General features: G+C 40.2%; 1 protein-coding gene across 1 annotated transcript; it reads left to right on the top strand.

Annotated features, from left to right (window-relative positions):
* Positions 1-25,852: 25,852 nt before the first annotated feature.
* On the top strand, positions 25,853-107,702 carry LOC124606549 (protein Peter pan). Its single transcript, XM_047138537.1, has 8 exons — positions 25,853-26,128; positions 33,541-33,705; positions 56,517-56,840; positions 69,178-69,362; positions 74,061-74,205; positions 79,700-79,809; positions 88,782-89,011; positions 107,522-107,702. The coding sequence occupies exons 1-8, from the start codon at positions 26,108-26,110 to the stop codon at positions 107,641-107,643; spliced, it is 1,302 nt and encodes a 433-aa protein (XP_046994493.1). The 5' UTR covers positions 25,853-26,107; the 3' UTR covers positions 107,644-107,702.
* The last annotated feature ends 243 nt before the right edge of the window (positions 107,703-107,945 follow it).

Below are 107,945 nucleotides of genomic sequence, written 5' to 3'. Positions count from 1 at the left end.
TCGTGGTCGTGCGGTAGCATTTGTAGCATGATAAAAAAAATTATTAGGTTAAATATATTTCAATTCTTTCAATTTAAATCTGTGTTTCATACTAGAATGTCGTGTTCCCAGTTTGGCACAGCTTTGCCACAGGAGACACGAAAGCGGTCAAAGACATCCGTCTTCTGGTCGGCTCCTGTTCGTTGTTAGAAAGAGGCTAGTTTTTTGATTACGCAAAGACTTCCATTATTTGGAAAAGAACAACTCGGATTTCTTTACGTAATCTGTATGAATTTTATAATTACCTAAGGGACCTTTAACAATGAACAGTAAAAAAATTGCATTTGCAAATGAAATCATTAATAAATGGGGCAGCTATGAGTCGTATAGAAGACAAGGGGCGGCCTTCTGTACACGACCAGGATGCCACAGTATTCTCTGCTGTAGTAAAGGCTGTTTGACATTTATAAAAGTAATATGGTATGGAGGTTAAAAAAGTATATAGGAAAAGAACAGAATAAGAAATCTGGTAAACACTAAATATATTCAAACAATTCTCACTAGCAAATTAGGGCTTATTTATAAACAATATAACTTACATAAGTACTTTTCTAACTGTATGGTGTGATCAGATTTCAGCCTGCCCTGTGCTGTCTCCTTGGTTTACGTTTTTGTCACAAATTACAGTCATTACTTTTCTCCTTCGTTAAAGACAATTCTAGCACTGTCCAACATCTTCATAACAATAACTTGCCGATTTACAGTTTCGAACATAAACTACTTGAATTTTATTAATTAATAATGTTGTCTGCACGCTGGCAAGACTGCTCACTTTTCTACCTTAAAGTCGACCTTCTTTTACGTTTTCACATTACAAGCAGAAGTACATTAAAATCTGAAGATCTACAAAAGTTTGTTACTGTCATCTTTTATTTAGATGGAAGCGGAACGTCAGTTCAGCTTCTGTTAAAATGTCTCTTTGACTGCGCAATCGATGTATTAGCGTCCGCGCTAGATGCGCATCTTTACGGTTATGTAAATTATATAAAACAAATGTCTTTCAAAGAATATGTCTCATCTTGTAAGTTGATCATTTAATATACAGATAGGTGAATGCCTTTCCAAGGGTACTCAAAGCTTTCATACGACGGAAATACCAATAATATTACATCGCTTCCCGCGTGAGGAGTAATGAGTCTGAAAGATCGTTACGACTCACGTGCAGTCGTAATATTATTGGATTCACGTACTTAGTGAATGAAGTATTTAAGGATCTCTCCTTGTAGGGAGCAAAACAAACATAACATAAGGCACATAGAATTATATAAGTTTCACACTAAGTCGTCAAAGCTACTCACAGTTGCTTGATCATTAACAAACTTGGTTGTGGCATGATGCCACCATAAGTGTTCAGGGATTTAACATAGGTTCATTTTTTGCGTGTTCTCAAGAATTACTCTCATTCAGTCAATTGAAACATTGAAATACTAACATAGATACAAGTACAAACTAAATACACATACAGATACATATATACATAAATATTGACAAGAAGAAAAAAATTCTATTAAATTATTGGTGCATTTCCGCCAATTGTGCACAGAACATAAAACTTTTATCAGTCTTTCTTGTAGCGACATCACTCTTCACTTTGTAGTTGGGAGTATTTCCCATGAACTCGGATGATTTTCACAGGGGAATTCTTTCATCACCTTTCACTTTTCACTGCACTAAAACTGGGGATCACATTTTCACATTCTGGTGGAAAACACTGGGAATTTCACTATGTGAAGGGGGGAGTGAATGCTTATTGTTGAGTACGGGCCGGCGAGCAGTCATTGAATGTTGCCATAGTTCTTCACAGTCAAGTGGTAACGATCCATCGGGTCATGTCGGGAATCAGGAAAGTTGTTGACTGGTTCAATGACGAATGAGTCAGTTTGGTGGCTGTCTTAATCTCATTCCAATTCATGTTTCAGCACATGAAAATACAGAAAAAAAATCTGTATTAGGACTTGCTCATTAACTAGCATCTTTATCTAAGGGAATATAGGGTAAGAATTTAAGACAATAAAAATTACTACATAGACTATGTACATATACATTATATATAACTCATATTTTGTGTCTAGGTTTTATATTCTTTCATTAGCAAATATTAGCAAAACACGTTTCGTCTTGTACAGGTCTTTCTTAAGCAATGTATTTAGCAATATTGCCGCAGCAATTTTCATAGTTAAGGAAAAGTCATCATTAGTGTTCTTTTAATGTAAATATAGTAAAATCGTGCGTAGTTTATCAAAGTTTTATTATTTTTATGTCCATTTTCATCTCAAATCTGGAGCACGCTCGCGCCCGTTATGGAGAGGAATGCTTATTGTTGAGTACGGGCCGGCGAGCAGTCATTGAATGTTGCCATAGTTCTTCACAGTCGAGTGGTAACGAACTGGCGGCTTAACAGCGTTGGCACTCCGCGTCCTGCACGAGGCAGATAGTTCAGTGGCTACCAACCGTTTTATAACTTGTGCATTTTGTTGAATCATGGGTACTGGAGCAGCTCGTCAAGTTAACATGGTCAACCTGGACGGTAAATTGACTGCACCAGCGGCGAAGAACAGTCATCGATGAAAATGATTACTGTCATCTATTGCAGTGAGTACAATAGCTTGTCTATCCTTTAACTGATAGTCACTGTATCGTCGTTACAATGTGAGAATACTTGTAATGCTACTTCACACGCGGAACATCACACGTGTCCGTAAGTTTATTACAGTTTTGATTCACACAAGAGATAACTAGTTTTTCGTGTCCATACATGTGTCAAATTACGATTTTACACACGTGTCCATCATTTTGTCACTGAGTCACACGCATCAATCCATATGTGTCCATTTAGGTGTCTTTATACTACAGAATAGTACAGGTAATGCTAAAATTACTTATCATGAAAGGATCATTTACAAAATATACATAGTTTTTTTTATTACTGTCCAAGACGTAACGAGAAAACGTGTTTGCTATTATGAATGGTGCTTCTGAAGCACATTAGTTTTTAGTATCATCCACGTGGCATAACTTGACTTCAGTATTAAAATGTCGCACAAATCCGCTTCCAAAGCATCTTCAAATACATCTCAAAATCACGGCATGCGAACATAGCAGAAGAATATAAGCAGATTCTCTCAGTCCTCAACTAGGTATCTTAATATCGAAGGTTTCTGTATAATACTCGTGACATAGGAATAGTCTCTCTAAGTATCTCCAATACAGGACCTAATTATCATTATAAATGCATATTTCTTAACTGGTTGACTCATAGTAATAAATAAATTAAAGGTGCTCTCCAGTTGCGAGTACTATTATTCATTTCTTTGTACACTAACTATATGTTGCTGCTTATACTCAGTGTAATCTACAGATTACAATGTATCAGTTTTGCATTGTACATGGATCTAGCGACTTAAAATATCAATCCTTTGAAAACTTAACTTAGGTTAATACTTCACATATACAGACATTCTGGTCTGAATGAGGGATTTAAAGAAAACCTTTACTACTTGGTAAAAAAAAGAAGATTTGCCGTAACTTAAAACTAAAGCAGCAGGTGGCACTTTGGCTAATCCCTTACTCAATTCAACGACTGCAGTCTTCTATTGCTCAAGAAACTTAAAACTACCTTTAAACTAAAGCAAATCTTATTTTCCAAATACGTAGAGTACCTTCTTCAGTCACTTAATATCCTTCCAGCTCCATCATTACTTTGTGTCCACCTCACTCAAATGATTACGTCACCTGCAGAATACATGTTCATGCTGTTGACTCCCATACTTTCTAAACAGATCACACTCTTGTTTCAAGTTGCAGCTTAACATAATAAATGATATTATTTTAATGTTTTTCATGGTACTTCTTTAGGTCTTCATGGCGGTAAAGTCCTTTTATTCGTCCACTAACTGGATCTGCCAACACGTAACAACCAATATGCGGCTTCCTGACTATAACAAACGGTCCTTCGTATAGGTGTTGCCACTTACGATTTTTTCGTAAGATGAGAGATGGTTTGAAGTGTGTCCTCAGAATAACACGCTCGTTCAAGCGATACGACAGAACTTTATTGATATGCCTGTCAAATGCCTTTTTTCTTAAATTGGCATGAGTTGTGAGAGAGATCAGGGCTTGTCTTAACTTACTATCTAGGTTCACTTCTGGACCTTCTATCTTGGGGATAGGATCAGTCCATTCATTGCTTTCCCGTTGCCTGGAGATTAGTTCTGAAGGTGTGAAACCGGTCGAAGTGTGCGGAAGATTATTTACAATCTCTTCAAATGGAGTAACGAAATCGACCCACCGTGTTTGCTGGTTCGGTACATAGGTGCGAATAAAACGATTAAATTCTTTGAAGACTCGTTCTGTCGGGTTACTTTGCGGTCTAAATCTTGAGATTAGAATCTGTCTAATACCATTATTCGCAAGAAACTGTCTCCACTCTTTTCCAACGAAGTTTGAAGCATTATCAGACAACATGGTTTCCGGCTTACCAAAACGAGGAAAATAATCCTTTTCTCTTCGTCTTATTAAAGATTTTGCACTGGAAGACTTCATCGCGTATAAACGCACGTGCTTAGTGAAGAGGTGTAGCAAAACAGCAAGGTACTTGGCACCTCCTCTTCCTCTAGGAAGTGGACCTGCATAGTCGAGACTGACTATTTGGTTAGGACGCTCAGTGTAGATAGGATTCAAAGGTATGACATTCGAAAGATTGAAAGGCTTTGCCTTCTGACAGATTAAACAAGTACTTAGCAGTTTATGAATTCTCTTATGCACATTGGGTACGTAGCAATAGGCAGAAATCTTTCTTTTACACTTCTCAGGGCCATAATGTCCCCAGGTAGGTGAGTGTACCATATGAGATATTCAACGTACTCCTCAGGAATACAAACACACCATTGCTCCGTCAACATAGATGTACGAAGAAATAGAACACCATTGTGTGATTTATAAAATTTCGACAAACGATGATTGGGGTTGTCTTGTAGAAGCTGTTTGACTCTCTTCCATTTACGGTCACTTTCTTGCAGAGTACCCATCTGTCGGCAAAGACGTAGAAAATAACTACAATTCAAGGGATCTTTCATAAGGAGTATCTTGTGATTGGAAATCTGTTCTACAAGTTCCGTAGGCTCCGGCATACCTTCCGGCATGCGTGACACTGCATCTGCAACGATGTTGTTCTTGCCTTTCACGTAAACAATTTCGAAATTGTACTCCTGTAGAAATAGGCACCAGCGAGTAAGCCTCGGATGATAGAGCTTACACGAAAGGAAAAAGCTAAGAGCTTGATGGTCGGAATACATTTTGATCTGATGGCCATAAATGTAATAATTAAAACGGCGGAACGCCCATACAACTGCCAATCCTTCTAACTCTGTAACAGAGTACGACCTCTCGCACTCCGTCAGCACACGACTGGCGAAACTAACTAACCTAATCTCTTCTTTATCTCCAGTTTTCTTCATCTGGAACAAACAAACGCCCAAGCCTTGAAATGAGGCGTCACAAGAAATGCAGAATTCGGAGTTCATATCCAGATGACTGAGGATATTGCTATTCAGAAGAGCTTGTTTGATTTTGTCAAAGGCTTGCTGACATTCAGAGGTCCATACCCAATGAACGTTTTTCTTTAATAGATTGTGCAACACTTGACTGTTCATGGATTGATTTGGTATAAAGCGACGAAAGAAAGACGTTAACCCTAGAAACCCTTTTAATTGTCTTTTGGTGCAGGGCACAGGGAAGTTCCTTATTGCAGGCAGTTTGTTAGGATCGGGAGAGATTCCCTCAGAAGAGATAATATGACCAAGGAATTTTACTTCCTTTTTTACAAACTTTGATTTCTGTAAATTGGCAGTAACGCCAAAATTAGCGAACCTCACGAAGATTTTCCGAATCAAGTCAAGATGTTCCTCCCATGAAGTCGAGGCTACTAAGATATCATTGACATAGACAGTTATTTTGTCCAGTAAATCATGACCTAAGACATGGTCAAGTGCGGCAATAAAGACACCTGAACTAATATTCAGGCCAAAGGGTACGACACGAAATTGATATGACCGACCCGCAAAGATAAAGGCCGTGTTCTTCCTTGAAGAGGGCGACAACTTCACCTGCCAATAGCAACTTCGAAGGTCGATGGAGGTTAGAAATTTGATACCATAAAACCTTTGCAGTTGCTCCTCCAATGCTTCCGGTCGGGTACACACAGGAACAATAATTTTGTTGATGTTCCTAGCGTCTAGGGCAAGCCTAACACTTCCGTCATCTTTAAATATAGACAATAATGGGCTCGAATATGGAGAGTCAGAGGGCTCAATTATTTTCCAGTTTAACATTTTGCGGATTTCCTGACGTACTCGTTCCTTGCGGGATTGCGGAACTGCATAGGTGGTTTTACAGTAGGTGCTGTGGGGCTTAACCTTCATGTCGAATACATAGTTGGCTATGATTCCCGGTTTTTTAGAAAACAAATTAATAAATTGTGTCAACAGGTTGTATAGTTCCTTTCTTTGTTGGTCACCTAATCCTTCAGATTCATTAGCCTTCGTCAGTAATTCTTCATGTGTCGGTAATAAGTCAAAGTCCTCTTCCGCATCTCCTGACTCGTCTAAATAATTGAAATATTGTTGCCGAGATGTGAGCTTGCGGAGCTTTACTTTATGTTCTTGGCTGGACAACTTAACTTTGATCCTCATAAGTCGAATCACTATACTCTTATCACTGCATCTGAGAGTACATGTACCTTCATACAAATCTATGATGACACGATTCTTACGTAGAAACTCCATTCCTAGGAGGCAAGGTACTGACAGATTTTTAACAACTAGAAAAGTACATGGTATGGTGTCTGATGCAAATCTCACTGGTACATGAATTTGTAGCGTCACCTTTTGAACTAGAGAGCCCGGATACGGTACACCCTTGTACTGGCAATGACAGAACTTTTGCTACAGAACACACTTTCTTATATACACATAAAGACAAAACATTGATATTGGCACCAGTATCTATTATAGCGACAAGTGGTACATCATGAATATGAATCATAGTGGATGCCTGAACCTGGTTTTCCCATAAATCCTCACCATTCCAAACGTCATTCTCCTTCAGCAAGTCATCTCGTAAGTCACAGTCATTGTCATATCGTATAAGGTTGATTTGCCCTCTAATGAAATCGCCCCCAACATGTTTCGCAGCTTCCCCAAGGAGGCAAGAAAAAGAAGCTGCTTTTAGTTTTCCGCATGTTCATTAGATTGAATTTCGCTCACAATTACTTTTGAAGAACCGGGCGGTACGCTCGGTACGAAGTTTGCTTCCGTATTCCGCCTAAGTTGCGAGCTATTTGCCGGAATTTCAGTCGAGATGGTGTGTGTTGGCGGGTTTGCTCGGGCATAATAGATGCGAGAATTTTGAGGTTCATGATTTTGACTTTGATAATTAATAAAAGGTGAAGGACTATTCCTAAAGTTTGGAGCATACCGTTGTTTGTATTGCTTGGAAGGATCTGGAGCATTTCTCCCTTGAGAACAGTGCTGGAATCTAGGCTGGTTACCATACTGCTGTTGACTGTTGGTGTTAATCCAACGTCCTTTTCCATTGAAATTATTATTATTTTGGCGATCGTTATTGTAGTGACAGCGATCATTGTAATTAACTGGTGAATTACCGTATTGCTGTTGTGTTGTCTGGTATATGGGGTGGTACCTGTTTTGATCCTGGAATTTATGTTTCTGCTTCCCGTTACGGCGATGGTAGTTGTTATTATCGCACGGAACGTCGTGTCCTTTACTGTTGTTGCGTTGGTATGACATACCTGAGTCTGCGCCTACACCGTGCGGCTGTGTAGTGTGCAGGCCAAGATTACAATTACTCCGCGCACTAGCAAGCACGTCTTCTTGAATCATGTCAAGGTTGTCAAGTACTGACAGTAAAGCCTCCGTGTCGTCGTCACTGACATTTACTAACTTCTCCCTGATTGATACCGGTAGCTTTGTCTTAAGGATCATAATTACGTCCTTCGTGGAAATGGGCGCGTCCCAATATTGTATTTTTCGCAGGTATTTCTCGAAGTACCTACGGAGACCAGCACTTCTTGTGTTAAACGGTTCAGCATTATATACTTCCTTTCTAAGGCGTTGTTGTATACCTGAACTCCAGAATTTGTTCAGAAATTGCTTTTCGAAGTCAGCGTAATTATTACATCTGTCAATTACTTCTGTTCACCAGACAGAACCCTCTCCTTGAATGTAACCTACTATAAAGCGCATACGTTGCTTGTCATCCCAGCTCTCAGGAAAAACACCATTAAATGACTTCGGAAAAACCATTGGGTGGATGTTGCGTTTCTCTGGCAGAAAAGGCTGGAACACGCGGTGCTTGAGAACGCTTTCTTCTTTCATGAGCTCGACAAGAGTTACTTGATCATTCTGGTTGCGTTGTAACGGATTCTTACTGCTGTGACCACGTACAAGTGGAGAGAATTTTACACGAGACACGGGATTATTATTGTATTCATGTTCTGAAGAAAGCAAGTGTGAATACTCACTTCTATTGTCATTAGGAAAATCATTGACTTGTTGTTTCAACTGCTCGATTTCCTCAGTGAGGTGTCGTTTCCACTCGGGAAGATCTCGGTGAAAAACTCTACGAATCTCTCCTAATTCAGTGAGAATCGTATCTCCTGCTGTATCTGGCGCAGCTAAAACTTCAACTGTGGCTGACTTAACGGCTTCTTTTAAGTCGTGTTGAACCTTGTTTTCTATGTACTGTTCCTCAGTCTCGACCCATTCTACAAATTCTTTTCCTATCGTGGAACGTACGTTTGCTGCAGCATCATTCACCTTCTTTTCAATGTTAATTTCGGATAGCGCCTGTGTCAGGTCATTGACCTGGCCTTGCAGAGTGACGACATTGTCTGCAAGCTTGTTTACTTTAGCTCCAACCTCAACGGACTTCTTTGAAACTTCCGTTGTAACTGCCTGGCAACTTTCGATTTGTACTTTAATGTCTTTGTGCACGTTACCTACTGTGCTCTCACATGCATCTACCTTCTGCAGAATACCTTCTATCCTTTCATTAACTATAGTACTTAATGCCGCGATATATTCCACCGTGGCTGTCCTTATTCTTGCCTCTAAGTTGGCATCAATATTATCTAACCTATTTTTCATTGTACGAATCATGGTATTCAGGTCAAACCATTTTCGCTCTGTCTCCCGTTCCTTTTCCCTTTCTTTTTGTTCCGTTTCTTGTCTATCTCGTTGTTTTTGTAGTTTATAACCTTCCCTTTCCCGTTTCTCTATCACGTTGTTCTTGTAATTTATAAGCTTCCCTTTCCAGTTTCTCCTGTTCTCTTTCTTGAAAAAAATTCTCATCATTTTAACCATCGAATTTTCTCCCGCTTACTGTGACGATGATTGCTGTGACGATACGTCACGGACACCATCATCGTCTACCGTTCTCTCCATTCGCGAATCGGGTCTGCCTGTTCCCGTTCGTGAACGTAGTGGGTATAACTTGACAACTGTGTCATCACCGTCATCCACACTGTTTGTCGCCTTTCCTTTGTCATCTGCCATGTTTATTTTCAAGTTTGTGACGTAACTGCTCAAAGAAATATTTCGCCGATCGTCAACTCTCAGATGCGCGCGCCGATAGTCAAACGTCACACCACGGTAGGTGACAATTGCAGAGCTATACCGGTAGAGTATAGATTTAGTATTTGTATGGAGTGTAGCCATGTATGGAAGTGAAACATGGACGATAAATAGTTTGGACATGAAGAGAATAGAAGCTCTCGAAATGTGGTGCTACAGAAGAATGTTAAAGATTAGATGGGTAGATCACATAACTAATGAGGAGGTATTGAATAGAATTGGGGAGAAGAGGAGTTTGTGGCACAACTTGACTAAAAGAAGGGACCGGTTGGTAGGACATGTTTTGAGGCATCAAGGGATCACAAATTTAGCATTGGAGGGCAGCGTGGAGGGTAAAAATCGTAGAGGGAGACCAAGAGATGAATACATTAAGCAGATTCAGAAGGATGTAGGTTGCAGTAAGTACTGGGAGATGAAGAAGCTTGCACAGGATAGAGTAGCATGGAGAGCTGCATCAAACCAGTCTCAGGACTGAAGACCACAACAACAACAACAACAACCGGGTAGAAGACAAGATGGCACCCAACTTTGAAAATAAGTGACAAACACCTACTAGACACTGAATCCTCCTATTATGGCATCCATCTTGTGTTCTTTAACCGTAGCAACAATGAAGATGCTAATAATGCTAACAAATAAACTTTGCATGAAGAGATGATCAGAAATGAATTCTAACTACGTAAATAAGCAACTCTGCAGGGAAATAACAGCGATAGGATAAAATGAAGCAGTAAGGAAAGAAATTCCGGAAATCAGTTTTTTTTATAGAAGACGCGAGATTTTATGCGTAATGAAAACCGTACTTGCATCAGTCGTTTTGCGCACTGCTGATATTTTTCGAATTTTTTTTTTTTATACTTCCTCGGTTTCGTTCAGTACTTCCTTTACGGCTTACCAATGTCCACCGGATGATGTCATGAAACAATAACAGAACAGATTTAAAAAAAAATAATTATCAAGTCCCTGTTCGGGCGCCACATCTAGTATGATAAAAAAAATATAAGGTTAAATATATTTCAATTCTTTCAATTTAAATCTGTGTTTCATACTAGAATGTCGTGTTCCCAGTTTGGCACAGCTTTGCCACAGGAGACACGAAAGCGGTCGAAGACATCCGTCTTCTAGTCGGCTCCCATTCGTTGTTAGAAGGAGGCTAGTTTTTTGATTACGCAAAGACTTCCATTATTTGGAAAAGAACAACCCGGATTTCTTTACGTAATCTGTATGAATTTTATAATTACCTAAGGGACCTTTAACAATGAACAGTAAAAAAATTGCATTTGCAAATGAAATCATTAATAAATGGGGCAGCTATGAGTCGTATAGAAGACAAGGGGCGGCCTTCTGTACACGACCAGGATGCCGCAGTATTCTCTGCTGTAGTAAAGGCTGTTTGACATTTATAAAAGTAATATGGTATGGAGGTTAAAAAAGTATATAGGAAAAGAACAGAATAAGAAATCTGGTAAAAACTAAATATATTCAAACAATTCTCACTAGCAAATTAGGGCTTATTTATAAACAATATTAACTTACATAAGTACTTTTCTAACTGTATGGTGCGATCAGATTTCAGCCTGCCCTGTGCTGTCTCCTTGGTTTACGTTTTTGTCACAAATTACAGTCATTACTTTTCTCCTTCGTTAAAGACAATTCTTGCACTGTCCAACACCTTCATAATAATAACTTGCCGATTTGCAGTTTCGAACATAAACTACTCGAATTTTATTAATTAATAATGTTGTCTGCACGCTGGCAAGACTGCTCACTTTTCTACCTTAAAGTCGACCTTCTTTTACGTTTTCACATTACAAGCAGAAGTACATTAAAATCTGAAGATCTACAAAAGTTTGTTACTGTCATCTTTTATTTAGATGGAAGCGGAACGTCAGTTCAGCTTCTGTTAAAATGTCTCTTTGACTGCGCAATCGATGTATTAGCGTCCGCGCTAGATGCGCATCTTTAGTTATGTAAATTATATAAAACAAATGTCTTTCAAAGAATATGTCTCATCTCATTTAATATACAGATAGGTGAATGCCTTTCCAAGGGTACTCAAAGCTTTCATACGACGGAAATACCAATAATATTATACGTTCTCGCTTCCCGCGCCCGGGTTCTCGGGTTCGATTCCCGGCGGGGTCAGGGATTTTCTCTGCCTCGTCATGTCTGGGTGTTGCGTGATGTCCTTAGGTTAGTTAGGTGTAAGTAGTTCTGAGTTCTAGGGGACTGATGACCATAGCTGTTAAGTCCCATAGCGCTCAGAGCTATTTTAACCATCTTTTTCCGTATACAAAAGTTGTGTTGTTGTTGTTGTTGTTGTTCTGGTCTTCAGTTCTGAGACTGGTTTGTTGCAGCTCTCAATGCTAATCTATCCTGTGCAAGCTCCTTCATCTCCCAGTACCTACTACAACCTACATCCTTCTGAATCTGCTTAGTGTATTCATCTCTTGGTCTCCCTCTACGATTTTTACCCTCCACACTGCCCTCCAATGCTAAATTTGTGATCCCTTGATGCCTCAGGACATGTCCTACCAACAGATCCCTTCTTCTAGTCAAGTTGGGCCACAAACTTCTCTTCTCCCCAATCCTATTCAATACCTCCTCATTAGTTACGTGATCTACCCACCTAATCTTCAACATTCTTCTGTAGCACCACATTTCGAAAGTTTCTATTCTCTTCTTGTCCAAACTATTTATTGTCCACGTTTCACTCCCATACATGGCTACACTCCATACAAATACTTTCAGAAACGACTTCCTGGCACTTAAATCTATACTCGATGTTAACAAATTTCTCTTCTTCAGAAACGCTTTCCTTGCCATTGCCAATCTACATTTTATATTCTCTCTACTTCGACCATCATCAGTTATTTTGCTCCCCAAATAGCAAAACTCCTTTACTGCTTTAAGTGTCTCATATCCTAATCTAATTCCCTCAGCATCACCCGATTTAATTCGACTACATTCCATTATCCTCGTTCTGCTTTTGTTGATGTTCATCTTATACCCTCCTTTCAAGACACTGTCCATTCCGTTCAACTGCTCTTCCAAGTCCTTTGCTGTCTCTGACAGAATTACAATGTCACCGGCGATCCTCAAAGTTTTTATTTCTTCTCCCTGGATTTTAATAACCTAATCCAAATTTTTCTATTGTTTCCTTTACTGCTTGCTCAATATACAGATTGAATAACATCGGGGACGGGCTACAACCCTGCCTCACTCCCTTCCCAACCACTGCTTCCCTTTCATGCCCCTCGACTCTTACAACTGCCATCTGGTTTCTGCACAAATTGTAAATAGCCTTTCGCTCCCTGTATTTTACCCCTGCCACCTTTACAATTTGAAAGAGAGTATTCCAGTCAACATTGTCCAAAGCTTTCTCTAAGTCTACAAATGCTAGAAACGTAGGAGTGGCTTTCTTAATCTTCCTTCTAAGATAAGTCGTAAGGTCAGTATTGCCTCACGTGTTCCAACATTTCTACGGAATTCAAACTGATCTTCCCCGAGGTCAGCTTCTACCAGTTTTTCCATTCGTCTGTAAATAATTTGCGTTAGTATTTTGCAGCTGTGACTTATTAAACTGATTGTTCGGTAATTTTCACATCTGTCGACACCTGCTTTCTTTGGGATTGGAATTATTATATTCTTCTTGAAGTCTGAGGGTATTTCGCCTGTCTCATACATGTTGCTCACCAGATGCTAGAGTTTTGTCAGGACTGGCTCTCCCAAGACTGTCAGTAGTTCTAATGGAATGTTGTCTATTGCCGGGGCCTTGTTTCGACTCAGGTCTTTCAGTGCTCTGTCAAACTCTTCACGCAGTATCGTATCTCCCATTTCATCTTCATCTACATCCTCTTCCATTTCCATAATATTGTCCTCAAGTACATCGCCCTTGTATAGACCCTCTATATACTCCTTCCACCTTTCTGCTTTCCCCTCTTTGCTTAGAACCTGGTTTCCATCTGAGCTCTTGATATTCATACAAGTGGCTCTCTTTTCTCCAAAGGTCTCTTTAATTTTCCTGTAGGCTGTATCTATCTTACCCCTAGTGAGATAAGCCTCTACATCCCTACATTTGTCCTCTAGCCATGCCTGCTTAGCCATTTTGCACTTCCTGTTGATCTCATTTTTGAGATGTATGTATTCCTTTTTGCCTGCTTCATTTACTGCATTTTTATATTTTCTCCTTTCATCAATTAAATTCAATATTTCTTCTGTTACCCAAGGATTTCTATTAGCCCTCGTCTTTTTACCTACTTGATCCTCTGGTGCCTTCACTACTTCATCCCTCAGAGCTACCCATTCGTCTTCTACTGTATTTCTTTCCCCCATTCCTGTCAATTGTTCCCTTATGCTCTCCCTGAAACTCCGTACAACCTCTGGTTTAGTCAGTTTATCCAGGTCCCATCTCCTTAAATTCCCACCTTTTTGCAATTTCTTCAGTTTTAATCTACAGTTCATAACCAATAGATTGTGGTCAGAGTCCATATCTGCCCCTGCAAATGTCCTACAATTTAAAACCTGGTTCCTAAATCTCTGTCTTACCATTATATAATCTATATGATACCTTTTAGTATCTGCAGGCTTCTTCCATTTATACAACCTTCATTTATGATTCTTGAACCAAGTGTTAGCTATGATTAAGTTATGCTCTGTGCAAAATTCTTCCAGACGGCTTCCTCTTTTATTTCTTAGCCCCAATCCATATCCACCTACTATGTTTCCTTCTCTCCCTTTTCCTACTGTCGAATTCCAGTCACCCATGACTTAAATTTTCGTCTCCCTTCACTACCTGAATAATTTCTTTTATCTCATCATACATTTCTTCAATTTCTTCATCATCTGCAGAGCTAGTTGGCATATAAACTTGTACTACTGTAGTATGCATGGAAAAGTAAGTTGCACAAATAAACACTAGAACTAAGATTATGCTGGTTGTTGACACAACAAATATAATTGTGTTTTGCTTATGTTTCTCCCAGTATTGCTGCATGTGCTGCAGTAGTTGATTAACTGAGATCTGCTCTTTTTATGAGATAATCAGACCATCTAAAGGTTGTAGCAATGTGGGATCCAAGGACTCGTTAATAAACGTTAGGTTCTGGGGAGGCTATATGTGTGGTGGTTCCTCTGGATAATACAAGATAGGTCGTGTCACGTTAATCATTGTTGTACCTGTGAAAGTAGCTGGTAGGTGAAAATGCTTCCCCACTATTTCACATCCAGTGCCATTAATTAATAACCCACTGCCCTGCAATTCAAGCTTTGATATATCTATCAATCTACCATTTCTGTAACAAGTGGCAACTACAGTCTCTAGTTCGAACATACGGTAAATCCAATGTTCGTACGAGAGCTTCAATTCCTGATAGTCGTTCCGTAGGTCTTGAAGCAACCCCTCCTTCTCCTTGGCCGCCGGTAGCGCCATAACCTATCCTGTAGTGTCTGTACATCATTCCTCACTCCCCATATATTATACATGAACACATTTGTCCACCTGCGGCTTGACAATACCACATCTAATTGCCTTGCAAACAAAATTCCCTTATCTAGTGGTTGCACCTGTACCGCCTCTCCTCTCCAACAGTGTAGCAGTACCAGACTGACGAAAAGTTTCCCGAGTCACATCCTGGCACGGCACCTGAAGGAAAAGGAAGCCATGTCAATCGCTCCCTTCCTTACCACGTCTAAAACACACAAATGACAAGTAAAGACTACACATACCCTATTACCTAATAACAATAAATACGACATGTTTCTCCTCGACGACACTTAATCTACTTATCCCTAGACCTAAGTGCGTAAGGAACGTTCCTCTGCTGTTCTTTTAGCTTCGGTACCCTCACACCCTTTGTAACTGCTGGAGGAATCAGCGGTAACGCATCCACTGCGCCATTAAATGGCTTGATCCTACTCACATGAAGTACTGACGACTTGGTTGGTAACTGCAATTTTACGTTCACTGGAGACACTGTTTGATTTACCTGATACGGTCCAGAATATTTCGTCAAAAACTTCTTCGTTTTACCCTATGGAACATAAGGATTAGCCAACAATACCCATTGACCAATTCTGTATTGCGGCAGTTTACCTGTTCTTTGCCCAATACTCTCTTGTTTCTCCAAAGCTTTAGTATTAGCACGCCGTACTCTTTGCCAAATCTCTCTCAATTTCTTGGCGAAATTCTTCTCTGACTCATCCTGTGAACTTACCTGAGGTTTGAGCACATCAAATAGTGATGGCATTTTCCGACCATAAATTACCTCATACGGAGAGAGCTCCGTTCCTGTATGAACTTTCGCGTTATATGCGCTTGTCAACAGATTCCCAATCCGTGTGTTCTGAATTTACGTAATGACTAATCACCTTAACTAACATCCTATGAACCCGTTCTGTTCGTCCATTCGACTGAGGATGAAATGGGCTTGTCCGCAATTTCTTAACTTTCAATAAACGGCATAACTGCTTCATCAGCTCCGACAAAGTTAGTACCCTGATCTGTAATTATAGTATCAGGCGCACCACACTTCAGCAACCAGTTATTTACTAAGGCTTGCGCAGCAGTGCTTGCCTTCTAATCTGGAATAGCTACCATTTCCAGGTATCGGGAAAAATGATCCAATATTGTTAATAAGTATCAATTACCCGCTTGGGTCTGCTCCGATTACGCCTAATCCAATGAATGCGAACGGACGATCCGCTTCAGGTAGCCTCTGTAACTGAATTTTCTGATGACTTAAATCTGCTCTCTGCGCACACGGTATACAATTTTACACATACTGCTCTACATCATTGCGACGTGTCTTCCACCAAAACCTTTCAGCTACCCGTCTATCAGTCGTTCTCCTACCACCATGACCCGACAATACATGGTCGTGCGCTTGTTTCAAGACTTCTTCCCTCAACGACTTCGGTACTACAACGCGTAGTCCGAACTTCGTCTTCCTGCAAAGCCACCCATCCTGCATTTCAAACTGCGGTTGCGTTCGGAACAATTGACACTCTCTGTCGGTGGTTTACGTCTTTATCCACTCCTTCTCACTTATGCCCACAACTTGTACAGCTGCTATTTTTCTACTAAGCGCATCTGCATTCGTATGTTTCACCCCTAGTTTATGAATTACCTCGTAGTCAAATTCACTTAGTTTCAGTGTCCGTCTCGTTAAACGACTCGAAGGATCTTTCAGCCCCAACAACCACTTCAATGATGCGTGATCTGTAATTACCTTGAACTTACGCCCATATAAATAACAGCGAAAATACGAGATGCCGTAAATCACTGCTAACATTTCTTTCTCTGTAGTTGAATAATTCTTCTCTGCCTTATTCAGTTCCCTGGAAGCATAAGCCACTGGATGTTCCTGTCCATTAACCCTCTGAGAAAGAATACAACCTACAGCAATATTACTAGCATCACAAGATAGTATGAATTCTTGTTCGAAATCAGGAAGTATCAATACTGGGTCTGATGTTAGTATCTGTTTGAGCTTCTCGAATGCCTCCTGACACTGTGCTGTCCATTCAAACTTAACACCTTTCTTTAACAATCTCGTTAATGGATGTGCAATTTCCGCGAACCCCTTTACATATCGTTTGTAGTAATTACATAAACCGACATATTGCTGAACTTGTTTAGTGGTCTGTGGTACTGGAAAACCACGCACAGCCGATGTTAGACGAGGATCCGTTCTTAACCCATCCTGACTGATAATATGCCCAAGATAAGTCACTTGCGTCTGAGCAAACTGACATTTCTCGACATTAAGCGTAAGATTTGCCGCTCTTAGCCTACTAAATACTTCGTTCAGTCGTTCCACATGCTCTTCAGTATTACGCGAAAAAGTAACAATACCATCGAGGTATACCATAGCAATCTTCGGTTTCAGTACCCGAAGCACACCATCTAACAGACGCTGGAAAGTAGCAGGAGCGTTTTTCAACCCAAATGGCATTCTGCGATACTGAAAGTGACCAAGGCTTGTTGTAAAGGCCGTCTTCGGTCTATCTTTGGGACTTACTTCTATCTGATGGTACCCACCCTTTAGACATAGTGTCGAAAAATATTTACATCGACCTAGGTAGTCCAATGTTTCCGTGATGTTCGGTATTGGATACGCATCTCTTACAGTCCGTGCGTTCAAAAAACATAACCTATACTTTTTAGTACAGTCCAATGACTTCTTAGGAACTAACACTATGTTGGCAGACCACGGGCTTTCACTGTTCTCTACAATACCGTCCCTTAGCTGTTGATTAATAAATTCTTCCACTAGTGGTTGTAGGTGTTTCGCTATCCTGTATGGTTTTCTGTAGACCGGCGGACTATCGCCAGACGGTATACGGTGCTGTGTAATAGGAGTTGCTGGTAGTGGACCTTCTGAATTAAACAAATCTAAATACACTAATAACAAAGCTTCCATAGCTTTCCGATCACCATTTTCCAATTGACGAATCTTATCACGCAGTACAGATGCCTTGACGGTTTGATTGACGTTATAATCACCTTGGGATTCACCTACATCCTCATCGTCGAGTATTTCCAAACTTGCTACTACTAAACCCTTTGGGAGATCCACTTCATCTGCCCCAAAATTATCTACACTGACCGGAATCATCAGTTCCCCATTTATATCCGTTACGCGCGCAACGCTCCTCCTAATAAAACAATGCATTTCATCCAATGCTTCATTTCTCTGCAGTGGCTCCACCACATATAGTCCTCTGCTGTGGTGCATCGGTACCTGCTGACAACCAAACTAACTTCCCTGTTCATCTTAAATGACCTTGTACGCGGTTCAATTGGTAACATCTTAGCAACGGATGCACCTCGCGACGTAGAAACATTTACAGCTGTTGTACCCATTGGAAACAAGTTTCCACTAAGTTCAACTGTACGCTGTTCAAATGGTTCAAATGGCTCTGAGCTCTATGGGACTCAACTGCTGTGGTCATAAGTCCCCTAGAACTTAGAACTACTTAAACCTAATTAACCTGAGGACATCACACACATCCATGCCCGAGGCAGGATTCGAACCTGCGACCGTAGCGGTCGTGCGGTTCCAGACTGTAGCGCCTTTAACCGCTCGGCCCCCCGGCCGGCTGTACGCTGTGAAAGATTAATTTTGGCATTGTGTTTATCGAGGAAGTCCAGTCCGAGAATCACAGAATACCCTTGTCCCACAGTTGGCAGCACTTCCATTTGCTCTTCGAACTCTACAGTTCCAATCTTAAAAACGAGCTGTGTTGTACCCAATGATTGCAACTCATTATTCCCTACTCCACGTAATCTATACCTAGGAGTACCTAGTCTTCTCCTACCTACGAGGTCTAGACTAGCAACAGATACATGTGCCCCTGTATCAATCAAAAATTTATATATGTTATTCCTTACAACACCCATCAAGCAACAATCCGTCTCTGTACTAGTTTTCACCGTACTTCTGCTTACCGGGAATGTCTTCCGACGGACGAAACACTCCCGTTCCCGTTTAACGCTTTTTCCTGTTTATTCCCGTTACCATTCTGCTTACTACAACACTCATTCGTCTTGTGAACGTAGCGTTTACAAGCATATCACTGCGGCTGTCTGCATTGAGCCATCACGTGACCTTTCCTCCCACAACGGTAACAATTCCTCTCCGACGCAAAGATGCGTTTATCATTGCGAACCCTTGTTGCAAAGTCTGTCTCCTGCAGATGCGTTGCAATACGCAGTGCTGCAGCTAAATCCCCAGGATTCTCCATCCTAACTCTACGAGAAAATTCTGCAGGAATTCCCCTGAGGAATACATCGAGGTCTCTGTTTTCTGCCTCTCATAGTAATACACGATCCGCATCAGGACTACCCGATAATTCGTAGGTCTGCGAATTAATTTTCCTTATCCTATCTGAAAACTACTCCACTGTCTCATTGACCTTCTGTGCCAAATTAGCTAACTTCTCCCTAAAAAATCTTGCACTATTCTGCTTGCGATGTCTTTGTCGTAACCCATCTGCCATTTCTTCAAACGTGCTCGCCTTACTAAGCGTCTCATGGTACATCACGAACATCTTGGCTTCCCCTGCAAGTCACAAATTTGCCATACGTAACGTAGTTACGTCCGACCAATTGCTCATTGCAGCTGTTGCCAAAACATCGTTAATGAATTCTGTGACATCCTCTGTTGTTTTACCCGAGAAAGGCGTGATCAGGTTAGCTACTGAAGGATATATTGCAAGGTTGGACATTGCTACAGACTTGCACTCACTTGAATCCGTTTGCGACTCTTGCGCCGAACGCAAGGTCTCCATTTGCGTCATTAACTTAAGCTGCGCATTCTCTTCTAACAATTTTGAGACTTGCTCCGTCAGAACAGCTATACTCACTTCAGTACTAACGGATCTTGTTTCCGGCATGATTTGTGCAAATTACCAACAACTTACTCTATACTGAATTCATTCCTCAGAACAATAACTACACTAGCTACTCAACTCCTTTGTTACAGTTGAGCACTACACACAAGAAGACAAACGAGACTCACAATGGACAACTGAACAAAATTAATCCTTCCGCCTTGTTATTGCCCAGCGACACTCTCTACAATTGTGCGCTGCGTGACCAAACCGTCTACAAATTGAACATTCTACTGGTACAAACTTCGTGCATGGCTTCCCATGCCCCGTTAAATTACACACAGTACATCTGACTGGTACCAAGTATGTTTCCCTTAAACTCAGATAAATCTGCTGTTTCCGCAGGTCTCACAAAGTGTACTCCCAACAACGAACGTGCATCCATAGTTATTAACAAAAATCGCCACGTGCACTTACCACTACACCAAGTCTGTAGGCGGTGGGCGTGAGGACTTCTGACACCAAATCTGTAGGCACCCCGGTGGTCCCGGTCGCCTAAGGTGGACTGGATGGCCGAGCGGTGACCTCTCCAGTTGTCAGGATGCTAGGAAATGGCTGTGGAAACGTCAGAAACGCCAAAGAAACATTATTAATTCATAACACCTTTATTCCTGCCAAGTACAATGTGGCTTGATGATATCAACGACCTTATCTGAGTCGTCGCTGACTCGTAGCGATGACACCAGCTCTGGGCTGCACAGTCTTGCTAGCGCAGCGCCGCGTGCTGTGACGTAGTGGAGGAATGTCCTTACTTCGTTCTTCGGCCGCGCGTGGCTGGTGGCGCCCGGCTGGCCGGCCGGCTCGGCTGCGGACAGCAAGCCGCAGCACATGGAGGCTCTGGGTTGGAGTCCCGGTGCTGTCGGCACGAGAGGCGTTCTCCTGGTGCGGAGTGTACTCTATCCCACACCGTCTTCTTCCCTGCTCCTCCTGGTGGCTCGTCAGCGGTGGACGGGCGGAATGGGCTGCAGTCCCCCAACGTCGTTGGTGGACGGGCGGAATGGACTGCAGTCTGCCAGCGTCGTTGGCTCACCCGGTTGTGCCGGCGGATGCACAGGGCTCAGGCCCCGCATGATCTCGACGATGGCTCACTGATGTGGTCAGCATTGGCGGCGAGCGAGTCTGCTGCCGATGTCTGCTAATCCTGGGTTGATGATTGACAGCGGCAGCGGAGAGGACCAGAGCTGGTACTGTCCCCTCACGTCTGCTGATGGATGGGCCACCCTTACTGCAACATCTCCTTAATAAAGATTAACGTATCGATCACCGAGCTGAGCGCTACGCAGCGACCCAGTACACATCTAACTGCAAGTCTGACTGGGAGTGCCTTGTTGCTATCAAAGCTGGTGTATTTAAAGGAAACACGAGCGACGTCCTGACGTCATGCTCATTTGTAATGAACGCATTCATTCCATTTATACTGCTGATTCATCTGTCATACTCGCCCCTTGGGTGTTCTTGTGACAGAGTTACGTGTGTTACGGCAGACTTACGCGAAGTTGTGAAATGCAGTACAGCTGACGCTATACCTATGTCTTGTACTCTATGAAAGTCTCCGTCTAATGCAAACCCGCATGCTAAGCAATTCTCTCCCGCCTGTTGTATGTAACCAGACCATTGCCCCCGTGTGACGACAGATTCCGGTATATGTGCAATCCTCTTACCTCTTGGCTAACTTACTGCCTCTGGCTCTCGGCATAGGCAACGAAACTTTGACAATATTCCATGTTTCTAACTCTTTACTATTCCGTGACACTACATAGTAGCAGCAGCACTGAAGGATGCTCTCCCCACCATTTTGTAGTAATCGAATAGTATTAAGCATTTGCTCACTGGTTTCAATTAAGATTTTAATATATGCCATCCAAGGAAGCTTGCTGTCTAGTGTCATTCCTAAAACCAAATAAGCATTTTGACATGTATTGCTTTATCGTCTATGTATACTAAACAGTTTCTTTGTATGTAGCCATTCCTGGCGAATATGATTACTGAAGATTTCTCAGGCGCCATTACCAGGTCATTTCCATAAAGCCACCAACTCACATTCTTTATTGATGATGTAAGATTGTTCATCGCCTCCTGCAGTAATACATGGGAAGTAAATACACATATGTCATCTACAGACTCTACAATTCTATCTGGTTGAGTTACTGCCCTTTCGATATCATAGCTATATATTGCATGTACTAGTGGACTGAGTACGATCTTTCGGGCATGCTGCTGTCCACCAAGTGTGGACCCTTGAATCCAGTATTGTTGCTAACATATACAGTTCATTCACAGATGAATGACGACATGACTTCTAAAAACTCAGGTGGAGCTCCTAAAAGTAGTGACTTATCTAATAGTACATTTGTCTGAATATTATCATGTGCTTATGCAGTATCCGACAGTAGTGTTGCTGTATATTTGCTCTCACCAGAACCAACTAACACGGAGGAAACTAATATTGAAATTTTGTCCATGTAGCTTCTACCTCTACAGAACACGAATTGCGATCCAGCTAGTAGGAACGAAGACTCTACCCACCATTCCAATCGCCTTTTGATTAGTTTTTTCAGTACTTTAGCAAACAGTGTGTAGGATGTGACTAATAATGGAGCTTTCCCTTTATTATATATGGGGGCTATGATCTGTGTCTCCCATTCTGGAACCAATTCTTGATGCATCCAAATTCCACTATTGATCTGAAGAAGTAATTCTACAGCATTGTCAGGCACGTTTTGTGTCATGGAATATGTGATCTGATCGAGTCCTGGTGCAGTGTTAGGGCTGTCTTTGGTGACCGACATCAATTCATCAGTACTTAAGTGCGTAGTAAGCACATGTTGAGTTGCAGGAGTTTCCCCTTTGTCTCCTGATTAGCTTATTGTGAACACTTGTTGGGACGAGAAGGTCACAGAATTCTTCTATCCACTCATATGATTGTATGTTATTGACTCCATGGCCGATATTCCTAAATATGTTGACCTTCTGGCGTATCTCTGTTGATTTATTGTTATTGGTCAAACTATTACAATATTTTATCCAACTGCTCTGCTTTATGGATTTCAGTATTTCCTTGATTTTAGCCGTCGTTTGTTTATAGAACCCTGTTCACATTAGGCTGTTTAACATATTCACATAACGCTGCTTTCTGTCTAGTTTTGCTTTATTGCAGTCTTCATTCCACCATGAATTACCCAGTCATCTTGCTTTTATTGGTAAAGGTCGTTTTGGGATGAATTCATTTGCTGCATAATATGTGCTGTTCTGTAGTTGCGTATAGGCCCTGTGTGAAGGTTGGTTTTTTCCTATGGATTTTACTTCCAATTCAAGAATTTGGCGATATTTATACCAAACCACCTTGTTCATGTTCTGTGTCAATCTGTTGGTAACATGTGCTCAGTTACTTTTCTCATGCGGTATATTCATGATTATAGGGAAATGATCTGATCCCATAGCATCCTGCAGAACTGATCATGCTGTGATTTGGTTCGTACAGGGAGAAGCCACTGCAGTTGGTCTCATTCATGGTCTTTGGTTTGATGTTACAAATCCATCATTGTGCTATAATCATCAATGCAACACATTGTACACTCCCCTGCCTTATCATTCATGCTGTTTGATGGGCACTGAAGTCTCCACATGTTAGGATGGGTTTTGGTGTATGTTGCAACATGTGTGTTGTTCGAAATTTATACGCATTTGGGGGATGATATTCAGATGCACTGGAGAAACTAAATTTGTTAGTACATACTTCAACTGCCATTGGTTGAAAGTAAAGGTTAGGTAGTGGCATGGTAATTGGTTTATTGTTGAGTTTTGTTCCAATCGATATGGCTACCCCACATTTTCCATCCTCTTGATCCGATCTTATCACCTGATATCCTCGACATCTAATAGAAATGTTTGGTTTAATAGAGGATTCATTTATAATAGCGGTAGAGTAGTCTTCAGTAAAAAGTTCATACATGAATGACTCTCTATTAGCATATAAGGATCTGGCATTCCAGTGGAGAACATTAATATCTGTTATTCTGTTTATTTGAGTAGGATGTAATTATAACCTCTTTCTGTCCTGATCCATATTTGTTTTATACTATCAGAGCAACCATATTGTACATATTCGCTTGATCCAAACTCTCTTTCTTTAATGAAGTAAACTGTGTTATTAGATTTGTTATTCCAGCTACCAACTATTCGATTACCGCCATGTTCTTATCCTCCACTCCTGATATAACTGTCCATTGTGGTTCTGGAGTATGTGGTCATGGTTTGTATGTATTTTCTTTAACAGGAGATATTGGTAAACTTGTATTTGCAAAAACAGAACTTGGAGTTGGCTTAATCTTGTTTTGGCCTATTGTGATGAACAGTTGTCATGAATCCATGCTGAATAGCTTTTACAGGTGGGAGGGGAGGGTGGGGGACTCTTTCTTCCAATCCAATTTACTCCTGTCAAAGTTCCCCGCCACAGCAGCATAAGGTCTTTGGTTTCCATATTCTTCAGCTCTCTTAAAGGATATATTGTATGTAGCTGATGCTTTCTTAATCTTTTGTTGTTTGAGATGTACTGGGCAAGACTTATCTCTCGATGTGTGGTTCCATTTACAGTGGACACAGCACGTTATTTCAATTGTGCATGGTTCATTCCACATTGACTGCATCGAAACCGTGACTGACATTGATTACTAAGATGGTCATATCAAAGGCATTTAAAACACTGTGTCACTAGGGGTATGTAGCGTCTAACATTACACTTCATACCATATATAGTCACATATTCTGGTAGGAACTGCGTTTGCCAGGGTATGTAGTTCGTTGTTTCTAAATTACTTTTTCTTTTGATCATTCTGCGTACATGGGTGGCTGTGAACGTAGACTGAATAGCGTGTTTCAACTTTAACTCTGTTAATTCGGGATCTACATTTCTAATAACTCCTTGCTGATGTGTTTTGACATGTTTGCTACCATCTGTTTCTGATGAAGCGTGTTGTCCTCCACAAGCTTGTTTGTAGCCTCTCTTGCTGATAGATCAATCCGAATTCGCCACAAACTTGAGATTTATGATTTTCTGCTTGTACTCAGAATCTGAGGTATCTAGTATCGTCCCCGAGGCCATGGGATCGTATTCACCTACATTACGATTAAGTCCATCAACAAATGCATAAAATGGATCCATTGCATGACTGTGATATCTATTACATTTGTTTTTATTATATATTAGCTAGACAGTTGTTTGTGAAAGATTTTACATTGGTTTATTACTCTTTCATTGCCTGAGTTGAGCGTTGTTTGAATTATCACCCACTGCCGACCTCATAGTCCCCCTTCGGGGAAGGGAACTTGATCCATTATTTTAATTAAAATTGTCACATACCTGTGTTGAGCGATGTCGGATGTTTTATCTCCTTCGTTATTTGTTGCTGGAGTTGTTGAATGATGACTGCTCGTCTTCTCTCTGTTAAATAATTCTTCCTTCCGCTCCAGTGTGCGATTTGTTGCAGCGCTCGTCGTTTGCTCGATGTTCATACTCATGTTCAGGAGACCTGCCGCTCCCTGTAATTCTCGATTGTGTTGCTCCACGTCGGGGGCACTGTCTGTATTTATTGTTTTGGTCCTGGTGTTTTTATTTAACACCCTCGACCTGTATGTCTTTCAATAACTTTTTCCTGCTTTTTTTCACAAAGAAATGGGAGAGTTAACTATTGCTCTTTACTTGTTTGCAACCAAAGATCTTTCACGAAGTGTATACAAATAAAGACACGAGGATGGCAATGTAGCAGGTGATCTCTTGTTCAAAGAGTATATGACTTTTGCTTTGGATTGTTTAGTGTTTACTTTCATAGGCACGTGTTACGATGTTGTGTTGATAATGTGGTTTACATGCAGCGGGAATACAAGATAGTTCGTGGAGTAGCAACTTTAGCTGTTATCATCTGGCTGTCAAGTGCGAATGTGGGTCTAGAGTGGAAGGAAGCCCTTGGTCGAAAGAACTTTTAACCTTTTTACGTTAGTATTTTCGTCTAATTTAAAGCGTCGTCATGGGAAAGAAACATAAGAAGGTGAGTAAAAGCTATTGGTCTAAGGAAATGCATTTGCCCTTTTAAAGTGTTTTGTAAATATGTGTCATGTATGTACTCCTAAGTAGGTTCGGAAAGTACACAGCTACTTCCCGCGGTGTTTCAAACCATTTCTGTGAACACCTAGAGTGACTCAGGAAACAGAATTAGGCATTTGCCTATTGTGATATCACATCGAAGAAACAGAAATCTTTTTAAAACGTGGGGTAAGAATGATATGTATACACCAGATTACTGTAATAGTGTCGTACATCGAATTAGTTCTGCACATCTTTTAGTAAAAATGTTATCACACGTTACACACTGACCCCCCCCCCCCCCCCCCCCCCACACACACACACTCTCTCACACACACACACACACACACACACACACACACACACACACACACACACCCGCGCGCGTATCACATATAGACAAATATAGAATTTGCCTATTATCACCTGTTTTCTTTGGCTTACTTGCTATGGAGCTGTGTATTGACATATGGTAGGAATGTGGGCATATCTTTCGTAGTTTATATGGATATTTGTCTTTAGATCTAGCTATGCTCATGTGAATTGTCCATCACTTTTTACACACATAGCTTTAAATGATATAAAAAAGTTATAAAACTGAATACAATAGGCTAAATGTAGAAAAAGATGATGAGCTATAAAAGAACCAACATTAGGAAATTGGCACACTTCGCTCTGTCCATACACCCTTATGGTTGTACGGATATTTCACAATATAGTGGGGAGATGTATCTTGACAATTTTACAAAGTGTTTATTGTGGTATGCACCAAGAAGGTAAATGGTGAAGTAATAAGTCCAGTGGCAAGGCACAGTATATCACATGACACTGCAGGTAATGGTGTGTTTCTGCCATACCTGCCTGTAGTGTGCACTTAGGGGTGCACATAGAACATTTAACACTGATTTTGGTGGTAGTTTAGGTATGTAAAGGGTACTTGAGCCATTGCAGTGTTCACTATATGTGGTATAATGCAGATGCGACAAGTATGATGTTGAGGAGTGACACGGAGAGTTTTCCAAGTGTAGTTTTCGAAGCAGAATCAGAAGCAGAAATGGGATCAATTTTGCAGTTTCCCCAACGTTACCAGGTTATACGAGAGCTGAAGAGTGTGGTGCAGGACAGAGGCTGGCAGCACACTGGCACTGCTGCAAAGTATTTTCCATCCTTCTTTGCACAAGATACATCGGGTATCACATTCCTACCTGCACAATACTATAATAGTTGACCATAAAAGTAACAATGTTGTCGTTTTGTGTGTGTGCATTATTGCTGTGGTAATAACTATTGTATGATTACCAATTGATTGTCACATTAACAGGCTCCTGTAATGTGCAGTATCAGGTCCTCTTTTTCAGGATCATAATATTTTTGTTTTTCTGTGCACTTTGCTGCTGCCTTCAGACACACTATTTGTGGTGTCACCGCCAGACACCACACTTGCTAGGTGGTAGCTTAAATCGGCCGCGGTCCATTTAGTACATGTCGGACCCGCGTGTCGCCACTGTGTGATCGCAGACCGAGCGCCACCACAAGGCAGGTCTCGAGTTACGGAATAGCACTCGCCCCAGTTGTACGACGACTTTGCTAGCGACTACACTTACGAAGCCTTTCTCTCATTTGCCGAGAGACTGTTAGAATAGCCTTCAGCTAAGTCCATGGCTACGACCTAGCAAGGCGCCATTAGCCTTACATAGTTTGATAACTATCGTATGAAATGTCTCATCAAGAATGCTGTATTCACATCAAAGAATAAAAGATAAGTATTCGAGGAGCTGCATACTTTTCTTATTAGAATTCACTACTTATCCTGTTCCAGAATTCACGCCCGTCTGCGTTAGATAGCGTGCCTTTCGGCCTCCTTTATCTACAAGGTGTTGGCACATTTACCAACACATCACTATTACATAAGCTGACAATACAGCATAACGAAACAAAGCATGGTAAATAATTAACAAGAATAACATTATTGGTTGCAGTTGTCGTCTGCAACTGATCGTGGTCACCTGGGCTTTTGGTGGCACAATAACATGTGGGGAATAGATCAAATATTGTGGCATAATTGGTCCTCTAATTTCCCATTGCTATGATACCTGATCTGTAGGGGAGAATGGGGATAGTTGACTCACATTTTCATTTTTAATTTTTTTTGTGTGTTTAAAACAAAACTGAAACTGTGATAACAAGCCTTACACTTTCCCGTTAAATCCTATATATTTAAAAAAATGAATTGGAAAATACGTAACTATGAAAAAAATGTTTAAAGAAGTGCTTTACACCATGGCTCAAGGATCCCCATGTGGGGAAACTTGAGCTCGAAAATAACACGCTTAAACCATCATTTTATTCTCAAAGTATTTATGTGTGGAATTTAAAATCTCACGTTAATAACATTATAACGTTAAAAACTTAGTCTAAGAAATAGGAAGTCCTTCAAAACTAGTTAAGAAAATGAAAATAGTCACATTGATGATGGAATGTTGAAGAATCAGTTCTATTTCGTCTTATCAACAACAGTGTTGCCTTCATATGGAGACCATTTAAAGTTAGTCTGCAGTTCATCTTGCAAACTTAACTTTCGCTCCTACCTCTTCTTTATTAATAGCTTTTCCAACCAATTGCTTAACACTTTTTCCCCCTCAAATTTTACCAACAACTATTGCTGTCCACAACTAAATCGTCACTGCCATTCAGATTACACTGTGCCACGGATGAGCTCGTGCTTTTTATTGAATAATTTTCAGGTTGTTTGTCGGATGATTCTGCGGAAGTTTTCATTTTGGATTTTTGTGGGAGACGCAAACTGTTTCTGTTTTCATGTAGGGCATTGTTTTCATGGACTACCCATTTTTTATGATTTTACTCTTTTCCTACTACCTTCATTAAGCAAGGCAAGGTTTTAAGGTAAGGTCTCACAATTCATGGTGAAACAATGGCTGCACTTGGTGAGGGCTCTGGACAAATCATCAGTGTTGGACAAGGTTACAGTAGACCTAAGCCCATCCACACTGGTTTCAGTTTTCTCAGTATCTTTTCGGTTAGTTGAAGAAGCCAGAGTAGTTTCCACAGGGACATATGAATGCCAGTGCCCTATCAGTTACATGTGAACTCAGAAATTCATCATCAGTGAAAGTAGTAGTATTCAGGATGAAAACACCAATAACTTGAAAGTGTCTGCAAATATTCATACTCGTAAAAGCTAGTGGATAAGCCTTACCTACAAACAAATTAATCTGTTAGGCTTAAAGATTTTGTAAATATCTAAAGACTTTTACAAACATGTTTTTGTAATAACAATTTTATAAGACTGTTTATGTGAGAAAAGTTCTTGTCTACAATATGTGGCAATGAATTTAATTTTAGCTTAGGGGTAGTTGAGCCATGGCTCAACTCATGTATGTAACATATGTATGCAAATATTCAGACTGTTAGAGAATGAAAATAAGGTTCAAACTGTCACTTGATAAGTTTCTTTTAGTTAAACACAAAAACTGGAAACCATTTATCTACAACAACATTGCATGAAGAGACAGATTGCTACTTACAATGAAGAAGACATGCTAAACTGCAGGCAGGCACAATTAAGGCACTTACATAAAGCTTTTGGCCATAGCCTTCATCAGCAAAAGAGAAACACACAAGCAAGGACACCTGATGCGCACATGGTCACCAATTCCAGCACCTCGGGGTAGAGTTGGTGGTTATGTGCACATGGGGTGTGTTTGCTGTGTGTATGAATGGTGTGTGTTCCTCTTTTTGCTGATGAAGGCTGTTCCTGTGTGCGGCTTAGCGTATCTTCTTTATGGTGAGTACCAATCTGTCTTTTCCTACATTGTTGATCTTTTCCTACATTGTTGATCTTTTCCTACATTGTTGATCTTTTCCTACATTGTTGATCTTTTCCTACATTGTTGATCTTTCCCTACATTGTTGATGTTCCTACCTGGAGTTTCCATTGTTTGAAACCAGTTACCTAATTATTTACTGTTTAGATAGCAAAAACAGTAAGCAGACAGCGCTACTTCTATATTGCTTCAAGACAGCTGATAATTTGTCCCTTGTGAAATACTAATGAAAACTAAACAGTGATACTACCTATGGAAAAATAAATTGATCTACTGATGAGAAAACATGACTGGCTCATGTATCCCACATGCTCAAGTGTCACGACTGTCCCATGAACAACTGGCCATCAGTCAATTTGTTATTCTGGTGTAAATATAAACAATAAATTTAAAAATAGGCTGTTGTCTTGTAATTTCCTGAGAACTTTTAACTTATTTTGCTGTTCAGTCAGTAAAGAATTTGACCTCTCAGGTTTTCTTAGCGTGTTTGATTAATAGTGAGCTTTCGGGTGTTCAGCAGTGTAGTTGTTTGTGCATTGTAGCAGCTACTCTGATTGTCTTGAATTCCAGTTATAGTAAGGAAGGACAACTATAATTATTCATGCACCCTGAACAACGTATATACAGACTCTGTGGTACAAGTTGTTGATAGCTACATATACTAGGTGTCACAGAAGGAGTGGTCAATATCCAGTGATATGGCAGGAACTGATTTTAAGCAAAAAATTTCATATGGGCATATGCTCTATTTTGAATGGATTCTGGTGCAGAACACATTTAATGTACATCGTTATTTATTTTCTGTATCAGTCAAAACATTGTCAGATTTACATGTGTAGAAAAGTTAGTAAACGTTACAACGTAAGTTTTACAAAGTATCAATTTAAAAATACGTATTTTTAACACATTAATATCTAAGCATTAGTGTACATCAAATTTCCGTTTAACCAAATACACATACTATCTTTCTTCCCTGGACATGTGTGTACAATATTAGGCCAAAAGAAGAACTCAGCAACTTGGGAATAATCTTTATTGTGATTAGAGGACATTTTCTTGTGCATATCATTTGTAGGGGCCAGACCAACTTCCTTTGTCAGTCCTTAAACTACAATTACCTTTCTCCAAGGGGATGTGGGTAGTGCCCTGACAGATTTTGATAGAGCCTTGCCGAATGTAGGACACTGGTATGGTAGTATAGTTGGCATTGGGATGGACAGAAGAATAGCATTCTTCTTTTTTGTCCTCTGAAGAAGCTAGCCATCATGCTCCTTCTTTCAAAATTTCTGGATTTCCAGTTCAGTCATACATTCTTTTTTATTTTTATTATTTCATTTATCGTTTTATTTTTTTTCTTTCTGAAATCATAGATTTTCTTCTTTGCGGTGACTTCTCATTTTCCTCACCTTGCTGCGCTTGTGGATGTCTGTTTTGGTTGATCTGCTATCTCTGTCAAAACGTCAACCAAATTAAACTTCTGAACATCTTAAAATTAAATTATTTGGCTGTAGCTGAAGTTAAATATGGATAGAAAGGAGTAAATTCATACTCTTGCAGCATTGTTCAAGTAAAATTAGCATCCTTTATATATTTTCATGTGCATATAGTGTCACAGGTGGGACAAAAGTGAAATTAAGATATAGCTATACATATATTAATAAAGTATCCATGTTGAGTACATTAATACTTACTATTTTCAGAAACTAGAACCACTTTCAGTGTATCACACCTTGAGTATGCAGTTGTACCACTTGAAGATATACTAATTCAGCATATACAAATCAGCTGTTGGGTAACCTAATGCTACAAACTGATAATATGTGAATTTCCTTAAGTTCTATGTTGATATATTTAATTACCCTTTAATGCAGTTACAGCACACAAAAATGTTTCTTTTAAAATACGAATCTGGTTGCTGCTTTTCATGGAATCACCCCTTTATAGGTGCAAGTGTAGTGCATTAACTATCATAGTAATGATGTGAATTGTGGTGACTGTGGAGAAAAGTAATGAATGGTTGCTTACTCTATCCTCAGAATGCATTTCTTTCAGATTTGTTTATTGCTTGCGTGTGATAATATGTATACACACATCAAAAAAAGTTTTGCATCACCTCAGTTCCGGAACCTGTACAAAAAATTGGTAGAGAGATCAAGATAAACATCATTTCCGCCCTTTTTATTGCTCATGAAAACCACACATTGCATGTTGTACCACCATACAGTGAGATCTTGAGAGTTGGTGGTCCAGATTGCTGTACACACCGGTACCTCTAGCACGTTCTCATGCATTGATGCATGCCTTTATTAGTCGTTACTATCCACAAGTTTATCAAGGCGCTGTTGGTCCAGATTGTCCCACACCTCAACAGCGATTCAGCATAGATCCCTCAGAGTGGTTGGTGGGTCACACCATCCATAAACAGCCCTTTTCAATCCATCCCATGCATGTTCTATAGGCTTCATGTCTGGAGAGCATGCTAGCCCTTCTACTTAAGTGATATCATTATCCTGAAGGAAGTCATTTACAAGATGTTCACAATGGGGGCGCAAATTGTTGTCCATGAAGACGAATACCTCGCCAATATGCTGCCGGTATGGTTGCACTATTGGTCGGAGGATGGCATTCACGTATTGTACAGCCATTACGGTGCCTTCCATGACCGCCAGCGGCATACGTCATCCCCACATAATGCTCCTCCCTCCCTCCAAAACAGCAGGGAACCTCTACCTTCCTGCACTCGCTGGACATGTGTCTAAGGCTTCAGCATGACCAGGTTTCCTCCAAACACATCTCCGACAATAATGTAGTTGAAGGCATATGCAACACTCATCAGTGAAGAGAATGTGATGCCAATCCTGAGCGGCCCATACAGCATGTTTTTGGGGCCATCTGTATTGCACTGCATGGTGTCATGGTTGAAAAGATGGACCTCGCCATGGACATCGGGGGTGAAGTTGTGCATCGTGCAGCCTGTTGTGCACAGTTTGAGTCGTAACACGATGTCCTGTGGCTGCACGAAAAGCGTTATCCAACATGGTGACGTTGCTGTCAGGATTCCTCCGAGCCATAATCTGTAGGTAGCGGTCATCCACTGCAGTAATAGCCCTTGAGCATCCTGAGCGAGGCATGTTGTCGACATTTCTTGCCTCTCTGTATCGCTTTGGTTCACTCCAAGATGCCTGGACACTTCCCTTGTTGGGAGCCCTTCCTGGCACAAAGTAACAATGTGGATACAATTGAACTGCGGTATTGATCATCTAGGCATGGTTGAACTACAGACAACACGAGCCAACTGATCGGCTGTCGGACCCCCTCCGTCTAATAGGCGCTGCTCATATGTGGTTGTTTACATCTTTGGGTGGGTTTAGTGACATCTTTGAACAGTCAAAGGGACTGTGTCTGTGATGCAATATCCACAATCAGTGTCTGTCTTCAGGAGTTCTGGGAACCGGGATGATGCAAAACTTTTTTTGATGTGTATATTTCCACGTAACTAATAAATAGTACTAAACTCAACAAATCGTTTCAGGGGAAATCAGTGAAAAACAATAAGGTCAACAAAGATGAACCAGAGGAATTCACAAGAGCACCTCATTCATTTATAATTCACCGTGGAATTGTTGGCAACTCCATTCTGGAGCTAGTGAAAGACTTTCGAAGAGTGATGGAGCCATTTACAGCTACTTCATTAAAGGTAAGTAGGTAGGGTCTTTGCCATTGTGGTAATCTATAGTAAGAAATTAATACTAGCATTTCATTTACTTTGTGTACAGTAAAAACTAGAAAGTGGATCAAAGAAGTTTCCTTTTTATGGAATCTGGGCAGAATGAAATTATGTTTCAGTGTAATAATTTCATGTTTCACCAAATACTCACTGTAAATTCAGTTGAAACAAACACAAGTGAAAGTGTGACTTTATTCAGCCTATGTTGCATGTATTGATGTTTTTCAGATGTTTGTTGTTTCTTTATCAATCTTGACTACCTCACCTCGAATGTTGATGTATAAAACTTCTCTTAACATTTCATCTCTGACTGTGGGAGACATCTTCCGAGGTAAAATGGCAAACTGCAACCAGAACTCTAAGGAGCACTAAGTGTATAGGTTTGTAGAGGGCACCACAGTCTATGAAGTTATGTCAGCTGCGAGTTTATTGCTGGTATTGCCAACATTTTCAGTTGAAAGTAATACATCGTCGTTCTTACATTGCATTGTTGACATCCAAATTTTGTCTAATTCAACATGCTCCTCTTTTCTGTTAAAATGGATATGGTGTTTATAGATCTCAATAGCCTTTCTATACATAAGCGCGTGGTAATGCGATGTTTTCGATTTGAAAGTTCTCTCTGTGAATTTTATTTCATGGTCACCCTCTCGTTAAAGATGTTCCGCTATGGCCGATTTATCCATATGTTGCAGGCAGCAATTCCACTTGTGGTCAACTAGATGGGTGTTAACACTTATTTTTGTGGTACCAATATAAACCAGTCTGCAACTTCAAGGAATTTTATATACACCCAGTGTCGCCAAAGGTGTCATATGTCTTGTGCCGATCTTAAACATTCTTTCATCTTTCTGCTGGGTCTGAAAGTAGTTTCCACACTACACTTTCTCAACTCTTTCCCAATGTGTACTCAACACTGTCCCAATGTAATCTGTAATTGTACTGAGGAAAACTTTTCCTCATCAGTCCTGGGTTCTCTCCATAGGGTGAAGCACTCTATCTATCTTATTGTTAGAATAACAATTCTTCTTGAATATCGACCGTATATGTTCAAGCTCATCTTTTAAGTAAGTCGATTCACAAATCTTGTGTGCTATCTACCAAGGTTTTAATCAACCTTTATCGTTTGGGGTGGTGGTTAGAATCTTTATGTAGGTAACGGCGAGTATGCGTGGTGTTGTCTACTCCGTGGCCCAGTGGCCCATCCCCTCGCTTGATGACAGACACCTCCAACAAATTCAGCTGGCCGTTATTCTCTGTCTCCATAGTAAATCATATTTTTGGATTGATACTGTTGAGATGTACCAGAAAGGCATCTAATTCCTCTGCACCATATGTCCATATTATGAAAGTATCATCGACATTGCATTACCACCTGGCTGGGCTTTTTCTGGTAGTCTGCAACACCTATTTTTCAGTTTTCCATTAACAAATTGGCAACAACTGGACCAAGAGGACTACCATAACCATCCCATCAATCTGTTGATAAAAATCATTAATTGAAATTAGGCCATGGTGAAGCAGTGTCTAAATATCTACTGGAAAAATATCAGCTGTGCATGAAATAGATTTGTTCACTGTAATCATGATAAATAATGACACAACATCAAAATTAACAAGGATATACCTTGGCCCAGTGCATTTCTCTTAATTTTCCAATGAAATAACATGTATTTTTAATATGTCTGTCAGTTCCACTCACATAAGGTTGCAGCAATGAGGCAAGGTGCGTAGCTAATTTGTGTGTGGGGGAACCTATAGCACTTACACAGTAGACATCAAAGGACTCTATGGTATGTGCACCTTGGGTAATCCATAGAGCCTAGGCGGGCACACTTCTGTTTTGCAGAGTAACTTCTTGTCGTCAGAGGAGCTTAAAGATGCTTTCACCAGACGATCAGTGATGTTTAAAATCTTCATTGTTGGGTCCTTCTGATTTTTTTTTTTTTATAATTGGTGGGATCTAAAATATTATTGATCTTTTCATGATAGTATTCACTTCTCATCAGGACCATGGCGTTATCATTGTTTACAGTAAGAAGGATCATGCTTTTATCTGCATTGATACCCCTCAGCACCTTCCTTTTGCCTGTGACAAATTACAGTTAGGTGGCTTACAGGTACATAAAATTCTAGCTGTTTCCATTATAATTATGTCAGCTGACTGATCCCTGCCTTGATATTTGCTATAATATCTGTGATTGTTTTAGATCAGTCTACATCATCATCTACTTGTTAAAGTGTTTGCCCTGGTCCTCATAGCCTGTCACCAACACTCACTCACCCCCAAGTGTGCCCAGCACACTACAGTCCTCTTTTCACATTACTGCTTACGTTTGTGGCATATAAACTGACTGCATAACCATTAATTAGGAATTCTTCTTCGGCTTACCTCTCAGCTTTATTTCGAATGCTGTCCAGGGAGTGAGCAGAGACACTTTTCAGTGCAAGCAACAGTATTCCTCAGTCACTGCTGGAAATGCTGGTTATTTTTTGGGTTTGGGTGTTGTCTTATAAAATCCCCAAATGGAATATTGTACCACATTTATTTGAGGCTGCTGTGTCTTTTGGGCTCATAAAATTACACTTTCAACATTATCCCATGTGTAAGAGGCCACTGGGAAGCCAATAAAACACCTGATAATGAACAGTCTTTGTTATACACTATTTTTTTTATTTGTTATAAAAAGTAGACTACGTGTTAATCTAGGTTTCTTGACCTTAGTTGTGGGATGCTCTTTAACAAAGATTGTTCCTAGAAGAGGCAGGTAACATTTTACTTAATTCCAACATACAACTTGTGAAACAATTGTGATGTTATACACCATTACCAAATGGAACGGGAAAAGTGGAAATGATAGTTATATACAAAATGCCCTCTACTATACACCATAAGATGACCTGTGGCCTATAAATGTTCATGTCTGTTTGAAGTCTGTCAAAGAAATATTTGCAATATCATTCCTGATCCTTCTGTATCTAAAAAAACTGCATTTAAACAGTTTTATGAATGGACAGATATGTAAATGGTAATGTGTGTTGAAATACTGGCATGCCGTAGAAATATAGAAATGGTTGTGAACATCTAAACATGAAAGATAAGACTTCTTAACTCCACCGAGCGTGTATTTGTTGTCCTGTGTTAGTGCATGACTGTTTTTTTTTTTTTTTTTTTTTTTTTGCCTTGATGCCGTCACAAGTTTCATCCAAATTGATCTTGTTGGCTGATCAAGTAGTGTGCTAAGTAAATGTTATAATATTTCACTGTAAGTGCAAACAGTGCAGCTCCTTTTCAGGCATAAAGAAAATGATATACAGAAATAGTTGGAACTCTGGAAGGAAGTTATGCTGTTGTGTACGGACTCCAACAGGTCCTGTGTTGAAGGTGACCACTTCCAATTGAACATATTTGCTAAGTACAGAAATTTACAGTAGTCTCCTTTCATTTGTGTCACTGGTGGTCGTAAATGACATTTTCTGATGGCAGAATGCAAGTGTGTATAGTAAACTGCTTTTCCACTGCTACCGAGGTGATCTTATCAAAGTATGAGGGCACAGTTGAAGGTCAGTAAATAGTCAGGCACTAATAAAGCACTAGAAATAGTTACTTAGAATGTGAGGAGTCTCATTTCGTCTTTGTAAGACATTGTACATATTTCCACGAATCACTGTAACGTTGCGACCACTTTCTAACACCAGTGTTTTGACCCGGGAAACTATAGTCGCATTGTGAGCAGGAGGCCAAGTGCAGGGTGTGGGTGAGGCATCAGTGATACAGTAATATGTGAAATAACATTTGTTAATTTATTGAGTTTACAGAGTTAAGTGTCTTCAGGGTGGTGGGCTGTGGCCAGATGCAAGTGCACATACTGCAAGGAAGTGCTGATGTCATCCGAACGGGTCGGTGAGCATGGTCATTTGCTGTGTTGGTGGCAGCAGGACACCAAGAGGCATCGCCCACCCAGACCTTCTGTGACACAGTGGGGCTCCAACCTGAGCACTTACGAAAACAGAATATTTGTTGTTGTGAAGATGAGGCTGTGGCCATCCACTATAGATTGACTAAGATTGCAGCAGTTGTTCTCGGTTTGACCCGGGAGCTGTGCGAACAGGCTATGTCTTGTCAGTGTGGAGATGATAGCTTGCAGACCATCCACGATGACCCATAGCAGAGGAGGGCTGGCTGTACAACAGTCTTCTCATTCACGATGACACATTAGACAGAGCAGGAGTTGTAGTATGCATCAGGTTGACTGCACCTTGTTATTGAAGTCAGCAAGCAGGAAGCAAGTAGGCCATAATCTATCAGCTTGCAGTTTCACTGAAGCTCAGTGGACTGTCGTTTTCTCTAGTTCTAGCAACACGGACGGAATGGCAGCATGACTGAATGTGTGTGTGTGTGTTCCAAAGCCTCATTATTTAAAGTGCTGAGCCTGCACCTGTGATGCAGTGGCTCTGGGTATATGTGCAATTTTGCCCTCATTTTTTGGTCCCATCAGTGCTCCTTCCTTTGCTATGGTAATTCAGTAATTACGATGGTCGCTGAGCTCGAGTCTTTGTGCCTACATTTGACTTTTGCAGTGGCCCTCTGGTCTTGAAGTCGCATTGTGTTATTTCACAGTACCTTGTTTGTAGCACTGCAGTGTTTACGTTACTGCTTTCTCACACTGAGGTTGTGTGGAATGCTCATCACATCTTGCCCTGACATCTGTTACATGAACAGTGTGCCTTGTTGACATTTGACAGGCAAGCCAGCCCAGAGCTTGCCAGATAGAACTTTCAAAAAATTAAAAATGTACAATAAAATTTTTCTGCTGATAACATCCCTCCCATTGCCTATCCTCTGCACACAATTGTACATTGTGCATGTAGTACCAACTTTTTTGCTCATGAGAGCTGCCTTACGTGGACTGTCTTGTTATAACTAATTCTGTGTCATTATTCTTAAGTTTCAGTTTACTGAACCCTTTTTACTGTTATTCTACATTATCTTTATTTACGTTTTAACAAGTTACAGCAAGTTTATGGTTTTCTTTTCTTCTATCATGTGTTTTTTTTTTAACCTGCTGTTTTGACTTATCATCTGCAACTTTGTCTTTGAAACAAAAGATTCCCATACATTTTCCCAAAATAAACAGCTGATTATACACAGTTTAGTTCCTTGGGACTATGCCTTGCTTGCAGCTCCTCCTTTGGCTGAATCAATGTCTCATCAATTTTGACAGTTATTTTAAGAACAATTACACGACATTTCCTCACAATCACATTCCCTATATCATTACAAGTTTTGGGAAATTGACCCAGATTGTCAGCACATGTTCCTGAAAGGATTCAGTGTTGTCACATGATCTTTACCTACAGTCATTTTTTTTCTACTCCTTCACTTCCTCCCTCACCCCTATGGTGAAGGTGGTGCACCCCTTGTGGTAATAAATCTGCATCCTTCGAAAACAAATGTGTCTGTACTGCTTCATTATCTGCAACTAACATCACCGATAGTTTTCTGTGCATTCACCATAGTATCTATCTCTAAATCACCATCTGCTGTTCAAATCTGCACGACGCAAAAATTAGTGGCATGTGTACTTCCCTGTAAATCTGGCACAGACTCCACAGCCTCGAAACAACCACCATTATCACCCAGTGGTACCACTGCACCTGTATCAGTTTCACCTGTGTTGCTACTCACACACACATTTGTTCCCATACAGCACTAACTTATTTCTTTTGGCATTTCAGATAGTTCTGTATTTTCTCAAGATATTGGAGCTGACACTATTACATTACTTTCTGTTACTTCCACAATGCTAATAGTTTCTGTATTAAGTAAACTTACAGGAGCTTCCACAACCTTTGATTCACCATACCTGTTCACATTGTCTACAATCATGCAAGCACCTTTCAACGTTGATTCCTCTTCCTTCCATCTTTCTGCTTTCTCTCTATCCCTTCTTTCCATCCCCCCATGGGGCTCGCCGCTCTTTGGCAGGTTTGTGCCTGGCTACAACATGGCCCCAGCCTTTGCAGCATCTTTTCCCTTCTGTGCTGCATGTCTCACCTCTTGCTATTCTTTTTCCCCTCTCTTGGGGAACATGTCTGGGGTGTTATTGGGAATGTTCCACATTGTCTGTCGCTGACATAAGTACAGTCTCACCACTGTTTTCCGTTCCCTTTTTCTTTCCTTGTCTCCCTTCTCCTCTTCTTCCTCCGCTTCGGCGTTTGAGGTTCCTCTTTTTCTTCTTCATTCCTGTGCACTCTTGTAGGCTAACCCATGCGTCAGACACGTAACAGGTTACTGGGTAATGTGTAATGCTCAGCCCCCGGTCGGCAGGTAGGGTTCTCACACACCCCCTGGTGTAGGCCAGGTCCAGGGGTGAGTGCCTGAGCTGCAACCTTCCCAAGTTTCCAATTGGTCCCTCTGTTAGGTGTTTGGGAGGTGTGGCCTGAGGTGTGAACAATCACCTAAGGTGGGTGCGCCCCCTTGTGAATGGGGAAACTTGTGGAAGGAGCGCACCATCGGAGATGGGGGATTTTCCCGCAATGAGTCGATAACCTTCACAATCAACGTCTACAAAATGTAAATGTTATGAGGCTAATGATTCAAAGACCCTTCCTGCTGCACCACGGTTCCTTGTGGTCTCGCGTACTGAAGACAGTCAGTCCTTCGCCACGGTAAATCCGTTTATTATTTAGAAAGGTTATACAATTGTTTATACAATTGCTGGCCCTGTGGAATCCTGCTCTCATTTACAGAATGGCACTTTGCTTTTGGACACTACTTTTGATTCTCAAGCACAACTGCTTGCTGCCTCACTTCTCCACACCTAGCCTGTTCGTGCTAAGGCCCATAGAACTTTTAATTCTTCCTGTGGTGTTATTTACACTAGGCTGCTTGATGGTCTAACCGAGGCTGAAAGCCAATCTTACCTCTCTCATCAGGGTGTCATTGTCGTCCATCGTGTAATGAAGAAGGTAGATTCCTCCTTAGTGCCCATCCGCACTCTTTTTCTCACCTTTGGTAGAGTGGTGCTTCCATCCAAGATCAAAGCAGGCTATGAAGTTATCACAGCCTGGGCGTACATTATGAACGTGATGTGCTGCTACCAGTGTCATCGTTTCAACCACACTAGAACATCTTGTCGACACTCAGCCAAATGTGTAAACTATGGCAAGGATGAGCTCGAGGGCAGTTGTCCGCCGCCTCCTCACCACTGTATCAACTGCAATGGCAGCCATGCTGCCGCCTCTCAGGATTGTCCTGTGTATCTTGATGAGCAAGCTGTCCAAGAGATCCGGGTGAAGGAAAAAGTGCCTTACCCAGTTGCTCACAGGCTATTGACTAGTTGCAAACCCTGTGTTCTCCCATCTGGCACCTATAGTTCTGTTCTTGTTACCCCTTGCTCCATGAAGGACATGGCCACGCAGACATGTGACCTCCAATTCAGCTCTGAGGTTGTGAAATCGTCGCCCAGTATCAAGGTAGCATCACCATCTCCCCATCCAGCTGTGCAACAAGCCATCAGACTCTTGCATCAAAGGGTGAAGCCACCGGCTACACAACCGGTAGGGCCGAAAGGACAGAGTGAGTACTCCCGTTAGAGGTGGCAAAAAATAATGTTACTGAGAAGTAAAGGTTACTGCGATAACCGTTCCTCTGATACAGGCAGTTATTTCAATAACTGTCTAGTGTCAGCAGTGCCTCGCGCCATCTGTTGACCGAAGATTGTACTACGCTTTCCCGTCAACTCATCGGAGATCTGGCTACAAACGAAGGAGAGGGATAGACCATTTGGAAGGCGTTCTGTAGGCCATGGGAATAACTGTGAGACTGCGCGCCATCTCTTGATAAGAACTGTGTACTATAACGCGTGCCTTTGTTACTTTTAGCACAAACAATTAAATAAAGTTAATGTCCGAGCGGTGGCTGATAGGAGCTGCAGTACATGCATTAACAAGTACGGTCGTTCCCTTGAGCCACTGCCTTATTTGTCAGTTTAGCTTGGACGGGTAATATAAAGAGAGTTACCATAAGGAATTCGAGCGACTATGGAAATAACTGTCAGAGATCGGTATTTTCCTCTGGCAGTTATCGTTATTGGCTCACAGTTCTCGTTCTCTGGCAGTTATCGGGCTACCATTACAGGTAACCTGGAAGTTGGTAACGGAATAACTGTGTGTCTGTGTTCCTGACACAGTGACTCCAGTCTTAGACCCTGGTGATATTTCCAGAGACGATAGTTACTGGAGCGAACAAATATTTACGTACTTCTTTGGAAATAGCCGCTGACAAATGACATGTCAGAATGTATAACATAATACAGTTGAATATAATAATAATTATCCTCATCATTTGTCAAGAGATTGTCAAAATATGTGAATATATTGCAGTAACTGCTAATATTTACAGAATTGATACGCTGTCAGAATAAAACACAGTTATGCACTTTTAATAAATTTATCATACATAGAATACCCGATCTTGACTGTTGCGACCAAGTGCTGTCAAAACTGAAATATAGCAGAATTTTTACCTAAGCTGGTCTATCAGTTTCTGTTACGATATTCATCTACAGAGTAGAAGGAGGGGTTAATGGAAGCGTCTGATTCCACCCGTCTGCTTTGATGTAAAGGTGTTGTGGGGTGTGAATGTCATTATGGCATGGTGTTTATGAGTTTGTTATTGTGTGTGTGGGGGGGGGGGGGGCTGGGCGATCTAATTTGCTGGTGGTAATTAATTTTTTTTCCCTAGTTGTGATGTTCTGTGTATTTATGGAGTATTGAATGTGATTTAATTTATGTAGGTATGTTTGATTTGTGGATTTTTGGGATTGTGGTTTTATTTTTCGCAGTTGTAGGTATTGGTTTTTTGGCATCAGTAGTTGTGGTGGACCTATATAGGTCACCGGAAATGACTGATTCCCATTTTCATAGTTGTAGGTGTTCATGTTTTGGTATCGTCATCTGAGGTTGACCTATGTAGGTCAAGGGAAATGTCCGATTCCAATTTTCGTACTTTTAGTTGTGGGTATTGGCATTTTGGTGTGGTCACCTATGGTTGACGTATATTGTTCAAGGGAAGTGTCCGATTCCTGCAGATTTTGTTTGTGTAGCGGAATGCTGTATTTTTTTTTTCTTTTTCTTTTTCACTTTGTGTTTTGGGATCATTGTGTGTTTTTTTTTACTAGCTTGTCCTCACCCTAAAACCTCCAACTTCCCGTAGTTGTCCCGTTGGTTTGATTGTATTTTTGGTAGGAGTTGTTATTGTATTATTTATATGTATCTTCGTGTTTGTTGCCATGTGTGTGTAGTGACGTTATAGACACACTTAAAATAGCCTTTACCGGCATATTGATGACGTCCTGGGTCGAAGCAGACGGGTGGAATCAGACACTTCTGTATCAAAAAGTCTTTCAAACACACTATAAACTGTCCTTTATCTGAAACCAAGTTTTTAATGGTTGCTGACTTGCTGGCAGTTTATTGAAAATGCATGTTCCTGAATATTGGACCCCCTTTTGGACCAAGGTAAGTGATTTTAGGTCTTTATGTAGATTGCTGTTCCTATTTCTAGTACTGATATTATGTATTGAGCTATTGATTGGAAATACTTGTAACAAATTTCATTGAGGAATAAATATACTAGGAAGCAGTGGTTAGAATACAAAGTTCCTTGAACAAGTTCCTACATGATGTTCTTGAATTTATACCGCAAACTATTTTTATTACACGCTTTTGCATGCGAAAAACTTTTGCTATGTTTGATGAGTTACCACAGAATATGCCCCCTTATGAAATAATAGAGTGAAAATATGTAAGCTTTTCTATATTTATGTCTCCTACATCTAACATCATTCTCACTATAGATACAGACTTGTTTAGGCGCTTCATCCATTCTGCAGGTATGCCCTTCCCAACTGAATTTATTATCGAGTTGTAGTCCAGGAAATGTAACACTGTCAACCTTTTCGATCTGCTTGTCTTCAAATGTTATAAACATGCTGTAGCTGGAGAAATCGAGCAGTTTCCAAATCTCACATAAAACTCGGATTAGCATACTCACACTTTCCCCAACAGGACTATCTTTTGCAGGACAGGAGTAAACGAATCTGTCACATTATATATATTTTTTGTTGTATTAAAAGGCTGTACACTTATTCTATTAAGTGAGCAGCACAAGAAATTAAAAAATGGTTCAAATGGCTCTCAGCACTATGGGACTTAACGTCTGAGGTCATCAGTCCCCTAGAACTTAGAACTACTTAAACCTAACTAACCTAAGGACATCACACACATCCATGCCCGAGGCAGGATTCGAACCTGTGACTGTAGTGGTCGCGCGGTTCCAGACTGTAGCGCCTAGAACCGCTCGGCCACTCCGGCCGGCCAAGAAATTAAGCTTCTAAGTTAACCTACAGTATTCAGTTTACATATTACTTCATACTTAAAAATGCACATTGTTAACATTTTACTTAAACAGTGCTGTGGCGAAGTTCCGCATACTTTCTGTTACAGCTGCGAAGATAATATTTCTAATAGCGACCGATAACCTACAACATATAATATGAAACACTAATAATCGTTCTAACATCAGCTAAAATGTACCAGGAGTTGATTAGATAAGGTTATGACACAATTCATATGACATTCCTGCCATTTTACATTATTCACAGTTTTACTGATAACTAAACTGATGGATTCCAACTATGTCGTTATTTAACTGTAGCCCCTTCGGAGTATTCGGTATTTGCTAGTGAAAAATAACGTGACAGTTATTAATAACCGTTAAAAATGATGGTTATCAAAGAATAACTAGAACTGTAATAACGGTTACTCCAGGATAACCATTTGGCCCACCTCTAACTCCTGTGAAGACTTCCTGCGTCCCTCCAGTGAACCAACACTCGAGTCTTCCTCTAACCAGAAAGGCCCAAAGAAGTCCACCAAAGGCAAACGGTCTTCTCCTTCACTGACTCGAAGATCCTCTTTGATAGTGTCACTGGCCAGCCTCCGTGTCATATGTGCACCACTAACAGTTTTTCAGCATTGGACTCCACAGACCGACCGCACAAGCAAGCCGATGCTTCTGTGGAGCCCATGGAGCAGGATCCTCCTGCTTCTGTGCCCTATACCAGCGACTCTTAGTCTATCCCTCGGCAGCCATCGAGGTGACTCCCCTACATCTTTTCCTTATCATTCACCCTCCTCCAATGGAATGTTTGTGGCCTTCCACAAAGAGGATTTATGGCTGCTTTTGTACTCTGCCTCCAGGAAACGAAATTGCACCCTCACGACCTCTTTGAGCTTTCATATTTCTTACCGGTTCATTTTGATCTCCCCCCTGAGGTTGGCATTCCATCTCATGAGGGCGTCATACTGCTCATATGCGGTGACATACCTTGTCAACCCATCTCCCTGACTACCCGTCTTCAAGCCATAGCAGTTTGCCTTTTCCTTCCCTCTTCTTATTGGGCAGCTACCTCCCCCATTTTTGCTACTTGGAGACTTTAATATACTTTATCCCCTTTTAACACTGGAGCACCCACTTTCCTATCTGACTCCTCACACACCTATTCCCATTTGGACCTATCCTTCTGCACTGCCCAGCTTGCCCATCGTCTTGAGTGGTCCATTCTTTCTGACACCTACTCGTGCGACCATTTCCCATGTGCTATCCGTTTGCTGACTCCTACCCCATCTTTGTACACATCCAAATGGCAGTATAGTAAGGCTGACTGACAGGTTTACTCCTCCCTGGCGACCTTCGACAAACAAGATTTCCTCAGTTGTGATGACCAGGTGGAATATTTCACAAATGTTGTTATTACTGCTGCAGAACGTTCCAGTCCTTGCATTTTCACTTTACCACGTCGTGTCCCAGTCCCTTGGTGGACTGAGGCATGCCACGACACAATTCACGCACGGAAACGTGCTCCCTGGGTTTTTAACAATCATCCTTTGATGTCAAATTGCATTCATTATAAAATGATGTGTGCAGTGTGTCATTGCGTTCTTTGGTATAGCAAACGATCTAGCTGTATTTCATTCACTAGTTCCTTTAACAGTTTCAGCCCTTCCTCTGTTGTGTGGGCCAACCTCCGGTGGCTCTCTGGGACCAAGATCCTTTCCCCAATTTCTGGCCTGACAGTAGCAGATGATGTCATCGTGACCCTTATTGCTATATCAAAGACCTTGGGCCACCATTTTGTGGACATTTCGAGCTCTTCACACTATCACCCTGCCTTCCTCCATCAGAAACGAGTGGAGGAGGCTCGGGTGATACCCTTCTCTTCTCTGAATCACGAGTTTTACAATGCTGCCTTTACTGTGAGGGAGCTAGTACATGCTTTCAGTTCATCCCGATCCGAGGGCCAGATGCCATCCACATTCAGATGTTGCAGCACCTTACTCTTGCAGGCAAGCACTTTCTGCTTAACATGTACAACTGCAGCTGGGCAGAGGGAACATTTCTTAGCTGTTGGTGTGAAGCCACCATCATACCCATACCTACACCTAAGCCTGGTAAGGACAAAAAACTACCTTCTAGCTACCGCCCCATTTCTCTCACCAGCTGCGCTTGCAAGGTGATGGAACATATGATTGATGCTCAGCTGGTATGGTGGCTTGAGTCTCGCAATTTACTGATGAATGCACAGTGTGGATTTTGATGACGAATGCACAGTGTGGATTTCGAGCGCAGCGTTCTGCAGTTGGCCAGCTCATTACTTTGTCCATCCATGTCATGAATGGTTTTCTGCGGAAATCCCAGACTGTGGCCGTGTTTTTCGATTTAGAGAAGGCCTGTGACACCCTCTGGAGAACTGGTATCCTCTATACTCTTTACACATGGGGCTTCCATGGCCGCCTGCCCTGTTTCCTTCAGGAATTTTTAAAAGGCCAAGTTTTCAAGGTGCATGTGGGTACTACCTTGTCAGACACCTTTATCCAGGAAAACGGTGTGCCTCAGGGTTCCATCCTGAGCGTCATCCTCTTTGCATTATTCCTATAATGGCTTGTCACCTCCAAGGAATCTCCGGCTCCCATTTTGTTGACGATTTTGTCATCTAGTGCAGTTCTCCATGGACCTGTCACACTGAGTGGTGTCTTTAGCAATGTCTTGATCGTCTTTACTCATGGAGTTCGACAATGGCTTTCGTTTTTCCACTGACAAAACCATCTGTATGAATTTCTGGTGACGTAATTGGTTTCTCACACCATTTTTACATCTTGGGCCTGTTGCCCTTCCATTTGTTGAAACTATGAAATTCGTGGGGTTCATTATCAAAAGGAAACTCTCTTGGTCCTCCCATGTGTTTTACCTGGCAGCCCACTGTACACAGTTCCTCAATGTCCTCCGTGTCCTCAATGGTAGTTACTGGGGTGCCGATCGAACCACCCTCCTCCATTTGTACTGGTCCCTTGTCCGTTCAAAACTGTTGTTTATGCGTCTGCATGTCCATACCTCATATGCAGTCTCAACACTATCCACCATCGTGGCATCCGTTTGGCCACTGGTGCCTTTTACACCAGCCCGGTTGAGTGTCTGTATGCTGAGGCTGCTGAACTACCACTGTCCTACCGCCATGACTTTCTCCTCAGCAGGTATGCAAACCATTTGTCTGCCATGCATGACCACCCATCCTATGCCTCCTTCTTCGATGACTCCTTTGATCATCAGTATGGGCGATTCTCTGTTACCTCCTGGACTCCGCTTTCGGTACTTGCTGTGGTGGCTTAACTTCACACTACCTGCAACTTTCCCAGTGGGTGTGAACCCTTCACCACCTTGGCTCTGTGAAGCAGCCCATGTTAACCGTGGCCTTCATTTGTTTCCTAAGAATACCACTCCAGGCTCACTCTATCGCCTTTAGTTTCGTGACCTTCACATGGAACTTGGCGGTAGTACCTTTGTATACACTGATGGCTATCGGACTGACTGTGGGGTTGGGTGAGCCTATGTCATTGGCACCCGTGTCTTTCAATATCAGCTTCCGGCACACTGCTTAGTATTTACAGCCAGCTCTTCCCCCTGTATCTGGCCTCAGAGTACATCCGGCGACACAGCCTTTTCAATTGTGTCCTCTAATTGGACTCACTCAGCACCCTTCAAAGTCTATGTGCGCTGTACACCGCCCATCCCTTAGTGCAGCAGGTCCAGGGGACTTGTCACTATTGGTGGAGCGAGTGTGATGTTTCTGTGGGTTCCTGGTCATGACGGTCTGCGAGGAAACGAGGCTGCTAACACTGCTGTCAAGGCTGCAGTCCTTGTACCTCAGCCCACTAGTTCCTATATTCCCTCCGATGATCTCTGTGTTGCCGTCTGTCAGGAGATGGTGTCCTTTGGCATTGCCAATCGTCCTCCCTTCACGGGATAAACTCCGGCTTATTAAGCCTCTCCCAGCATCTTGGTTGACCTCCTCTTGGCACTCCCGCCGGGAGGAGGTTATGTTAACTAGGCTGTGTATTGGGCACTGCCTTTTTGCCATCGACATTTGATAAGTGGTGCTACCCCACCACTTTGTACATATTGCACCCAAGTTTTAACAGTCTGCCAATTCCTGACGAAATGCCCATTTTTTAACCATTTATGTTCACGCTTTGGTTTGCCATCTGAGTTATCGGCCATTTTAGCAAATAACATGCGAGCTGTTGACCACGTTTTACTTTTTATCTGCTAAAGCAATACGGTGAAGGCCATTTAATTTTTAGTTTTGGACCTCCGTTTCTGTTTGGTGTCTTTTCTAGCCCTTTCTCCGTGTCCCCGTTTTTAGCTGTCTTCTCTTATCTCAATTGGGACTGATGTATAGTCGTTTTTTAACTCCTCTTTGTCTTTGTGTTCTATAGTTTTGACTTGAATACAATAGAGGGAAACATTCCACTTGGGAAAAAAATATCTAAAAACAAAGATGATGAGACTTACCAAACAAAAGCGCTGGCAGGTCGATAGACACACAAAAAAACACAAACATACACACTAAATTCAAGCTTTCGCAACAAACGGTTGCTTCATCAGGAAAGAGGGAAGGAGAGGGAAAGACGAAAGGATGTGGGTTTTAAGGGAGAGGGTAAGGAGTCATCCCAACCCCAGGAGCGGAAAGACTTACCTTACGGGGAAAGAAGGACAGGTATACACTCGCAAACACACACATATCCATCCGCACATGCACAGACACAGGCAGACATTTGTAAAGGTAAAGAGTTTGGGCAGAGATGTCAGTCGAGGCGGAAGTAAAGAGGCAAAGATGTTGTTGAAAGACAGGTGAGGTATGAGTGGCGGCAACTTGAAATTAGCGGAGGTTGAAGCCTGGCGGATAAAGAGAAGAGAGGATATACTGAAGGGCAAGTTCCCATCTCCGGAGTTCTGACAGGTTGGTGTTAGTGGGAAGTATCCAGATAACCCGAACGGTATAACACTGTGCCAAGATGTGCTGGCTGTGCACCAAGGCATGTTTAGCCACAGGGTGATCCTCATTACCAACAAACACTGTCTGCCTGTGTCCATTCATGCGAATGGACAGTTTGGAGCTGGTCATTCCCACATAGAAAGCTTCACAGTGTAAGCAGGTCAGTTGGTAAATCACGTGGGTGCTTTCACACGTGGCTCTGCCTTTGATCATGTACACCTTCCGGGTTACAGGACTGGAGTAGGTGGTGGTGGGAGGGTGCATGGGACAGGTTTTACACCGGGGGCAGTTACAAGGGTAGGAGCCAGAGGGTAGGGAAGGTGGTTTGGGGATTTCATAGGGATGAACTAAGAGGTTACGAAGGTTAGGTGGACGGCGGAAAGACACTCTTGGTGGAGTGGGGAGGATTTCATGAAGGATGGATCTCAACCTTCGTAACCTGTTAGTTCATCCCTATGAAATCCCCAAACCACCTTCCCTATCCTCTGGCTCCTATTCTTGTAACCGCCCCCGGTGTAAAACCTGTCCCATGCACCCTCCCACCACCACCTACTCCAGTCCTGTAACCCGGAAGGTGTACACGATCAAAGGCAGAGCCACATGTGAAAGCACCCACGTGATTTACCAACTGACCTGCCTACACTGTGATGCATTCTATGTGGGAATGACCAGCAACAAACTGTCCATTCGCATGAATGGACACAGGCAGACAGTGTTTGTTGGTAATGAGGATCACCCTGTGGCTAAACATGCCTTGGTGCACGGCCAGCACATCTTGGCACAGTGTTATACCGTTCGGGTTATCTGGATACTTCCCACTAACACCAACCTGTCAGAACTCCGGAGATGGGAACTTGCCCTTCAGTATATCCTCTCTTCTCTTTATCCGCCAGGCTTCAACCTCCGCTAATTTCAAGTTGCCGCCACTCATACCTCACCTGTCTTTCAACAACATCTTTGCCTCTTTACTTCCGCCTCGACTGACATCTCTGCCCAAACTCTTTACCTTTACAAATGTCTGCTTGTGTCTGTGCATGTGCGGATGGATATGTGTGTGTTTGCGAGTGTATACCTGTCCTTCTTTCCCCCTAAGGTAAGTCTTTCCGCTCCTGGGGTTGGGATGACTCCTTACCCTCTCCCTTAAAACCCACATCCTTTCGTCTTTCCCTCTCCTTCCCTCTTTCCTGATGAAGCAACCGTTTGTTGCGAAAGCTTGAATTTAGTGTGTATGTTTGTGTTTGTTTGTGTGTCTATCGATCTGCCAGCGCTTTTGTTTGGTAAGTCTCATCATCTTTGTTTTTAGGTATAGTTTTGACTTGGGCGCATATGCCCCAGTTGTTTTTTGTGCCCTAAAGCAAAACAAAACCAAAACCTTCTTTCCATTCCCTCATTATCCTATGCCTCACATCTAGAGGCCCATTTTCTATCAACCAGTCACGGCTTCTCTGCACCCCTTGTGCATACTCCAGAGTTTATGATAAACTATTTCCATCTGCCTGTCTTCTTTGATGCTTTTCTTCCTCCTCCAAATTCCAAAATCTGCATCTGCAGCTATTACTTCGTTCAGCGTATCTCTAGTGCTCATGAGTTGCTCTGCTCTGCTCTACTTTAAATGAGCTACTACAGCTGACAAAATCCTGAATATTTCCTCCAGGGTAGCACCCCATAGGATTGACAGTGACAGGGTGACCCACTAACAGTAAACCCCCCCCCCCCCCCCCCCAAAAAAAAAAAAAAAGAAAAAAGAGAAGTGAAAAACCTAAAACGATGATGCAGACATTCAAATACACTGCCCTCATACACTTATTGAAAGTCAACATTCTGACAGAATGGCTTCTCATGGATATTTCTATCGCGAACTCAAAGACAATGAGTGAGCTGGGCTCTCAGTGGAATACTGTACCCATTAAAAATTGTGCAAATAAATACACACAAACTTTGATCATCATCAGCTTTCACCTATTTGATCCAATACGTATCAATACAAACTTGGCAAAAAGACTCATGCGTTCTGTATGAACCTTGCAGTAAACACCCACAGGCATCAGTGACGCAGTAATATCTGCGAGAACATTTGTTTATCTTGTTGAGTTTACAGAGATATGGGTGTCTTCAGGGTGGAGGTTTGCAACTGGTTGTAAGATCTTCTGCTGTAAAGAAGTGCTGCTGTCTCTTCAACGAGACGTGACATCACCCTGCAGGCAGCTACTGCTTTCAGCTCTGATGGTGGCAGCATGGGGCGAGGACGTTGCCCACCGAATGTTGTGTGATACACTGCAGCTCTCACCTCAGTGTGATCAAAGACTTGTAAAGAGTATACCCTGGTCATCCACCATTAATTGACCAAGACTGCAGCAAATGTTCATGAGTTGGTCAGGAGACTGTGCGAACGTGGCACACCTGGGCGGTGTGGAGATGGCAGCTTGCAGATCATCTACGATGGTCCGCAATAGAGGAGGGCTGGCTGTGCACTAGTCTTCTTGTCCACAGTAAACCAGTAGACAGCAACAGCAGACTATGGATGTGGTGTGCATCAGGCTGGCTGCATCTCGGTGTTGGAAGTCAGCATGCAGGTAGCAGGTAGGAGGAAAAGAAAACAAGACCCTGGTCCAGGGAATGGTTGAAATTGAGGGAGAAATATACCCATGAAAATATTCTAAAGCAAATGTTACACCCAGTACCTTATGATTACATCAGCTTTCTATAAATGGACACTCAAAATTTTAGTAACCGGTTTACTTCACCCTCACATTGAAAAAGAGGACACACATATGTGAATATTCTTGGTTCTCTAATGACATTCCGTTAAAATATCACAACATGGGAACGTGTATAATACATCATTTGTGTAAGAATTAGAGAACTTTGATTTTTTTTCACTTTTTTAAATTTTATTGTACCTCCAGTTTATATTGTGCGTAGAATATTAATTTTTTTAACTAGTTCATGCATAATACATGGCAAGAAAAGACACAGTGCCTCTACCATTTTGGTAATTGCAGTGCTATTTTGTTTTTATCCTTGATCATAGTTTCGATAGTTGTGAAAATTCATTAAATCATAAGATAAATTGTTCTAAAACTCTTTTTATCTTAATATGTGCAGCAAAGCATTGACACAAACAATGTCTATCATCATGTCAAATCTGCTGTCATCAAAATTTGTCTCAAACACACTTCATTATTGACAAACATGCCAAATAGCGCTACACGTGGTCAAATAAATGACAAATCTAGTAAAATTTGACAGATTATCAAACGTTTTGTAATCCTATTACACTAACATCATGTCAATTGTCAGACATATTAACAAACTTCTCAAAGAGAAGAGAGAACTGAAACTTCCTGGCACATTGAAACTATCTGCTGTATCAGGCCTTAAAACTGGTACCATTGTCTTTTGCAGGCAAGTGCTCCACCAACTGAGCTGTTCAAGCAAGACTAATGACCTGTCCTCAAAGCTCTCATCTCCTCCCTGCCTTTCTTCACAGAAGTTCTCTTGCATACCGTGTGGGACTCATACTCCCAGAAGAAAGGATAAGAGGACATGTGGCTTAACCATAGCCATGGGGAATAGTTTCAAGAATAAATTATCAGTCAGCAATGGAGTGAGGTACCAGCAGAAGTAAAGCTGTGAGGGTGGGTCGTGAGTCATGCTTTGATAGCTCATTTAGTAGAGCACTTGTTTGCAAAAGGCGAAGATTGGAGTCCCAGTCCGGAACCGAGTCTTAATCTGCCAAAGTTTCAAATCAACACACACTGTTATGCTGAGTGAAAATTCACTCTGGGATCCCTCAGGTTGTAGCTAAGCAGTCTCCACAGTATTTTCTTCCAACAGTGCTAGTCCCACAAGGATGCAAGAGAGCTTTTGTGAAGTTCGGAAGGTACGAGATGAGGTAATGGCAGAAGTAGAGCTGTAAGGATAGGTCATAAGTCATACTTGGATAACTTAGTCAGTAGACCACTTGCCCACAAAAGGCAAAGGTCCTAAGTTCAAATTGTGGTTCAGCATACAGTTTTAATCTGCCAGAAAGTGGTTTTAATCTGCCAGAAAGTTTCAAATTGGTGCACACTGTGATACTGAGTGAAAATTCATTCAGAGGAGAGGGAACTGTTAGACTAAGTGTCAGAAACAATTTTCACAAGTTCCATGGAACTTAAAGCGAAATGCTGTATGTTAGTAATTTCCTGCCATGATATGAGTAGACGACTGTGCCAAAATATGTCCGGTAGTTATGACATCAAGTTGGTCACTCAAAATTTCGTGGAACAATCTATATGCTGGGTAAAGTTTTAGATCCAACATATTTGCAGTGTATATTTTCCCACACTATCTTTAGTGGCTTCTAGTACTTACTTGTGAAATAATTTCACAAAGTGAGGAAATTTGATAATTTATTTTTTATTCTTTTTATATTCTTGTGTCTTTCAGGTGCAACAGTAGAAACATAGGTATCTTATCATTGAGAGTACTTGCTGCCCACAGTTTGACCTTCTTTACAGGAGCTATTTCTGCCTTTTGGCTCCATATTATGTGACTAGTTACTATTAATAACAAGGTCTAGGGTTTGACAGTGGGCGTGTCAGCCTGAAACTGGTAACCACTTCATTAAAAATATATTCGTGCGACTGAGACAGACAAAATAAACAAAGAATACCAAATTTCTTCAGTACTAGACATTTGTGGACCCACCATCATAAGGCAGCATGCCTCAAATCAGCAAATTGACAAACTCATGTCACTTCATCAGACCGATGTCATAGCAGGTGGTTTGTATGGCTTCAACCAGAATACCATTACAGTAGACTCTAAACTATCCAGCTCGTGACTATCTAGCCTCTGTGCTATCTAACCCCTTAATCCCAGCGTACTTAATTAATATCATAGTAACACTTCTCCATGATAACTGAGGATAATTTGTTGTTTGTACTGTACTTTTATAGAACTCTAGCAAGCGGCTGCTAGCTACAATGTTGTGTGGTCTTTTGAAATGTTTTATACATCTTTTGTGCTTCTGTGTCATCTGGAGCCACAATCATAAGATACATATTCTGTCATTAATATTAAATAAATTACCAGAGCCACTCTTCAAAAAAATGATACTTAGAAACCCTCTTCCAGGCCTCCCAAACAACAATGAACACACATAAAGAGTAGGTGTGTTTGCTACCCTATGTTCTTTGTTTCTTCAGTTGTATATCATACATCAAGTGCATGTATTCTTAAATTATTGTTTGAGCATTCCATTGTGTTTTAATTAAAGAGTCTGAAATTTAGTGATATGGATCAGAAACTATGTGCTGTAATGTTACTGGATTCTGAGATAGCAGCCAAAACTATTGATTTGGATTTAGGAGTGGGGAGAAAAAATTGACAAGTAGAAATTGAAAAGTGATATGCTCCCCAAGCTAGTGGAAGTTGAATAAAAGTAAGAAAGACAATGTTGAAAAGTAAGCATAAAGAAATTGAGGCAGCTTTATCTTTGTGGCATAAACATTTAAGAGGAAAATGTTTGCCTGTACTGGGCCCATATTTCAGGAAAAAGCATTGCACTTTCAGTGGCAGGTAGAAGGAGTAGATTCAGAATTTACTGCCAGTGATGGGTGGTTGGATTGGTGGAAAAACTGATTTGGTATTCACTAGATTACCAATAGTGGAGAGATTTTATCTGTACAGTTACAATGAGAGTGGTTAAAATTACAAGTTGTTCCCTACGAAAATGATTGCTTCAAAAAAATGAAGTTGCAGCACCCATATACAAGAAAAGTGATGAAAGACTTACCGTATTGGCTTGCAATAATGGAATTGGCAACCAGAAGCTTAGGCTTATACTAATAGAGAAATCACGAAAACCTAGGCTTTCAAAAACCTGAAAAATCAGAAATCACTGCCCCCACATTGCACACAGCAAAAGAAAGCATGGATGCATTAAAAAATCTTAAAAACTTGATTCCAGAATGAAATTGTATCAGCTGTAGAGAAATATTTGAAAGACAACAATTTACCAAGAAAAGCTCTGCTGCTGCTTCATAATGCACCTTCACATCCCGCCATTCACAGATTGAGGTATCAAAGCATTATTTTTACCATTAAATGTGGCTGTTTTTTGTCAGCCAATGTACTGAGGCACCCTTGAAATGCTTAAGTAGTAATATCGCCACTGTCTTCCCAGTATGTTGATATCAGTGATTTAATAATGAAGACTGTGTAGCCAATCTGAAGAAGACAGACTTGCCGTGTGTCATAAGGTGGTTGGCCAAAGCATGGGAAGAGATTCTAAACATATCACTTGTAAGGTGTTGAAAAACTCTTTTTAGAGTTGTAAGGTGTTGAAAAACTCTTTTTAGATCACGACTATTTTAAATTCGAATCTACATGTGAAACTGAAGTCAAAGTTGGAACTAACGATAGCATTTTGTTGCTCATAAATGTACTGGGCTGTGAAGATGTCAATGCAGATGTTGCAGAATGGATGGCAGATGTTGGGCAAGTTCATGAACCAACTGACAACAGTATTGTGGAAATGGTGATGATGCAGAGGGAAGTAACACAAGAGGAGGCAGTAAACTTAGATTACAGGAGAAATCTCATCTCACATTCAGAAGGGTTCAAGACAATTGAGACAGCAGTTTTTAGTGAGCAGGAGGAGCTCACTCTAGTCATCTGTCAAAGACCTTTTAAAAGCTCAGACTTGTATGTCTCACAATTTTTGTTAAATGTGGCTTTTCTTGTGTGTAATCATACAATTATACTTTATATTGCAGATCGTTTTGTGATTCCTGTAGTAACTTTTCAGTGGTGGAGTATGTACATAACAACCACTTATAACTAGCGTGTATTATGTAATAAGTCAGAAAATGTTAATGAAATTGGGTGGTGTTATAAAAAAAGGTGTTCTGAATGGTACAGATGGTGTCAGAAAAGAGAATTTATAGAACTGTGGTGTATCCAGCTTGACTTTTTGCCACATTGGGCCAGATAGTCAAGAGTCTACTGTATTTACAAAGGTGGCGATATATATGTATCTCGTTTCCCTGTTCATAGTAATCATTGAAAACTGTTGTGAAATGAAATATAGAATTCAGCTCATTTTGCACTGTTGCTGTGGGATAGTAAAAGGCATCAGATCAGTGCATATATTTGAGAATTTGGGTAACAGTCTTTTTACAAGTTCAGAGCGTACCTATTTTGTTTAAACATAATTAGATTATGCTAACAAAATTATGTATTTCATATGCATATGCATTTCTATTATCACCATTACATTTTCCTGTGCTTTGCTTGTCATGTAAGTTTTGCCTTTGTGAATGATGTAACAGTGTTACTGGACTTCATTTTAATTTTTGACACTGACCAATACATTTCAAACATTGTTTACAGGCTCGCAAGAAGAATGTAATTAAAGATTTTGTCTCTGTGGCTGGGCTTCTACATGTTTCACACATGGGAATATTTACAAGAACTGAATTAAGCCCATACATGAAGCTGGCCCGTCTGCCTCGTGGACCAACACTTACTTTTCGCATTGAAAACTACACACTGGCAAGAGATGTTGTTTCCAGTTTGCGCAGACAACTTATTTTCCATCGTCAGTTTGAACATGCCCCATTGGTGGTTCTTAACAATTTTGCTGGGGAAGGGAGGCACTTGAAACTTATAGCATCAATGTTCCAGAACATGTTTCCCACAATTAATCTTACAAAGGTATTTGTGTTTTCTTTTCTGTGGTAAATGTATGCTCAAGCAGTTTTTGAAGAACCACAGTTTTTGTGAAGTGCTTGTATTAACTGATTTGTTAATTAATTTTTTTAAATAAGTACTGTAGAAACGTGAACTTTCTTGTTTTCCTTTTTTTTCTAGAAAATAATTGTAGAAATTAAGTGTTGACCTTATGTTTTAGTCCTCTTTATTTATTCATTTCATCTTCTCTTTGATTTTTGGAAATCTTTTCTCTTCACAAATTTCATTTTCATTTGTTTTCACTGAACATTCTGAGATTTGTCAGGTATGATCTTAGACTGGCCTAAATACATTCTTTCGAATCTAATAACCTAAAAATTTGCTCTGGTACTAATCATATTTTTGTAATTACCTATACCAAGAGCTTCACTCTGTGTATATTGTTCTTTAATTAAGGTGTTGAAATCTGTGGGTTTATTTACATAGCTACAAAATTGTATTTGTTTCACTCAAGAAAATATTCAGGCAGTCACCTATGTTTATCCAGTATACATGAAAGTTGACTACTTGTGATAAGGCTGAACTGTATAGAATTATTTTGAATGAATGACACACATTGTCTTCACCGTGCCTTGCTAGGCACATGATTTCAAAGCGTCTGCTTCTGAAGGATAATTCAGTTGAGGCCATTTAGACAAAACATCTAATTGTGTATAGGTATATGAAAGGTAATGATGACTGCCAGGCTTTATTATTATCTTTTAAATTTTTCATTTCTTTTTTTTTTTTTTTTTTTTTTTTCAGAGCAGGAGTGACAAATTAGCCAGGGAGGGTGGGACAGAGAAAGGTTTTAGAACGTCCTCACAGTACGTGATTGGTGAAGTTTGGAGTCCCAATCCAGTATACAGATTCATAACAGTGTACAGGGTGTTACAAAAAGATACGGCCAAACTTTCAGGAAACATTCCTCACACACAAATAAAGAAAAGATGTTATGTGGACATGTGTCCGGAAACGCTTAATTTCCATGTTAGAGCTCATTTTATTTTCGTCCACCTACGCTCAATGGAGCACGTCATAATGATTTCATATGGGATACTCTACCTGTGAAGCTAGAACATGTGCCTTTAAAAGTACGACACAACATGTGGTTCATGCACGATGGAGCTCTTGCACATTTCAGTCGAAGTGTTCTACGCTTCTCAACAATAGATTCGGTGACCGATGGATTGGTAGAGGCGGACCAATTCCATGGCCTCCATACTCTCCTGATCTCAACCCTCTTGACTTTCATTTATGGGGGCATTTGAAAGCTGTTGTTTACGCAACCCCGGTACCAAATGTAGAGACTCTTCGTGCTCGTATTGTGGACGGCTGTGATACAATACGCCATTCTCCAGGGCTGCATCAGCGCATTAGGGGGGATTCCATGCGACGGAGGGTGGATGCATGTATCCTCGCTAACGGAGGACATTTTGAACATTTCGTGTTTGAAGTCACGCTGGTACGTTCTGTTGCTGTGTGTTTCCATTCCATGATTAATGTGTTTTGAAGATACGTAATAAAATGAGCTCTAACATGGAAAGTAAGCGTTTCCGGACACATGTCCACATAACATATTTTCTTTCTTTGTGTGTGAGGAATGTTTCCTGAAAGTTTGGCCGTACCTTTTTGTAACACCCTGTATATTCCAGTGCAGAATGAAAGATTCATCCTGGAAATAATCCATAGGCTGTTATATCCTTTCTTCAAGGAGTACTTGCCCAGCAAGGTGCACAGGAGAGCTCATTGAAATTTGGAAAGTAGTGGAGAGGTACTGAAAGAATTGAAGCTCTAGTTTGTGGATCATGCCTTGATAGCTCAGTTAGTAAGAGCTTAGCCCACAGAAGGTAAAGCTCCAGGTTAAAGTCATGGACATTATTAGTGAACTTCAAAACAGTGCACACTACCCCCCCCCCCCCCCCCCCCAACGAACATCTGAATTTTCCTCTTTTAATCTGAAACGCCTGAAGAAGTTGAACAAAGGCAAACGTTCTTCTCCTTCACTGACTTGAAGATCCTCTTCAACAGTGTCGCCACGTGATACCCTTGCCTGAATGACCTCTGTGTCGCCAGTGTGCACCACTAACCATTTTTCTGCCCTGGACTCCACAGGCCGACAACAGAAGAATGCCGACAGTTCTGTGAACATCACAGAGCAGGATCCTCCTGCCTCTGTGCCCTATAGCAGCCAGCCTTCGAAGGCTGGAATTTGGAAACCGCCGACGTTAAACCCCCTTCATTTTTTCCTCCTCATCGTTCTCCTCCAATGGAACTTTCACAATCTTCGATCCAACAAAGCGGATTTACGGCTGCTCTTGGAATCGCAGCGTCCACTCTTTCTCTGCCTTCAGGAAACAAAATTGCGTCCTCATGACCACCTTGAATCTCGCATTTCTTCTCGGTCCATTTTGACCTTCCCCCTGTTGATGGTGTTCCATCTCATGGGGGAGTCATGATGCTGATATGGGATGACATTTATAGTCAACCCATCACTCTGACTACCTGCCTTCAAGCCGTTGCAGTTCGCCTTTTCCTTCCTCACTTAACCGTTTCCCTTTGTACCGTTTACATTCCTCCGTTATTTGATATCGCCAGGGCAGACATCCTCCAGCTACCTCACCCGTTTCTGCTGCTTGGTGACTTTAATGTGCACCATCCCCTTTGGGGTTCTTCCAGAACCTGTCCGAGAGGTGCCCTCTTGGCTGACCTTGTTAATCAACTTAACCTCTTTTGCCTTAACAGAGGAGCACCCGCGTTCTTTACAGACTCCATGCACACCTATTCCCATTTGGATGTATCCTTCTGCACTGCCCAACTTGCCCGTCATCTCGAATCATCCATTCTCTTTGACACATACTCGAGCAACCATTTCCCGTGTGCTGTCTGTTTGCTGACGCCTACCCCCCTACATACACACCCAAATGGCAGCTTACTAAGGCTGATTGGAGGCTTTATTCCTCCCTAGCGACCTTCGACAAACAACATTTCCCCAGTTGTGATGACCAGGTGGAATATCTTACAAATGTTATCCTTACCGCCGCAGAACGTTTCGTTCCTTGCACTTCCTCTTTACCATGCCATATCCCTGTGCCTTGGTGGACCAAGGCATGCCACGACACAATTTGCACGCAGAGACGTGCTCTCTGTGCTTTTAACCATCATCTTATGATGGAAAACTGCATTCATTATAAACAGTTACATGCACAGTGTCATTGCATTCTTTGGGATAGCAAAAAAGCTAGCTGTATTTCATTCACTAGTTCTTTTAACAGTTCCACTCCCTCTTCTGTCATGTGAGCCAACTTCCGATTGCTGTCCGGGGCCAAGATCCATTCCCCATCTGACAATAGCAGATGATGTCATTGTGGACCGTATTGCTTTCTCAAACACCTGGGAATGCCATTTTGCGGAGATTTCGAGCTCCTCCAACTATCAACCTGCCTTCCTCCATCAGAAATGAGTGGAGGAGGCTCAGTCGATACCCTTCTCTTCTCAGAATCAAGAGTGCTACAATGCTGCCTTTACTATGAGGAAGCTAGGTCAGGCTCTCACTTTGCCCTCCACCTCAGGGCCAGACTTTGTTCACATGCAGATGTTGCAGCACCTTTCTCTTGCAGGCAAACACTTTCTGCTTAATACATACAACCACATCTGGGCAGAGGGCCTGTTTCCCAGACACTGGCTTGAAGCACCTTCATACCCATACCTAAGCCCGGTAAGGACATACATCTTCCTTCTAGCTACTGCCCCATTTCTCTCACCAGCTGTGTTTGCAAGATGATGAAATGTACAAGTCATGCCCGGCTGATATGGTGGCCCGAGTCTTGCAATTTACTAATCACTGCACAGTTACCCTGTAGATTAATGCTATAATGGCTTGTCTCCTGTCGGGCATCTCCAACTCCCTTTTCTTTGATGATTTTGCCATCTAGTGCAGTTCTCTATGGCCTTATGTAATTGAGTGGCACCTTCTGCGATGTCCTGATTGTCTTATTTCATGGAGCATCGACAATGGCTTTTGTTTTTCCACTGACAAAACCGTTTGTATGAATTTCTGGCAGTGAAATTGGTTTCTTCCATTGTCTTTACATCTTGGGCCTGTTGCTCTTCCATCCCTTGAAACTACAAAATTCCTGGGGCACATGCACGGCAGAAAACTTTCTTGGTCCTCCCATGTGTCTTACCTGGCAGCCTGCTGTGTGTGGTCCCTTAATGTCCTCTGTGTCCTCAATGGTACTTAGTGGGGTGCAGATCGAATCACCCTCCTCCATTTGTACCAGTTCCTTATCTGTATGAAACTAGACTATGGGTGTTTCCTTATACTGTCTCAATACTATCCACCATTATGGCATCCGTTTGATCACTGGCACCTTTTACACTAGCTTGTTTGAGAGTCTGTATGCAGAAGCTGCCGAATTACTGATGTCCTATTGCCGTGACTTTCTCCTCAGGAGATATGCTTGCTGTTTGTCTGTCATCCGTGGCCACCCATCCCTCGATGACTCCTTTGGTTGCCAGTATGGGGAGCGTCCCTCTCCTCTGTTACCTCCTGGAGTTCGCTTTTGGCTCTTGCTCTGCCAGCTTAACTTCATGCTACCTGCAACTTTCCCATTGGGTGTGAACTCTTCACCATCTTGGCTTCATGTGGTGGCCAGTATACACCTGGGCTTCATTCGCTTCCTAAGAACACTACTCCAGCCTCGCTCTGTTGTCTTTAGTTTCATGACATTCCCAAGGAACTTTGCGTACACTGATGGTTCTCAGACTGTCCATGGTGTTGGGTGTGCCTTTGTCATTGGCACCGACGTTTTCTAGTATGAGCTTCTCGTACACTGCTCAGTATTTACATCAGAGCTCTTCGCCCTATATCAGGCCACATAGTACATCCTGTGACACAGGCATTTCAATTGCATCATCAGCTCCAACTCTCTCAGTGCCTTTCAAAGCCTCTGTGTGTTGTACACTGTCCATCCCTTAGTGCAATGGGTCCAGGAAAGCTGTCACTTGCCGACTCTTGATGGACCCACTGTGATGTTTATGTGGATTCATGGTCATGTCCATCTGACAGGAAACAAGGCCACTGATGCTGTTGCCAAGGTTGCAGTCCTTGTATCTCAGCCCGCTAGTTCTTACATTCCCTCTGATGATCTCTGTGTTGCTGTCTGTCAGCGGTTGGTGTCACTTTGGCATCACCACTTGTCCTCCCTTCATGAGAAGAAGCTCCAGGGAATTAAGGCTCTTCCAATGGCTTGGACAACCTCCTCTCGGCCCTCTCGCCACAAGGAGAACATTTTAACTAGGTTGCTTATTGGGCACTGTCTTTTTAGCCATCACCATTTCTTAAGTGGTGCTCCCCCACCTCCTAGTGCAAATTGTGCTCAACTTTTGACTGTCCATCATTTCCTGATGGAATGCCCTTTTTTTAACCACTTATGTCCCTGTTTGTGATTGCCGTCTGAGTTAATGACCGTTTTAGCAAACGACGCGCAGGTTGGCAACCACGTTTTACTTTTTATCCTTTGTGGCTAATGTCATTTAATGTTTAGTTCTGGACCTCTATTTTTCTATGGTGAATTTTATAGAATTTCTCCACATCCCTGTTTTTTAGCTCTCATCTCTTCCGTCGATTGGGACTGACATGTAGTCGTTTTAACTCCCCTCTTTGTCTTCGTGTTCTACAGTTTTATTATTGGCACATTTGACCCTAGTTATTTTGGTGTCCTAAAAACAAACAAAACTAAACAACAGTGCACAGCCTGCTGCAGAATGAGAGACTCATTCTAGAGTATACCAGAAGTTTAGGCATTCTTGTTGTTGCTGTCTCCAGTCCAAAGACTGGTTTGATGCAGCTCTCCAGATTACTTTATCCACTGCAAGCCTCTTCATGTCTGAATAATTACTGCAACCTACATCCTTCTGAATGTGCATAATGCAGTCATTTTTTGGTTTTCCTCTATGATTTTTACCCTCCACACATACCTACAGTACTAAATTGATGATCCCTTCATGCCTCAGAATGTGTCCTACCAACCAGTCCCTTCTTCTAGTCAGATTGTGCCACAAATTTCTCTTGTCCCAAATTCTGTTCAGCATCTCCTCATTAGTTATGTGATCTACTCATCTAATCTTCAGCATTTTTCTGTAACACCACATTTCAAATGCTTCTATTCTCTTCTTGTCTGAACTGTTTATCATCCATGTTTCACTTCCTTACATTGCTACATTCTGTACAAATACTCAATGTTAACAAATTTCTCTTCTTCAGAAACGTTTTTCTTGCCATTGCTAGTCTTCATTTATATCCTCTTACTTCGACCACCATCAGTTATTTTGCTTTCCAAGCAGCAAAACTCATCTACTACTTTAAGTGCCTCATATCCTAATCTAATTCCCTCAGCATCACCTGATTTAATTCACCTACATTCCATTATCCTCGTTTTGTGTTTGTTGATGTTCATCTTATATCTTTCTTTCAAGACACTGTCCATTCCAGTCAACTGCTCTTCCGAGTCCTTTGCTATCTCTGACAGAGTTACAGTGTCATTGGATAACCACAGAGTTTCTATTTCTTCTCCATGGTTTTTAATACCTACTCCAAATTTTTCTTTTGTTTCCTTTACTGCTTGCTCTGTATACAGGTTGCATAACATTGGGGATAGGCTACAATTATCTCACTCCCTTCTCAACCACTGCTTCCCTTTTGTGCCCCTTGACTCTTATAACTGCCATTTGATTTCTGTACAAATTGCAAATAGCCTTTCGCTCCCAGTATTTTACCCCTGCCACATTTAGAATTTGAAAGAGAGGGTTTCAGTCAACATTGTCAAAAGCTTTCTCTAAGTTTAAAAATGCTATAAATGTAGGTTTGCCTTTCCTTAAGCCATCTACTGTGAGAAGTCATAGGGTCAGTATTGCCTCGCGTGTTCCTGCATTTCTCCAGAATCCAAACTGATCTTCCCTGAGATTGGCTTCTACCAGTTTTTCCATTTTTCTATAAAGGATTCGTGTCAGTATTTTGTGACCATGACTTATTAAACTGATAGTTCCATAATTTTCACACCTGTCAGCACCTGCTTTCTTTGTGGAGTTGGAATTATTATGTTGTTCTTGAAGTCTGAGGGTATTTTGTCTGTCTCATATGTCTTGATCACTCTGTCATGGCTGGATCTCCCAAGGCTATCAAGAGCTCTAACGGAATGTTGTGTACTCCCAGGGCCTTGTTTTGACTTAAGTCTTTCAGCACTTTGTCAAATTCTTCACGCAGTATCATATCTTCCTTCTCATCTTCATCTATGTTCTCTTCCAATTCCATAATATTGCCCTAAAGTACACCTCCCTTGTATAGACCCTTTATATACTCCTTCCACCTTTCTGCTTTCCCTTCTTTGCTCAGGACTGGTTTTGCATCTGAGCTTTTGATATTCATACAGAAGGTTCCCTTTTCTCCAAAGGTCTCTTTAATTTCCCTGTAGGCAGCATCTGTCTTACCCCTAGTGATATATGCCTTTACAACCTTAGATTTGTCCTCTAGCCATCCCTGCTTAGCCATTTTGCACTTCCAGTGTCTCATTCCCTTTCGTCTGCTTCATTTATTGCAGTTTTATATTTTCTCCTTTCATCAATTAAACTCAATATCTCTCGTGTTACCCAAGTATTTCTACTACCCCCCATCATTTTTCCTACTTGATCCTCTACTTCCTTCACCATTTCATCTTTCAAAGTTACCCATTCTTCTTCTACTCTATTCCTTTCCCTTGATCTTGTCATTTGCTCCTTAATGCTGCCTCTGAAACTATCTACAACATCTGCAGGGGTTGTGTGGCGTGGACTGGGTGGTTTTTTTAGGTTGGATGGCCTCGGGCAAGTACAGAAAGGGCAACAGCCTCAAAGGGTGCGGGGCAAAGTCAGGACATGCGGGGACAAAGCAGCAAATGGTATTGTAATTGTAAACTGTCGAAACTGGATTGGTAAAGTACTGGAACTTCAAGCGCTGATAGAAAGCACTGAAGCTGAAATCGTTATAGGTACGGAAAGCTATTCTGCCGAAATTTTTACAAAGGCACAGACGGTGTTTAGAATGGATAGATTGCATGCAACCGGTGGTGGCGTGTTTGTCGCTGTTAGTAGTAGTTTATCCTGTAGTGAAGTAGAAAAGGATAGTTCCTGTGAATTATTATGGGTGGAGGTTACACTCAACAACTGAGCTAGGTTAATAATTGGCTCCTTTTACCGACCTCCTGACTCAGCAGCATTAGTGGCAGAACAACTGAGAGAAAATCTGGAATACATTTAACATAAATTTTCTCAGCATGTTATAGTCTTAGGTGGAGATTTCAATTTACCGGATATAGACTGGGACACTCAGATGTTTAGGATGGGTGGTAGGGACAGAGCATTGAGTGACATTATACTGAGTGTACTATCCGAAAATAACCTCGAGCAATTAAACAGAGAACCGACTCATGGAGATAACATCTTGGACCTATTGATAACAAACAGACCCGGGCTTTTTGACTCTGTAAGCGCAGAATAGGGAATCAGTGATCATAAGGCCGTTGCAGCATCCCTGAATATGGAAGTAAATAGGAATCTAAAAAAAGGGAGTAAGGTTTATCTGTTTAGCAAGAGTAATAGAAGGCAGATTTCAGACTACCTAACAGATTAAAACGAAAATTTCTGTCCTGACACTGACAATGTTGAGTGTTTATGGAAAAAGTTCAAGGCAATCGTAAAATGCGTTTTAGACAGGTACGTGCCGAGTAAAACTGTGAGGGATGGGAAAAACCCACCGTGGTTCAACAACAAAGTTAGGAAACTACTGCGAAAGCAAAGTGAGCTTCACTGCAAGTTTAAATGCAGCCAAAACCTCTCAGACAAACCGAAAAACCGAAGCTAAACAATGTCAAAGTTAGCATAAGGAGACCTATGCGTGAAGCGTTCAGTGAATTCGAAAGTAAAACTCTATGTACCGACTTGACAGAAAATCCTAGGAAGTTCTGGTCTTACGTTAAATCAGTAAGTGGATTGAAACAGCAAATCCAGACACTCCAGGATGATGATGGCATTGAAACAGAGGATGACACGTGTAAAGCTGAAATACTAAACACCTTTTTCCAAAGCTGTTTCACAGAGTCCTCGCACAAACAAAAAAATGGCTGACATTGAAATAAGTGTCCAAGGAATAGAAAAGCAACTGGAATCACTCAACAGAGGAAAGTCCACTGGACCTGATGGGATACCAATTCGATTCTACTCAGAGTACGCGAAAGAACTTGCCCCTTCTAACAGCCGTGTACCCCAAGTCTCTAGAGGAACGGAAGGTTCCAAATGATTGGAAAAGAGCACAGGCAGTCCCAGTCTTCAAGAAGGGTCGTCGAGCAGATGCACAAAACTATAGACCTATATCTCTGACGTCGATCTGTTGTAGAATTTTAGAACATGTTTTTTGCTCGCGTATCATGTCGTTTCTGAAAAACCAGAATATACTCTGTAGGAATCAACATGGATACCGGAAACAGCGATTGTGTGAGACCCAACTTGCTTTATTTGTTTATGAGACCCAGGTAGATGCTATTTTCCTTGACTTCCGGAAGGCTTTCGATACAGTTCCGCACTGTCGCCTGATAAACAAAGTAAGAGCCTATGAAATATCAGACCAGCTGTGTGGCTGGATTGAAGAGCAGAACACAGCATGTTGTTCTCAATGGAGAGACGTCTACAGACGTTAAAGTAACCTCTGGCGTGCCACAGGGGAGTGTTATGGGACTATTGCTTTTCACAATATATATAAATGACCTAGTAGATAGTGTTGGAAGTTCCATGTGGCTTTTCGCGGATGATGCTGTAGTATACAGAGAAGTTGCAGCATTAGAAAATTGTAGCGAATTGCAGGAAGATCTGCAGCGGATAGGCACTTGGTGCAGGGAGTGGCAACTGACCCTTAACATAGACAAATGTAATGTATTGCAAATACATAGAAAGAAGGATCCTTTATTGTATGATTATATGATAGCGGAACAAACACTGGTAGCAGTTACTTCTGTAAAATATCTGGGAGTATGCGTGCGGAACGATTTGAAGTGGAATGATTATATAAAATTAATTGTTGGTAAGGCGGGTACCAGGTTGAGATTCATTGGGAGAGTGCTTAGAAAATGTAGTCCATCAACAAAGGAGGTGGCCTACAAAACACTCGTTCGACATATACTTGAGTATTGCTCATCAGTGTGGGATCCGTACCAGATCGGGTTGACGGAGGAGATAGAGAAGATCCAAAGAAGAGCGACGCATTTCGTCACAGGGTTATTTGGTAAGCGTGATAGCGTTACGGAGATGTTTGGCAAACTCAAGTGGCAGACTCTTTCAAGAGAGGCGCTCTGCATCGGGGTGTAGCTTGCTGTCCAGGTTTCAAGAGGGTGCGTTTCTGGATGAGGTATCGAATATATTGCTTCCCCTATTTACACCTCCTGAGGAGATCACGAATGAAAAATTACAGAGATTCGAGCACGCACGGAGGCTTTCTGGCAGTTGTTCTTCCCTCGAACCATACGCGACTGGAACAGGAAAGGGAGGGAATGACAGTGGCATGTAAAGTGCCCTCCGCCACACACCGTTGGGTGGCTTGCAGAGTATAAATGTAGATGTAGATGTAGATCTGGTTTTTTCAGTTCATCTAGGTCCCATCTCCTTAAATTCATATATTTTTGCAGTTTCTTCAGTTTTAACCTGCAATTCATAACCATTAAATTGTGGTCAGAGTCCACATCTGCCCCTGGAAATGTCTTACAATTTAAAACCTGGTTCTAAAATCTCTGTCTTAACATTATATAATCAATCTGAAACCTTCTGGTGTCTCCAGGTCTTTTCCATGTATATAACCTTCTTTCATGATTCTTAAACAAAGTGTTAACTATGATTAAGTTATGCTCTTTGCAAAATTCTACCAGATGGCTTCCTCTTTCATTCCTTTCCCCCAGTCCATATTCACCTGCTACTTTTCTTTCTCTTCCTTTTCCTACTATTGAATTCCATTCTCCCATGACAATTAAATTTTCATCTCCCTTAACTATCTGGATAATTTCCTTTATCTCATCATACAGTTCCTCAATCTCCTCCTCATCTGCAGAGCTAGTTGGCATACAAACTTATGCTACTGTGGTAGATGTGAGCTTCATATCTACCTTGGCTACAATAATGTGTTTATTATGCTGTGCATAGTAGGTTATCCACATTCCTTTCTTTTTATTCATTATTAAACCTACTCCAGCATTATCCCTATTTGATTTTGTATTTATAACTCTGTACTCGCCTGACCAGAAGCCCTGTTCTTCCTGCCATGGAGCTTCACTAATTCCCACCATATCTAACTTTAACCTATTCATTTTCCATTTTAAATTTTCTAACGTACCTGCCCAATTAAGGGATCTGACATTCTACACTCTGATCCGTAGAAAGCCAGTTTTGTTTCTCCTTATAATGACGTCCTCCTGAGTGGTCCCCACCCGGAAATGCGAGTGGGGGAATATTTAACCTCCAGAATATTTTACCCAAAAGGATGCCATTATCATTTAACATACAGTAGAGCTGCATGCCCTCGGGAAAAATTATGACTGTAGTTCCCCCCTTGCTTTCCGCTGTCCTCAGTACCAGCACAGGAAGGCCATTTTGGTTGATGTTATGAGACCAGATCAGTCAATTAGCCAGACTGTTGCTCCTGCAACCACTGAAAAGGCTGCTGCCCATCTTCAGTAACAACACATTTGGCCTCTCAACAAATACCACTCCACTGTGGTTGCACCTACAGTATGCCTGTTTTCATTGCTAAGGCACGCAAGCCTCCCCATCGACGGTAAGGTCCATTGTTCATGGGGGGTGAAGGGGTTAGGCATTAGCAAGGCAAATTTTGAATGCGAAATTCATGTTAAATGTCCATGTTCTGTAATGTACATAGGGAAACAGTTCGCATGTTGGAGAGCAAATCTTGTGACAATGCTTGAAGTACATATTCAGATTTCTCTGACGGTCTTGTTCCTGTAATTCTGTTGCAGAACATGTTCCAGGGCATTTGCATTATTTTTAGGAGCTTGTGTTCCTCTCCACTGCATAAAGATATATCATGTTCGTGACCATGCCATTTTGTGTAATATTTCTCTGCTTCCACATTTCTTTGTCACATTTTCTCTTTTTGTGTGCAGAAAAACGACCTTTTTTTTTTTTTTTTTGGAAAGGAAAAAAAGATTTTTTAAAATGTTGCACACAGTAAATAAATGTTGAAGCTGTTTGTTTATTTATCTTTACCTAATTTATTGTATACTTGCAGGTGAACCTTAACAACATAAGACGATGTGTAATGTTGAACTACAACTCTACATCAAAATTGATTGATTTCAGACATTATGCAATAAAAGTTGTGCCTGTTGGCCTGTCTCGAAGTGTCAAGAAGTTAGTGCAGAGTAAAGTTCCAAATCTAGCCAGATATAGTGATGTATCTGAATTTCTAACAAAGTGAGTAATGTCTTTATATGAACCATTCTGTTAAAAATTACCCTTTGCTGTTAAATAAACCACAGACAGGGAGAAATAAAACACGAATTCTTAACTAAAGCAATAGCAGTGATGATAAACTGACAATAATTTGGCCCATGATTGTCTTTGTTATTGTGATAAATAATGTTCACCACACTCCGTGCGGTCTTTAGAATTGAGATTCGCGAAACTCATATTGATGCTTGGGGATCAAAAAATGTAGTATGTATTTTTTGACTTTTTTAGATTAAATCTACATGTTTAAAAGGGTTGGAATTACACACTGTTCATAATGTCTCTTACACCTTGTAATAGGCAACCTATTGCTTACCATCCACTTTGAAGAAAGAAACAAAAGTGAGGTTTCAACTCATAAAATCCTGAATACACCAAAACTTTGTTGAGACAAAGTTCTACAAGTAAAACACATAATGAGGAGGGAAATGTCATAAATAGTGCTTAGTATCATCATAGCACCTGCTTCTGCCATAACTAATGCAAATATGCAGCTACCTAAGGGATTCCAGATTTTGTGAAAGAAGGAAATACAGATTTTAACCAAATTAGAATAAAGTTATGCAATGAATTTAGAACCTCTTTTCAGGATTGTAGAAATGATAAGAAAGAAGAAGTGTGTTGCTTCGAACTACAGTGGCACCTATTTAGGCACAGTGTATTCTGTGTGTTTTATGTTATACCTTTCATCACCAGACAGTTTAATGTTTTCTACAAATGACAGTAATCATCTCCAGGACCTGATAGTTTGAAGGAACAGGCTCCATTCACATTCCAACACTGTTCCACCTTCAAAATGGTTATTTAGTATGTCCAGCATATGAGATGTTGATCATCCATTTAACATCCACTGCTGGATAAAGGCTTTACAGCCTTCTGCCATGTAGCTCCTCAGTGTTTCATAATGTCGCCTAGCCAGTTTTCTTATCCCTTAGAATCCTATGAAGGCCTTCCTTCATCTATCTTGTTTGCGTTGACCTGGTTGCTTGTCCCATCCACCTCCAATTATTTTTCATTGTTGTTAATTACAGCATCCTTTTCAGTCTGTTCTCTAATCTATTTGTTTGTTTTCTGTCTCTCCTTGTAATTTCCAACTTGCATCTCTCCATTACTTGCTGAGCAACCTTCAGTTTTTGGATGGCTTTCGAAATTGTTAGTGATTGTAAACTTTCCTTTTTGGATACATTTTAAGCTTGGTCTAAAAAAGTTCTGTTTGTTTCTTTTCCTGCTCATCTGGTCATTGTCTTAAAGTGCCCTAAATATAAAATCCTACACCAAGTTAGATAGTGCAGCGGTTAGAACACAGGACTTGCATTCGCAGTTAGAGCACAGGACTTGCATTTGGGAGGGCAATAATTCAAATCCCCACCCAGCCAACCTGGTTCTCTGTGATTCTCCTGAGTCTCTTAAACCAAATGGCGACATGATTCATTTAAAAGGGTATGGTGGATTTCATTCGCCATCCTTCCTCAATCTGAGCTTGTGCTCTGTCTCTAATGACCATTTTGTTGACAGGATATTATACACTAATATTTCTTCCCAAAATAAACTCACTCACTGGTTCTGTGACTTAATTGCTCATTTTTATTATTTTATTTTGGATATGTCTTTTAGTCTTGTTGTAATTGAGTTTCAACCCTACTTTTAGACATTTAATTCATTATTGAAGTTCATCTTCTCTAAAGGCAGATAATGTCACCAGCCAAATGAAAGTGGATTGGATATGATCCATTAACAAACATTTGTTCTTCCTTTTTCCCATTTAAGGATGTGACAACTTTCTGTAGGACTGCTGAAATAAATGTGGTAACATAAAATCTCCCTGCTCGACAGCTCTTTCTCTTCTGAATTTCTTGTAATTCGATGAAGTCACACAAAATCTTTAATGCTGACAAACTTTTGCAAAGCTTCCAGAGCTGCTCAAGAAGAGATACTAGCAAAGAGGCAACTCATCTTGTACGGGAATTCAGTACATTAAATGAGAAATTTTGTGGTGTACTACTAGGGCCAACAGATGCATATGTACAATGCCCCACCTACTTTGCTACCCGATTTGCTGCTTCCTGCGCATAGTGCATGCATTAGATATTTGAGGGAACCATTCAATCTTCCATCCGATAAAGCAAGTAAAGGAATCTCCATCTCATATTCTCACAGAAACTTCCTCATGACTTCAAATAGTATACTGCAGGTGGCCTTGGATGTGGAGTAACAAATTGTGAACTGTGCTTTTCATATCATGAGCAAGGGTAGCCGTTATTGCTTTATTAAATCAGTAAAAGGAAGCCAGGATAGCCTGTAAATCCAGGTGAGAAGTGGTTGATGAAAACTTGAGTCCAGACTTGAAGCTGGCTGTACCAACAACCTCCATCCCATACTAGATCCCTTGGGAAATGTATTTGAGGTAATTAAATACTTCCTGACCTCATCACCCATCTAATATTGGAATTCCAAAACAAAGCAATTACACTCTCTGTGGAAGGCTGTACCTTGCAATAAGATCAGTAGTTTATGTGATTTGTGCTGGCACAAGTCCCTTACCAGTAACAGTCAACACATATCTGCTGTTAAGAGATACAATTACTGGTAAGTTATAACAATCAACAATCACAATCACCTGAGAGACATGTGACCTATCCATTGCCTGTGATTCCCCCTACATAAAGATCTGGCTGCAACAGTCAGAGATTGTGTAAAAATCACTATCAAATCATGCAAAAGTATTATACGAGGAACCAACAACTGTATGCTTGTAAGTATGAATCTTGTGGCTCCCAAATAATATGACTTACCTGATTTCTATAAATATGGCATTCCAATACGTCTGTTAGTCATCCTTCTCTGCTCTTTGTTGTTTACTAGTGAGAGAACTAGATTACATCATAAAAATGAGAACAAAATCCAAAACTTAAGCTTGGTATCAGAAAATTAATACTTATTGATAATGGGAAATCCTGGATGGAATATAACAATATTATGAGAAGGAAAGCCGCTACTCACCATGTAGCGGAGATGCTGAGTTGCAGATAGGCACAACAGAAAGACTCACAATTATAGCTTTCAGCCATTAAGGCCTTCGTACACAATAGACACACATATGCACACGCACTCATGCAACCACAACTCACACACACGACTGCAGTCTCAGGCAACTGAAATCATGCTGCGACTCAGCATCTCCGCTATATGGCGAGTAGCAACTTTCCTTCTCATAATATTGATACTTATTGATAAGATATACTGGTCCCACCCAGTTCCAAAAAAGTATCATATGCTGTTTAATTGCTTGTTTACAAACAATGCTGTTTAATTGCTTGTTTACAAACGTTCCCACTGATAAATGTATTAACATATTAACAGAACTTTTGCTCAAACATAAAGTAAATCCTATAGAAAAAGGGAAAGGCATGGCCACAGAAGTGAATGTTTGGCTATCTGTGTGGTTGTGTGTGTCAATGTGTGTACTTCTGCTAGAAAAAGAGCTTGTGCTTGAATGCTGTTGTTATATGTTTCTATGCTCCACATTGATCTGCTGTAAGTGAGTGGTTGCGTTTTCTTTATTTTACGTATTGCTCCATCCAGGAATTTCCGTTATTGTTGTAAATCCTGTAGAAATACATGACATAGGCATTGCTATGCAAGCATATGTAATACGTAATTATCCAGTTTTAGAAGATTTATTATGCACAGTCTCATGGCCTAGACATGGGTTTTCCTCTTTAGTTCTATCCAATCTGAATTTTTCATGAACAATTTTGAAAAAAATATTCATACTGAAAGAGCCATGGAGTTGCAAAATTAAATACTGGATCAACTGTGCAGATTTGCTGTGTCCGTGGACTGGTACCACTAGCGTGTTATATACCTCCCTGCAACATGTGCAACATATGAACTCCCAAAACATTAAAATTCATTTTGCAGTGGAGCTGGGGAGGCATTTCTAAATTTCTTATACTTTAATGTAGACATTAGTACAAAGTAACACATTTAGAGAAAAACAATAGCTATCAGCACTGTAATCCTGCAAGCTTCCAGCACGCACAGATTCTATTATCAGAACCTGCTTTTCAGACAGAACTATAGAGTATCAGACTGATTGCTTTCAGTAATGTCTACAGTTCTGAGCACACTTATATGCATGTAAAATTACAAAAGCTGAAAGCCAATTCTTCATCACATAAATAATATTTTACAGCCACCAGAAAAATGTGTCATCGAGCAAGGTGGCACAGTGGTTAGCTCTCTGGATTCGCATTTGGGAGGACGACAGATCAAACCTGCATCCGACCATCCAGATTAAGGTTTTCTGTGATTTCCCTAAATCAGTTCAGGCAAATGTCAGGGTGGTTCCTTTGAATGGGCATGGCTGACTTCCTTTCCCATTCTTCCCTAGACTGTCGGGACTGATGAAGTCACTGTTTGTCTTCTCCCCCAAAACAACCAACCAAAAATGTTTCTATTTTTATAATGACATTTTTTTGAAGATAAAGGACAAAGGATTCATAGGTAATATTCTGAAAGAAATGCTTAATTACTAAATAAATTCTTTGCAATTGATTCAGATAAAAGCCTTCAGCATGATCCATGAAATTCATGTTCATGTTTCGTATAAAAATGGTTTCAATTTACAGTGCGGTACAAATATGACTTTTTACTTGTTAGCCCAGACCAGTTGTCAGAGAGTGAGGCAGAAGACGATCCCTCAAGTCACGTGACACTACCACAAAAGATAGCCTCTAGAGGAAACATAACTTCTGGGCAGTCTGCAATAAGGCTTGTGGAAATGGGCCCAAGATTAACTTTGCAGGTTTGTATTTATGCCTTCAGTTTCATGCATTAAATATAGTCCGATTCACGAATGATGGCAGTTCTTGCTGGTAGAGCCACAGCTGGGGATTGTACTGTTGTCAGTTGCAAGTAACAGTTGTGGTATGCGCAAATGTGTGCTTTGTGCTTGAAAGGAGTGTATATCCTGTAAAGTATGCATCTTGCTTGCTTATGTAAAATTTATCGCTTACCACCACCATCAGCTGTGACAACTCACAACAAATCGAATAAAAACACTAAACAACTCACTATGATCTCGTTTAATGCTCGCTTTGGCAACAACGTTCACATCAGAGCACTCAGAACATGCTCACTGGTTGTTGGAGTATGCATGGCGTAGATGCACAGAACAAGGGGAAACTAAGCTGCCATGATTCGTGAATCTATTTATAGTGTATAGTTGTCAAATATTTTTTAAATTTAGGATTGATTATGTGTGTGTAAAATAAACTGAAGTCGAAGTTCTTGCACAAATAGTGTACTCTGAACTTTTTGGTTTGCATATTTTGAGCAGTTATATAAAACAACTCTTTGTGTATATATAAATAATCATGGGCACTAGCAAGTACTACGCAAAATAGTATTGTCACATTAGTGACAAAGTTTTAATCAAGCATGTATACATGCGTAGGTAGCCTGAGATGTTCCCAAATTCGTGTGGCAGAAACTGCATTCTTCCATCATTAGGCATGGCATCTGGGAGAAATAAGCAGTATTTCCATTTCCTAGTTGTTCATTTCACAAAGAGAGTTTAATCAAAAGACTGTGGTTTCAGTTGCCTGAGACTGCAGTCGTGTGTGTGTGTGTGTGTGTGTGTGTGTGTGTGTGTGTGTGTATATATTATATATAAAAACAAAGATGAGGTGACTTACCGAACGAAAGCGCTGGCAGGTCGATAGACACACAAACAAACTCAAACATACACACAAAATTCAAGCTTTCGCAACAAACTGTTGCCTCATCAGGAAAGAGGGAAGGAGAGGGGAAGACGAAAGGAAGACGAAAACCCACTTCCTTTCGTCTTCCCCTCTCCTTCCCTCTTTCCTGATGAGGCAACAGTTTGTTGCGAAAGCTTGAATTTTGTGTGTATGTTTGAGTTTGTTTGTGTGTCTATCGACTTGCCAGCGCTTTCGTTCGGTAAGTCACCTCATCTTCATCTTTGTTTTTATATATAATTTTTCCCACGTGGAATGTTTCCCTCTATATATATATATATATATATATATATAAGCAAATTGCCGTTTAATATGTCTGCTTGTGTCTGTATATGTGTGGATGGATATGTGTGTGTTTGTGCGAGTGTATACCCGACATTTTTTTCCCCCTAAGGTAAGTCTTTCCGCTCCCGGGATTGGAATGACTCCTTACCCTCTCCCTTAAAACCCACATCCTTTCGTCTTTCCCTCTCCTTCCCTCTTTCCTGACGAAGCAACCGTTGGTTGCGAAAGCTAGAATTTTGTGTGTCTGTTTGTGTTTCTATCGACCTGCCAGCGCTTTCGTATGGTAAGTCACATCATCTTTGTTTTTATATATATAATCTAAAAACAAAGATGATGTGACTTACTGAACGAAAGCGCTGGCAGGTCGATAGACACACAAACAAACACAAACATACACACAAAATTCTAGCTTTCGCAACAAACGGTTGCTTCGTCAGGAAAGAGGGAAGGAGAGGGAAAGACGAAAGGAAGTGGGTTTTAAGGGAGAGGGTAAGGAGTCATTCCAATCCCGGGAGCAGAAAGACGGTGTAACACTGTGCCAAGATGTGCTGGCCGTGCACCAAGGTATGTTTAGCCACAGGGTGATCCTCATTACCAACAAACACTGTCTGCCTGTGTCCATTCATGCGAATGGACAGTTTGTTGCTGGTCATTCCCACATAGAATGCATCACAGTGTAGGCAGGTCAGTTGGTAAATCACGTGGGTGCTTTCACATGTGGCTCTGCCTTTGATCGTGTACACCTTCCGGGTTACAGGACTGGAGTAGGTGGTGGTGGGAGGGTGCATGGGACAGGTTTTACACCGGGGGCGGTTACAAGAAGAGGAGCCAGAGGATAGGGAAGGTGGTTTGGGGATTTCATAGGGATGAACTAACAGGTTACGAAGGTTGAGATCCATCCTTCATGAAATCCTCCCCACTCCACCAAGAGTGTCTTTCCGCTGTCCACCTAACCTTCGTAACCTGCTTGTGTCTGTATGTGTGGATGGATATGTGCGTGTGTGCGAGTGTATACCTGTCCTTTTTTCCCCCTAAGGTAAGTCTTTCCGCTCCCGGGATTGGAATGACTCCTTACCCTCTCCCTTAAAACCCACTTCCTTTCGTCTTCGTCTTCCCCTCTCCTTCCCTCCTTCCTGATGAGGCAACAGTTTGTTGCGAAAGCTTGAATTTTGTGTGTATGTTTGAGTTTGTTTGTGTGTCTATCGACTTGCCAGCGCTTTCGTTCGGTAAGTCACCTCATCTTCATCTTTGTTTTTATATATAATTTTTCCCACGTGGAATGTTTCCCTCTATATATATATATATATATATATATATATATATATATATATATATAAAAACAAAGATGAGGTGACTTACCGAACAAAAGCGCTGGCAGGTCGATAGACACACAAACAAACACAAACATACACACAAAATTCAAGCTTTCGCAACAAACTGTTGCCTCATCAGGAAAGAGGGAAGGAGAGGGGAAGACGAAAGGAAGTGGGTTTTAAGGGAGAGGGTAAGGAGTCATTCCAATCCCGGGAGCGGAAAGACTTACCTTAGGGGAAAAAAGGACAGGTATACACTCGCACACACGCACATATCCATCCACATATACAGACACAAGCAGACATATATATATATATATATATATATATATATATATATATATATATATATAGTTATAATAGAGGGAAACATTCCACATAGGAAATATATATCTAAAAACAAAGATGATGTGACTTACCAAATGAAAGTGAAAGAGGGAAGGAGGGGAAAGACGAAAGGATGTGGGTTTTAAGGGAGAGGGTAAGGAGTCATTCCAATCCCGGGAGCGGAAAGACTTACCTTAGGGGGAAAAAAGGACGGGTATACACACACACACACACACACACACACACACACACACACACATATATCCATCCCAACATATACAGACCCAAGCAGACATATTTAATTTATATATATATATATATATATATATATATATATATATATATATATGATGTGACTTACCATACGAAAGCCCTGGCAGGTCGATAGAAAAACAAACAGACACATACATACACACAAAATTCAAGCTTTCGCAACAAACTGTTGCCTCTTCAGGAAAGAGGGAAGGAGAGGGAAAGACGAAAGGAAGTGGGTTTTAAGGGAGACGGTAAGGAGTCATTCCAATCCCGGGAGCGGAAAGACTTACCTTAGGGGGGAAAAAAGGACGGGTATACACTCGCGCGCACACACACACACACACACACACACACACACACACATCCATCCACACATATACAGACACAAGGAGACATATTTAAAGACAAAGAGTTGCGAAAGCTTGAATTTTGTGTGTATGTATGTGTCTGTTTGTGTTTCTATCGACCTGCCAGCGCTTTCGTATGGTAAGTCACATCATCTTTGTTTTTAAATATATTTTTCCCGCGTGGAATGTTTCCCTCTATTATATATATATATATATATATATGTGTGTGTGTGTGTGTGTGTGTGTGTGTGTGTGTGTGTCCACCTATTGTGAACGAGGGCCTTAATGGCCAAAAGCTTTATTTGTGACAGTTTTTTTGTTGTGCCTATCTCCGACTCAGCATCTCTGCTATATGGTGAATAGCAACATTCCTTTTCATAATATTGTTACATTCCATCCTGGATTTTCCATTTTTTGACTGAATAAAATCTTACATGTTGGAAATAAACATATTTTTATTCTATAAAATAATCGTATTTTGTGTACTGTCAGAGAGAAAGGGCAAATTCATGCATTCATTGAATATTCATCCTGAAAAGAAAAGTAATTTTCATAGTGAAAATATTGTGAAATTATTTATTTCTTTGTTCCCATCTGGTGAATACTTATTTTAGACACACACCTCAACAATGCTTTCCTTAATTTTTGCACCTCTGCTTCTTATTTTTCACTTTCACAGTGTTCAGAATCCTTTGGGTACAGTGAACTTTTTAGTGATGGTCAACAATTTGGAGCATATTAAACCTCACAAGACTGCATTCTTTAAACAGGCATGAATCTTGCACAGATCTGTGTAATCTCTCTTTCAGTTGTCTGGCTGTCAAGCTGCTTATCATTAACAATTGAAAGACCAACTCTCCACTGTAAGCACTATGTGGGAAGTATGTTTGCTCATGTTTAAGGCTGCAGTGACACAAGACATGATCATGCCTTGGAGTGCAATGTTTGCAGTCACCATGCACCACATATCACTGTCCGCCCATTTCACTGTATCCGAATGCATGCACTTGTTAATCAGCCTACTGAGCAGGCCTGATGTACATTGAGTAGGTATTAGGTACTAAGTAGTACAACATTTCAGCAACTCTGTGTGATATGTCATTAATTATATAACTACTAATTTATAATGTCACAGGTGAACACTTATTCCACAGCAGATACTTAGTTTCAGCCATCAACTGAGACTTGTTTTACAATGATATTTCCATTCGTGCCCACTCTTGGTTGATTCGTGTAGCACACTTGTTGCTTCATAACCTGCCTCTGTTCTGCATTTTGCCATTGATATCTTTCACTGTTCTCTGTACTGTCATAGTCAGCTTTCTTCCAGTGTATTTTCTTGTCTTCTTTCCTTCTACCTCACACTGTGCTGTATTTATTTTCTGTACCACACAAATACTACTACTGTTAAAACAAACCCATTCCTCTTTGCTGTTTCAGTCTTCGCTGTTGTCCTTCATTATACACTTCGGGCTTGTATCTCCTTAGAGTGTCGTCATCATTTACTGAAGAGTCTGTCTGAGTTTCCATCTCTGTATGAATTTTTGCTGTCAATCATGTCATTGCATTTTCATTTTATCTGTCAAAACATGAGTACTTCATCATAAGATGTCATTCTTTGTTTTCTGTGTTTACCTGATTTGACTTAAAAGGAAGTTGGTCAAACAAATCCTTTGCTCAACTTATAGTCATAGCAAACAGTTTGACAACCTGGCAGTGCCTTTGTGTGGAAGATTTACTATAGCCTTCCATGTAACATTTAAATTTGTGCTCCTGTAGGAAATCAAATTGTGGTCTATTAAAAAACTCCATACAAAAGATAAAATTAAAAGGTAACAGTATAAAGTGTTGACTGGATCATTTTGCCATATTGGTCGCCCTTTGCTTGATGGTAGTCTACTTACAGTATTTATAGTCAGAAATAGATTAGATTCTCTGTTATTTTGAATAGAATACATATGCACACATTATAATTTGGTTAATGAGAAACACCCTGTTTCCTTAAATTTCAGTTAATCAAGATTGAAGAGGGTTTGCTGACGGGGGAAGTACTCTTCCATGAACTTGTTGAAAAGACTGAAGAAGAAAAACAGTTGATTAAGAAGAAAAGGGAAGAGAAAAGGTGACACACTTTGCTTCATATTCTAAGCATTATTCCTCTATTCCTATGCTTATGATCAAAGAAACTGCTGTAAAGATCCATTAGCTGATGGCCATCTCTGTGTAATTATAAACAGTCATAGTAGAAAGATTAAGGAAAGGCAAACCTACATTTCTAGCATTTGTAGACTTGGAGAAAGCTTTTGACAATGTTGACTGGAATACCCTCTTTCAAATTCTGAAGGTGGCAGGGGTAAAATACAGGGAGCGAAAGGCTATTTACAATTTGTACAGAAAGCAGATGGCAGTTATAAGAGTCGAGGGACATGAAAGGGAAGCAGTGGTTGGGAAGGGAGTGAGACAGGGTCGTAGCCTCTCCCCAATGTTATTCAATCTGTATATTTAGCAAGCAGTAAAGGAAACAAAAGAAAAATTCGGAGTAGGTATTAAAATCCATGGAGAAGAAATAAAAACTTTGAGGTTTGCTGATGACATTGTAATTCTGTCAGAGACAGCAAATAACTTGGAAGAGCAGTTGAACGGAATGGACAATGTCTTGAAACGAGGATATAAGATGAACATCAACAAAAGCAAAATGAGGATAATGGAATGTAGTCGAATTAAGTCGGTTAATGCTGAGGGAATTAGATTAGGAAATGAGACACTTAAAGTAGTAAAGGAGTTTTGCTATTTGGGGAGCAAAATAACTGATGATGGTCGAAGTAGAGAGGATGTAAAATGTAGACTGGCAATGGCAAGGAAAGTGTCTCTGAAGAAGAGAAATTTGTTAACATCGAGTATAGATATAAGTGTCAGGAAGTCATTTCTGAAAGTGTTTGTATGGAGTGTAGCCATGTATGGAAGTGAAACATGGACGATAAATAGTTTGGACAAGAAGAGAATAGAAGCTTTCGAAATGTGGTGCTACAGAAGAATGCTGAAGATTAGATGGGTAGATCACATAACTAATGAGGAGGTATTGAATAGAATTGGGGAAAAGAGGAGTTTGTGGCACAACTTGACAAGAAGAAGGGGCCGGTTGGTAGGACATGTTCTGAGGCATCAAGGGATCACAAATTTAGCATTGGAGGGCAACGTGGAGGGTAAAAATCGTAGAGGGGGACCAAGAGATGAATACACTAAGCAGATTCAGAAGGATGTGGGTTACAGTAAGTACTGGGAGATGAAGAAGCTTGCACAGGATAGAGTAGCATGGAGAGCTGCATCACACTAGTCTCAGGACTGAAGACCACAACAACATAGGAGGTGTTGGTTGGCAGACAGCCACATTTTAAAAAAATTGCTAGATAGATATTATTAGATATTGGACTGAGTTCTTCACATTTGTAGACAAACCAAAACACACACACACACACACACACACACACACCACACACACACACACACGGTCATTGTCATAGTCATCTCTGGGCACTAAGGTCTGACTCGATAACTATAATATCCAGCTGTCTTTTTTTCCGTGTATCTGTCTGCCACTCAATACTTCCTCTATATGGTGAGTAGCAATCCATCTTTGTTATTCTTTCATAGATTTTCTTTTGTTCAGTTATAAACAGTTGTAAGTTCAGTATCATAACGACCATGAAGGTGGTTTTGATTTGATTTAACCAGGGAGACAAAATAATAATAGTCTTATCTTCCTGTTACTCACACAGAAACTGTGTTCATTGTACAGTATATCTCTCTGTCATTCTAATAAACATAACCAGTATCCTTAGAGAGTTGTAGGAGTCCCTTTACTAGGTCTTCATTAGCACAGTTTCTTCGGGAATTAATGTTTCAAATATTTTGTCTCTTTCAGCCACCATTGCTTTGCATTGGAAGATTAAATGGAGTACAGTTTCATCCCCCATACCACATAGTCTGCACTTAGAGCCTCTATCTCTATTCACATTGTGTACTGGTGCTTCTTAAATTTCCCATGGCCAGCCGTTATACTTATCATTATTCGAGTGTAATCTGCCTCCCGTTAAAGCCTAGGATTACAGAACTTCATTTTAAACATAGTTTCGGTGTCATTAGCTTACACTGTTTTGCTTTTGGGTTTTAGTGCAATGTTCTACATGCAGCCTCCTTATTCAAACAAGTAGTTCAGATTTTATGATTGCCTTAGTGATAGTTGGGACTGGTTCTAGTCCAAGACATGGAGTCATCACCCTTCCCCAGACCCGCCTATCAGCTTCTTCATTACCGCTATTTTCTTAGTGATTAGGTACTCACATCATAGTGTCTGATAAGTTTATTGTGGAGATTGGGAGGGCGACAAAAAGCATTTGTAGCTGTGGTGGCCAAAATGTCAGGCAGAATGGACTCATTTCAGGGCATGATTTTAGGTAGCCTTGTCAAAGTAGGTGGTTAATACATTCAAGGCCAGGATAAAACTAACTCTCCAAGGCACCCTCCTCAGATTTAGTGTTAAGATGACCTAGTGAACAGCATGTCAAAAACTGAAACAGATCAAGCATGAAAACAGGAAGAAGGTGTGCTGAACTGTAAAAAAAAGAAGCAAAATAGAAACAGTGAACAGTCCAAGTTCAAGATATAAAATAATGAGTGCATTTGAATAGCAGTGCCTTCGTGGTTATGTGAAAAATAATTGAATTGTGAAGGATGTGGTCTGGTTCAATTCTCCCTTGTGCCCTATATTTTTTTTTTCACAAAATTATGAACTGTTCATCCCGTCATTGGCATGTCTGTTCGCTGCATTCAAATATACAGGGTGATCAAAAAATCAGTATAAATTTGAAAACTTAATAAACCACGGAGTAAAGTAGATAGAGAGGTAAAAATTGACATTCAGTTTTCAAATTTATACTGACTTTTTGATCACCCGGTATGTCTGTCTCATTGTGTAACATAAGTTTGCAACTGCGAGGTGTAAGTAAAGGACTCTGATGCTTGTGTATCTCCTATTTGTTCTACACAGGTATTGCATGTTATGACACTTGCATTTTATTTTGGAAGTTTTGATTTCTGAATCCCTTTGTTGTAACATAGTTCACACCCATTTATTTATTGTTTTCATTCTGTAAGAGGTCTATCGGCATCTTGCCTCCTCTCACTTTTCATCTCATTTACTTGTAACAGTAATATATTCTTACCACATGACTCATTCTACAAACAATTTATAGTATGATAATTGTCAAGACTACAAGAGGAGAGCAGACATGTCAGTGACCAGATGGACAGTTCATAAGTTTGTGAAAAAATAAATTAAAAATGGGCACGAGGTAGGCCTGAACACGGATCTCCCTACTTGTAATCAGACACCGCGACCACACAACCATGACGCAGTGGTTCTAGAAATTCGCTCGATGTTGCACATCCTGTGCTTGGAATGTTCTTCTTTTTCACAATTCAGTACGCGTTCTTCCTATTTTCATGCTTGATCTGTGTTCAGTTTTTGATGGGCTATCCACTGGTTCCATTTTACCACTAATACCACCAAATTGAAGGGGGTGCAATGGGGAGTTTCCCTAGTAAGTGCCAAGTGTTGTTTTGGAGAAATCAGCAGTACCAGGATTGAATGTGATCTGCTTCTGAACCAGGCTGGTGTGGAAATTAAGGGGGGGTAGGACGTCAGACGGGCCGACTTGGAGCAGGAGAGGCATCACACGACATTTTAATTTCCAGTGTCTATACTTTTACAAATGAATTCATAAAACTTTGTCAGGATCACCAGGAAGGATTCAGGATCCACACTCATTGCAGTGGAAGTTTGAAAACATAACAAAATAATTTTCTTTTTACGTGCAAAATTTCATTATTATTTGTTGCTATAGGTACACTTTTCTTCATAAGTTAGAGAGAGTCTTTGATGAGTTTTGCACAGCATACATACCATACTTACAGGTATATGAAACTCTAAAATTTATTTAATTTATGAAAAAACGAATGAGCTGTTACATTTTAAACTTCATGTTTATGAAAAACACAAATTTTATAGTCAATTACCTCAATTTTTACCACAGTTTTTAATAGATTTGGAAAACTCTAGTTTCATACACCTTTAAGTATGGTTTGTATGCTGTGCAAAATTCATCGAAGAATCTGTCTTACTTATGAAGAAAAGTGTACCTATAGCAACAAATGCTGCCATTAGTAACTGAAAAAATGATGAAATTTCACATGTAAAAGAAATTACTTCGTTATGTTTTCGAACTTGCACTGCTGTGAGTGTGAATTCTGAATCCTTCCTGGTCATGCTGACAAAGTTTTATGAATTTATTTGTACAAGTATAGACAGTGCAAATTAAAATGTCCTGTGGTGCCTCTCCTGCTCCAAGTCGGCCCGTTTGACGTCCTACCCCCCTTAAGTCCAGTGAAGACTGAGGTGAGAATGGTGGTGTATTGCTGTAAAGAGTCTGCATCTGAACAAATATGTTTGCAATTATATAAAATGTAATAAGTCAGGTAACAGGTTGCACACAACTTTAAAAAAAAAAAACACACACATACCAGGCTTCAATAGTTCTAAAACTATCTTATCAGAATGATAAATGTTACATGAAATCACATAACAACTTCTAAATTTCAGTAACAGTGCGGCCAATGACAGGTTTGTGTTCCATCATCTGCTAGTGGTGTTCTCTGTGGGTGACTGCAAGTGGCATATCTTCAATTTTTTGTGTCTCACGATAGTGGTGAGTGTTCAGATGACAGTGATATGTTGTTTCTAAATTTGGCAGATGGCTTCCTGTACTGACAGTCCTGCTTGCCATAATGCGACAACAAACTCACCATGGCCAAAGCTTGAAATGGAATTACCCTTTGTCTTCAAAGACCGAACTCATTGCTGCATTTATGATCGAAGAGATAGTGCTCTCTATTGAACTGCATTGAGAATGCAGGTTTACTTTTACCGTCATTGCACAGGTGGTTGTGCATTGCAATTTCCTGTAGTCAAACAAGTATCGAAGAAGAGATTTCCGTTCAATAAACCACAAACTTCCTGCAAGACATTTAGGTGCTGCAAAACTCTTCTTGAGCAGTTAACTATTTTTTATTCTGTGCAAGAAGAAACATTTATGGAATTATCTTATAAATCTTGTTGGGATGTCACTGGACCATTTGTAGGGGTTAGAATTCCTGTTTTATGTTTTACTACTGTTGCTGCAAACTGCAGTGTAACAATTTATGTCCTATGGGTTGATAATTTAATATTTCTCCATGAAATTATACTAGTGATCAGGTCATTGTCCTCATCCACTACAACGTATATATGGATGCTGTCAGCATACTGTTTCTCTGTGATAGCATGATAACAATTAGAAATGTTGCTTTCTATACAATTCAGCTGTTTTTCTAAGCAAAGTACAAAGTGCATCTAAAATATTCACTGAACTGCAGATACTTTAAAAAAATCTGTGCATATGATAGTATGTTCTGCCTCTGAACTTTCCTATCACATACTATACAATGTAAACCATTTATATGTAGATAAAATGTCCACCACCAAGATATGAACTGATTGATTGTATGTTTTGCCTGGATTAGTGGTCTCAGATATAAAAACATTTTTTCTTGTAGACATTTATCAGTAAAGTGTGGGTCACAGGCATGGCAAATATTGTAACAATTTTTATTAATGAACAATAAATATGTACAGATCAAGAAACATGAAGAAATGTTTGAAGAAACATGAAGCAATGTAAAATAAAACTTAGTTGAATACTTGTCAGTGAATTTTTGGGTAAACAGTTGTGAGGCGGCTGGTGGGAAAATAATTGTTGTATTATATTTTGTTTGTAGAATGTAAAATCAGTTCCCGGCCGATTCACCATATGTGGGGCGGCGGGTAGAATTAATTGTTTCAACTGTTGCATAAATGTTTGTTTGAATGGAGAAGCACTGCATTTCCCGTTATTTAGAATGTTATTTATGCTGTCTTTCGCCGCTCTCAACACTGGCTCTCTAACTACAATACTGGCAACCAGAAAGTGATTAGCAAAACGTGAAGCCTGTAATTAGAATTCCTAGTGCCCACTTCATTTGAGAATACACTTATAGTTACAGCTCATAGCTCTGAGGAATTAGGAGATTGTCCGGGATTTATAATCAAAAACGATTTTCTAAAGTAGTTGAGTATATTCTGAAAGTCACAGATGAATAACAAAAGAATCCACACAACCTAACTAACAGAGCAGTTCAGAGTCTAATGCACTGATGCAACTATAAATGTCCAAATTAAATGTTTAAATGAATGCTCGCCATAATTTGATGATAAGGTTCATCAAACGCCACGCTAAATAATAGTAGAATGTTTGTCCCGCGGCGGCACGTGAAAATACGACAATACGCAAACTGAAGATCGATAATCAAAGTCATCCCAGAATCCGCATTCTTATATATAAAGCCTCGGTGCGGACGGCTAAGGGAACGCCTGATCAAATCGGCTCTCCCAACTAGCCGCTGGGCTAGTAATGCACCACTTTAAGTTACCTAATAAATTATAGCTTCTCTTGCTGATGGCCGATGAAGCTCTTAATTTAAATGTGCATTCAGCATGCAGGTAAGTATTGATAATAAAATTTTGACGTGGCTAAGTTAAATATTTTGGGCGAGAGAATTAATTTAATTACACTGCACGCAGTAGACGAGCTATGAACTGGCCCTTTGGAGATACGCTATCTTTATAGCTTTATAGGTATTCAAATGAAACTTCTCACATCTTCATAGTTACAGCGGATCTCCAACCTACTTAAATATAAACATCCTAGCCTTATTTATTAGCCTACTTAATCTATCTTGCTTCCTTAAGTTTTAAGACGAAAACCAGAAAATATTGAATTTCAACTAAAATTTTAATTTGTGAAATCCAAAGTACTGTTTTTATTAAATAATTATGAAAAATGAATCTAATTATAAATTTATAACTTTCTAGCTCTTTTCTGTTGCGCCAATGATATTTACAGAAAAACGTCCAAATTTCGAAAATGGCTAAAGTTATCGAACTGATATTCAACACATATTAATTTAGTATTACTCCTGACATACTAGAAATGTTTTAGGTTATTTGCTTGATTTTTAAAGTATTGCGCAACATTTATGACGTCAGAGCTAGTTACAGCGGACTGGCTGGCACACAATGGAAAGACTGATGTGAATTTACTACGGCGTGAGTAGGCTGCTTCCCTACACAGTCTTCATTAATTGTTCTCTGTAGTTAAAAAAAAGCCACTATAGCATACTCTCTCCTGTTATAAAACATAAATATCACATGGGTGCACCATGTTCCATATACCACTCTTGACTTCATCCATGTATCTGATGATTATCCATCCTTCATCTGGCGCCCATTTGGATATATATACCGTATTTACTCGAATCTAAGCCGCACTTTTTTTCCGCTTTTTGTAATCCAAAAAACCGCCTGCGGCTTAGAATCGAGTGCAAAGCAAGCGGAAGTTCTGAAAAATGTTGGTAGGTGCCGCTACAACTAACTTCTGCTGTCGAATATATGTAGCGCTACACAGGCATGCTTTATAGGCACAAAGATAAATACTGGCGCCAAAACATCTGCGTCAGTAAATAAATTAAAAAAAAAAGAAAGGTGGAAGAAGAGCTTTTTTTCTCCGCCCCGAGTTTCGACCACTGCATTTTCATACATTATCCAATGAAGTAAATACAAATTCCATATTGTTCATCTTCGAATGTAGCAGAATTTCAATGTACTACGAAAATCCGACTGGCAAGACTGTTTAGGATGTTTGTCAATATGGCCAACGCTACGTTCTGAATTTTTTCCTACCTGTGAGAAGAGATGGTTGCTAATAGGAACCTGATGAAATGTGAATCACATGCAGTATTCTCTTCACCATAAGAATAATACAAATATAATCATTTTGTCATGTATTCTTTCACGTTTGCTGCTATCTCATTTAAATCCTGTCTGCCTAATAAACTACGAAACTAGAGTGAGACAACAGCAAACGCGGAAGAATATACGTATCGTGTCATGTTTATATTCGTATTATTCTTATGCCTAATAGTGATACACTCAGAAATGAAGCACGGCAACTGACTAGATTTTTAAATCTAAGATGACTCTAATTTCTGTGCAGAATTTGATGTTCTAAAGAAGCGGCCGCAAAGATTTTCAAAGGGAGAAAAATTTTCGCCTAACTCTCGTTCAGATGATGTTCTATCATATGCAGTCTATTATTTGGTTGTCATTGATCATTATCAAAGAAAGCAGCAGTGTAAGTAACAACAAATAGCAGTCTCTTGCCATTGTTTGGCTAATGAGACGATTCCTCTCTTTTTTTTTTTAAGCGGCGGTAGCGCGCACAAAAGCAAGCCGTGCCGCGAGCGGCAACAGGCCGTAAACACGCACTATCAGAATGCGACAAACAATGCATGACACAGTACAGTAATGCATTTTCAGCTTAGAGTGACGTGAACACCTATAACAAAGGAAACGGCACTTATCAGATCAAAGCAAAATAAGTAATCGATTCAACCAGACGGAGTACGTGAAAAAGGAAGGGTAATCATATAAATACGGACGGAGCGCCTGACTCACAGCAATGGCTATTTGGTAAAGCTTACGACTCGAACCAAACTACTGTCGCTGTTTCGTCATTCATTCGACGTAAATTGTGTCTCATATTCCAATGGACCAACTTTGTTTCGATTTGGAGGTGCGGCCTAAAACTTTTCTCTCCCCTTGAATTTCGAGTCGCAAATTTCAGGTGCGGCTTAGATTCGGGAAATTATTTTTTCCTTTATTTCGAGTCTCATTTTTCAGGTGCGGCTTAGATTCGAGTAAATACGGTAAATGAAAATTATTTAACTGGAAAAATAAATTGTGACGCTGAAGAAAGCCTTTGAAAAGTAAACACAGTTGTGTCTTTCATATATATTTTGCAACATTTACATCAAATAATAACAATAATATATCATTTATTACCTAGAGAATTATTATTTATTACCTTATTATTTATTACCTAGAGAATTATTTTTCTCTTCTAGAAAACTTAAGGAAAAGAGAAAGAAGATTCAGATGGAAAATAAAGCAGCAAAGGAGAAAAAGAAGGAAATTTTAAAGCAGAAATCACTGAAGGGCATGCGGAAAGGACAACTGGAAAGTGATATTTTAATGCGGAAGGCAGTTGAAGAAGCAAATGAAGTACAGGAAATGAAAAATGAAGATGATGATGCCCAGTGGTATAGGCAAGAAGTGGGACAGGATCCAGATGAAGGTTTGTTTTATTTTTATATTCATCAGTGTTTTTAGGATTGTAACCAACAACATTAGCGAATCATTTTAAGTACACAGGAATAATAAGTGATATGTGGCAAAACAGGGAATGTGGCACGGAAGCTCTGTGAAAATTTCACATTAAGGAGATAATGCATTTTGACTAAAATCCACTTACATAAGGGTGAACATTATAATGCCACAGCGTATTGATGAACTACATAATATCAGATTATATTTTATATCCTTCAGGTAATTCAAAATTAATTTGCTGATTGACAACAGCTGTATTAGGTACAGATGTACTATCCAATAATGACATATGGAAATATGTGCCAGACTGGGTCTTGAATCTGGGTTTCCCATTTATATCAAGTGGTTGCCTTAACCATCTTGGCTATCCATACATACTCCGAGGACCAACCCAAACTTCCATGTGTCACACTGTCTACATCCTCATATCACAGTTCACTAAATTCATCACCTGATGCTTACAACATTACTTGGATTCCTGCAACAGGGAGAATGAAATAATGAGGATTTGAGACCAATGTAAGTCATTACAAAAATGTAAAAGGTACAGTTCGTCCCTAGTAAAAATATAACAGCTCCTAAACAGTATGGGTGTTAATAACAATGTCCATAACAATGTGAACCTATTTTGTTGGTACATGTGATCATTATCGACAGGCCCTTTTAAGGCTACTGTAGGAAATGATATGAACTCAGTACCCATCTGTGACTGCAAATGGTTCAAATGGCTCTAAGCACTATGGGACTTGACATCTGAGGTCATCAGTCCCCTAGAACTTAGAACTACTGAATTCGAACCTGCGACCATAGCAGCAGCGCGGTTCCGGACTTGTATGACTGCTCCGAGGTCTGTTTCACCTGTGCTCGGCTGTGTTATAAACACCCCCATCTGTAATAGTGGGTAAGTAATATGTACACCTCTGGTTTCATCAAATAAGGGCATCATTGCAAAAGTGAATGTGAATAATACATGCAGATTTACATTGGACAGTGAGAGACAAAATGCCTGAACATATTTGGTTTACTGAAGCATACATATTTCTTTGTGCACAAATATGAATGGATTGTGCTTTAGGTTATCTTATATGGGTTTCAATTTCACTACCAAGTAAGGTGGCACAGAGTAAGACACCAGACTTTTATTCAGGAGGACAGACCAGACTTTTATTCAGGAGGACAGTGGTTCAAATCCCCAAATAGTCATCTGATTTAGGTTTTCCGTGAGTTCCCAAAATCACTCAAGGCAACTACAAGGATGGTTCTTGGAAAGCATATGGTCTATTTAATTCACTGTCCGCCTTCAGTTTGAGTTTGTGCTCTATGTCTGATGACCTCTTTGTCAATGGCACATAAAAATCCTACTGGTTTTCTTTCTTTCCTTCCACTCTTACTCTAAAGTAATTCTCACAATAGGAATTAGGATAGGTTGCTCCTCACCACATAGAGGATGCAATGAGTGGCAGACTGCCACATTTAAAAATAGACTAAGCTATCAAAGTTCTTCTCCAGATTTAAAACACACACATACACACACACACACACACACACACACACGTACACACGTCTACTGTTGTCTCCGGGCACTGAGGTGACAACGGCCATGTGTGCGTGAGTTGTGCCTTTAGGAATGTGTGTGTGTTTTTTCAAATCTAATTAAGGACTTTGTCCAATAGCTTAGTCTGATTTTAAACTCGCCTGTTCACTGCTCAGTGCTCTCTCTGTGGGGCGAGTAACAATCTACCCTAATTTATATTGTTATTCCATCCTGGATTTCCCATTGTTTGTCTAAGCTAATGCAACACAAAATGAAACTCCTATCACCTGCAGACTGTCAAAAAGGGAACAGTGAAGAAAATTGGGTGGGTGCCATTTTTATTGTTTCTACTGACCACATGTACATTGTAACACACTTATTGAATAACTCTGCAAAGGTGGCCCTTGCAGGATTCGTATCCTGTCATATCACTGGAAAATGGTTATCATCATCTGAGAAGTTTCAGAAAGGTTCTGAAAATCTGCCAATTCATTTTCCTTGGAATACTGATTACGAATTTGCCGTCTCAATCGAAAAAATAAAACATTTTCCTCTCATAACTTGAAAAGAATGCTCTTTTTGAATGTCATGCAGGTGCCCATGGTTGTGCCACAGATTTTTTATATATTTTCTCCTAAAAATAAAATTGTTACATGTGAGGATGTAATTGGTTAGAGATGTAAGAAATAAGTTGACAGTTATCCTCCTATGGCATTCATTATAGACAATCCAAAAGAAACCTTTCTACTCTGCCCCTCCCCCCCCACCCCCCCACCCCCCACCCCCCCAAAAAAAAATGCTAAACCCCATTCCGGTTCAGATTCATTGAATATCTTCATGAGCTGGATTCAGGGCCAAGACACCCTATCCTCATTCCTCCACAGCTTCAACACCTTCTCTCCCATTCATTTCACCTTGTCCTCCTCAGTCCAACATGCCACCACCTCGACATTGACACCCATCTCTCTGATGATTCCATCCATAATTTTATCCCTATTCAAGTCCACTAAGCATCAACAGCACCCGTATTTTGACAGCTGTCATCCCGTCCACACCAAAAAATTACACCATACAGCCTGCTACCCAAGGACGGCATATCTGCAATGAGAAGAACTCCCTTGCCCAGTATGTTGAATGTCTTATGAGGGCCTTCACAGACAGGCACTACCCTCCAAACCTAGTCCGCAAACATATTTCATATGCCATATCATTACATGCTTCAATCTTCCGTAGTTACAAAAGAGCACCCTCTCGTCACCCAATACCATGATGTACTGGAACAGCCGAACCACATCCTTTGATGGGGCTTTGATTGTCTAACATCATGACCAGAAATGAGGGACACCCTACCTAAGATCCTTTGCACCCCTCCTAAAGTGGTTTTTCTATCGCCCACCCAACCTACACAACATCTTGGTCCATCCTTATGCCATTGCCACGCCCAGTGGGATCATTTATATCTGGAAGACCTAGGTACAAGACCTATCCAGTCAACCTGCCCAGCTCTTCCAACTCCAGTCCTATCATAAGAATTACCCTATCCCATCAGAGGCAGGATCACCTGTGAAAGCAGTCATGTCGTATACAAACTATGCAGCAATCATTGCACAGCTTTACAAGGCAGTATGACAACCAACCAGCTGTTCACCTGAATGAATGGCCACTGCCAAACTGTGGCACAACACACTGCTGAGCAATAACAAGCTCGATTTCACTGGCTACTTCACAGCCTGGTCCATGTGGACCATTCCCTCCAGCAGTAACTTTTCTGAACAATGCAGATTGAAGATATTCTTGCAACACACCTGTTGTTCCGACAATCATCTGGGCCTCACTCTCTGCTGACCCATTGCACTGATACCCTCTACTCAACAGTCTTCCCTTCCTCTGATGAGCACTCCCTCCAAACACTTCTCCGCAGCATAGTTATTTTGTGCTGCATGAACTCCCTGGTTCTGGTTCCTGTGTCACATTCCTGTCTTAGTCACCTACTGCCTCTACCTTTACCGTTCCTGTCTTGAACATGCGTTGCCTCCCTCCGAGCTGTCAGTCACCCTTCTCCAACACTACCTTCCACTTTCTGCATCTTTTCTCCCATATCCACCCACCTAACACAACCTCTCACCTCATTCTACGTGCCAAACTGCAGTCCAGGTATTGTGTGTTCAGTTGGCACAGTGCAGCCACGTAAGTGTGTGTTTTTTTTTAAACAGAATCACTAAATTTGAAATCTAAGGTGACCTCCATTGCAATCCAACCAGTATATCTTATCAGTCCCTTTAAATCTGAGAAGTATTAAAACATCCTTCACACTTCAGTCCAAAGCTGGAGCTGTGTCGGTTGCACAAGCATTTTTGACACCAGAAACTGTGTACTAGGAATTTGACTTGTTTACTCCATTCTGTACAGCCTTACTGAGACTTAAAATGTTGACAAATAAACAGAATTCTAAAGATATCCTCGATGAAACTAATTTTACTGCAAGTAATCCTATTGTCAGACAAGAAAAGAGTACTGAATTAAATGATAAACTGAGTGCATCACAAGTGCTAAAAAGCAACAGAGAGCTAGTGACTAAATTACACCATGAAGCATGGTTCACAGGACATCACTGCTAGTGGCTAATTTCTTTTCATTCACAATAAGCATATACTATATTAATTACATTGTGGAAAATTCAACTACTTCGTTATCTATTATTAACATAGGGGATCAAGGAAAAAAATGTTTGTGGTTCCAGTGAGGAACCTTAATTAAGAAATTTCATGCTGTAAACTACTGTCTGTATAATTTTATTTAAATGACAAAAGTTTTTCACATGTAAAATGGATAAATAAAAGTGACGTGTGCCTGAAAGGTGCTCCTCCTGTCCTTTCATTTCCTGATGCTGTAAAATTGTTATCTTTTATTCAGCAGCAGTTACAGACAGCTGCTCCAAAAACCATTAGGCAGTTTTACACACACCTTGTTAGACTTGGAGTATCTCTTAATTCATTTCTGTTTGAGCCAAGTCTTCATTTAAGAAGTAAAGACAAAATGACGCAAGATCGAGGCTGTTGGCCCAAAACCTGTAAATCCTACTGCATCTAAACAGTCTGCAACATTTTGGGCCACTACCTAACATGCTATGATAAAAGAAGAATGTGTCGAAAGGTACACAAAAAAGAATGAAAACTGTGATAGTTTTCAGACAAATCCTTTCTCCTTTCATGAACTAGAGTACGCGCGCACGCCCACACACACACACACACACACACACACACACACACACACACACACACACTTGCATTACTACATTGTAATGGCTGAAAACATATATATGTACGTACGTTCGTGTGTGTGTGTGTGTGTGTGTGTGTGTGTGTACTGTAGTTCGTTATAGGACTCATCTAAAAACTAGCAAAGTTTCGATTCTTTTAGGTACACCTGTTGGAGACTCAAATGCTTCTGCTATCCATTGTGTGGCCTTCTTTAGTCTTAAATTATATGCATTCTGCCAGAACTTTCCTTAGCATATTTAAAAGAAGCATTTGTGTGCTGTGGAGTTGGCTCAGTGACTTGAGGCATGTGATATTGTTTCATGTGTTACTTCTCAGTGACTGTGTTTTGGGTACTGACACAAGTGCATTTCAACACTCCCCTAGAGCAAAGAAAATAGATAGCATTTTCTTATCGGCAAATAATTATCCTATAGTTATTTTGAGACCGGTTGATATACCCTAATATTAAACTACACATTTCCTGAAACTTCCTGGCAGATTAAAACTGTGTGCCGGACCGAGACTCGAACTTGGGACCTTTGCCTTTCGTGGGCAAGCGCTCTACCGACTGAGCTAGCCAAGCACGACTCACGCCTTGTCCTCACAGCTTTAATTCCACCAGTTCCTCGTCTCCTACATTCCAAACTTCACAGAAGCTCTCCTGCGAACCTTGCAGAACTAGCACTCCTGGAAGAAAGGATATTGCGGAGACATGGCTTAGCCACAGCCTGGGGGATTTTTCTAGAATGAAATTTTCACTCTACAGCGGAGTGTGCGCTGAGATGAAACTTCCTGGCAGATCGAGTCTCGGTCCGGCACACAGTTTTAATCTGCCAGGAAGTTTGATATCAGCGCACACTCTGCTGTAGAGCAAAAATTTCATTCTATACACATTTCCTGTTTTGCAGCAGAGATTGGGCACCATGCGTATAACTTGGGGTTTTGTCATCTATAAAAATTGGTTTTGCATGAGATTTGTAGTACTCACAACGAATAAAACTCCCTAACTCTTAATTTCATCCTGCAGTATGTTGTAAATGTAAGTTTCAAACAGGCAGCATTGTTCTGTATTACGGTATTTACTCTTTTAATTTCTGTGGCAAGACCATTCACTTTAGGGGGGAAACATTCTTTAGTCTGAAGTTACTGCTTTAAAGCTATTATCATCATATTGCATTATAAAACATACACGCATAGGTACATAATGTATTTACACATTAATATTTACATTTGAGAAACAAATGGCAGCAATTTGTCATGTAATGCAAGCCTTTCATTCCATCTTTAAAATCCTGCAGTGGGCAGTTTTCCACAATATGTCTAATTGTCCATTTCTTGGGACCACCATCCCACACAGCACTTTCACAGTAGCCACGTCTAGCTTGTCCTGTTTGGATTTGGATTCGGAAAGGCCTCCCCAAATGTTATGGAAACTACAATTGGGCATACACTGGGCAACTGTGAAATATCAGATAATTAATTCCATACAGGTGCTGCTACATAGCAACAAAAGATACACAATGAAACACACTTACAAGTAGTCTTTCCCAGGACCAGTGTGTGTGTATGTGAGTGGGGGGGGGGGGGGGGGGGGGAAGCTGGTTTGTAAGATTAGCCAACGATCAGCTCCAGGTGAGTGGTAGCCTTCCTTCAATTTTGTTTGTTGGTTTCTTCGCGAGTTCTCATCGTCATAATAATTCTATTGTTTGTTGCTTCTGAAATATCATGACAGAACCATTGACAGTGAATGACATTTTGTTCTTGTGCAGTCTAATTTATAGTTATATCAAGAAACAGTATATATGGAACAATAAAACATATTGCATAATTAAAATGAATATGCAATGGAGTGGCTACATATTGTGTTGGGAGCCTCCATGGTTAATATCATAGCTAGAAAGCTTTGAACGTGCCCCTTAGGAATGGCAGTTCTTTTTTTTTTTTTATTATTTATTTTTTAAAATCTAAATCTGATTTCATAGGGTTATAAGGCAGACATTGCGCAACAGAAACTAAAGCATATTCGATGCAAGTCAAGGCAAGTGAACTGACAACACAAGGAAACAGTGTTATCTGTCATTCAGAGAAGATGATTTGAGAAGAGATCACAAGCAGAGATGTGGTCCTTTTGATATAATGAACCAGGAAGGTATTGAAGGAAAGAAATCAGTTTTGTCTCCACAACTTCTGTGATCTCACTGTAGAGAATACCTCCACTTTTTTAAAGTGCCACATATTTGTCCATAATGATGGTGTGTGGTGCACTGACAGATGCCATTTACCTCAGTAAGATTTCATGGTTACTCAGCTATCTCCACAGACATATTCAAGCAAGATTCATTTGGAAAACCCTGGGAAGTGCAATAAAGCTGGTGGATTAATTAGGGCTGGTGTGTCGGCCAGTCTGGATGTGGTTTTTAGACAGTTTCCCACATCCTACTGCATGTAGGTACCCATATGAAACTTTATCGCACTTGCACATAGAATTTACTTTAGGCACATGCAGTTGGGTACACTGATTCCACCCTGGAGAATGAAAAGGAAACTGATAACCTTACTTGCTTAGTCTCCTTAAACCCTTAAGGATACAGGGTACTTATAAATGGTGGAAAAATCGAATTTTTTTATGACTTTATTATAAATTCTACAGTCTTTCCTGATTACATTGATATGTACGTTATAGGGTTTCAAATGAAAAATGACCTAAATATACCAAATTTAAAAATTGGGCGATGGGAACTCTACAGCTTTCAATAAAATTAATGAGTTCAATGTTTATGGTGATACCTTGGTAACAAAACTGGAGTGCCGTGGACATTTACAAAAGAGGATGGGTGCTAGATTGAGGAAGCTACAAGGAGAAATGAAAGGAAAGTTGCTATCTGATGGAAAATCTCTGTCTGGCTGAGGCAGATTGACAGAAACTGAAATAGACCTCCTTCAGAATTATTATGGACTGGCCATTAGATTAACTGCACCTCTGAATGATATTATGGCAATGAGAAAAGCTGTATGGGCCACCTAATTTCATAAGTTGTCCACAGATGACCACCCTGTGCATGGACTTTCTCCTAAAGCAGCAGAGTCTTGGTGTGGTTACCAAAAAGCAAAAGAAACTGGTCAAATATACCATCATAAGCATTCTCTTCCTGAACCTGTTATGAATGAAATAAAACCAATTTTTAGAGACCTGAATGACCCTGTTTTGCTTAGTAAATGTCTTCATGGAGGCACTCGAACACAAATGAAAGTTCCAACCATTGCATATGGGAAAGATTAGCCATGAATGTTTTTGTAGGACTAAATACATTAAAAGTTGGTGTACTAGATGCAGTGATATGTTTCAATGATGGAGTGATAGGAAGTGTGGAAGTCCTGAGAAATTAAGGCATAAAATGTGTCTCTAATGTGGAAGATCAATTGCTTCCATGTGACAGACAACGGTTGCATGAAGATGAAATATTCGTTCTTCAAGTTACCAAAGAAGCAAGAAGTGCTAAAAGGAGTGCCAAGAGGAAGCTTGAAGATGAAGAAATGCTGCAGTAATGTTCCGAGGCACAGTTTAATTGGACTCATATCTTCATTTGCAATTTCCCGCAAGTTATATTTTTCAGAATTCAGGTACAAATATTTCCTAAAGTTTATAAAGCATTGCTTGAATTTTTTTCTGTAACTTGCAATAGTCCATACATGTAGTACACCTAAGCTTTATTGCAGAATGAACTAAATTATAGAAAAATAACATTTTTAGTAGGAAAAAATTTTAAAAATTAAAATGTACGATGTGATATTTATCTTTTTAATATACATAATACGTGGAATTAAATAGGTCTAATACCTCAGCCATCATGTCATGCATATCTGGTAAAATTTTGGCCTTCTTCAAATGTATAACATTGGATTAAATGGTACCTCAATTTGAGGAAGCATTTTGGGAAAAAATTGCATCAATTTCTGTGTAATTTTTTAAATAACCCTAAGTAGGTTCAAAAATATTCCAAATACTTCTAATTTGTTTAGAAAGTGTGCTGCGTTACCTGATATCAACAAAAAATCTGTGAAACATATACATTATAAACAGTGCCTGAATGAAATAGGTGTTGATTTTTACATAATATTAAGCCAGTAAAGTACCCTGTATCCTTAATAAGCAGCACTAGCTCATTGGGAAAAGATACCATGTTTCTAGTTACCACACAGCTGCATTTATGGAGCAATTATAGCCAGACCCATTTGGTTTGGAGCATGATAATTGCTTAAAGCAATGTATGGGAATAACCATTGAGACAGGAAGATTTCAAAAAGTGATTTATTGTTGAAGGATTAGTTTTTGAATATTTTATTCCATGTAAATTTGAAGAAGAAGATGAGCCACTTGGGGAAAAATTTTAAATAAATAAATAAATACATTTCTTAACACTGCATCCAGCAAATGTTCTCCATTGTAAGTAAGGCAATGTTGGAGTCTTCCCTGGAAACTTAGCAGTATATCTTGCACCATAGTTTGCTAAAACTAACTTACACTAAGGACGACACACACACCCATGCCTGAGGGAGGACTCGAACCTCCGATGGGGGTGGGGAGTTATGAATCATTTCAATGTATTCCTCAGAATTTAGTTGCTGCATTACCAGCCACAGTCAGGAAAAGAAAAAGGACTAATCATGCCAGTCACTGAAATTGCACACCACACTGTCGCTTTCTTGAGCATGATGAGGCTTCTCATGAAGTGAACAAGAAATTTCTCCCACCTAGAACTGGAAGTTTTGTTTATTGATGAAACCAAAGGCATGGAAGTGGGCCAAATTTCTCAATAAGGCATCATGCCCATTTTCAAGCATATTTGCCTGTAACAGTTGCAAGTGAATCTGTGAAAAACTTTAACAGGTGTATGAACATAATGCTGTTTCGGTATTTGGGTTCCTCAAATTCAAAAGTAAGATGTTACATTAAAATACAAAGTGAGTTGTTACACCTAAATCCAGCATGAGTCACACGCTGTACTTAAAAACATTAAAGAACAGAAAATCCAGGATGGAATAACATCACCTGGAAAGGATAGCCATAGAGGAGGCATTGAGTCGCAGATCATCTATTTTTATTGTGCCTGTCTGCGACTCGACTCCTCCTCCTCTGTCTGGTCAATAGCGATCTGTATTTTCAGATTGTCATAAAAGAATGTTACTAAATATTAAAAAATAGTTACGTCTGTACTGTACGTCATGTGCAGTGACTGGAAAAATTCACATTTTGCGATAACTGCAAAGCAGATGCAAATTCTGCCTCAAAATGCAAAATTACTTAATTAACACTATTTTGTAATGAATTGTATCAGTATGAACTATTTTACCAGATATAGTTTGAAATAGCTTTATTTTCTGCATACAAATATCAAAAATTTAACCAGTTTTCAGTTACTTACATTCTATATCTCTGTTTGCAAAATAAAATGTGCATGAACACAGTGACATATCAATGCACTCAATGATCTGGTGCCATGCCAACTGTGGACAGTTGAATGGTCTATTTAAGATACACACTATGGTTCTTGGTCATGGGACCTAGCATTTTATGACAAAGAAACATGGGTGTGTGTATATTTAGCTAAACCTAATTATGTGGGTGCTTATAATGTGGCAATTTAGGTGACATGTTTTGAACTGCAGTTGCATCGAATACTATTATAGTGCTGGCCTGAATTAAGTCTCCTACAATGCTCTGCTAAACTCAACAAGCAATTGTGCGGTAACTGTTCCCAAGTGCTTTGTGTTGTGCATTGCTCGCTGTTTTCTTATTTTGAATAAATGAAGTGAATAATCCTGGTCCACAGATTTTGATTGCAACCCTTACAATCCCAGAAGTCTGCACTTTGCGCTATAGCAAGTGAAAAACAAAATTTGTAACATGTTTCAACTGTGCCAAAATTCTTCCCATAATGTTAAAATAGAGTCACCTTGTGTTTGGTTCTAGTTCTACACTAACTGCCATATCAGTTCTATCTGTAGCATTGTGAAGCATGGGTTGTACAGCTATGAATGCCCATGAAAGGTCAAAATTAATAGTCTGCAGATTTTATGATCGTTAAATTGGTAGGGAAAAGACAAATAACGTCCAGAAACATCATAACTCGGAGATGCACTCAGTTCACTGGTGCAAAATTGCTGCTGCTTTTGACAGAACAATCAGTTTTGAAAGCTCAAACACAGCCAAAAGAAGAAAACAAAGGCCATTTTGGAAGAAAAAGTGTTGCAGTTTTTGCAAAAATAAACATTCCAGTGACAAAGTTCCCATTTTGCACTTTTTTGCCATTTTCAAAGAACTAAGGCTTTGTTTGTCTTCACTTCAAAATTTGTGTGGCTAATAATAAAAAAGAAGCTACATTTTCCAGTCCCTAGTCATAAGACTCCTTTCGCGATAGACCATGCAGAAGCTAGCAATTTTCATGTTCACTATCCTTACCGTGTCTCACTGCCACCGAAAATCTTCTAAGGCAGATCCTGTATATGCTGACAGACAGAGCTACAGCTGATGCCTGAAAACTATGGGACCAATCATATGGCTGTAGCTCAAGTAAAACATAGTGATTACATGATCTATCATTATGTATTTAACATTTTGTTGCCCATTGTCAACTTGTTTGATTCTCTTTATTCAGTGAACCATATTTCCTCAATTATGGGATGAGGTTTCGTTACCAAATTCATCATTTTAAAAATACAGATTAAAATATTGCTGCTGAGGTGAACATTTTAGGTTCATCTTACATTTATAGATCAAGCTTTGGATATCTAGGTCACATACTGATTTATTTTGAAGAATTCGGAAGGGCAGGGTTGGGCAAACAGTATTCACAATCAGTTAGCCTCAAGATTTCCTGAAATGCTCGATACAGTATCAGCGTTGCTCAAACAATCATGTGACATCGACTCATATGGCACTAGTCCAAGGGACAGGTGAGAAACAATGACCTAGCCACTATAACAATTTATTGCACTACTTAAAATTTGACAATTTTGTGAAACACAGGAGGAAACACTAAGTTCTACCATCTTACAAACTCTTGTTTTATTTGAACAAAGTAAAAGTTCTCATCCATACATGGATACCATATACAAACATTAATGTTGCTTTTTAGGTAAAGATAACATTGAAAAGTGGAAATGTTGCCCTTCAAAAAACATTACTTGATTCTGAACCCAGATCAGTATTTTATTTAATTATGAGAGGCTGTAATGATTTACTGAGTGGGTTGCAAATGAGAAATATGGTTGGATTTTCATTTATTAGAGTACCGGGTAAAAACTTTACCTGCTTTTAATCAGCTTTAGAACTTGATGGTGACACTCAAATGGAACAGGGAGGGAAATTAATCCAGCTGATCTGTCTAACAAACAGAATAAGTGATAATAAACTGACTGTAACCGTTATCGTGAGAATAAATTTCAGTGGCAAGACTCATCGCATACCAATAGACATCAGTAGATAATGGGATGACAAGAAATTTAAGAATTGGACTGAATGTATTCTACATTTTTATTTATATCTATACTCTGCAAACCACCATGAGATACGTGGCAGAGGGTACATCACATTGTAACAGTTATTACGGTTTCTTTCTATTCCACCATTCTCATGTGGATTGTGGGAAGAATGATTGATTACATGCATCTGTCCATGCAGTAATTATTCTAATCTTACCCTCACAATTCCTATGTGAGTGATGTGTAGGGAGTTAATATTCCTAGAGGAATCATTTAAAGCTGGTTCTTGAAACTTTAACTGACTTTCCCAGGATAGTTTACATCTATCTTTAAGACTCTTACAGTTCAGTTCCTTCAGTATCTCTGTGACACTGTTCCATGGATCAAACAAACATGCTTCCCTTCTCTATATACATTAAGTATCCCCTGTTCGTCCAATCTGGTATGGGTCCCACACATTGAGCAATATTCTAGATCTGGTCACACAACTGATTTGTAAGCAATCTCCTTTGTAGATTGATTACTCTTCCCAAGTATTCTACCACTAAACGGAAGTCTACCAGCTGCTTTACTCATGATGGAACCTTTGTGATCATTCCATTTCGTATCCCTGCAAAGTGTTCCTCCCAGGTATTTGTATGAGTTGGCCGATTCCAGCAGTGACTCACTGATATTGTAGTCATAGGATAGTTTTCATTTTTTGAAGTGCAAAATTTTACATTTCTGAACATTTAAAGCAAGTTGCCAATATCTGCATCACTTTGAAATCTTATCAAGATCTGACTGAATATTTATGCAGCTTGTTTCAGGTAGTACTTCATTATAGATAACTGCATCACCTGCAAAAACTCTGAGATTACTATTAATATTGTCTCCAAGATCATTAATATACAACATGAACAGCAAGGGTTCCAACACTTTTGCGTGAGGCGCACCCAAATTTACTTTTACATGTGACGATTACTCTCTATCCAAAATAATTTGCTGCACCCTCTCTACCAAAAAGTCCTCAGTCTAGTCACAAATTTCACACAATACCACTTATTGTACTTTTGACAGTAAGCCTAGGTGTGGTATGGAGTCAAATAATTTGGAAAATCAGGAAATACAGCATCTACGTGATTGCCTTGATCCAATGATTTCAGTACGTTTTGAGAAAAGTGTGTGTTGGATTTCACATGATCGATGTTTTTGGAATCTGTGCTGGTTGGCATTGAGGAGGTCATTCTGTTGAAGATATCTCATTATGTTTTAGCTCAGAATATGTTCTATGATTCTACAACAAATCAATGTCAAGGATATTGGACAGTAGTTTTGTAGATCACTTCTACTATCCTTCTTGTAGACGGGTGTGACCTGTGCCTTTTTCCAAGAACTGGGCACGGTTATTTTTTATTTTTTTTAAATCTATGATAGATTATAGTTAGAAGATAGCTTAGCTCAGCCACAAACTCAGTGTAGAATTTGATAGGGATTCCATCGGGCCCTGGAGCTTTGTTCAGTTTTAACGATTTCAGCTGCTTCTCAACACCTCTGACACTAATGCTTATTTCATTCATGTTTTCAGTGGTACAAGGATTCAGTTGGGGTAGTTCTCCTTGGTTTTCCTCTGTAAAGAAAAATTTGAAAACGGAGTTAAACATTTCAGCTTTTGCTTTGCTACTGTCAGTTTCAGTTCCTGTGTCATTGACTAGGGATTGGACACTAACTTTGGTACCACTAACTGTCTTTACATATGACCAGAATTTCTTTGGGTTCTGCAAAAGATCACTTTACAATATTCTGCTCATAGTTATTAAAGGCATTACGTATTGCTCTACTGGGTACATATCTATGAAGTGCATGGTCAACTATTCTTTTAAACTTGAGCCATAGTTCCTCTACATGCCACTGCCCTGTGTTGAAAGTTCCAAGTTCCTCATTGAGATATGACACTACTGAAATCATTGGATCAAGGCAATCATGTAGATGCTGTATTTCTTGATTTTCCAAATTATTTGACTCCGTACCACACCTAGGCTTACTGTCAAAAGTACAGTCATAAGGGGTATCGTGTGAAATTTGTGACTATATGGAGAACTTTTTGATAGGGAGGGTGCAGCACATTTTCTTGGATGGAGAGTAATTGTCACATATAGAAGAAACTTCGGGTGTGCCCCACGCAAGAGTATTGGAACCCTTGCTGTTCATGTTGTATATTAATGATCTTGGAGACAATATTAATAGTAATCTCAGAGTTTTTGCAGATGATGCAGGCATCTATAATGAAGTACTACCTGAAAGAAGCTGCATAAATATTCCATGAGATCTTGATAAGATGGGCATCTTTATGCCTGTTTTAGTTGTCCTTTGTACATCATTGTTACCACAACTGTGTCATGGTCACTGATACCAGTTTTGATGTGGACATCCGCAAAGAGGTAAGGTCTGTTTGTTGCTATTACATCCAATATATTTCCACCATTAGTGGGGTTCATAACTATCTGTTCTAGGTAGTTTTCAGAGAAGGCATTTGGTAAAGTTTCACAGGATGTCTTATCACGCCTACCACTAACAAAACTAATTTTCCCAGTTAATTGTTGGATGATTGAAGTCTCCACCAATGAATACAGTATGTTTTGGGAACTTACATACAAGTGAACTAAGGTTTTCTCTAAAGTTTTCGGTTTCATTAGGAGATAAGCCTGTTGGGCAATAGAAGGATCCATTTATTATTTTATGCCCACCCCTGATACTGAATCTTGCCCAAACAATCTCACGTGCAGGTTCAATGTCTATCTTGGTGGATTTGTATTTCTTGTCTACTGTGACAAACACACCACCTCTGTTTCCCATTCACCTATCCTTTTGATATACACTTAAATTTTCCCCAAAAATCTCACTCCTATCAATTTCAGGTGTCAACCAGCTTCCTGTACCTAGTATTATGTGAGCTTCACTGGTTTTCATGAGTGATTCAAACTCTGGCAGTTGTTGAGAATACTTTGGCAGTTTACCATTAGGATTTTAATACTCTCACTGGTGGGAGGCCTTTCTTTCGATCTTACACTGATACTTCTGGGTTTCATACAGTTACCATTGTCTGGATTGGATGGGAAGTAGCCTAATTGAAAAAACTCTTGTGTGCACCCCACACACAGTCAGCTCCCTGAGTTGTAGACTCCGATGTGTAGTACACAGCGACCCATTTAGGGGAGGCCTACAGTTCTCAACCCTACGGCACAATTTCAGAGAGCTGCAGCCTAGCTTGTCACAGAACTTTTGAAGTATCTGGTTCAGTCCTTCCACTTGACTCAGAACCAGAGGGCTATGATCAGTTCTGGGGACAATGCTGCAAATTGTGAACTTAGTTGAAACTCCTTGCACAAGGGTGGTTTTTTCAACCTTCTCTGCCATTCACTGGAATGACCTTGGAGCCCAGATGACAGGTATCATTTGTTCTAGTCTGCACCACAATCCACAGTTACTATCAACCTGCTCCCTCAACGGCTGCTGGTATAGCCTCTTCAACATGTTGAATGAGGCCCCCAGGCATACACACTGAGTACACCTCGTGTCCTTTCCTGTCCTTTGCTGCCATTTCACTTAGGGGTACCATCATTCACCATACCTTTCAACTACCGACAATTAATAGACTCCTACCCTTTTTGTGTTTGCCTCCTCCTGACATCATACAAAGCAGGTTTCCCTAAAACATGTGAAATATTAGTTGCAGTTGTTACATATGACTTGCACTCTAGAAGATGTTGCAGTCAGTTTCTCACAGTTGTTCTAACGCAGCACTACAGATGGGTTGTAGACGGATCAGAGATGTTAGCTTCGCTGAGAAAACAGGATTAGTACAGGGAGGGGGGTAGTGAATGAGCAGCAAATTATGCCACGTTGCCAACCATGGGAATCTATACTGGGTAATTTGGCATTTTAGAAACATCTACCACATTTAAAATGCAGTTTGCCTAAATCCATTTGTAGATGGAACTGAATTGACTTTAAAATTGGACAGATATGCAACAGTAATACTCATTTCTGCAGAAGGTGTAAAAAGTCTATATAGGAGCCATTGGGATATTTATGTATTTTGTGCTACGGTTTGTTGTTGCTCATCATGATGTATGATGGGATTGAAAGGGTTTGTGTGTGTCAACTGCTGGTTCTACGCCGCAGATCAGAAAGAGGTGGGCAGACAATAAGTTTCAAAGCAAGAGACATTGTAACATTCTCATGTCAATATAGAAGTGAAATCTGATATGTATTCAGATTAAAACAGCTCTAATCTTGTACTCCACAGTAACCATAACCTCAGGAATCACAACATATTCAGAAGAAATAGCCAAATATTTGTGATGGCTAAGAGAGAAATTTCACAGCCGTTCTAATAGGATGATGGTGGTGGTGGTGGTGGTGATTAAAAATAGTGACACCACAGATGACAGGGTTAGCAAGCAAAAAATGTAGGGGACAGAAAGGTCTACAAATTAATGTAATCTATTTCTTTTTGTTTAGTTTATGTCTCTTTGTAGTATCAAAACGTTGACAATAAATGGCATAAATTTGGAATAGGTATAATGTTAACTTTTTAAGCAGGTACTTAAAATTCCAATCTATCAGTTAAAAACAAAAGATAAAATCGTCTTTTTGTACTGACTGGAGAAGTGGTGTGAAAAATGTGTGTTTCATTACCAGATGTACAGTTTTTTTGCATGGTAATCGTCACACAAACATTTAAAACAGAACCTAAATTCCTGTTGCACTATGGACAAAATAAAGCCAAAGGTGTAAATGAAAGAAGGTTTTATAAGTAAAACAAAATTCAAGCAAATAAGAAATAGATATAATGATTGCAATAACCTGGAAGAAAAATCAGGATGATAAAACAAAGGAAATTAAATCAAAATAAATATATAAAATTAATTAAAAACAAATGAACCAAGATTTCAACTGGAAAAAGAATGATAGGAAGAAAAATGAAATCAAATGAAGAAGTTGATATTATGATTAAAATGGTGTGACAAAGAAATGGAAATAAATTACATTTAAAAAATAAAAATAAATTACTGCACCTGATGAGATTTGAACCCACAACCTTGTGCATTTGAAGCCATTATTCTACCCATCACACCACCCAAGCTCACTGTGTAATACAGCTGTTTAATGCTATTAAGTGTCAAAAAGCAGGCTGTGATACCTGGGATCTTAATCTACAACACCGAATGTTTGGTTTCAAAAAGTCTACCTCTGGGGACCGCTTCTGCCCAGGTAAATATGGTATGTAGCACATCTCACTGCAACAGTATTATGTGCTGTGCAGGCTACAATTTCACCCTTGTGAGTGCAAGCTCTGTTGCTGGCAGACAACCACAATATCAAGTGCTCTTCCATAAACCCTTTATATTTATGCATATCACAACCATCCAGATAATCTTGCTCAGCATATGCTCTCTTCAACATGCAGTTTTTTAAATCATCCCATATCATAACATTTCTAAAATTTTTTATGATCTACGTATAAAAGTACGCCATTCTGAAACTCCTGAGCAAATGAACACTTTGTTTCTGACGGACTTAAACGTCGAATATTCCGTGCCCACCTGTGGTATTCGTGCGTGACCACAACCCATCGTCACAGTTTCAATTTTGCGAATATCTCCTGCTTTCCAAACTTTGCAGAAGCACTACCGTACACTTTGTGGGACTTACAAGAAGTATATTGCAGAGAAATGGCTTAGCCACAGCCTAGGGACTCACAGAATTGAAGTCGTGAGGTTAGATAATGAGTTGCTCTTTGGTTGTTTAGGTGATAGAACATTGCCCACAAAGACAAATTTTTGGGTTCAGTTACTGGTCCAGAGTACAAATTTTAATCTGCCAGGAAGTTCCGAAACAGCACACTCCTCACTGCAGAATGGGAGATTCTTCTGCATAATTACTTCATACTGTCACATATATTACATTCGTGTAATAACAGGAGCAAACCTAGGAAATTATGCTGAATCAGAAAAGGAAGACTTTAATTGAAAGAGTAAATAAAGCGAATTGAAGCATAGTGCACATTGTTGAAGAATAATCACAAATCTTCAGTCTAATGTGATCATTTTATGTATTTGTTGCAATGTGCTTTTCATTTTTCACTTTATTTTTATAAAATAACGGGGATTCTTGACTGTATGTGAAATTAATTTAGGTTGTTAACTTCTTTTTTCAGGTTTGTTCACTGGCAATGACAAAGGAGTTAAAAGAAAAAGAGGAACTGATTTTCACAGGAACAAGAAAGCTCGTCTTGAGGAGACACCAAAATTTAAACACAGAAAGAAAAAAAGACTCTAAGTCCAGATGATAATAAGTGTAGAAATTGTGTAAATAAAAGAGACAATTCTTCAACTAAAGTGCACAAAAATTAATAGCAAATAACATTTTTTGTTTAAGAGTTATATTACAGCTTTTGAACCGCCTTATGTGCAGATTAGATCTGTTCCGCCTATCTGTTACTTTTCTCTTTCTTTTTTGCTCCTCCTCCTTGTCCTTTTGAAGTAACCTTTTGCATCTACATGGACTTTTATTCAAATGAATTGAATCCCTTTCAAGCCATACTGATTTAGAATTTTCGTAGTTTTCCTGAGTCACTTTAG

This window comes from Schistocerca americana, chromosome 1, assembly GCF_021461395.2.
Source record: "Schistocerca americana isolate TAMUIC-IGC-003095 chromosome 1, iqSchAmer2.1, whole genome shotgun sequence".
NCBI lineage: Eukaryota > Metazoa > Arthropoda > Insecta > Orthoptera > Acrididae > Schistocerca > Schistocerca americana.
The sequence above is the reverse complement of the archived record's forward strand: the minus strand, read 5'-3'. Positions and strand labels throughout refer to the sequence as shown.

Bases quoted from the DNA above. Each gene is read 5' to 3' on its own strand.
- LOC124606549 (XM_047138537.1), top strand. From the start codon at position 26,108: ATGGGAAAGAAACATAAGAAG. The intron at 33,706-56,516 runs GTAAGTAGGTAG...CATTGTTTACAG, and splicing joins TTACAGCTACTTCATTAAAG to GCTCGCAAGAAGAATGTAAT. The intron at 69,363-74,060 runs GTGAGTAATGTC...TTTACTTGTTAG, and splicing joins GTATCTGAATTTCTAACAAA to CCCAGACCAGTTGTCAGAGA.